The 130,130-nt window shown below is 41.1% G+C and overlaps 8 protein-coding genes and 3 long non-coding RNA genes across 13 annotated transcripts; 7 read left to right on the top strand and 4 right to left on the bottom strand.

The window, feature by feature from the left end:
• The first annotated feature begins 453 nt into the window (after positions 1 to 453).
• On the top strand, positions 454 to 10,660 carry LOC145440155 (uncharacterized). The gene is made up of 3 exons (XM_080317737.1): positions 454 to 3,918; positions 5,671 to 5,767; positions 6,936 to 10,660. Exons 1-3 carry the CDS (start codon positions 1,349 to 1,351, stop codon positions 9,780 to 9,782), a joined length of 5,514 nt encoding a protein of 1,837 aa, XP_080173863.1. The 5' UTR covers positions 454 to 1,348; the 3' UTR covers positions 9,783 to 10,660.
• On the bottom strand, positions 9,992 to 23,893 carry LOC145441321 (uncharacterized). Of its 2 annotated transcripts, XM_080319156.1 has the most exons (7): positions 21,760 to 23,893; positions 21,470 to 21,627; positions 21,324 to 21,411; positions 21,177 to 21,256; positions 19,439 to 19,470; positions 19,286 to 19,380; positions 9,992 to 10,627 (listed from the first exon to the last, which is right to left on the bottom strand). In XM_080319156.1, the coding sequence occupies exons 1-7, from the start codon at positions 22,469 to 22,471 to the stop codon at positions 10,548 to 10,550; spliced, it is 1,245 nt and encodes a 414-aa protein (XP_080175282.1). In that variant the 5' UTR covers positions 22,472 to 23,893; the 3' UTR covers positions 9,992 to 10,547. The 2 variants fall into 2 exon arrangements, with proteins under 2 accessions (XP_080175282.1, XP_080175281.1); XM_080319155.1 differs by having other exon boundaries at positions 21,470 to 23,893.
• On the top strand, positions 16,212 to 17,776 carry LOC145441320 (uncharacterized). Its single transcript, XM_080319154.1, has one exon. It carries the CDS (start codon positions 16,212 to 16,214, stop codon positions 17,661 to 17,663), a length of 1,452 nt encoding a protein of 483 aa, XP_080175280.1. The 3' UTR covers positions 17,664 to 17,776.
• Positions 23,894 to 24,814: 921 nt separating the features above from the next.
• Positions 24,815 to 27,987, top strand: LOC145441323 (uncharacterized). The gene is made up of 2 exons (XR_013915800.1): positions 24,815 to 26,627; positions 27,539 to 27,987. It is a non-coding gene; the product is annotated as an uncharacterized LOC145441323 (long non-coding RNA).
• LOC145441322 (uncharacterized) lies at positions 27,109 to 29,302 on the bottom strand. Its single transcript, XR_013915799.1, has 3 exons — positions 28,890 to 29,302; positions 28,651 to 28,815; positions 27,109 to 27,505 (listed from the first exon to the last, which is right to left on the bottom strand). It is a non-coding gene; the product is annotated as an uncharacterized LOC145441322 (long non-coding RNA).
• Positions 29,303 to 32,452: 3,150 nt separating this feature from the next.
• Positions 32,453 to 34,124, bottom strand: LOC145441324 (neuroguidin-like). Its single transcript, XM_080319157.1, has one exon. It carries the CDS (start codon positions 33,631 to 33,633, stop codon positions 32,743 to 32,745), a length of 891 nt encoding a protein of 296 aa, XP_080175283.1. The 5' UTR covers positions 33,634 to 34,124; the 3' UTR covers positions 32,453 to 32,742.
• A 7,575-nt stretch (positions 34,125 to 41,699) lies between these two features.
• Positions 41,700 to 62,745, top strand: LOC145441325 (putative sodium-coupled neutral amino acid transporter 6). 2 transcript variants are annotated; one of them, XM_080319159.1, is made up of 12 exons: positions 41,700 to 41,859; positions 51,210 to 51,333; positions 51,502 to 51,656; positions 51,720 to 51,846; positions 53,848 to 53,969; positions 56,909 to 57,050; positions 58,070 to 58,396; positions 58,461 to 58,540; positions 58,598 to 58,698; positions 61,744 to 61,868; positions 61,936 to 62,080; positions 62,145 to 62,745. In XM_080319159.1, the coding sequence occupies exons 1-12, from the start codon at positions 41,825 to 41,827 to the stop codon at positions 62,318 to 62,320; spliced, it is 1,659 nt and encodes a 552-aa protein (XP_080175285.1). In that variant the 5' UTR covers positions 41,700 to 41,824; the 3' UTR covers positions 62,321 to 62,745. The 2 variants fall into 2 exon arrangements, with proteins under 2 accessions (XP_080175285.1, XP_080175284.1); XM_080319158.1 differs by lacking the exon at positions 41,700 to 41,859 and adding an exon at positions 48,305 to 48,481.
• Positions 49,376 to 49,632, top strand: LOC145441326 (uncharacterized). Its single transcript, XR_013915801.1, has 2 exons — positions 49,376 to 49,496; positions 49,536 to 49,632. It is a non-coding gene; the product is annotated as an uncharacterized LOC145441326 (long non-coding RNA).
• A 15,124-nt stretch (positions 62,746 to 77,869) lies between the features above and the next one.
• On the top strand, positions 77,870 to 84,036 carry LOC145441328 (uncharacterized). Its single transcript, XM_080319161.1, has 4 exons — positions 77,870 to 78,030; positions 78,105 to 78,221; positions 82,881 to 83,009; positions 83,943 to 84,036. Exons 1-4 carry the CDS (start codon positions 77,952 to 77,954, stop codon positions 83,948 to 83,950), a joined length of 333 nt encoding a protein of 110 aa, XP_080175287.1. The 5' UTR covers positions 77,870 to 77,951; the 3' UTR covers positions 83,951 to 84,036.
• A 4,219-nt stretch (positions 84,037 to 88,255) lies between these two features.
• On the top strand, positions 88,256 to 89,600 carry LOC145441327 (uncharacterized). Its single transcript, XM_080319160.1, has 3 exons — positions 88,256 to 88,838; positions 88,896 to 89,012; positions 89,378 to 89,600. Exons 1-3 carry the CDS (start codon positions 88,469 to 88,471, stop codon positions 89,389 to 89,391), a joined length of 501 nt encoding a protein of 166 aa, XP_080175286.1. The 5' UTR covers positions 88,256 to 88,468; the 3' UTR covers positions 89,392 to 89,600.
• An 18,611-nt stretch (positions 89,601 to 108,211) lies between these two features.
• On the bottom strand, positions 108,212 to 112,439 carry LOC145441329 (dolichyl-diphosphooligosaccharide--protein glycosyltransferase 48 kDa subunit-like). Its single transcript, XM_080319162.1, has 9 exons — positions 112,181 to 112,439; positions 111,995 to 112,105; positions 111,177 to 111,313; positions 110,890 to 111,035; positions 110,523 to 110,664; positions 110,248 to 110,351; positions 110,036 to 110,183; positions 109,215 to 109,451; positions 108,212 to 108,837 (listed from the first exon to the last, which is right to left on the bottom strand). The coding sequence occupies exons 1-9, from the start codon at positions 112,317 to 112,319 to the stop codon at positions 108,679 to 108,681; spliced, it is 1,323 nt and encodes a 440-aa protein (XP_080175288.1). The 5' UTR covers positions 112,320 to 112,439; the 3' UTR covers positions 108,212 to 108,678.
• Between the last annotated feature and the right edge of the window lie 17,691 nt (positions 112,440 to 130,130).

Consider the following 130,130-nt stretch of genomic DNA (forward strand, 5'->3'; position numbering starts at 1 on the left):
AAGTCCATGTCCAATCCTAATCCGATTCCAACTGGAAATTCAGAAAAAATACCAATTCATGCAATGGAGGGATTCGAAAATTTTCTTTCACAACCAACGATTCACTTGATTCAAGATAACTTAGTAACCATAAGTACATTAATAACTGATCTGAACAAAGTTTGTCGCCATTCGCCACACGACATTTCAATCTCCCAGAAAATAGGTAAATCCAATCCTAATCCGTTCTGAAAATAATGTCTAATCCAAATCCGACAAAATTTCACAAATCCTATTTATTGAAAACCTAATCCTAATCCATGCTCATCTCTGATGTATGTATAGTATACGTCATGAAAACGGGTATCTCCCCAATTAGAGAGGTTTCTCTCGCGTCTGTGGCGAGAGTTCCGGAGGTAGATTATAGTTATATATAGTTCCGCAAACTTTTGCTCACATATAGTTAAGAATTAAGATATGACAAATGACAATTCGAGTTTCGCAAACTGCGTTCGTGTTAAACAGTATATATCGAATTTGACAAACACATATTTACATTATAAGGGACGCAATAACGAAACCTTGTATATAGGAGAAGGCAGCGCCATAGGCCGCATGTTACGTTCTATTTAACTATAAATGGTTTTCGGCTAAAGCGTTTTGTGTCCGTTTTTTCAAGGAGAAAGGGCAGCGAGAAATTAATCTAGTATCAACGCATTGTTGTGCGCCGATCAGTCATCAAATTATCGAGAAGAAGTGTATACAATTACTCATACACATCTATCCCTGACTGTTTCGAGCTATAGTATGTGGGACGTGGGTGTAGTGTGTAATATAGGTTATATTTATCGCCTTTCGTAATTCCATATTCACCATGCACTATAAACAGCGTTTTAGCAAGTTTGGCTATTAATTTATATTCCCATTCATTCTCGTATTTATACGTACTCACAGGTGTCAAAGTTATGATTGGATAAATTAGTTATAGCTGGTGACTATATGCAGATTGATTACCGTACAGATGAGATTTTGTCACCCTATGTTTCATTTTTACGTATTATTAAGGATATAAATGCTTTATGTTGGTGACAGGTTCCTTTCCATTGCTTGTCAATTCACCTATAAACCAAGCAGATGTGGTCAAAGCTGTTGTCATACTCGCTCCACTTCCTCAAGTTATGACTTTAGATGACTTCTACTTCTACTTGCCAGTTGGCAGTTTTTTAATTAGAACTAGAATACTTAGCCTTTACTTGTATTACTACTTCTACTTGAGTAGAAATTTACACCTTTACTATCATTTCTCCTTGAGTACTTGACAATCTATCAACCTTCTCCAATCAGAGCATTAGGTATAGTAATCTAGATAATGGAAATAAGTCAGAAAGACTTGCTGATCAAGTGGAAGGATATTTTAGCCCAATATTTGAATCCAATATCAATTGTCGATGAATTGCACGAATTTTTCCCGCTTCATTCTCGACAACGAAACCAAGTCTTGGCAAAAGAAGAACAACCACATGTTGCAGTTGATATCATGATCAAGTTCTTGATGGAGAGTGAAATAGCTGGTGCGTACCCGCGCCTTCTGGAAGTGGTCAAGACGCAACATCCATGGCTCATACCGTTTATAACGGGAGAAATTGACGAGGAATATTTACCTGGCGGGACCTCAAAAATCCAATATCAAGATTATGTCTATAAACTCCTGACGATTTTCGCACCCAGTCTGGCAGAAAACATTCAAGCTACGGAGGTGTCGGCTGACATGAAAGCTAAAGAGTTTCTCAACCAGGAAGAGGAAGAGAGAGTTAATGCAAAAGCAATCAACTCAGGTAACACAGCAGCGGTCAGGACCCTTTTATCAATATTAGTTCGAAAACCTATCGAGTGGCTACAGGCATTTAAGTCGACTATTCGTGATCAGAACTACAATAATATGGATATGGTTGATGACATCCCAGACAGTATTGAAGAATTCTCAGAATTGACAATTTCGATTGATGCAAACAAAAAGGATTACATTCCTTTGACTGGTTTGCATTCTGATAACAGCAAGTCCAGTACTCACGCTTTTATTGAGTCAAGCAATAATCTTGACAATGGTGTCAAAGTATTTGTTCATCCAACATCTGAGTATCATCACCAGAGCGAGAGTGATAGACCATATTCTCAGGAACATCCAGACTCAACGATACTTGGAGCTGCTGCAAATCCTCCCCAACAGCATAGTGAATTGCAATATGATGTTGATAAACTCTACGGTGATCTGCATGGTACAGCACAACAAGAGTCTGCTATATTTCCACCTGCTAATAATATAATTCCAAAAGAAGCTGGATATGTACCCAGGAAGCAGAAAAGTGTATCTTCGGTGAATAAAAAAGAATGTGCAAATGCCATCAAAAGACAGCCTTCATTGAGTGCGGCTGTTGGCAATAACGCAATAATACTCACCGACGAAAGACTAGAAGTAGCCTGGAATATCATCAAATCCCGTTTTCCTCATATTCTAGATTCTACCAATCGTAGAATCGGATTTTTGGTTCCGAAAATCACAAAAAGCTACGACTCTCTGCGGAGAATCTTTGATTCGCCTCAGTGGTCAGTTGCATTTTACGGCCCTGAACCATGCAAGGAATTGAGAGCACTCATGCATGAGTCACAGGTAATTGTGATGTCAGCCGAGTCATTTCACACTTGGCTGATGGAAGATAGCGATGTGGGAAAAATTGGAGAGTTTGATGTACTTATTTTCGACCAGTGTTTTCAGTCCCACGATAAAGGCCCATACAAGGAGGTGCTACTCAAGTACCTTAGCACAAGGAAAAACGAGCCGGGGCGTATTCAAACACAGGTGATAGGTTTAGCCAACTCTATCTCGTCAGTGAGGTTGTCAACTCTGAATCAGGCGGACAATGTTATTCTCGACCTTGTTTCCTTATTTGACGCAAGAGCCGGCATCGACGGGGACTTGGAAGGTGTAAACAAAAAGAAAAATCCAAGCACTTCATCAAAAAGATCAGGAAGCAAGAAGAATGAGATTTCCGACCCTTTCGTGCACTACCTTTGCATAAATATGGACAACATTGTCGATCTCATTTATAAACTACCTATAAGACAGTTGCAAGACGTGAAGCATCCGCGTAAAATCGGCAAAGGAACTTTGGAATACGGGAATTGGTGCGAGGACGTCTCAAAGAAAATTGCAGACCTTGCGGACAGTTCTGACAACCCCAAATATCTTATGACATGTTGCGTGAAGTTTTTAAGGACATTCAACGACGGTTTTATCATCAAGACAAACTGCCGAGCTGTTGACGCCGTGCATTTTCTCGGCCGTCAATTGGAAGTGATTAAACCGACTAGCAGTGCCCAAGAATCTCACACTGTGGAGAAAAGGCTCAGTAAAATTGTAAGCGAAGCTGAAGAAAAGCTACCCCTCTTTCATTCCATGGACGGCGTCGAGGACTCTTCCAGTCTAGATAAAATTGAACACTGTCTGTTTGCTCAGTGTAAACAGAAACAACTGTCGCACATTCTCATTGTAGTCGGTGCTCAAGTGACGATTGAATATCTCCAGACTTGGATGGATGACAAAGTACTTCCTAAACTCTCCATGACACAACGCAAGGCCAAAAGACAAACCGGTAACAGCCGCCCCACTGTGAAAATATGCTATTGTGATGAACTGCCAAGGAATATGCAACAATTTGATTTGACTTTATGTTACGATTGTCAAATTGGTGCAAACAAAAGTAAGCAACTGGTGCATGTTGAATCTGATCACATTCTAGCCAATGAGAAAGTAAAATTTTCTAAAATTTTACTGATCAAGAAGGCAATTGAAAGTATGCAGAAATTGTGTAAGAATGAACCCACTGCATACTTGAATTTATTGCTGAATCATCAGGAAAAGCTTCTAGATAGGCAACCAATGTAGTCACCACAATCACAGTCAGTAAATATTCTATTGTCAATTAATTTTTGTTCACCCAATACCTGTCCCGATTTTATGTGTAGACCTACTTAATTTTCTTCATACTACTACTGCTACCGCATACTGATCTAATGCCTATTTCAAATCCTACAACACCAACTGTGCTAGTGAACGTACTTACATAATACATATGCTTTTCCAATCTCCACTGTCTTATCTGTGCATGACCCGCTGACCGATATTGAATTTCCAACCTATACAGATGTTGTGCATTTGTCCAAAAAAGCTTAAATATGTTTCTAATACCACAATTCGGCTCACTCGATTTTAATTGCAGATACAAAAACCAGTATGTGTCGATTATTCGGTTCAATCGACATTAACATAATCATTGGTTGGGTTATGTTTTTCATCTGAACAAGTCACACACAATGTATAATGCGATAAGACACAATGCGATGTAATGAACAGATAGGAGGATGTCGAACGACACGCATGCAGTTGCGATCCTTTTAATCTAACATCAACCTCGGCCTAGAGTGTCATATCCACCTAAATTTCACTATTATACTTAGGATCACAAGTCACAATAAACACAGATTTCAGTATTTTCGTTATATTTCCTACTTTATATGAACATTCCTAAGCATTATTATTATTACCATCCTCCAAGGAAGCGGGTTTAAAACATTATATACCAGATGAACATCTTGTATTATCCTCTCAAGAGAATAGGCCTACCTCTATTCAGGCTTGAGAACAATCTGTAAGATATCATAGCAGCATTCAGTTTTCAAATATACGTTCATTGAAGACTTTTGGGTGGTCCTGTCATATTGAAACTAGATTTACGTTGCAGTTTGAAAATATATAGCACAATCGGATGTCAAAAGTGAAAACAAAAAAGTGTGCTATCTAATAGTTGATGTTGTAGCTCATTATATCTACACAATATCACTAGTAGGCTAACCCTATGTGATCATTGTTACTCAAATACTTACATCTTTAGAATCAGGCTCCACGCTCCACATTAGTACTTGTCAAACAGCTGTAGTTTTATGATAAAGTCTACCTATGTCTACTTACATTGATTTTTTTAGCTTTTTATATTAATGTGATCCTGTCATCGCTAATTGTCGGACATGGACCTTCCTGATGCGAATGCTTAACCTCTCTGATATAGTCCAGTTTTATCCAGCCTCACAGAATTTCTTAACCTTTTATTTTATTTGTCATAAAATATGCTGAAATTGCCACATGGAAATTCTAAAATGTATTATGGGGCAGTTATCTACAATGCTTTTTGCTTTTCTATGCATCAGCATGACATCAATGCAATTTATATACCGTAAATCATGTTGGTGGTAATTCAAATGATCATTCACTCGATGATTGTGATTGTGTTTTATATGCTTATTTGCTTGCTTTGGCTATGTACAATTGTACATATTGAGATGCCACAGAAAGCAGAAATATCTAGTGATGTTATTGGCATATCTTACATGAAGTGACATTAATTCCCATGTTTCTGTTCTGTCAGCATGTGTTGTTTGTACAATCATGTAAATCAGGGGTGTCAAACTCAACTTGAGTTGCGGGCCAGATGGAAACCTTTTGATCGTTTGCAGGCCACACCAGCCATATGATTATAAAAAAATCAATACCTTTGTTTTCACTGGAATACTTTATTACTTAAACATTAGATTTATGTATCATAGTAGGGGCTCTATCTATAACACCTTTATTTGCAGACAACGCAATTGGCAAAGACAAGATGGTCAACTGACTGAATGCTGTTATAAACAGCTAGAACAACAGCTAAAAAAATATGTACTATTGGACGTGAATGTTTGTGGACATTGCCTATACTATATTTCATGGTTGACGAATAAAAGAATTCTCTCTCTCTCAACAGTCATTCGACAAAACGATGATATAAGTTGGCACATTTCTATTCTCCCTTTGTTTTAGTCATGATGGAGGCAGAAATGCATTAGATTTAACTGTAAACGGGGGACGTTTGAATTTGGTTCATTATTGTTAAATCACCATTCGTAATTCACTTTCGCGAGTTAGAAGTCCTACAGCATAACCGTAACCGGCGTGCTACAGTTTTGCATTCATTCTCTGAATAACTATTTTGGTCCATATGAACATGAATGGCTATAATGTGGCATATCAGCAATGAACATCTCCAGATTCACTGTCCTGGCATATTATTTACTTGAAGGTATTTCATACCAAAAAATCTCAACTTTTGTTAAAAATGTGGTGAATAATACGAGCATTTTTCCAATTAAAACACAGAATTCCTGCGTAGCTAGATTGTCTGAAGGACCATATGTTTGACACCCCTGCTGTAAATTGTTGTTTTAAATATGTTCCAACTTATCATAACTTATAAAGTGTGCCACACAGTGTAGGCAGTTCTTCTACCATAAAGTGATATAGGTCATAGGTCAATATCGGCATTCCCGTTACTGACATTATGTTCAAGTTGAAGTAGCAGAAATTTCTTCAACCAGAAGTAGAAAAGCGGTCTTACAAGTAGTTTTCTTCAGTGCATATCAAACTATGTTGTACTTAATATATGTTGGTTGGACTGATATGTTTTTTAATCGATAAACCCCACAAAGTCACGTATTATATTGTCACAATTGTTTGATGAAACGACTTTGACCAGAATCAATAAATGTGTGACACATGTCGCCACCCCATGAATGAGGCGACAAATTCGAGGAAGTCAGAGTTATGTTTGCTCAATTGTTTGATACAGCTTGTATTAAAATTGGAGACAAGAAAATTTACACTTCCTGTGTGGCAATTGTAACCATCCCTATCTCATGTCGGTGCACATTTCAGTTAAAATTTTACTTGTTGAAAATAGTTACTGATTCCTATTTCATTTCCTACTTTGTGTCTGACAGTTGTTGGTAAGAGCAAGTTGATATTAGAAGCTTGCATGCATCAGTTTGTCTATATTTTTTCAATAGATTTCAATAACTTCTCAGTATAGGCAACAATGAAGAAAGAAGAAGCGGATCTGCTGAACCACTGGAAGTGTATACTTCAAAGTTATATTAATCCGTTTGATCTTATTGACAATTTACCTAATATTTTCGAATTTGGATCCTCTGACTATCTCAATGTGTTTACAAAACGTAATCAAAAGCATGAAGCAGTAAGATGTGCTCTTGAAATCATTGCTCGAAGCGATTGTCTACTTGACGATGTCATCAACGCGATTAAGGAGTCAGGAAGTGAATGGTTAGCTCACCTCATGAATCAGGAAGTTGCTGATGAGGATGTGGAAGCTGAAGTGGAGAAGATGGAGAATTTGAAACACATCAAGGAAGTTCTAACATTAGTCGCTCCTTACTTAAAATCAAAGATAGACACCAATGAAGTGTCTCAAAGACTTAAAGATGAGGAAGTCATCACTGAACAGGAGCATGAGAACGTACAAGCTAAAACAAGGGAAGAAGGGAATTCTGTTGGAGCAACAGTACTTTTTTCCCATTTGGTACGGAAAGCAACTGGCTGGTTATCTGTGTTTGTCGGGATTCTTAAACAGTTCAATTACGATGCAGATCTGATTAATAGTTTGGATGAATTGACCAGCGTTATATATCAACCTCCTATCATTCAAGTTGATACAGAACTGCACACCTATTCTGAAAGTGCTTTTTCTAATGATAAGGCTGCGCCTATAAAGGTAACTCCGAAAGTTAGGATTGCGGCCAACTTCTCCGGTAGAAATGAGACATCTGCGAGTCCTGGCAGCGCAGCGATAAAGGAAACAAGGTCCACTTCCCTACGTCACTACCAAGTTTCCCTAGCTGCACCAGGATGCGCTGGTAAGAATGTCATCATATGCGCTCCGACTGGAAGTGGAAAGACAAGAGTGGCAGCCAATATAATAGCAAATAGATTTAAAGATCGCTTGAGTACCAAGCCGAAAGCTGCATTTATAGTTCCGACTGTCGTACTAGCAGAGCAGCAGTGCACCAATATGAAACCAATTCTTAAATCATACAAAATAAGGATCGATTACCTCCACGGAAACACCAATCAAACTTTGACGGAGCTTCTGCGAGCAAATGAGGTTGCTGTTATGACATCACAGATCCTCTTGAATTATTTGGAAAGCAGCTCAGAGTCATCAGTACGTGAATTTTCTATCCTGGTAATGGATGAATGTCATCACACAATGAATGATCATCCATACAATAAGATCATGTTGAACTACTTGTTCTCAAAGAAAAATGGAGCGGCCCCACTGCCGCAAGTGATAGGACTTACAGCTACAACAGGGGTGGGTAAGGCAAGCGTAGATGGGATGGCTATTGGTCATGTCCTAACTCTATGCGCCAACTTGGATGCAGTTGGTGGTATTATAACAGTTCCGCCGTGTGAGAGAGAGGAATTATTTCAGCACACTCCTACTCCAAAGCAAGAAAGCTTGGAATTAGAAGAAATTTCTGACCCTTTTACACGCTGTTTGTGCCAAACGATAGACGACCAATTTTTGATATTGAGCAAACTAAATTTAAAAGATGTACACGATCCTATTCCCAACACCCTTCGAAAAGGTGATGACCAATTTATCCAATGGTGCCAAGAATATCAGAAGAAGGCTATAGAAGCACTGAAGAGCAGAGCCGATGTTTGCAGAGACGTGCAATCGTGCATTGAAAATCTGTCCAAATTCAATAATGCACTGGATTTATATCTTAAATGCCGTGCGGTTGACACTTTGGCATACTTGGAAAAAGAACAGCCTCTCAAATCTGATCGTTCCTCAGCAGTAGAAGACGAGCTTTCGAGACTTTGGGATAATGCTGCGAAGCAACTCAGAGTATGCGCAAATGATCCCAGATGCAGGAATCAAAATTTGGAAAAAATGGCTGCAGTTATAAAAGAAACATTCAAAGACAATTCTAATTCCAGGGTCATGATTAATGTGAAAAAACGAATCTACACCAGACCAATAACAAACTGGATTAATCAAGAAAAGTCACTGACTGCTGTCAAGGTCCATGCTGGCTTTTTAACAGGAGTTGGGAAAGGTATGGACGAGAACACCAGAGCGCTTACACACAAAGCCCATGAGAGAGTTTTAAGTTCTTTTCGGTCTGGGAAAGTGAACGTGCTAGTGTGCACGCCGGATGTTGCCAGTGAAGGCTTAGATGTTATCAACTGCAATTTAGTGATATGCTACGATTATGTAAAAAATGAAGTCAAGACAATACAGCTTGCTGGGCGGGTCAGGCAACAGGGTGGGAAAATGATTGATTTTGCCACAAGAAGGGTTCTCGCTCGTGGCAGGATTAATGTGAGCAGAGCGTTATTGATGGAGGACACGATCGGAAAGGTTCAGGACATGTTCGTATCAGAACCGAACAAATATTTGAAAGAACTAAAGGAGCGACAAGAGAAGGCAACGTCGGCCGTCTTGAAAAATCAACGATCTTCGGTAGATACAATGCCTCGATCGTCTGTCTTCAAGGCTCTGTGTAAGAAATGCGGCACCTTCATTTGCCAAGGAGAAGACATTGTGAAACTTGGTAACAACTATACGTGTGTCGATAAAACACTGAGTGAGAGATATTGTGCCCGAGATGCCGAAGATGGCGGCAGCGAACTCAAGCGAGAATATCTATGTTCCAAATGCGATTTGAAATGGGGAATATCAGCAAGGATCAAAAGAACTGCCATTATTCAGCTAAACGCCACTGCTTTGGCATTCAGACGGTTAGATTCAAGTACAGCCTCTGATATATCGGCGAAGCAATGGTCAAAAGTGAAGATAGAGTTTAAAGAAGTTGATGGTGATTTTGTGAGTGAGAGACTCTATGACTGAGTTGAAACACAATGTATTGTACGAAATCATATTTTCATATCAATAATATCCATTCATTGATCAGATCTCCCATCAGTGGTTGGTATTTTACATTTTCATGTTGCAGATCGTATCCAACTATGTTCTATACTTGCTTGATAGCTCCCTCGTACAGGCTACTGATTTTTACATTTTCACAAGATGATCCATGATCTAACAACAACCCATGAAAAAGTGAATATTTATTTCTTCTCAGGTCTAGTGTATTTGCCGAGATGCACTTGACCATTTCTCCCCATCTTGCATGCACTATAATCACCGCGATAACATTGCACTAGAATCCTAATGTAATTCGTAAAATGATAAAACGTTATAAAAAGAAATACATATGATCGTCTAGAACAGTGCTCTTCAACCGGTGTGCACCTTGGGGTTCACTAGTACGAAAAGGTATAGATAAGTGTACATCACAAACTTGTCACACTAAAACGGTGGTTTTCAACAAGGGGATTGCTTGCCTTCTGGGTGGCTTTGACGTGCTGACCATTTTTTAGTAATCAGATTACCATTGATACACAATACACAAACTTTCTGCGGTGAGTGAGCTGAACATTACTATTCTGGCAACAATACCGCACAAAAAAAACATGGTTGGATGATTATGGGAAATCATGGTGCATGAGTCCATCACAACAACTTTAAGGGTACAAGGTTGAAGAGCACTGATCCGAAAACATTTTGTGTAGGCTGAGCTCCGTAACATGACATTAGGGTTTTTCAATGAGTTCAATCATTCCTCTTACAGCTGCTCTCTTCTGTCTTCATTTCCTCATCATCTCTGTGTGTGATTGTGACAAATGGCACTCCTGAAAATATAGCTGCTTGTCAATTGAGAACAATGCTAATTGTGATGGTGAATGTATTTTAAAGGGGCAATGCGCTATAAATATGGGTTGCCCGACATTTGAGCATGCGACAAAATGAAAAACGACTGGTCAGCATACGACACAACAACATGGGGACACATGAGCGTGGGGACACATGAGCGTGGGGACACATTAGCATGACGACACATTAGCGTGGGGATATATCGGCATGGTGCCATAACAGCATGGGGACACCTGAGCATGGGGACACATTAGCGTGGGGATATATCGGCATGGTTACACATCGGCATTGGGACATATGAGCATGGAGACTCATGAACATGGGGACACATCCACATGGGGACACTTGACAATGTTTACATATGAGCATGGTTACACAAGAGCATAGGGCCACATAAGCATGGTGACAGTTTGGCATGCGGCACTTGAGCATCACGACACTTGAGCATCACGACACTTCCGCATGCGACGTTTGATCATGCGACTATTGCGCATTACGACACTTCAGCATGTGACACCTTAGCATGCCACAATTGAGCATTATGATCGGTGGGGAATTTAAGCGTTTCTTGTTGGGAATAGACTCACTTGTAAATTAAAGTATTTACATTATTAACCTCGCTTATTAAACGTCTGTATGAAATGCCGATCATATCTGAAATATTTAGGCCTCTTAGCTCATTTGCAATTCAGCTATTCGTATTATCAGTGCCAGTGCCTCCAACTAGCGAGAATCGACTGGACACTGGACAGCGACCTGATTCGGTATAATAAGAGTTCATAGGTATATGAATATGTATCCATGGGAGGTCGAGGATTCGCTTATTGACAGCATAGCCGAACTCGTTACAGATGAAATGGCATATTTATTTCTAGTTAAAGAGGCGTGGAAAGTGAAGCATGTGGCGGCTAATATCTACCATACTCATAACTTCGTCAACAGCAGGAAGTTTATCTGACCCAATCATTATTTGGCATTTACACGCGTAAATTGATGCTACCTCGCTACATTTTGACATCCTCGTAACGGAACATAAATTTGCTGGTAAAAAATCCCATTAATTCAGACAATTATCCGTTTACTTCGGACACAGGTTCGCAATTCTAATTGCTAGATTGTGATACGATAAACAGCATTATTAGTCTATATTCGTGATGCGTTGTCTGCCTTTATCGATGACCATGATGACGAAGGAATCGAAGAATTGATTTTCCGCTAGATCCGTACAAAGCCGTTTCTCTGGTCAATATTGAGCGGAGCCAAAGCTTGCGAATTGAGTGAAGTTGGCTGAAATTGGTTTAATCCGGAATCGGGAGTTTTTAGAGTGAGAATATAGTTGATTATCACTGCGGGTGTGTACAGCAGACATGGGGTGATTACTTTATGAATGTAATCGATTGCGATTACGATTACTTCGGAATCACGCGATTACGATTACGATTACGATTACAGCAAAATCAGGAAGTAGTCGATTACGATTACGATTACATTGAAAAAGTAATCACGATTACTCACGATTACATTTGTTTTGCTTAGGACTATAATCTTAAATGATATATGGGAAGACAATACAAGGATTGCGATGAAAAGGCTTAATGAGATATCAACTTTCTTCATCATGCGTCATTTGCTTATTACGTCATAATATATCAATTGCCCAACTTTATAGTGGATGATTTATCGCATCCAACGATTTGCATTATTGCCAGGTCTTTACCTGCCGCGCTCAAAATTCCTTAATAGAGTGGGGAGCGTGCTCGAAGGGGACTCAAAAGTATTTCGTAAACCAACATATATTATAGAGCATTTTCGAGAATTTAATTAATTCTTGTAAATATTTTTCGAGCTTTGCGATTCAAATATCTCTAGTACAGGGGTCACCAACGCGGACCAAATGAGTCGCCCGCGGTCGCTGTAGTAGTGGTGGCTTTTGGGGTGGGCGAGGTGGGCGGTCGCCAGGGGGCTGGCCGAAGAGCTCCCCTATTTGGATTATGCGCTTTTTTCAAGGATAATAACGAATATGGAAATCCGTGTAAGGCAAGAATAGGATTCCGTATAGATGTGTCAATCATCATCAAATCTCTGCATTTGTTAGAAAAGTACCATATCCCGATAATCATCACGTCTCTGCATGCAGTAGAATTACTTAGTTTTAATGTCGTGTATCTTTGCACACATGAAAAAATAGACATGGCCGAATCCAGCAACTGGCCAAACCTTGATAGATAGATAATAATAACAGATGCGAAAGAGGGGTCTGGGGGGCAAAGCCCCTCATAAATAACGGATAGATACTTATAGGGGGGGCCGGTAAGTCTCGCCCAGCCCCCCCCCCCCCCCCCCCCCCCCGTTCGTATGGCCACCACTGCGCTGTAGCAAATATCCAAATGCGAGATTTGATAGTTGAAGCTCGTTTCATATGAGCAGCAGTTGAACATGGTCGGCCGACGCCAAGGAACATACGAACGCAGTCGCTCGGGGCATTGCTAGTCTTCGCCCACGCGGCGGCTCAACGGGATTCTATATAGTTAATATTCCCGAGTCTAGACGCGGAGATCAGCGCTTCTGCGCGCACTGCAGCAACGCAACTGAGCTTAGAGGAGCTGGTGTGAGTCCCTGCGAGTGAGCGTTTTTTTCTTGGTAAGGGGCGGAAACCCGGCCCAGTGCTCTGATTGTCTTACTCTAAGTGAAGAATCCAACTGAACATGGATAAACGACGGGAGTACGAGGTAACCCGTCGGTCGTCGCAATAATCAGTACACACTACACAAGAAGTATCTTTTTGTTTCAAAACAGTTGGTGACCCCTGCTCCAGTAGATAGCTGGGTTTGAAATACATACCTCTTCCCCTCAAGAAAAAAACATACATAGGCTATATTTTATGGGAACAGGCATTTCGTAGCCGGTCATTACCGCGCCACGATCCCACAACACACCAGAACACATATGCAGTTTCGGCCAACACGCAGCTCCACGGGATGTGATACCAAAGAAATACCTTGGCCGAAACTTAGGGTATTAGTCCATTGTCAATGGCCGCGCTGAGTGGGCGGGACTAATAACTCCTGTCCTTCCAATCTGGGCCCACAATGCAAATGTCACCCGGCGCATCCACAAAGGAATAAAGCCATGACAATTTGTGTGTGCGTCTCACAAAAGATATTCTTTTAGTCTGCTACGTTTTGGCGAGTACAATATCTTGTGATTATACAACGGACTGGAGGTCGCGAATTAACAACATACAGTAATTATAACAACATACCAGATGCTATGAATATGAATTACGTGCCCCAGCTTTACAGGTAAATCTGACACTCGGGGCTCGGAGAGGTTATAAATGAATAGTAATATGATGCAATTACCAATATTATTGACGAAATTCACTTTTGAAAATTGACCAACGGTTGGACAGGGGAATTGCTGTTTTGGATGAATTGCTGATTCTAGCTACAACCCACGCTAACATGTCAGGCTATATAAGCGGATGGTTATGGCGGCAGGTCCAAATGCTAAGTAACGAACTGTGAAATAACGATTGACGCCCGTTTCAAGTAGTTATATGAGAATAAGGCATGGTTAACATAAAAATTCTGCCTTCAACTTAATGCATATACAGCGAGCTGCTGTTACGAAAAACGGCTAAGCTTGGCTCGGTTATGATATATATCAGCAGCTGTTGATTTGTAATGCTTCGTTGTGGAAACTGCAATGTCTTATTCGACGAGTACAAAATTCCGAATCTTCGTCAGGTGCACGTGCGTACGTAGGCCTCCTGCTCGCCAAGCAGCAATGGTAAACTGCGTTTAACTAAGCACAACGAACATTAATACATAAGTTACTATTTGAAACTATAGGCAGAGTGGTGATCAATATCCTGCTGCGAGGTAGCGGCTTCTGTAGTGTATTGATAACCTGATATACACCACGGGAGGTGTTCTTACAATCACACTACAATGTCCGTCGCATGTCTGTTTACTATGTGTGGATACTTGTTACGCAATGACGAGCGGAGCTAATACTTCTGACGTAATAATGAGTCAGTGGCGTTTGAAAACAGACGTTTGTGCTAACGCTAACGTGGTATATTATCTCATTCTTGTTCACGAATATTCAGTTTATGTCATAGTCCTTGTACAAACAAAAAGTAATCGTTCTTTCACAAACAAATCGATTAGATATGGGAAGTAGTCGATTACGATTACGATTACTTCGGATTTTTTTCAAATGTAATCGATTGCGATTACGATTACTTCAAAATGCTGTAATCGTCGTAATCGATTACGATTACTAATCGCGATTACCCCATGTCTGGTGTACAGTTGGCAAAAATCCATGTCACTGATTAGTTACAGCAATTATACGGCCGGGTTTGCGTTCTTCTACACGCAAGACTGGTTATCCAATTCGTCTGAATAACACCCTTCCTGCCTTTAGAATCTTCGCTCTTCGTTACCATAAAATCAATTGCTATACATCTTAACAGTGTGAGTTTAGGTAGCCGTACTCGAGTTGCATCTTAATTATAGCTTAGAGCTGTATGTGCTATCAATAAGAAGGGGCATTTGTGGAGCGTCCGTCGTCTATAGATCTGGATCAAGGGTGTAATTATACACGCAACAGTGGTTGATTCGATTCGTCATACTAACAACCTTATTGTATTTAAAATCCTCGCTCTTCGATAGCATCAAATCAATAGCTATACAGTATACATCTTTACAGTGTTAGTTTGCATGGGTATAGCCCTCCGAGAGGAGGTAAAACATAATTATAGCTTAGCTGTTAGCGGACCGGTGACATGGCGCAGGCTATTGCAGGGCTCTTCAACCGGGTGTATCGTGTACCAAAACTTTCAAAGGCTGCACCACTCGAAGGGGGTGTACGAGGTCCGCATTACAATGTAACAATGACTACTGACTGGCTATTACAATAAATAGGCAATATTGTGCTTCAGAACAGTTTGACCAGATTTGCAATATCGTACAATGTTCATATCAACTGTACGCAGCTTGTAAATTACACTACTTTTGCGATGTCATAAACAAATGTTTCTCCTCATCATTTAACCCTTGGTAATGAACTTATTGGCTTTGTAGTAGATCAGGGTGCAGTATGCTTGTGTTAAGCTTGCGATATCTGACTATAATGATTCTGAAAAAAATACGTTGAGATAGCTCAGACATCTTGAATTGGTAGCCCACTTCCTGCGCGATGCTTACAGATAGCACAATCTACGTAATTACAGGGAGTAGTCAGCGGGTCTTCGGGGTTTGTTTGATATTCATGGTGTTTCGACTACATTGGTCATTTTACACCACAGGCCGATATTCTTCATTTATATTTCGCGTTTACCGACTTATATCAAATCCCACTTCTAGGCTTTCATAACACACCGCTTGCGCTGCGCGGATCACGTTGCGAGGATGAGCCTAGATAACACCGAGCTATACTGAGCTATATAGTGACGATATAATTAATTTACGTAATCCAATCTTATATTCTTAGTTATAGGCAGTTTGCTTTATTCTGCGTTCGGTTGCCGTGTTATTCATTTGGATCTGCAACATGTTGGAATATCGAATTTTTATGTCTACAAAAGGAAAGCCTAAGCTCGCTTACCAAGGTTATTCCTACCGCCGGAGCAACCAGAATATCAATTCGACGAATTGGCGGTGCGATTTCAGAGACTGTAAAGGCAGCCTCTCGACTGCAAGAGACTACGTCACTTGCCAGGAAGTTAACTTGTTGCAACGGCATTCTCACGTTCCTGACCCAGCTAGAATAGAGTTACTATTGCTGAAGGATTGTATAAAAGCAGCTGCGAGAGTTGCTAATGATGCTCCAAGGCGCATACTTGGTCAGACGTTAAAAGGGGTCTCTGAGGAAGCCGCTTGTAGAACACCACAAAGGAAGAGTCTTTCCAGAATGATTCAAAGACAGAGGCGACGAATGGGTGGATTTGAACCAGAGCCGTCGTCAAATGATTTCGTTATTCCAGACAGATATAAAACGGTTTTACATGGTACAAATGAAGTGGTGTTTCTTCTACACGACGACTTGACTGGAGTGGAACAATGCAGTCCTCATCATAGAGCTATCATCTTTGCATCAATGTACATGCTCAACACATTGCAGCAATCTTCCACGTGGATGCTTGACGGCACATTCAAAGTATCACCCTCGCAGTTTTACCAGCTATACACCGTTCATGCCGTACTTGACGACTACGTTATTCCATGTGTTTACGCTCTTCTTCCTAATAAGCGGTCGGAGACATACAGAAGACTATTCGCAATATTGAAATCAAATCAAAATGGTCTTCAACCGAAACACGCCGTGATCGATTTCGAAGTAGCCTCCAAGAATGCGCTTGAAGTTGAGTTCCCCGGTATCAAAGTAACAGGCTGCTATTTCCACCTCTGTCAGTCCGTCTGGAGAAGTGTTCAGAGGTGTGGCATAACTGAACAGTATTCCCGAAATACCGACGTTCGCAAATACGTCAAAATGCTTTGTGCTCTGGCATTTCTTCCTCTTGATGAAGTGGTCGCTGGATATGAAGAGCTTCATTTAGAGGTTCAAGCAGCAGATCTACCTGAAGGGCTAAGTAATCTATATCAATACTTTGAAGATTATTACATTGGACGACGAAACGCGGAAAGTGCAGAGAAAAGTAAACCAAAATTTGACATTTCCATGTGGAATGTCAAGGAGAGAACAGAATGCGGCATTCCAAGAACCAACAATAAGTTGGAAGGATGGCACAGCGGCATCCAAAGGCATTTTGAAGGTGACCATCCGTCAATTTGGAGATTTTTTGAAGCTTTGAAGCGGGAGGAGATTGTGCAATACCTTGTGCTACAGCAAAGAATCGCCGGGGTACCCGCGCCTCCAACGGAAAAGCGATTTCGGGAATTGAACCTCCGGCTTGAACGCGTCATCCGCTCATACGCGAATCAAAGTATGACAAGGATCGATTTTCTCCACGGAATAGCTTCTAACATCAGCTTATGTGTTTAAAATGAAACTTGACTATTGACTATGATTGTATGATCATGATTATGGATCAGCCGATGTTTCGTTTTTGGTGGTGATACTGTCATTTTCTGAGCAATAATTGGTACGTTTCCTAATTGCGAGTACTAACTTTTGTGAGTCTGGGGAGAGAATCTTATTGAAATGAGGAGACAGGAAACGTGAAAGCTCACAAGTCACATCGTATACAGGGCCATACTTCATATGTAAAGGTTAGGGAATATTTGGGATCGATGTGACGACGAAGTATAGGCAGTGACATAAGCCTACGTTCAGGTCAGGCAGACAAGCGTCGCATGCTTATCTGCCGCATGCTCTCTTGTCACACCGTTTACCTGTCACCATGCTGATGTGTCGCATGCTCACGTGTTAACATGCTCACGTGTAGCCATGCTGAATTGTCGCCATGCCGATGAGTCCCAATGCTGAGGTACCTGTCACCATGCTGATGTGTCACCATGCTGATGTGTCGCTATGCTGATGTGTCGCATGCTCACGTGTTAACATGCTCACGTGTAGCCATGCTGAATTGTCGCCATGCCGATGAGTCCCAATGCTGAGGTGTCACCATGCTTATTTGACCCCATGCTCATAAGTCACCATGCTCATGAGTACCCATGCGCATGAGTCCCTATGCTCAGCCGTCGTCATGATTAAAAGTCGCCGTGTGTAAGTGTCGCATGCCCATGTGTGCCTACGCTCATGTGTCCCCTTGCTGATGTGTCCCCATGCTACTGTGTCTCTATGCTCACCCGTCGCCATTACAAAAAGTCGCCATGCGTAACAGTCGCATGCTCAAGTGTCGCTTGCTTTTATGTCGCATGCGCATTTGTCCACGGACCATAAATATGATGTAGTTCCGGATGTAAGACAGTGAGAAAAATTATTGGTAGCATCCATCTTCTTCAGAAAGCGATCATATTCGAACTGCAGCTAAAATATGATCACACAAGTGTGATCTCTGTGGTGCCAAGGTTACTCATCAACACTTATCCTCCCATTATGAAATTTCTGGGACATATTTTATCACTGTTTCAGTTTCTCGACACGGCTTCATCTTATAGTCTCATTTCTTAAGGTATTGCATGGTAAACATATGATCGAGTAAGCTCAACGCTGCAGAGACTGTGTGTTATGGGAAACATATTGTTGATGATCTTTTAGCTGCAGTTCGAGTACGTTGACATTAAATGAATAAGTCTGCAGCCAAAGTTTTTTCTCAATTACATCTTTTATTTGAGACCACATCAACTATTTCTTGATGAATTGTGTGTACAATTGATGTGGTATGTTTTCCTTTGTTAGTGATATTGTCACTACAGAGCAAATAAATCAATAGAGCATGGCTGGATTCATTTTTGGAATTCTCCACCAACTTTGACAGAATTCATGAAGTCTGATCAACATGTCAACAAAATACTCCTCAATGTCAACGTGTACGAGAATCCTCACCATTGTGGTCTTATAATTAGGTACGGTATCTGGTACAGACATGAAGTTTCTGTACATTATATTACATAGAATACTCGTGCATGTGTGCGTGTCTTTACAGATCATGGACTCCAATATCAGTGTCAGGCAGAGTTTCCACAAAAGCAATTTCTTACCATGTCGATGAGTGGGCAGATTCGAATTTTTGACTCCATCCAACCTCATGCGCTTATTCCGGTTAGCTAGTGACAGCTTGTTTAGCTGATTGAGGCTAAAATAATTTCAGTTGACAGAGAGCAAATTATTTGGTAATTAAATCTTATACATACTCTTGTTCTTTTAAATTCTTAGCTTTATTCTTCTGAAAATGAGAAAATGAATTATAGTTCAAAACTTTAAATCGACATAGATACAATCCTACGTAAGAACTATTTCAAGTACAAAATTAAAGGTTAAAGTTGAAAAAGCAATTTACAATATAAACGGTATTGGATGTCCAAGTGACTGGATTCGTGTAACCTGTCATATTCCTGAATTAGTTTTAAGCTCCCAAAATTAACTTTCATGTTAGTCATGATAATTGCAAATTATGCAACAACTTGAGTAAAAATTTCAAAAACTATTGTGCTGTCCCGCTTTGCTTGACAATGGCTTTGGCAATTTCACTAATCAAATTGACCCATATACATGCCATATCACAAAGTTTTAATTTTCTTTATAGGTAAGGTCACCAGATCAATGCTACTTTCTTTTGAAAACACAAGAATATATAATTTATTTCAGTTTCAGTCAGTAGACCTACAAATTAATACCCCACTAAAAATCAGATAATTACGTAGCAATCTCTTTCTGCATTAATCAGAGTTTTATAGCATCTATTGTGGGATTTCAAAATTTATGTTGGAAAAATAAAAGTAGAACTACTTGATAAACTGCACGTGGCTCAGTTACACGCATGGAACCACGGCCTATAGTTCTAATCAGAGTGGCAACTGATGGTGCGCAAATATGTAAATGGAAGACTTAAGAATTGTACTGTAGTAAACCCAAGGCAAGAAGGAGAATAGAACCAAGTTACTAAAACTGTCAAGTATGACGACCACTAGGGATGATGTGAACGTGACGTTCGCGTTCGGTGTATAAACCTCTGAAATTTGGAGGTTGCCGTTCGCAAACAAACCTTGGTAAGTTGCACACTTTTTACCTTTTTCATAAATTAAAATTTTTCACATCATTTTAACATCTTTGGATGAAATTCTTCCCACATTAACTTCATGACATACTACTTTCTGAATTGTGCTGGCAGTACTAAAAGAAATTCAGTGCTAAACGAGCATGTGCCCTACCATTTCATGAAATTATATTTGCTTTGTTAGAAAAGTTTACTCAAAATATTCAGCTTTCTGCTTGTGAACATCTAGCAACTGTCTGCTGTGAGCTTGGCCCGCTAGAACAATCATCATCAATGGTTGACATCAACGAAATCGATATTAAGGCATATGGGATCTGTCTTGATTTGATGTGCATATTTTATCATAAAAATCTAATCCGCTCGATTGAGGTGTTGGTTACTGAAAAAATTAATTTTGAGGTGATATCTGTTGCAAGTATACATGCAAGCTTACATTCAGTTGCATGTCTTCGTCGAAATTGTAAGCGACGGAAAATTTTGATATTCTAGAATTATTACAGCGTTTGATTGTTCCAGTTGATAATTTGCTAATGCTTAAAAATTCAGCTTTTACTTCATGATTGGGGGTGGCATAAGGTTGCCATCGCTAGGCGTCATATAATATATAAAACTTCACAGAATGAGCAATATGACGTTACATGTTCACTTTCGCGTTCACACGAACCAGAACCTTTCAGGGGTCCGCACCATTCCTAGCGACCACACAAGTGCACCAAGAAGCAAAAATCAGCTTATCATTACCGATCACAGCAGATTGCAGTCTGATTAATATCAGTGATCAATTGGGTCTCTTACGAATAGACCTAAACGATACCCTGCATTATATCTCAGTAAATATACTCCTATTTTACATCAGTATCTAGTAGTATGCTTACTTTCATTTTGGTTCTTCGCCTGTGTCGTCGATTATAACATATTGCACTTTTCGCGTATTTATTCTGCCTCACTGCAGAGCCTGGAATAAAACCATATCGTATTGAGAGCTATTTACACTCAAAACCGGTTCAACTCGTTCAACTCACGAGTCATATCATTTGGTGAGTGATTGCTACTTGACCAGACAGGGCTGTTGCAACTGTTCATGCTCTGGCCTGGTTTCGGTCGTTCAACCTGTAAACACAGCCTTATAACATATCATACAAAATTTGTTCACAACACCAAGTCTCACCCCACAAAACCACACTTTGTCGCCTTTGAAATTGGCACCACCACTGTGTAGTGCGAGCCAAGGCATGTATCTGCAACGTGGGATTCCCAACACGGAACCGCCGTCCGATTCAGCGCAGAAATCTGTCATCTCGTCGTCGCCATCGCCACCGATATCATCTGGAGTAAAATTAGCAGAATCTGTATCGGAATTGTAACTGCTCCCGCTCACGCTGCTGTCGTTTCTGAGCAAACCGTTGTGACACGCGCAACGGCAATTGCTATCGACGTCATCTCTCTGCATAGATATACCTGAACTGACATCGGAACTAGCGTTGTCGGCGTGATGGCTGTGAGCAAGATTACCGCAGGCTTTACTGGAGCAGTGGCCGCAACTTTTTGCCCTTCTGCAATGTTCTGAGTCTCTCGAAGGCGGTCGTACTATTTTTAAATTGGTTGCGCCTTCTACAGAGTTCAGCTGTTCATTTCTTTGATTTTTCCATTTTTGACGCCACTTCGATTTCACTTCACTGGATTCTGACTGGACAACAGTCTCGGCGGTGTCGATCGGGATTCGTTTGAATTTTTTCTTCCGTTGCTTTCTGGGATACACCGGTGCGTTCTCGGTATGTGAATCCGATTCACAATAACAAGGTCTTGCTTGCTTAAAAACACGTTTGTGTGTCCTGTCAACGGTGCGATGAATCCCGACTCTCGATATCTGCCCTTGCCTAGGCCTTTCGTCAGTTTCCTCAGAACAGTTGGCGGTGTAACTTTCGAGGTAGCGATAATTTCTGGAATCGTCAACGCTAGAACTGCTTTTTGGGCTGTTGTTAAGGAGATTTATAGAGTTAGACAAGTTTGGTTGAAACAAGGTATCAGTGGTGCGTCTCTTTCTTGTCTTTCGCTTACGATAAGCGTCAATTTTCATATCGGATCCAGAAAAGTCACCGTGTTCATCACTATCGTGCTTCAGGGAAGGATCTTCCAAAGCAAGGCCGAGGTCTTGAGGCAGTTCATCCATCGGGCCGTGATATCTTCAATAAAACTTGTATATCGATTACAACTTCGTTACCGGTACATTATTTAGATTTTTTTGATAAAACCAGACTTTTCCAAGGAAGAAAATATTAAATTACTATCACAGACTGACAGAACAGTAGTCGCGGTGTCAAAATCTATTGATGAACACTGCTGTCAAAAAACGATGACTTTCTTACACATGCGTATGTTATGACTTCAATTCATGAATGACAAACAAATTGCACTATGGTGTGATTTATGATGATGCTTGTATATGAGACACATTCAAGTTATATGAGTCAACATAACTCTACATCGTTGAGAACTATGTGAAGGGTGAGAAGTGACATAGCTCAGAAAAAAATTTCAATGAGCTAATATAGATTAGGTAACAGTATGTTTAATGGTACAGTACACAATGTAAATATGAGCCATAATCAAAATTTTTACTGCTCAATTTGCTCCAACCACATAAGGCAACAAGTTCGAGAGGATTAGTACTGCTACATCAGCATGTTCAAAGTCACAAGAAGGAAGCTTAGGACAACTGTATTGAATACATTTGAAACATTACATTGGTCAGATGGAAGGGTGGATGACTCGGTGCCTTGCATAGTTGACCATTAGTAGGATTTCGATTTTGCCGTATGCATATTCCATACCGGAAACTAACGCCGCGACAAATACTTCCGTTTTTGAACTTGTAGATCATTCATAACATGATCAGTGATGCTTAGGCTTATGACCATCGACATAAAAATTACGAGTTGCAGATGGTATTTTTACTTCTATACCATCAATATCTTTAGAAAGTATTATTTGACAAGACAGTCTTGAATTTTCTTGCAGAAAGGGAGCAAGATCAAGCATATCCTCTTCCTCCTCCGACGGTTCCTCCAATTTCTCATAAAATTCGTCTTTCACATATACGTGGCATGTACAACATGCTAACGATGCCTCGCACGCCCCTTCAACATCTAAATCGTGTCGTTGAGCTAAATACATAACATTGTCCCCAACCTTTCCATCGATGTAATGTCTTTCGCCATCTCGATCAACGTAACATATAGTTACAGTCTGTTCTTCGTCATTTAAACGGTCATGTAAACTCTCTGACGAATGACATCTCGTGATGCGGGACTCTCGGTTGACAAGTAACAGTTGATTCTTCGTAAATGCGGTAGTCAGATTTCGGGATGGCGTCTCCAAAATAGCCGGATTGCGGCCTCTGTCAATCGGCCCCCTGCGTCCAACGGCAAGAAACTTACTGTGTATGGTGCTACTTGAAATATGAGCTGTCCTCTGCCCTATGGAAAGTCTACTTATCATACGGTACATATTGCTAGTACTATAACGCTTTGAAATTTGTCAAATTAAATATCCGCTTTCAGTCACAGCGCAAACCTTTCACCCACATTACATTTACACGCTTCGATGGGTTCACAAAGAGCGACACCGCGTGAGTCTTTTTCAACTTGTAGTCATTCAAGAAAGTCATTTCATTTAGAATGGGTGCTAGCTAAATTACAGAATCTTTGTTGGATACTTTTGGCAATATACCAGGATCCGGAAGATTAATCTCTTAGCTCACAGTGCTTACTGTACTAACAATCTTTTTATATCAAATATGTCCAGTCCATGTTCACATTCAAGTCGAAATACTGAATGAATACTAATCAACCAATCGTCAGAATATATTTTTATTTTTCATTTGCCCAACACACACACACACACACAATGTGATGTACAAGACACACAATGCGATGTAATGAACAGATAGGCGAGGGGTGGTGCCGACCGACCAACCAACCAGTTAGGGTCTCTTGAACTGGCATCCACCTCGACCTAGTGGCTAGTGCCCGATGTCGATGTCACTATAGATTACTAACCTACGTAGGTTAGTAATCTATAATGTCACAGTCTTCTTCGATATTCGTAATCTAAGGTTATTCTTTCCTCGTCGGTCCTTTTTAAAAGCTATTTATTGCTCTTTTTGTCGCCGTAAGACACGGCCCACGAGTTTCCCGGACCACAACCTGAAATGTTGATTTTGCCTTCCGTTACATGCCACCTCCACTGTTCCACTTGCTACGTCTTCATTGTTCTTGCTTTGATGCATATTTTTGCTGTGCACACTGTGTATTGTATAACCAGTACTATGCTCGGATGTTTACTGCTGATTTTCCATGACTTTTACCTTATGTAATTTTTATGTTCATATAACTCCGCTGGGTGGCGACTGAATCTAAGACCTTCCGGTCCCCCATCGTCTCCCATCCCAATCCATACCAATAGACAATTACGTGACCTTTGACACGAACCAATCAGGTTGCAGCAGGATGTAAACCAGTGCTCTTCAACCTTTTTCGACGTGGTACACCCTTTTAAGGTTTGCTCAAAACTCGTACACCCCTGTTCATTAGGGGTCTTCAAACATGACTATTTTTCTCAAATCGTACTGGCTACTTGATAAAATTGTTAGGTTACCTAACTTAAGCCTACACACCAAATTTGGTTCAATTCCAACTAGTAGCCGCCTTGCTACGGGAGAGGAAAGTTTCTATTTACTATACAAAAATAAATAACGAAAAATTTGAAATTTTTCTGTTCACCCCATGAAAGTATTAGGTTGTCTATAAAAACTATGTTCTTCAAATTTGGTTCAATTCCGACCAGTAGAAGCGGAGGTATTGCCGTCAAAAAAAATGGATTTGAATAAAATAGGATTTGGTCACAGAGTCTATTCGCAGCCAGTTAGGCAGCCCGCCACGCAAATTTAGGCTTACAATATTTTGGAAATCTAAAAAGAGAACACTTCTTCAGAAATTTGAGACTTGCAAAACCGGAGAAGAATTCTAAAAAACCGGTGAATTTTTCCCACTTGGTGATCAATTGACTAAAACAAAAGGTCATCTTTCCGCTCAGAGCTCAAAATATCGTTTTTCTCTCCGCATTGCTAGGTGGATGACTAAAAAAAGGTCAACTTTTCACTCAGAGCTAAAATCACAGTTTTTCACTCCGAAATACCCGCCGGAGCGTCACTTCCGTGCTGATTTACGGCATATCAATTTGCTCTAAATCTGACCTAAATTTTCAAAAAAGAGGACAAAATCTCAAAAAAAGAAGACAAAAGGGCGTCCTCCGAGGACACTTTCAAAAAAGTCAAAAAAGAGGACAAATCCTCTTAAAAGAGGACGTATGGTAACCCTACGCAAATTGGAATTTATTTCGTGTCAGAGCAAAAACAGCATGATATAACGAACGATAATCAACCTAAATGTAACAGTATTGGGGGGAGAGTAGGTAAAGCTACTGCTGCAGAAGCGGTAATTCAGATCAGCGATGATAGCAGGCGCATCAGGCCTGCCACACACCACACACAGTCGATAGTAGCACATGGGCTGCAAGAGATGTCAGTAACCTCAGATCGTATGCCGCTATACACAGTCTATTGTCGCTAATTTACATCACTTATAACAAAATACTAGATTGCAAATATATGGCGAAAGATTGGACATATACAATCGGCATTTTAAAACAAACGGGTTTCGATTTCAATATGGAAGCTGTTTCGACCCTGGCTAGCTACGTCACTTCATTTATGTGCATTGCGGTATTTATTAGCGTCGGGTAGGAAGCACGGATTCAAAAAGTCTGAGCTATCGCGGCGGTTTCCTCACAAATCAATAAAATACAAATGACTAGCTGAACACATGTTTGTTAACTGCATACTTTACAACACCAAACGGAACCATTGGTCTATTGCCGACGGCTAAATGAATAGAAGAAATATTTGCTTATGACATCACAATCAAGCGGTGTTTACAGTATTACACTTGAGATAACATTGTACCATATTGCTCGATAACCTGTGCGTCAACCTGTCTGTACTGACCTATAAACCGGCATTTGTGATAGCTAGCCATCGGCTCATTGTTACTCGGATCTGGTACACCCCTGTACACCCCATCCGAGTGGTACACCCTTTTCGAATTCTGGTACACCCTAGGGTGTACGACCACCCCGGTTGAAGAGCACTGATGTAAACAAAGAACCAGGCCGGGCAAGCTTACTATGATCGCTTATGGAAAAAGGTTGAAAAATGAAGGTTTTTCGCAAAATTACATTGAATTGGGAATAGCTGGCCTTGGTGAACGGTAATAACGTAGAGCTAGTATGTATTTGCAGTGTTCTAACCTACAATAAACATGAATGGTGGCAAGCACTCATCAGCATGGTATGTCCAAATGAATGGATTTCTGACAACTTTTCCGATGAAGCAACTATTGCTGCATTATCCTTAGTCGTATACTATAGGATTGTCGTACCGAATAGCCATAGATTAATCTTGAGTCAGGATATGTGGGCTTGGTGTTATATGCGTTCTATTTATGGAATCGTATATAGTACAGTCTACATCATTATCTAGCAAATAACTGTTGCACTGAACACTTGTCTGCATATTCAATGATCATATTAATATGATATATGTTAGGCAACATGATCCGTTCCCAGCTGAAATCGTCATTTTTTGTTCTAGCTCATTTATTGAGTCAATCAGGACAAATGCCGGATAACCACTATGCTAATAGCCTGTGTAAGTTGGAGATCGCTACCCAGACCGTTCCTGGTGTGCGCTTGTACCTTTCCCAGAGCCAATAACATGCATTGAAGAATGTAAAATCTGGATAAAGGCATGTGGACTTCCTTGTAGTCATCTGAATTCTCATTTTATTATTAAAATGACACATCTATTATTGTACCAAAAATATTGAATCGTGACATAATTTTGATGAAACAATTCTGTGTTTCAAAATGAGTCCAATCTGAAATGCAGTCACACTTGATGCCGCAATCGACTTGGTGTGTCTCGTTTTATTCCACTCCAGTTTTGTTGCTTGATGGTGTGTAATGGATTGAAATTGTTGAGAGCAATATATTCAATAATGATATGAATAGTTGATATTGGTAGCGGTGATACGTTGCATGAGTCGAACGAGTATGCCTTGATAGGTGCCTGCACAGCAGTGTTGCTCTGTAAAATAAACATATTATATATTTTGTGCAGGTTTGATGGATATCTTTTATGAAGCTGCAGAAAGAGGAAGTCGATGGATAAAACGCAAGAAAATCAAATTTCTGGAAGAAGTAGAAGCACAAAACAGGAAACTCGTCCAGGAAAATTACAAATTGAAGGGCAATTATTGCTAGTGAAGTTCAGTTCTCAGAGGAGCATCATAATGTCAAAAGATGCTGAGAAGCTGAAATTTTATGCTAGACTACATTAAATTCTTTCTGAATTGCCCGACTTATCCCACTGACGTCAAAGTTATAGTACTGCTGTAAGCATAGTATTAAACCATTGGGTCAACCGTATGTAACTGCTTCATTAAATTTCGATTTGGCCAGGTAGATATGTGGTTCTTAAAAAGGCAGCATTTGCATTCATTCATGATTTCTCAAAACTAGAATGATTATTGACTGTCAATAAATCACATACAACTTTGAAAGGATTGATGGATTGTGGTGCACTTACTTTTGTGCAGGAACTGTTCACAGGGATCATTTCAGATCGAAATATTAGTGAAATATGTGGATTCGACAAGAAATGTGAGAAAATGATGGAGTTCAGCTATGGTGAACCAGGAAATGCTATCATGACAGAAAAGGGATTCACCATTAGTTCTGAAATCAAGAAATTGAATCTAGATTTAAATATTCCTGCACGTGATTTGGCACACTGTCAAATGCCACAACAAGAAAGATGGCGAGACAACGTATTCATATTGAACAGCTGATCGGAAGAATCAAGTATAAAATTTTGTCTGGTGTCATACTATGCAGCATTGTGTATCAACTAACCAAATATGGACTAATTGCTTACTCTAATTCAAGATTGAAAATTACAAATGACTGACGCAACATATTCGGCAATTGTGCAAATTCAGTTCCATTGTGAATATCGTAATGCCTAATAGCATGCTACGGATCGTAATTGCGCGGTGCCATGGTCAATGTGTACTGCATGTCTATTCATACTATATTCCAGTAGTGTGCATTGAAGCTCATTTAGATGCCCAATTTGTTGAATGAACAATTCTCCAGGTGAAAATGTTCTAGGATTATTTGTGTTTGGTGTAATGTTAAAAAACTGAAGATACCAGATACACCAAAATCTACCTTGAGGCAGGAGTTGATCGGTTGCGAGTACGGTCGAGAGATTGCTTGTCAATCACGATCGAGCTCACTGATGCTGATGCTGATGCAAATCACAAGGTAGTCCTTGTAGCTTCAGGTGCTGTATTGTCTTAATCAATGCATATGCATGAGAGCATATATCAGAACCTAATGTGAAAATAAATCATGGTTACAATATCTATTGCAGGAGTCTTTGAAAAAATGTCTTTTTCCTCACTTACCCTGTCTTACAAGTGCAAGACGAATCGATAATGGATTTTCTGAGAACGTGTATTTCCATTGAGTGTGATATCTCACTTTTCCGCAAGTTGCGATAACATTGGCTGTTCACTAGAATATTGCTTCCACAAAGAGTGGATTGTCTCCTCAATCTTTGTACCTAAGTCGTGTACGTAGCGCTCCATGAAATACTTCGTAGCTTTCTCCGCGGTGTTAGAAGACGATGCTGTTACACTCAAATCCAGAAATTCGATGGAATCTTCATAGCTTTCAAGTTTCATATTCAATACACCAAAATTGTGATGTGTGGCAGCAGCTGTATTTTATAGCATATATTTCTGAACATGAGATATGCTTGAAAATTTCGCTCGAGACCGGGAGCCTATAAAATCGTCAAAATATGCATTACCACAATCCTATAGTATAGTATACAACGATCGTCGCTTAATCCGAAAAGTTGTCAAAAATCTATGCGTTTGGACACAGCACGCTGATGCGTACTTAACACCATTCATGTTCATCCTACACTAAAAGCTGCAACTACATATACTAGCTCTACGCTGTTACTATTCATTAAGGCCAGTCATCCCCAATTCAACGTAAATTTGCTTAAAACCTTCATTTTTCAACCTTTTTCCATAAGAGCTCATAGTAAGCTTGCCCGGCCTTGTTCTTTGTTTACATCCTGCTGCAACCTGATTGGTTCGTGTCAAAGGTCACGTAAGTGTCTATTTACATGTTGTGTTTGTTGGTGAGATGAATAAAAGCTTATACTGACTGACTGACTGTCCTTCCATTTTGTATTATATTCTTTTACTTATCATCCAGTGTGCATACGTTCACTTTACATAGCCTAGGCCCAGGTGGGTGTCTGATTTCAAAGACTATACTCCAAGTTGTTTCGACACCTTCCTATGGTTTCATTGTATCGCAGTCTTGTGCTGTATTGATCTGATAAAATTGTTGATAAACTGAAATGAATTATTATGCGCCCGTTCCCCTACATCAGATACAGACTTATGACTGAACGGTAGTTTGTTTTAATTACATTTACCATGCTGATTTGTGTTACGATATTCAATATGATAATGGTATCGATTTAAAGTCGGTCCCCATCTGACAATTCACTTCGAGGGCTGGTATAAACTACTGTTTTGAAAGCCAAAGCTTCTAAATGAATTTTTTGTCAAGCTTCCGACATGAAAGAAATTGGCCTTCCTGCCAGGGCTTCGGAGCCCGGAGCCGGAGCCGTGCATTTTTACCGGAGCTGGAGCTCTACATAAAATTCAGCCGGAGCCGGAGCTGGAGCCAGTTATTTGAGGGGTAGCTCCGGCTCCGACGTATTTCATAAGATCCTATTATATATGCAATAATCATATCTGCTGAGTTCACATAATTCAACAGCGGGCCTTCGCGAAATTAAGAATCTTTTCATCTTTGGCGCTACCTTTTTCGACTAACCATGTTCGTGGGGATTTAACAGCAGAGCAGTCATATGTTCAATGTTCAATTTTCATACATGAGTGCCGAACCTCGGTATGCGAAATATGCCTGTGTGTGAATATTGTGGGTATTCGGCATACGCGCAATTTCGTTTTTTCGTGTTAGTTCTTTAATCGGGCCGCGAAATTGGACAGTGTTATTGAGTATACAATTATGCATTCTAATTTGAATTCATTACTGCGCATCATCGTCATTCACTCCAGAAAGGATTTTCGAGCGTAAGTAGGGGATGGCAGAAGAGTTGCCCAAAACCCCATGGTATTTTATGTTGGAGACAAATTACTGATTTGATACGCGATTTCCAATGTCGTGACGCACAAGACCTAACGGTGATAGGCACCACTCTTTTTTATCTCACAATAAATAAATAAACGCGATTTCCAATTTGTAATCATCTGTTTCGTAAATTCATTCTTGATGTCGGCTAGATACTTGAGTATTCCCGGATTATCGCGCCCTGTGACTTGTAAATGTGCAATGTGCAGTGCATACTGCATAGTTCAATTCGTTATGGGCATGGCGCAATGCGCAGTGTTTAATTCGATTCGTTTCAACGGGAAAATATTATATTCCGATAAAATTGATCGAAACCGGATGGACTGTTAAAGAGTGCACCAATATCGAACGTCAAACCATTGGCCATTTGGTATACAAATCGAATTTCTATTGATCACGTCGTTATATCAGCCCATATTGCTTTTACTACAGTTACAGTTGAATAATAATCGCACATTTAAAGATTGAATTGAACTGTATGGCTTAATGTTAACAAGTACCGTGCCAGTATTAAAACGCCGCATCACAATTTGAATGATGTACAACAGCAATGGCACGGAGTAGCGTTCTAGTGCAACTATGCTGTTATCGACAATTGACAAGTATTCATTATGTCGCCACAAGCCGTCACCTATGTTTTCATGCATCCGATGTTACTGACGGCTGACAGACTCTGGATTTCTATAGATAACTACGCTACGGGTAAATTAGTAGTCTATATAGACCAGGGGTGGCCAACCTTTTCGGCTAAAGGGCCAAATGAAATTGACGAACGAGTGCGCTGCCCACTAGCCGCGTCAGGGGCGTAAAATTTTCAAAGGTAATATTATTATTACTTCAAAGTTAATATTATTATTACTTGGGTATATTGCGGGTCGACTGTATACCGCCCGCTGGGCTCAGTTTGCAAGGACAAGACTATTCGACATCTGGAAATATCGATATCGAAGATATCCGCTAATATATGACAATCATTTTGTGGCTACATTTCATCGTCGACGATATTTCTGCGAGCGCAAACGCGAAAAGACTTTCTCTCGTAATTGCGAATATAGTTAGACTCAATCGGCTAAATCAGGCGTTTTTTCATTTTCAGGTGGGGGTAGGCTAAAGTGTCGCGGCCAGACTAATCATATTTTTGGTCCGCCTTGCAAGTTCACAATCTGAGCAATTCAATTTCGATAATATAACAGGGAATTTCGATAATATAATGGGAAATTAGCTCGCGGGCTACTCAAAACCTTCTCGCGGGCCACATATGGCCCGCAGGCCGCGGGTTGCCCGCCCCCGATTTAGACAGACACCTTCGATAGCTTTCAGAACCGGAGCTGGAGCCGGAGCAGTGGTAATAATGCGGCTCCGGAGCTGGAGCCGGAGCTAATGTGTGATAGAAGAAAGCTCCGGAGCCGGAGCAATGCGAATTTGCGGCTGCTCCAAAGCCCTGCTTCCTGCTACCTTCTAATAGAAAGCATGGATTAATTTTCAAGGTGGATTTGGATATGAAATTTCTAATACTTTTCAATGGTCGTTTAACAAACTTCAGTCATTATGGGATTCGTACTCTGTCATAATACCAAGTTAGTTCTTGATTTGGATTTCAATCTCACATCCGGAACGGATTACTCCGAATATGTAGAAGTTAGTGCACCTACTCCATTACCGAACACCAGCTTTTCACGACTCTACAATACCACTCAGGCACTCAGGACTACCTATCAGTAATTTCAAGTCAGTCACATATACGGGCTTGTTCAATGTTCACTCAACTGACACTCTCATAAAAAGGTAGGCTTACAATCGAATTTTCATTCTGATCAAGGGGCAATCAATATATTTAAAGGATAGTAAAAACATTGATTTTGATTCCTTGCCATCACATCGTCAGAGCGACTCTACATCGTCCAGCACACTACTCCAGAGTGACGATATACTGGTCAGGTCAACCACTCAATCGCAGTTATCCTCACCACCACGAATAAATTTTCAATTTTGGTGACCACCAACTGCATACTTGAGACACCTCCAGCCCAAAGTATGACGAAGAATACCACTGATTTCATGCAGTTTTGTGAGTTGTTATTTTTTGAATCGTTTCCACTTCTTGCCGGATTGGTATTTGGGTCCCGATTTTCTTTTTTGTGTCTTCCTCCGATTTATATTTCCTTCCAAAGCACCTAGATCACCAAAATTAGTTATGGTATCGAGTTCAGAACGATTCATTGACTCGCGCTCCATATTCTTCTGCCGTTTGGTGAGATTGATTCTAGTTAGATTCGCTTCTTCGTAGTTTGTTCTCTCTTCTCGGTCCCTAATGACTTTCTTTCTCCCTGAGGAAACTTGGGATATTTCCATTGGCTGATCCGATGCCTCTTGCGCGAGTTCTCTTATTATGGACGACTTTTTCAGAGTTCGTTCTTTAGCTTGCTTCATCCGTCGATCATTGTCATCTTCTTCAAACTCGTAATGCATGGCCGCGATACGAGGAGGGACGTATTTTTCCTGTTTTGATTCTTCGTGTTCACTATCTGTCTGCGCTTCTTCTTCCTTTGTGTCCAGGTTTTCCAAGTCTGGCTTCAAAGATAACGGATTGTCGGGATTGTCATTCGTTTCCTGGAGCATCTTATCGACTTGATATTTAATCTTATGTTCTAGAGGTACAGTCTTTTCAAGCACGACACGGTCTTCTATGAGACGCCACCGTGCTTTACAATCTTCCGTTGCTTGACCTGCTAACTTCCTCCTTACTAATATCATCATATTTATCACATAATCCAGCATATAATGGTACTTGATGTCAAGCAATGATATTCCGTCTTCCGTTTCCAATTTACCGTTATCAATTTCAGTCACAATTTGTTCGAAATGCTGAAGAAGATTGCGACCTTCGGTAGTCATTCTGGAAAGATAATGTTTCAACTGTGGTAGGTCTTCTGCCACAACACTATCAGTGCTATCGAACGCCGTCATCTTGTTAAAACGATGATAATACAAGAGAATAACAAGAGGATTAGGAATGGTAGGCTGTCAAGGTAATCATGACCTGAAATGATACAAGATAATTTTGGTTATGCTCAACATTATCTCCATGACATGAAACGTGATATTGGCCCCTCCGGCACATGCATGCCACAGACAGCATGGTTCTGCTTTACTTTTTTGTTGTATTTGTAAATTGGTGAATCAGACGAACATTCTGATTCAATCAATATATTACTGTATACAAGGTCATTATTCTGAGTTTGCGAAAATGCGGTCACGGCAGTCACACAGGATCAAGAATATTTCGCCGAAATTTCATCAATCAGGATGATTGCAGACCACTACAGCAGTGTTTCTTATACTTCTCGACTTTTCGGCACCCTCTGAAAGGGATAAATAGTTCATGGCACCCACTTTTGAGGGCGAGCTCTAAACAACGGACCGCGGAACATGTGTACAATGGTTGCCAGTAAATTTGGTCCTCGGAGAATTTTGTATAAAAATGTATTACGAATTATTAATATGAATTAATTATATTATTATCGAGTGATTTGGAGGTCAGGGTATGTATAGATCACGCAGTCACGGCACGGGAGATAACGCGGATATTTACGAGGCCGAATTTACTTGGTAAATTCGGCCCTAGGATAATTTTGTATAAAAATGTATTACCAACTATTAATATGAATTAATTACATCATTATATTATTATCAAGTGATTTGGAGGTCAGGGAATGTGTAGATCACGCAGTCACGGCGCTCACATATCGACCACGCATGGTCTGCTCGTTATTGTAACTGTAGGTTGGGGGAGGGATATTAGGGTTGGGGGAGGGGGGACCTTAACCCCAACCCTAATCTTGGGATACCTTAACCCAACCCTAATATCTCCCCTCCCCAAACCCTAATTTCCCCCCTCCCAACCCTAATCTTGGGATAACTTAACCCTAAACCTAACCAACCCTAATCTTGGGATACATTAACTCCAACCCTAATATCCGTCCTACCCACCCACGGCACGTAAATCTTCCCTATCTGAGAATAATAGTTCGTATTAAATGCATTCATAATGCAAAATATATAAGGTCGAATTTACCGGCAACGGCGGCAACCGTAACCTAAACGGGCAACTTGCAGTACTACGGCGGAACTGCGGGCCGAGCAAGAAAGAGCGGAATAGAGACTAACATCGAAAAAGGAACGGTAAAATCGGGTACTAGGGCGAGGTGGATGCCACTTCAAGAGACCGCAACTGCAACCGCAACAGGTCTTTCGGCATTCTATCATCTTTTCATTCATTACCGGTACATCGCATTGTACATTGTGATTGAGTGTGTCTTGTTCGGATGAAGATATAATCTGACGAAGATATTACACAGTACCAGCACACTACAGTGTAGGAACTCGTTTCCTACTGCATAGTTAACTAACCGCACTCTTATTTGAATATGAGATGTGAGAACACCAGAAGAACACATCAACACTCAAATCTAATAAATAACCACAACAAAAGAACCACGCTCTCTGGCTTGGCTGGCACCCTTTAAGTGTGCCCGTCAGAGCGGTACGAATGTATCGGAATGCTAATATTAGAACGGTGGTATGCCACGTAATACATCTGCGAGTCGCGAGTTTTGGCTTTACAGCCGGCATTAGGTTTCATAATTACCGTAGCACCTGGTAGCACCATTCCATTAGTTGCTTGACCATTCGAGGCGCAGGGAAATTGCCGATTACCTCGACTTTGTCAGGGAGAGGCTTGATGCCGCTGGCTGAAACTCGATGGCCGAGGAAATCCAGTGTGGGCCGGCCTAATTGACATTTGGTGGGGTTTATCACCAGCCCATATCTTTGAAAACGGGATAATAATGCCCGTAAATCTGCTAACTGTTGTTATTGAGTTATTGATGTTGGCTCGCAATAGGACGTCGTCGAGATAAACAAATACGTTATATAGCGCAGTGGTTATTACGCAGAAAGAGTCTTTATTTTCATTCAACCAAAACACATACAAACAGACGGCAATGATGGTGTTACAGAAAATATGCACGCACACTTGCACAGTATTCGGTATTAGATAGGAATGATCGATGCGACCTTGAGGGTCAACTAGTCTGATACTGCTAAACACCCGCATCGAACAGGTACACTTGACTCTAACCGCGGCTCCCAGCTAGCCTTTTCGCGGCTCCCACTCACGTTTGAAAATCCCACAAAAATAATAAAAAATCAATTTATAACAAGAAAATTAAATTCATATTCAAAAATGACCATGGCTTGGAGTCTGGAGTTTATAATTAAGGGCAGAAACCAATTTATCTGCTGTCGAGTAGCGACTCTCTGCTCAGCAACGATTTCGCTACTCAACTCAACGCTTAAAAGTATACTCACACTCAAATGCGTTCGGATAGTCACTCAAATTTAAGGCAACTCACCAGCAGACTTCAATGTTTATATAGCTCAGTGGTCGCAACATATTTTCCAACGGTATCTGACTATAGATAACTAAAATACGGAGGTTAGATGCGCATCACGTGATTTACGGTCCAGTGATGCTACAGTCGCAGATTTGTTGTCGCTTCATAGCATGACACGGCAACGTAATTGCTAATCCCATAGATGACGACCCGAGCGCTGAAATTTATTAACGTTGATATTAGTCGAAAGCTACAGTCGCGCTGATTCTGATAATATACATTAAATTTTCGATTATGAATAAAATAGTATTTACGGTGACCAATTCTTTAATTATTTATTATAGTATTATAGTAAATACTATTTTCTTCAAATCCAATTTTTTCGACGGCAATAACTCCGCTTCCAGTGGTTGAAATTGAACCAAATTTGGTGAACAACCTAGACAACCTAACACTTTCATGGGGTAAACAAAAAATTTTCAAATCTTTTGTTATTTATTTTTATGTAATAAATAGAAACTTGCTTCTCCTGTAGCAACGCGGCTACTGGTTGGAATTGAACCAAATTTGATGTGTAGGCTTAAATTAGGTAACCTAACAATTTTATCAAGTAGCCGAGAGAGAAAAAGTCATTTTTGAAGACCCCTAATGAACATAGACCTGCCCGTGAACGATTTACTGGGGTATGCAATCGATCTGATAAATTGATGGATGGATCATATTCATGGTTCTAACAAAACTGTCAAACTATGGAAGTATGGAAAATAATTTCCATACCATATCATAGGCTACTTACATATTTCCATATTCCATACCGAAATTTCCTTCAATACCATACCATATACCATGCCATGGTAATAAGGACTTGAAAGGTTCAAATATATGTATCTTTGTGTGGTATCAAGTCAGATGATGCCAGTTTCACATCATCCAAAATAATTCTATATTTCTGGACCATGACTATTTCGTAGCGCTTGTTGGCGATTCAGACCTGGGCAAAGTGCGGCTCGCGGAGCTATTCTGTGCGGCCCGCGAAAGGTTGCTTGGAATATAAAACATGAAACCTGCTTTTGAATGTTGATGCGTGAACTAAAACCATCATAGACTATATAATCTGAACAAAAAATTCGTTTACTTTGAAGCCCGTTCATTAATAAGCTACGATTACATTGCCTACGTACCTAGTATGCGTGATCCAGATTCAAAATAAAGTCAATGTAGCAAAGTATGAGTAGAAAATAAAGTCACAAGAATCACTCTTTCCATATAGTTTATTTAGTTCAAACCTTCTTTGTTGTCATTGTCACATTACGCCTTATACGGTCTGTGTTTCAAATTGTTACGTGATACTTTTCCAAATCCCAAATTCGTAAAACAAGAAATTCAAAGAAGGTTTAGAGCGTTAAATATTAGTATACCGAGGCCAACCCGTCGTTCCAGTTTGAGCCGAGCAGGTTGACGAGATTAATGATTTAAATTAAAGTCGGTCTTATGACAAAAGAATGATAACAGTCAATCGGTCAAGCGAGGGTTAATTTTAGAAAAACTGCAAGCTTCGCTCAACATCAAGGCTATTTCCCCAAGCTGTACAGTGCACAGTGTACACTGCTCGGAAGGCAGCGACGAAGACAATAAGCTTTGTACTATCCCATATATATTTCAGTGCACTGGTTTTCAAAAACAAGGGGGGGGGCGTGAAAGTGTCTGAAGTGGGGCGGAGGCTGCAGTGAAACGAATTTTTTTTTCGCGCTCTGTGCGATTTACCTCCAGCTCATAGTTATTGCTCCGTGCATTGTCCGATTATGATATTTCAGAAAATTCTCTCGTCAACTGTAATAACCGTCCATGCAACCAAACTATCACATGGGATTGCTTGAATTCTGGTTGCTCTTTTTAATATTTTGCGATATCATGACAAGGGGAGAGCAAAATTTTTCTTAATCATAAAGAGGTCGTACCTATCAATGGTTGAAAACGCACTGTTTTAGTGTCCTAATAGAACAGACCTGTGCACAGTGCAGCCCGCGGAGCTATTCTGTGCGGCTCGCGAGAAGATTATTGGAATTCAAAACATAAAACCTGCTTTTTGAATGTTGATGCGTGGACTAAAACCATAGGCTGTATCAACTGGACAGGAAATACGTTTACTTCGAAGTTTGTTAATTAATACGCCACGATTACGCTGCCTACAGGGTTGCATTTAAAACAAAAATCAATTTAAAACAAACATGTTCCAAACAAGGCCCTAATTTAAATCATGTTTTTTTTATATTTTTTAAGCCATGTCGTCACGAATATTCAATTTTGACGTCATAATGGATTGACATTGACAATTGAAAATATAGGGTAAATATATCTTCTTTGACGAAATATCTGTAATATTAATGTTGAACCGACTATTTTGAGGGTTCCAACCATATCGCTATACGTCGGCTAATATCGGGTTGTAATTGTCCGTAGGCTCATACAACATGTTTTTTTGAAAGTATTTACACAATTATGGCATAATTTTACAACTTGAAAACACACTATTTTTTTTAAAAGGTTATGTTTAAAACACTGTTTAAAATATGTTTTGAACAAAGTGTTTTTAAACCCCGTTTGTTTTAAATGCAACCCTAGCTGCCTACGTACCTCGCATGCGTAATCCAGATTCAAAATAAAGTCATTGTAGCAAAGTATGAGCAGCAATTAATGTCACAAGAAATCACTCTTTCCATATACTTTAGTTCAAACCTTCTTTGTTGCTATTGTCACATTACGCACTAAACGGTCTGTGTTTCATATTGTTACGTGAAACGTTTCCAAATCCCTAATTCACCGAACAAGTTCTCGCGATTACTATACGACTCATCATATCTATCATCCATAAAGGATCAACGGGCATGTCAAAAAATGAAGCCGAAAGCTGAAATTCAAAGAAGGTTTAGATCCTAAATATTTGTATACTGGTAAACCTTTTAGATTGTGCCGAGCATAGTGGCGAGATTTAGGATTTTATTTAAAGTAGTTCTTATCACAAAAACACGAAGACAGACACTCGGTCAAGGGATGGCGAATTTCAACAAAACTGCAAGCTTCGCTCACCATCATGGCTATTTAAGCTGCACACTACTCCAAAGGCAGTGACCAAGACAATAAGCTTGTAGGCCTACTATCCCGAATACATTTTACTGCAGTGGTTCTCGAACCGGGGGCGTGAAAGCATCTGAAGGGGGCGCCAAACCGAGGTTGAATGAAAAGTTTTTATGCGCTAGGCGCGATTTACCCCCAGCTCATAGTTGTAGCTCTGTGTATTTCCAACTTTTATATTTCAGAATTCTCTCATCAACAGCCATCACCTTCCACATCATCAAACTATCCGTTAAAATTGCTAGCGTTCTGGTTGCTCTTTTTAATATTTTGTGATATCATGATAAGGGGAGTGCGGAATTTTTTACTATCATAAAAGGGGGCGTGCCTAAAAAGTTTGAGGACCACTGTTTTAGTGTCTTCATAGTAGAACCTGGATACGGGTTTAAAGAGAGTTGGAAATGTATCATGTTTAACATGGTTTCGAATCATGACGGCAAATATATATATATATATTTAATTAACAGTTAGTTTCTCATTACCCAACATCAACACATCAAATGAGCAGCATTAATTAACTATATAATTTTATTATATAAAGTTTAAATACGCTGCAGAATATAGCTAAAAACTTTCACTCGGCCCGCAAACGTATTTTCTATACTTCTCATTTGGCCCGCGGAGTAAAATAGTTACCCCCCCCCATGTAATAGAAGAACGTTGCCAGAGGTTTACATAGAGTTATAAGGTATCATGTTTAATATTGTTTCGAATGATGTCGGCAAATAGATATATCTTTTTAATTAACCATCACTTTCTCATTACCTAACATCAATACGTTCACTGTGCAGCATTTAGAAATAAAATTAAAAATACGCTGGAGAATATAGCTAAAAAAATTCACTCGGCCCGCCAAGTTGTTCTCATTTGGAGAAAAATAATTGCCAACCCCTGATTATTAGGGTCGGTCACTGTACTCGACCGGGGAGATAGTGTAGTGGTTACGATGAGCGCCCAGCACGCAGACGAACCGCGTTCGATTCCCGTCGGAGTTTTATCTGGGCTCCTCTTCCCCCGCCGTTGCCGTTCTTACGGCGACAAAAAAGCCCAGAAAAAGACCCGACGGAAGAAAGCACTCACAATGAATGGAAAAGAATTATTGTGAAAGGGCCGCGGCTTCAAAGAGATCAACATCGAAAAAGAACTGTGACATCGGGCACTCTAGGCCGAAGTGGATGTTAGAGTAAAGGATCGCTACTGATGCGTGTCGTTCTACGTCCTCCTATCTGTTCATGACATCGCATTGTGTCTTATCGCATTGTACATTGTGTGTGACTTGTTCAGATCAAAAATATAACCCAACCATGTTATGTTATGTTATGATCCCAATATGTTTTTCGATGCTGCAGTACGGTGGTTCGGAGCTCCAACAGCGATAAGTATTGATACAGCGATACAGTATTGAAATTATATTGTTCGTATAGATGAAATATTGCTATTGGTGGAAAGGCCAATGCTTTAATTACTGAAAAAAATCGACTCTCACTGGTCTGTCCTTACGAAATAGTCTCGCTTGAAAAAACTTTTTTGACTCATAAACTGACAAATTTTTACATTAAAAAACTTCATTTTAACGAAATCTGGCCCTATGAAGAATTCCAGTGGTAACATCACGTATTATGGTAGAAATAGTTGAAATTTGTTGTAGTGCAACGAAAGATACTTTCCTACATTCTCTGGTAGAAAGTGCCTGGCCTTACAAAGCAGCATGCCAAGAATGGAGAAAGAAGGTTCAACAGCAGCAGTTGTTGGCGTACACTGCTGGTGACAGCTTGCTGGTGTTGCTTCATTCTGAAAATGTTGTCTACATCACAATTTTTCATCATGCGCTTCTTGATATAAGAACCATGCAATGCCCACGCAGTCTTGCTTCAGTTAGGATATTGCGGTACGTTGAGCATAACACAACGTCAACCTATTTGTTTCATTTGAATGTTTATGATTCACAATGAGCTGACAATGGGCCGTCTGCAACGGTCGGCCTGCTTATAAAATAGGCTACAAGCTGTAAAATGTCAATTGATAAGTTCACGAACAGTGCAAAATCTATACAAACGAAATGCAGGTTGCAAAAAAATGTTGACTTTGTAAACAATTTTGACATTTTTTTGACCTAACGCCACAATTTTGACATTTTTTGACTTGACGTTACAATTTTGACAAAATTTTGACTTTTTGGACAAGTCAAATAAAATTGCCCTAATAATGATACACTTGGCTTTCTTTGGCTGCACCTGCGTACAGTTCAGGTTTTATTAGCCTAGTGTCAATTTTGAAGATGGATCCACTTGAAGGAATCATATTGATCCAATATTGGGATAAAAGGTAAAGGGGTATACATTCGGCGGTCAAAGGGCAATATTCTGCAAATAAATATACAAGATATACAGTCCATGATTCTTGTTGTTTCGCAAGATGCTGACTTCTTCCCATTTTCATTTCTTTTGTCGCATAGAGTCAGTTCATTCATACCTGTTGCGCAACTTCTGTCTTGTTTGCCTTTCAGGCACTGATCACTTGGCCGATTTTCGCACTATCAGCGTTTGATCAAAGCTGCAGTCGCTCCCGTATTTGACTCCGTCAACAACTATACCATCTATAGAGCAGCGTTAGATAGGACGGCGGTAGATATGGAAGATCGCAACACGTATCCGATGACTGAAAAGTAAGTTTGCATGAGGCAGCTACGTGGCTATAGCAGCCACGGCGATGCAATCCTTTTTCTATTTTGCAACCAATTTCCTAACCCAAATCTGTCGGTCTGGTGCCTGTGTTTTCTACAACATCATCGTAGTAAAATCAGCGTCAATTCAACGCTCCAGGCTCTCAGTGATGTAACATAACTTCCTGGCTAACCTAATTCTCTACCATTTATGTTCCATTGCGCCTACAATTTAGTCACGAATTAATGTGCAGTTTATGTATTGTAAATGACACCAGTTCATATCAGTACGATAGCACGAGTAATGCAGTGAGCGCAGTCAGACAGATGAATACTTGACTGACGAAAATGCATTGGCGATGGAATGACTATAGTTTGTGATTGTGACACGGTGAACACGGTGAACTGTAAACTGTAGGCCACTGGGACTACTGTAGACGTATACTCCTGAATTCAGAAGCATTTATAATTCCAATTGCTGCATTATGGAGTACAGTATACTAACAAGATTGTCGATTGCATCGTGATAGGTTCGCTGCTTCAGCTGGTCAATTTGGTCATACGCTAACCGAAATTACCCATTTCAATATCCGTAAATACTTTTGACCAGCGTCCCAATTGACAATAATATTTGCAATCGAAAGCTTATATTGTTCCTGATTACAAAGTGATTCATCACATATGCACAACTGCCTGCAATTCTATGTGCCTGAAAAACTTGAATCAAATATCGTTCGAATGCGTCAATCATTGCGAGCAATTCAGAACATTTTGCTGACGAAGAACACGAATTTTCGCGAGACCCTACATCATGTACGATGACGGTGAACAAGTACACCACCCGTGAAATTAAATCATTGGAGTTGTAGTAGTCTTACACAGCCAACCTGGATATTTAACTATAGTAGCGTACTATATATATAAGGTAAAATATAATACATCCTTATGATTCGACCAGATTCCCATCATTCCATGTTGAAAATGACAATGGTTAATGAAGTGCATTGCGCTTCAAAATATTTCGGTGTCGACTTCGAAATTCCCGCAGCTGTGCAAGCGCTAGTTGCATAGTTCATGTTACCGTGGTCGTCAGTAAACTCATGACTAATGATTTGAGTGGGAAGGGCGTTGAGTGTACTTTGTTCAACAGGAGCTCTCTCCCGCTGGCATGTGTCAATTTATCGATATTTGTCCACAAACTGTTGATATGACATAAATACGATATCGCCTACACAGCATTTCTGTTTGCTGGATCCGTATAATCGCTATTACACATCGGATTCATTTATTTTATTTATGCCAGAAGCGGAATTTTGTCAACTGTGCGCTTCTACTCGGCGGGAAGTTTGCCAATGTGCTCACTGCTCGGAATAGTGCGAAAACAATGCTTTTGTTGCGCAATAAATGACGTTTCCACCAAACTTATGTGAAATTCGCGGGCGGATTTCATTTACCAGTTCAATTATAGACGCCCACAGAATACTTTGCGAAATTTACCAGTGGAAAGATTTCAGTCTTAACATAAAAATGGATAGTGTTATATGACTCAGTGTTATAGATGATATATATATATATATAATATATATAAAGAGGCTTCTATCAAACATTGAGCAATACAACCCTTTCTTTGGATTGATTGCTCTACAATTACATGCAAATATCGAGTGTAACTGTTTACTTTATTGGACTCTGGACTATAATAATATCAAGCGTTGATTTAGTCACTGTACTGCGAGAATAAACGACAATCATATTTCAATTATTATACGATACATACAACAATATTTCAGAAGTGCTGGTTTTCAATCAAATAATGTAATTCGCTTTTTCGAATAATGTTAGGCCTATGTGATGGAGTATATTCTAGGTATACTTAATTGTATATTTGAATGGCTAATTTCAAGTTTAGAATATGATTGTCAATTAGTAACGGTATTGGAAAGCTACTTATAGTTTCGCACGATTTCGAGTCCCAGTAGTATGCATGCACTGCACACCGCATAGCTCACAAGCACATGCATATGTACTTGCACTTGTACATTATACACTTGTACAGTTACTGTTACAGAGTAGGCTACGGTTGATAATTGCTATTATTGTTGTTAGTTGTGGTAGTATTGTAAAACTTTAGTAGCGATTGTCACCGATTGGTCGGGTGTGCTACGGATTGGTGCTATACGATCCCTTAGAGCAGTGCTCTTCAACCGGGGTTTTCGTACACCCTAGGGTGTACCAGAATTTTCAAAGGGTGTACCACTCGGATGGGGTGTAGAGGGGTGTACCAGATCCGAATTACAATGAGCCGATGGCTAGCTATCACAAAGGCAGGGTTATGCGTCAGTACAGGTTGACGCACTGGTTAATGAGCAATATGGCAGTGCGCTTCAACCAGGTGTTTCGTAGACCCCAGGGTGTACTATAATTTTTAAAGTGTGTGCCACTCGGATTGGGTGTACACTGTACGCCAAATACGCCAATTAGGGCTTCAAAACAGATTGACTAGATGTCTAATATCGTACAATCTGATATCATAAGCAAATGTTTCTCATCATTTAACCTTTGGTAATGGACTTATTACTTCCTTTTCGAGTAGAGCAGGGTGGAGTTAGCAGGTGTTCAGCTTGCGATATCTGTCTGATGATTCTCGTGGAAACCACCGCTACAGCTCGGACATTTTGAATTGATGCTTCCTGCGGCAAGCTTATGAATAGCGCAAAATGCATGCTTGCGCAGCCAGGGGGTCGAGTTTGCGAACCACTGCGTTAGATGGGGGTCCAGTAACCTCGAGTCCTGATTCGTATTTAGCATTTACTATACGTTGCAGCCTTGCTCAAATGTTCATCCTTATTTCGGCTAGGCCAGGGGTGCTCAACCTGCGGACGTACGGCCTCATTCAGCCACTAAACCATAATTTTGCGACATTCTACACATACTTAAATTAGCGTGTGTTGGCGGCCGTCATTATGCAACGAATTGTTGCTGGTTCAAGTCTCGGCTATGCCATGTTTCTATGCGTCGGAGTTTTATCTAGGCTCCTCGTCGCCGACCCCTGTTAACGTAGCGTCTTGAAAAGCCTAGAAGTAGAGTGAGCCGAGCTTCAAAGTCAGTAGCAGAGCCCTGAAAGTGGACGCACGTTAGTTAGAGAGAATGAAGAGTGTGAGTGCGCGTGCAAGCGAAAGTCGTCCTCATTACCCAAAGCAAAGACACTAAACTTTAGGAAATGCACTGTCGTGGCGCGCAAATTCTAAAGAGGCGATTATCGCCACTGTCATTGATGTGCAATAAAAAGATTAATAATAAAAATACAAACAATCCTGGCGGGAGGCCAGGAAATAATAACATGCAACTAAGTGATTAATAAGAACCGGAAGATGCATCATCATTATATTGTACCCAATATTTTGGAAGACACCCTCCATCAGCTCTACGGGTTTATCTGATCACGTGAGCTGATAATGAATAAATTTTTGACAATATTATGTGAAACTACCAACATTTTCGATGAAATCCATCCAAGGGGCAAAATTTTCACGCTCCGAGCGACTAAACACGTCATTCTATTGTCTTTTCTTGACATTTACACTCGCGATTTTGGTACATAAATTATATATTGTAAGCCTGCTGGGAGGTTTTGCTTCTACAATAAAAAATTTGCGCATTGCATATCTCAAGAAATAAGTGAAGGCACAAAACACCACAAGGGGTCTCGACGGTGTTAAGTTCCCAGTATCAAATTTCATATGAGTATTTGTCGTTCATGCGCCATGGCGACTCACCGTTGGAATCCGGAGGTATCGTATATGTAAACAAAATGTGACTTTCTGCGTTATCGGTGTATTATACGGTCAGGGGTGTACGAGTTTTGAGAAAATGTTAAAAGGGTGTACCACGACGAAAAAGGTTGAAGAGCACTGCCTTAGAGTCCAGCGGTTTAACGACTACGACGACCCGTTGGCAGACTGGGGTCCGAGAGTCAATTTTTCGGAAGATTCTGAAAATATAACTGGAAATGACCCGCACATCGCGACTGTTCCAGTTTCAACACTAAATTATGGCAGTCAGTGGATCATAAGTAGGGTTACCAATTACCATACGTCCTCCTTCAGAAAGGTTTGTCCATATTTTTCAGGTTTTTGAAAATGTCCTCCGAGGACGCCTAAATGTCCTCCTTTTTGGGAATTCGTCATCCTTTTCAGCTTTTAGAGCTAAGAAGTGAGCATAAATGACGCTAAATAGGAAATTCGTGGTTCGAACGAAAGTGACGACCTTTTTTTTCAGTCAACCAACTAACAAAGTCCGGAAAAATTCACCATTTTTTATGAATTTTACCCCCCAATTCTAAGTCTGAAAATTTTGAAAAAGTTTCCTCCTTTCCCGATTCCAAATTATGGTAACCCTAATTATAAGAAAAGTATGGGTTTGAAGCAGTGGTTCTCAAACTGAGGCACGCTCCTTGGGTTGCGTGAAAGCATCTGAATAGAGGGGGAGGGGCGAACCTGCGGTCAACTGAAAATTTTTTTACACTTACCGTGATTTACCTCCAACTCAGAGTTATTGCTCAGTGCATAGTACGAATTTCATATTTGAGAATTCTCTTATCAACAAACATAACCTTCCATGCCATCAAACTATCCGTCGGGATTGCTAGCATTCTGGTTGCATTTTGTAATATATCGATAAGGGGCGCGCGAAATTTTTCACTAACATAAAAGAGGGTGTGTCTAAAAAACTTTGAGAACGACTGGTTTAAAGCCTATAAATCCAGAGTCCGAAATTATTTTACGGGGTTTTCCTTACTGCTATGAGCTGCGATCCTATTCGATTCTGTAGGCTGGCCCACGCAGTTGCACTTTCGCGTACTATAAATGACAGAACCGAAATGAGACCAGTGTTAATGATGCGAGTTATAAATACGTACGCTAGCGGAGGTTGCTAGGGTCATATGTGTGAGCGAAATGGAGCATTTGAGCCTTCCCCCAACAAGTTTTTCACTCGGTCATTGTTGCCTCACATGTGTAGCTTATACCTACACCGCAATCAAATCGAACCGTTATGCAAAGTAATTGCTGTGTTTTATCCCACTCACTACAAACATTTTATTCTGACTACGCATACGTACATCTGTACAGATTCCACGTGTTAATGTCTCTCAAGTTCTCTGTGCGAACCAGGCGTTGCACTATTTTTTTTTGTATTTTCCCGCATCAGAAACAATAAATTATATTGCAATTTTTATTTCACACACACAAATAGGTCAATTGTTCTAGAAATCGATATCACGATGATTGTTTTGGTGCTCTACAGTATTTCAGGCCTTCGATTTCGGCACATATCATCGGACTAAACCAGAAATGGCTGGCGGGCGAGTGCACTTGTCCATGTGAAATATTTGGATATATATTCTGTTACCTCATACTTTATTACATGTAATGATTTAATGTCAATGGCAACATTTCTTTGCTGCATAAGTTTTATGATAGCAGGATCTGCACGATGGCTGAATGTATATTCAATTAACTTTGTTCATAGCTGTGAAAACGGTTACGATTGCATTCGGCACTTGGCGTTCACGAATTCCAATCCTAGTCTACCCAAATACCCTACCGCCTTAAACCAACCCAAACCTCACCACTGAACCCCTGCCGGTGTTAGCGCAATGAAGCCACTGCAAAAACCACAACATCAGATCCTCCGTGTCATAGCCAGGACCACAAAGGGACCCGGATATGTGTCCAACAAATCACTGCTCAAAAGATCCGGTGTAGCCTACTAAACATAAAATATATGCGGAAACTTGAAATTGCCAAGTTTATGTATCAGTTCTACTGCTGCGGCCACCGCCCCAATAGCTTCAATAACTTCTTTACCTCGCTTTCAAAAGTGAATAAGTAGGATACACGCGCGTCCGCTTCGTCCAACTACCATATGGTAGACAAAACAGATCATCGCTTTATCAAATATGCCCGACCTGTTTTGTGGAACAGTATATCTGCGGCTAACCGACAGTCATCGAGCATGTCCATTGTCCATATTCAAGTCGAAATACAAACAATTTTTAATGAATATCTACTAGTTAATCCAAGGCCAGGTGGGTGTCTGATTTCGACAACTACTCCAAGTAGTTTCAACACCTTCGTATATTTCATCGTATCGCGGTCTTGCGGTGTATTGAAATGATAAAAATGACAGCAATAAATTGAATTGAATTGAATTGAATATTGATGCATCGCTTTTATAATATTAATAATAATTACAATTCACAACGTACCGATTTCACTAGTAACCGTGCAAACTGAGGATTAGAAAGTAGCCGTTTGAAGCAGCGGTGAGTAGCTGACTATATCTGCACATGAGGTGCACGTGCATCCTCATATTCCTCATATTGCACTGGTAGACTCTGGTGATAGTTTGGTAGTGAGGAAGTATTTGATTATCATATTTCAGGCGCGATTGCGCAGAAATTTAGAAAAAATGCCACGGACGCGGATGGCTTAATACCGCCAGTGTAAACGCGTCTCGCGCACGATTCACTTACATTCGATGAACGTATTACTGCTGGTAACAGTTTTGAGATGGAGGCTACGAGCGAGTCATTCGCAGAGAATGTAGTATTAACAATGAAAAGGTAGGCCCGGAATATGCTTGTGTCTTCTCTGAGGGAATAACGATGCTGAGATTTACAGCTACCAGAGTGCTCTGTTGTAATTGTACCGGTATTTAACGTTCGCGAATGCTGCATTTGCTTCATGCTAATTTGGTGCTTCAAACGCATACCGGTATTTCAAAGCTGCCTCATCTGTTCTACGCCATAATTAAGTTACCACTATTTACCGTTAATGGCTGTGGTGAGCAATTTCTTTGGTTGCGGAGTTACCGCATAAATTGTGGTTATCAGCCGTTGTATAAATCACAGTATATTGACTACATTGTTGAGTCGACCATTAATGACCATTGACCCTATATATTGAGCTTATATCTGATATAATTGATATATGTAGAGCACAGAGTAAAATTGCTCTATATATTTCCAGTGTTGTGGTGAATGTGCGCTGTCCATTGCCACGTAAAGTTACATTTCGTATTGAAATCCATTGCAATTAAAACGTATAACCCCGTGTAATCTCGGAGAGTCATAACGTTTTTTACATCGACTATGTTACAGGGAGTTAATCATCAAGCCTACGATGCATGTACTAATTGTACTTGTCCTAGTATAGTGTAATCTGGATTAGGCTCATCCAATTTCGGTTTATATTCCGCTTTAAACCCTGAAATAAAGTACATTATTCAACCAATGCTCTGTAATAAGCTTCGGTTAATACTATGGACGTCTATATTAGAACTATATGCAGAGTGCAGACACTGTTCTCGGGTCCTCGTGGCGAATTTCAGGATTGTTATAACCAGTTGTATCAATATTTTGTAACAATGTTTTAAATTCGAAAAATCCTTGCTATCCACAAGTTCACATTCCTGATTCGCGAAGTCTGACAACATTTGAAAAGACTCCACTTTAGGCGCCGGTGGTTGTCGAACAATATATTTATAATGTGAGACCCCCAACTATGTATTGCGTATTTATAGAGCTGTCAGTTGTACTGAGTGAGACTTCGTAATAGCTGATTTACGTTAATATGCTAGTCATTGTCAAATTTTAATGATAACTGTTAGCACAGTAGCCTACGATATCATATGGACAATGGACATATTAGATATGAAATATTGTATGCAGGCTACATTACATAATATAATCCATACAAAACTGTGATTTAGATACGCCATGTTCGGTTGTGCATGTGCAATGTGCATGTGCATGTGCATAAGGTATTTCGGAAGCTGGTATTTATGCGCACAGCGGGCAACACACGTGGCTGTAGTGACTAGTGATGCTGGCACTATACCTGTATTGAGCAATTGAGCTTTCGTGAATGTTCCGTCCAATGTCCATGCGGGTTGGTTAGAAATGACGATGCCGTCTCGTGAATCTCGCCAGTATACACAAAACACAATTGATGCCGCATCGTCCGTACTCGAGCGTAAATTGTTGGATTACGTGTAGACCGCCATAGGATCATTAAGGTTCTTTGCCGCATATGCTTCATATGGCTCATTTCTAACATAGCTGTTTCATGTGACAGTGTGACTGTTTTTATCTTCTGTTCATCTGGTGTGGATCATGAAATCGGATCTGGGTGGATATATCCACTTTATATTTGAGCCGGATGATGGCATCTTCGCGGTTGTGGACGGTATATTTTGAGAAGCCAGATTTGTCCACGAGTACGAGATTCTCCTCTTCTTTCTGCAGTAATTTTACTACGTACCGATGACACACCAACTAGAGAATCAACTAAATATAGACAAGCTGCATATCATAATAACATGTGATATTAATCGTTAAACGCCCCATTTTAACTCACTTTTTGTACCCTGACGCCTGACGGTACCGGTATTAAAATATCGATATGCTGGTCACAAGTCGTGTGAGTTTGTATGGGTGTAGAGTGTAACATCAAGTGTAACGCGTGTAGCAAAGTGTTGGCCTGTTGGGTGACCAAAAGCTCACCGATTCTCGGGTGAAAGCTTAGGCGCCAGAGGACATTTACATTTTTCGCTCCATCGGTCCCACATCTGTCGTGCTTGACTGGTTATAGAATATACATGCATTGAGTACATGGAATATTATTCCCATTATTGATATTGTAATGCACCAGTTCCAACGCATAACTACGTTTCGGGTTCGGCAGTCGGCGTTTAAGCTAGGATTATTTCGATATTCGCGTAGTTAAAAAGTTGTTGAGGGACGATATTTCTGTCTTCTTTGTTTCGATATAAAGCTTGAAAGGTTACGATATAATATCCGGTTTTGATGTTTTTGTAATTGTGGAACGTCAATATCAGGGGAATCCTCTGTGATGAATAAATTGCCAGCCGACCGAGGCCAGCAGTCGCGAACTTTTGACTCGTGTTCTAATAAAACTATATGCCCTGAAAATTTTATCGATGCTATCAACCATGAGTGATATATGAATTGACGAAAATTGTCAGTCTTACCAATACAGCTATAGTCTTTCTCAACATTATTCGAGTCATGTTGCCAGACTCAACGTGTCAAGGGGAAAACAACTTTGTAGTTTTAATTTGTGGCGTCAACTACACTGTTCCATGAGTACATGCTTAGCAACTCCAATCATCCACCTTCAAGGGGCATTTGAGACAGGCCTCGTTTCATTTCTAATACTTATTCCAGGGATTCATTTAAGTCGACGAATTATGGTTTAATGTTATTGCATTGGAGATATGTATGAATTGATTGCAAGGCATAATTTGACTTTTTATAATGCATATTTTAGTAACAATGATTGGGCGAAGAACCACGATCCCTGGACGAGGGTACCTACCGATGCCGGTGCTCAAGAAACGCCCCTGGTCAACGGAAATGGGGATGGAAGCATCTATAAGAGACGACCAAGCAAAGTAGCCGAGTTCTGTTATTTTACATTTAGTCGAAAGACGTGAAGTGTGAAATCGATAAACACTTGTAATTCTCAACAATCTGTAAGCTGTGTATGAGTTTCGCAGCCGAAAAATATATTAATCAGATGCATATTTTATGAGCTATTACATTGGTATGAATGAATGCAGGTTAACGAACGAAAAATGTCGGTGTACCACCAAGATCTTACTCCCGGAGCAACTGGATTTGCATTGAGTGTTTTCAACCTCATGAACGCCATTCTGGGATCTGGAATTCTGGGATTGCCATATGCTATGGCACAGTTGGGGATCGTCCTATTCTTGTAAAGTCATTTTCTGAATATGCTGCTCACCACACTCTCCAAAATCGCCCTTGCATTGAACAGCTGCTCCGAAGTCGCCGTGGCAATTCTTGCTCTGTACGCGATTCATTTGCTGTTGAAATTGTGCGACCAGACGAACGTGAAAGCATACGAAAAATTGGGATTTATAGCCTTTGGACTACCAGGCAAGGTAATTCATTGACTATACAGACCGTCATACATGCCGGAATACAGAGATTTCGGCTACAGAAATAGTTTTTCGGTGTCGCATTTGCTCCGAATCGGTGACATCCACTGGGATACGGTGGCTGTCAGTGATATATCCAAGTATTGCTTGATATTATTATACAGTCAATATTTATGGCATCGATGGCTAATTCTCTTCGTATCATCGCAAATTTAATTATGGTATGAATTGGTTTAATGCACTGGTTTAGCGAGGATTAGTGGATATGCTAGAGTTTTTAATCTAATTGACATTGAGCTCAATTTACAAATCCATACTACTTCCGATACCCTATTATAATCCAAGTGTGTATCTATAGTAGTGACTAGATTAGATTCACAATTCTTGTGAAATGTAAAGCAATATTTTTGAAAGTTCGGAATCATGTTCACTCTAATTCCAATCCGATTCTGCATAATTCTAAATCCAATCGACCCCACTCCGATCGAAATCATCAACCATATCCAAGGTTCAATGACTCGATGCGGGCAATATTGCAAATCTCTCCGTCATGGGCAGTGGGCACATGAAGTATGAGCACTTGAGCAGATCAACTTCTCAACTCATAATTTTACTCTTTCAAGTATACGAAAACAAATTCACTCCCTCCCCATGTCACGTGTTAGCCTTGATATTCAGCATTCGTGTGCATGATTTATCATGAACCGATACAACCACGACTTTAGCTCAAGTCAAGATAGGAATCGCTTACACGTGGCAAAATCCAGGTAGAATGCAACTCTTCTCAGAAGCCTAGATCGGTTGACTGTAACCCGATAGCGTTGGCCGGCCATGAAATTGCGCAATGGTGAACTACTGTCAGTTGTCTGAAATACCGGAATATCAACTGTCTGAACGATTCGTCACGGGATAACATGTGTTTAGTGTTACCAAGCATATGTCACGCGTCTTCAGGAAGAGAGAGAGAGAGAGAGAGCATCTTTATTTGTCACCAAATCAAATATCATACATAACAAAAATGCAATTCGTTGAAATGCGACACAAATATATGCAATGTATAGATGGGAGGCTCGATATAACAAGTCATCAGGAGCAATTTATCACAGTAGCCGTTACCCTCAAAACTAGATTAAATAATAGAAGTAAATAAAAACTTATGAACAACAAAAACGACAACAACCCTCTATTATGGAACAATTAGAAATAAAATCTAAAAATTAAGGTCATTGCAAGTACAGTACAATTTAGCGGTAGTTTGAGATCCGCGAGTCGAAACATTGTCCCTCGCAATAATCTAAATTTCAGAGATTGTTTTGTATTGATGAGATAAGACAGTGGTGCTTATAGCCTTCTGAGGCTTTGCGCTCCACGACAATGGCACAATGGCAATTCTACAGGTCAACGCATTTTTCTTCTTTGGCGACTTCTCTTGCTACCACGATTCAGTCTCTCTCTCTTCCACACTCATTCATTCATCGGATCTTTGCTGCCGACTTTCCAGTTCGGCTTACTGTACTTTCTGGGCTTTTCAAGTCACTGCAATCGCAGTGGGGTCGGCGATGAGGAGCCCAGATAAACCTCCGACACATAGAAACTGGGTATAGCCGAGACTCGTACCAACAACCATTGGTGTCGTGACGGTGTCGCTTAGCACACTGCGCCACAGCTTTTACATACGCGAACTAATGTCGGATTTGCTAACTTGATGCTTGCCTGGCGCTCGCGGTGAATCCTATTCATACAAATATCAGCATTAGCCGGTCGATTGATCAGATAGAAAACATGATAACGCATTCCGCACCTTTTTGGATCTTAAGCTGTAAGCATGTGTATGTGATTGTAAACCATTGCAGCAGGCCCCAGATATACGTGGCCGTGAAATGCCAAAGAAAAAATTTGAAAAATGGGAGGGAAAGTAGCTTGATATCCACTATCAGCTCTACCAAAATTAAAAAATGTTTTACCAATGTTGTTGGCATTCCATCCGTTCCTTCTCATTCACAGATTACCGCAGCTGTGTGCATATTAATGCAGAACATTGGCGCCATGTCATCTTATCTGTTCATAGTCAAGTATGAATTGCCGCACGTCATTATGACTATCAATGGGGTGGAGCAAATGGATGAGTAAGTAACGATATTCATTATAATCCACCTCAGTTCTTAGCTATCAACTGTGTTGGCATTGGGGCACATATTGTACATATAAATAATCGTGGGGCTATACAGGGTTCGGAACCCGACGCTTCGGTCAACAGTTGACTTTACCCTTGGCGTGCGTCCTAATGCCCTTGTAGATGAATAGCATCGTTTGTATTCTTGGCAAAGTAAATATATAGCTCATAGTTTTGTCACGCCCTAGTACCTCCTACTCACCTACCCACTTCTAGACAACCAATAAGCGTATGTGAACAAACTGACATTCCTTCGTCAACCAATGGGGTCCTACTTTGTGACCACTCCTTTGACGAGAATCTTGTTTATGGTGATCAGTGATCAGCTGATCACCTTGAAAATGCTTACCACGGCATTCCTGGAAATGTGTATTCATGTATGTGTGTATTCCTATACCCACAGAAGTTCGCATCGAGTACATACAGCTAAACGTATTCTACGTGCATTCAGGTCGCAAATTCATGTTCAAGCCTTTCGTCGTACGAACCTGTCATGCAAAATTGGTCACCTTTCGACCTCCCACCGTATCAAGACAAGATATCTAAATAGCAAACAGACCTCTCATCAAATGTTCGGTGAAAATATAGCGAGCTTCACAAGTTTTATATTTGGAGGCTTAACAGGAGAGGCAATAATGCGATCTAATGTAACGATGTAGCATTACAATAATCATCCACATCGTACACCATGCAAGATGCCACAGCGCATAACTATAAGAATATCAGGGACGCGCGGTTATGGGAGGCAAGTGAGGCAATGCCTCACCTGTCGCTAGGATAAGTAAAATGTAATAGTGAAAATCTTAAATACATTATTGGTATTTGTCTACTGGTGTTCTTGAATGACTAATTTTGAATTTTTTCCCACCCTAAATCATGCAATTTTTGATCACAAATAGGGCGTAATGAGAGGTGAAGCAGAAGCGAGCCTGCGAGGGCGAGCCGCGCTCAGAATTTAGGACGTCTGGTATCAATCGAATGCTATTGTCTCACTGATTCCGAAAATCAAAATATTAAAAATATCAGGGCACCACACCCCTCAAAATCGACAAGAAATGTGATGATAGGAATTGTTCAGTACAATGACAGCGTGCTGAAACAAATAATGCATTAACACATCGGGTATCTTCAACTTCGCGGACCCCTTCAAACTTTATGGGCGGTTGCACGTACCCCCAAAATGCCAGAAGCCGATGACTGGAACTAGAAGGTTTTAATATCAAGTTCAACTCTATATGCGCTATTCCGTGCCTTATATATGAGAACTAATGACTAGACTATAGGGTTACCATATTTTTGTGGATCAAATTCTGGACATTCATTAGCGTCCGCTAGCGGAGTTTACAATGAGGAATGAGCACGTTGTCATTTAATATGACGTCACACTAGCAAAGTTTCGCTTATAGACTGTATAAGGAGTGGAGTGAAGCATAGGTCTTGAATTGGCCCATCTCAAACGTGACCTCTGGTGATTGCTTGGGTCTGCAACAGATTTCTTCACGGGTCGGATGAGATCGTCTGGGGGAAGTTATCCGGTCCGCCGGTTGTGCGTTTGACAGCCATGATATACTGTTAGGTCGGTGCGGTTTTCTGGTGCGTTGTAACCAGGTCCGAAGCAACATTTCCCAGCCCCCTTCCGCCCAAAAAAAGCACTAATCTTCGGCCCACCGTAGGGTAATCGATGCAACTTCTTGCGGGCTTACTATATGCATCTGCTTGTTAAAATTTGTAAATGAATTCTGTCAATGGTATTGGTTCATCCATATATTATTATAAAATACACCAGTAGATTGCACATCCGGCGGTTTCCAACCTTTCACGGCCGCGAGCTCATTTCCAATTCGGAAATTCTTCGCGGACCAGCTCAAAAAATGATAGGCTGATGAATAAAAAAAGTCAGCTTGCCCAGACTTACTCACGGCCTGTTCTCGAAACTGATGACGTCCAACATCTTCGCGATCCCAAGAATAAAGGTAACGACCCCCCGGTTTAGAACAACTGTCTTTGACTAAATTAAAGCATCCAAACGGCCTTAACCCATTCCAGGAATATAGAACGTTATCGTATAATCGCGATTACGATTACACTTATTTCAGTAAATGATGTTTATTTTCATTTATTTTTGATTGCATTTTTTGCAAGGGCGGTGCGTGGTCCTCATATTAATATCAACATACGCTATATTAAATCGCACGCAGCGCGAAGAAAAATTTGAAATACCATAAATCTGCTTAAAAATAATATTATTTATGTAGATTTACGAAAAAAATTTAAGCCCACTTCAAGGCCTCAAAATTGCGGACATATTTTAGAATTTCCTCCCGGACGCAGTTTATACTGTGAAATTCCGGACGTATGGCAACCCTAGACTAGACAATATAGTCACATTCTCGCTCACGACGTCATTCTCAAAGTAGTATATGCTTTTGTAGTTTCTTGATGTCGTATTGCCTTTTCGCGGACCCCTAAAACTGGTTCACAGACCCCCTAAGTGGTCCGTGGACTCCAGTTCGAGAACCCCCGCACTAACGGTTATCATCTACGCGAACCGACGGTGTTGCTGTATCATGGTTTGTCACGCCAAGCGTGCAGTGTAGATCAAATACCTTCTTTTATTGATGAAGGTGTCGAGTATTTTACATAGTTAGCATCAATTGTGGTTACGTAGTGCTTGTGTGTGTAGATTGCTGATGTGTCATAACAAATGTGATAGAAAACAAGACGTCAACTGAATCAGCTAATATACAATAATCTGATTCTAAAAGGGATGATACACGTTTAACCACGCCTAATTATTATTACGCCTAAACGTTCCCAGTCGCGATTTCATTGCTATATTGAGATAAAAATGTTTAATAGCTTTTATGCGAATTTATGCTTTCATTTTTACAGCTCGTGGTACTACAACGGGGATATTCTTGTCATCTTGGTTACGATTTCCATCATCATGCCGTTGGCCAGTTTGAAGAACATTGGTTTCTTGGGTTACACAAGTGGCTTTTCGATTACGTGCATGTTTTTCTTCACAGCCGTTGTAAGTATACACGAAGGTCGATTAGTGTATAATCAACGTTGCTGAAAGGATAGAGGTCGACGAATGCCGGAGGAATGTAAATCCTGTTGATATTATGTCGGTTTCATATAATGACACGCTTCGGGTGGAATGAGGTCAGTCGACGATAACTACGGCGATTCGATGTTGAGAGGAAAGTTTTTAAAATTCCTGCCGAAGTGCGACCTTGAGAAGTGCCTAAACCCAGCACGAGTACGAGTATAGCTTCGGGTTTCCTATACCGTACATCCCAGGAAGCGAGTGTCGCAGTGTGGTAAGCGACACCGTCACGACACCAATGGTTCTTGTTTCGAGTCTCGGCTTTGCCATGTTTCTATGTGTCGGAGATTATCTGCGGGCTCCTCATCGCCGATCCCGCTTTACTAACAGTGTGTTGAAAAAGCCCAGAAACAGAGTAAGCCACGCTCCCGGCGGCCGAGACCCGGACGCATGAAAGTGTGAATCCGCGTGAATGAAAGTCGTCCAATGAGAAGGCCAGAAGATGCATGAAGCCGAAGATACTGAATCTCCAGTCAACGAAACTGAACTGTACAAATATCTGTGTAGCGACGCACAAGGCCTAAACGGCGATAAGCGTCTCTGTGAATACCCGTGTGTAGTAATAATAATATTGATAATAATACCGTACATCCCATCGGACAGCATTTTGCATTGCATTGTAAATTACGACAATCGGAAGAAATCAAATCTATATTTCAAAGCTTGATAAAAAAAAGGAATGTGGGGAGATTGACGACATCGGCAATAAATGTCTGTATTAATTTCGGGAATATGTACACTACCTGTATTCCAACTATCGGCAGCATTTTCATGTGGCGACCCCAGGTTGAAAACTACTACTACACAGACTTGTCAAGGGCTATGACCTGTACGAGATTGACAAACACTACTAGATTTTAGTTTATTCGAGAAAACACAATCAATAATTTTGTTAATGTTATGTTGATTCCGACTCGGTTATGACACAAGTCAATTTCCAGGTCATCTCCAAGAAATTTCAAATCGGGTGCCCTCTGTTCAATGAGACCATATTCGAAGATGCGTTCGCGGCCGAAATGGATCACACATTAGAGGAAATTCCATCCGACACCAACGAGGAAGTGGTGGAGGAGTTGGTAACGACCGTAAAGAATGTGCTCGTTAACCTCACATCTTTCCCGACTGTGGAGATGACCAACGACACGCACCATTTACCCAATAACACAAACGAATACGGTTTATCTCCGTTGGAGGAGCGAGCGTTCGAGCTTTATTTACACTACGGGCCACAGCAGTGCGAGGCACAGGCGTTGGACCTTACTGACAAGGTAATTTTAAATACTGATACCGCGTTTGTCAAAGTCAACATCTAACATTGTTTTGTTTTTGTAGTGGGCATACAGCTTACCGACAATGACGTTCTCTTTTGTCTGCCACACGGCGGTTTTACCAATCTACGCGGAGTTAAAAAGGTAGATCGCATTTCGCTGGCGTTGTGACTCATACTGCACATGCATGGTGTATTTTAGCCCGAAAGCAAGCAGGATGCAAAATGTCTCCAACACTTCCATATCGATATGTTTTATATTGTACTCTCTTTCGGCGCTCTTCGGATATCTCACTTTCTACAGTAAGTCTACAAGCCTTCTACTCCGTGTAAAACATTAGAAATATGGCGCGGGCTCGTGACTATAAGCGATTGTGCATGTGCGCTGTGCAGTGATTGTCGGTTGCTTGGTTCTATATTATTATTATCAGACCAGGATATTGTGGTTGCGATGCTTGATAATTGCATTTTGTGACGTCATAGCCAGCGATGTAATCTATTCAATCACGCGCATCGCCAGCCTGACGCAGCCCACAAGCCAATCTTACACAACTGTACGTTAGGGCCGTTCAAAAATAATTTTTTGTTCTGGATTCCAGCCATTCAGTCATTAAATTGTCAGGTTACCCTAAAATACGCTGCACACCAAATTTGGTTCAATTCTAACAAGTATAGGGCTCCGCAGATCCAATTAAAATTTTTAATTTGAACAGGAAAATTAAAAAAAAAAAATTTCAAATTTTTCTGTCAACCCCATGGAACTGTTGAGCTGTCTTCAGAGACGATGCAAAACAAATTTGACTCAATTCAAACAAGTAGAAGTGGAGTTTTTCGTTGATATTTCTCGGATTATCCACCAATCAAGGATAATCCGAGAAATATCAACGAAAAACTCCAATAACTCCACTTCTACTAGTTGGAATCGAGTCACCCCCTGGGCGTTTCCGCCCCCCTTCAAAATCAAAATTGCCTCCCCCCCGGGGGGTGGGGGTGGGGGTGGGGTGGAGGTGAAGACACGGTTAAGAACCACTGGTGTACACAGTGTGGTAACTACGAAAAAGTTCACGGATTAATCCAAATAAATCAGATTTGTGAATTCACATATCCAGTATCCACAGTAATACTACCACTTTATGCAATCAATGTAATTAATCCTCCGAGGTAATTTACGATTACAAAATTACAGATTGTACAAGGATATTAAATATCTACCTTCAAGATCTCCACCCTCTATCCCCCTACATCCGAACACGTTTCGTGGAAGCTGACCACAGTTCACTCGGATTTATTGATCCATGACCTGCTACAGTATAGGCTATGCCGCTATATGATAGAACCGTTTTCAACTCATGGTGAAACTGTTGCTTCACGATGGTCTTGGATCATGTTATGCCGACAGGAACTTGGGTATGGTAAATTACTTGCGTGGCTAAAGAAATCTCTCAATATTCGCTGTGTAGGTGTCGAATTGAATAAGTAACAACGCTGGAAATTCAACATTGTCGCACAAATTCCTATGATTTAAATCAGTGGTTCCCAAGCTTTTTCGACTCATCGCTCCCTTTTGAAGCTCCACACCGATCATCGCCCCTCAAATATTGGGAACCGAAAAATGGGTATACAATCTGGGATCAGCAGCGAGTTAACTAATAATAAAAAGGTAAACTTTTCGGCTCGACCTCGAAATTACACGGTTACAGCTAAATTTTCGTGATCAAGACCGTAACAGCACTTCGTCAACCCCCCCCCGCCAAACCTCGGTCTTGGGCCCCCATAGGGTGATAAACCAAATAACAGACCCGCCTCAGCCAGTGGGCTTTTTGTCGCTACATATCAGCTATACCCATTTCATGTACTGCTCGGTGAGTCCCCGTATTTCACCTAAACGCGCGAAGCGCGACAAATTCATATAATTCATGTTTGCATCGGTCAATATGGTCGGGAATTGCATAAATATTGCTATCAATTTTTTATCCTCTCTCTGTTCAAGTAATCAGATGTACTGGTAGAGCTTGAGTGTGGCGTGTTGGAAAAGGTCGGACCCCTAAATAATAATTAAACATATTCTATTGCGGACCCGTTGTTATACTGACTTCCTTATCTGCTACGTCAAATATATATGGAAATCGGCCAAAACGTACCAAACTAAAAGACGCACATGATTTCAAATTGGTATTTCTCAACTGGCAAAAAATTCTTCTCTGCGGGATGGCATTTGTCCTGTAGGGTTCAGATCTCCAGGACAGGAACATTCGACGCCAGCCTTTGAGGCACCTATGGACAATTATACATATATGTATATATATTGAAGTTTTCGGTCAGCACAAGGGCATTCCTTTTCGGCGAAGGTCTTCTCGCTGCTGATCGTTCTGGCATACTTCTCGGAGTCGTATGTTACATGGCCTATAACTTCATATGTCTTGGTGCGTCGTGGCGCACCGACGCCGAAGTCTCCATTTCCATAAATCATGCGTATATTTGTTAGGGGAAGGGTGCCCCAAAATCAAGATATATGACAAAGTGAAATCGCGCCCAGCGCGAAAATTTTTTGAAAAAGTTGCATGAATTTCTAAAAAAATTACTCTATAATTTATGTTAATTCACGAAATAATTTTGGACCCCATTCGAGCTCGCTCCCCCATTGGGGATTTGGGGTGCGGCAGTTACGGTACTGACTCCATGTAGCCGTTTTAACGCCCCGTCGCCTCATTCGTTGTTTTCGCCCCCTTCGTCTGTTTTCACCCCCCTATCGCCCCCTTCGCTATTTTCGCCCCTAGACCGCCAAATCACCCACGTTGGGAACCACTGATTTAAATTAAAAAAAAAACTTTTTCTTTTTTGGCATGTCACACGACTGTTGTAGATAATAAACTGGCTTATTTTCGATGCAATCGAAAACGGTATATTTGTCCATTTTTGCAAGTTCATTACTGGGCTTCGAATATCCCAGAACAATCTAACAATACTGGGTGCGAATTAGGCCTTTTGTGGACTGAAAAACAATCTCCCACTAGCATAATATTACCTGCAAGTTGATATAAGACAGCACAATGATGGGACATTTCGCTCCAATCTCTGAGACCACGTTTATACTCTGACTAATACTCTTGCACCATACCGGGGCGCAGACAGGAAAGCAAAAATGATTTGCTTTTGAAATAAAATTGTGATATCACGTGAAATCAGGCGTTCGTATTCATGTTGGCGTCCAAAAAAAACCTTTCCTAAAAATTCGTGTTCGCAAGAACCATTTGCAATGCAATATCCTTTTTTAACGGGCATGTATATTGCTGCGCCTGCATTTAGAGAACCATCCGCTCAACTTCATAAATTGCGACATGTTTTAAGACTGGACCGAACCGGAACTCCTTCTGATGTACAGCTACGTAGACTCGTCTGATACCATGACGCTGATCGTTCGTCTGTGCGTGCTGCTCGCGGTAGTGCTAACCGTTCCTCTGACGCACTTTCCGGTAAGATATTTTCGGCACGTGTATCCTGGCAGCAGGCAATGGTGGTTACGCGAATTCCCCTTCGCAGGCAAGAAAGGCGATCACGTTTCTTCTATTCCCGGAGAAAAAGTTTCACTGGGCCCGTCATATCGGAATCATGATTTGCCTTCTCACGTTAATCAACATTCTGGTGGTGTTTGTTCCCACTATCAGAGAGGTTTTCGGCATAATCGGTGAGAGCATTTATGATTTCCATTAACTCAGATCGGACAATAACCTTGGTTTTCAATTTTGCAGGCGCGACTGCGTCAGCCATGCTTGTATTTGTTTTGCCTTCCATTTTTTACTTGAGAATCGACGAGACGCCGATCAAGAAATCGTGGGATAAAAAGGGAGCTCTCTTTTTGGGCTGCCTTGGGATAATTGTCATGATTACGAGTCTCGGTGTCATAATAAGCGGGTATATATCATGAGAACTGTTTAGGTGACCCCTGTCCTTTTACCGAAAGATTGATATTACCATTTTTTATTTGGCGTGACTCCTTGAAAGTACTGTGCAGCTTCAAGCTCGCCATAAAAGCTGTGCGAATGTGAATGCCTACAAGTGCAATAAACGTAATTTTTTGACATAATCAGCCGATTCTTATGTACATGTCATAGGTAATTTGATGCTCAAGAAATTTTCTATTGGTAATTTGATGCTCAAAATATTTGCTTTACGTTTGTCTTACCTAAGAACTAAAATTGATAGCTTATCTGGTGTTCATGTTCGCATTATTGACTACGTGAACGGAAAGATAAGACGCGCGCGTCTCATTATGTTCATTCCTCGGTGACTTGTGATTGATAATTGCAACGACTATATGATGACAAAAATGTGAATTTGTTGCTAGTCGAATAGCGTGGTTTTCTATTCTTCTGTCACGAAAGAAAACACGGATGAGTACACGTACCTCAAGACACGGACGATGGTTACTATAATATACATGTACGCCTTTCCAGTACTGTTAAGGTGTAATCCAAATAGAAATTCATTGTATAAAAAGGGATTCGTAGGAGCGACGATCAAGTAGATACTATATAGATGACTGGCCAATCTGGCCATGGAATAATAGCGATACCAGGGCTGTAATGACTTGTGTCACGATTTTTTAGTGACTCGACTTGGGTCGAGTCATTTTTTCAAATGCGTAAAATGACTCGACTCGATTCAATTTTTGTATTGACTCGACTGGTACTCAAGTCATTGTGCATGACTCGAACCAAGTCATATGAATCGAGACTAGGACGGCCAAGACAGACATTTCATTGTAACTTGGAAGAAATGTAAAACTACCGCATTATCGGTATTTCGTCTGTCGGGCCTTACTTGGAAAATAGGGCCAGAAAATGTTAGAACTCAGGAAAATTACGATATCATGAATGCAAGCCATTTTATATCACTCGAGCATACTGGAAAAAAGTGGATTGAACCGGATTTAACTGAAAACTGAACAGTGACCATAATGACTTTGACTCGGACTCGACCCTCTACTAGCTGACTTGGACTCGGACTTGACTCGGTGGTGAATTGAAAATGATTCCACTTATTGACTCGAGTCAAAACTATAAAAATGAGATTGACTTGTGGCTCGGAACCTTGTGGTTGGTTACAACCCCGAGCGATACTGAACGGAAATTTCTATTCGTCTAATTCAGTGGTTCTCAACCGTTTGACCTCGCGGCACCAGGGGAAAGTAGTTCGCGGCACCCTAGCACTTCGGTACCCTGAATACAAAGGTCATCGACCCGGACTTACATAGCCATAGGCCATACCACTGTTCAGATGCTGATGGTAGTGACTAAACAGCTCATCACTTTCGGCGCATCCTTAATATCACAACTATTGTTGCATTTAAAACAAGAGGTGTTATAAAACAGCATTTTAAAAAATGTATTAAACAAAGTTTTAAACAAATGCCATCGTTTTTTTACAAAAATTGTAAAATTATGTTATAATTGTGTAAATACTTTCAAACGAAAACATGTAATATGAACCTTGGGGCGACTTGCACTGGGTATAGTCGACGTAAACGATATGGAATGGTTGGAACCCTCGAAATCATCGTCAGTTCAACAGTTATCGCATGTATATAACTGTAGTTAAATTTAGCTGGCACGGAAGAATGCCCTCATGATGGGATGACCGCCGACCGTAAAAATGCTGCATGGCGATGTAGTCCTGGTCAAAGATATATATAGACCCGTTTATGACAGTCCTAAACCTTTTTCGTCAAAAGAGTCATGTTGACCCTATATTTGCAATCATAATCGTAAGGAACCATACAATTACGTCAATCAATTGTGACGGCACAATTAAAGATTCGTGACGTCATGGCAATTTTTTTTATTGACAAACAATAAAATCATGTTTTGAAAAAGGGTCACGTCTTAAACATGATTGCTGTAAATTGGTTTTTGTGTTATATGCAACCCTAATCACGACCTCATTGCCAGTAGTGACTATTTCTAGTCATCATCTTCCCCAACGTTTTTTTTTACCCTTTTTATGGTCGCATCGCAGCCCAAATTCCGATTTGAAAATGTTACGCGATCAGCATATAAATTTGGTAAGCTGATCACAAAAAAAAGGCTTTCACCCTGACCCACTCACGCCCTAGTTGGTTACCTGATTACTAATAAAAGGTCTGACCTGCTCACGGTCTCTTTGGGAGGTTAATTACAAATAAGCCGCATCCTCGCGCACCTCCCCCCCCCCCCCCCCAAAAAAAATCGGAAAACGACCCTACCAATCGCCAGGTTAAATTCAACTGAACGTTGCAGATGCTATACTCGGAATTTGGCTGTCTTTTTGCTATATGTCGTTGTCGGTGCATGGCATGACCTACTAAAAACCATGGTCGACGGCAATCCATTTTACCTCAGTTTTTCACCCCGGCACCCCAAGTGTGAAATGGCCTACGTTGCAGCTGAGCATAACCATCGCGACAAGGCGTAAGTTTTATGCATCAGTATGTAGTTCAAAGTATTGGATATTCAACCAACAAAGTGGCCATTCGTTCAGTTCGGTTTAGTAGCAATTTTTATCAGTTCAATACACCACAAAAATGCGATACAATGAAAAGATAGGAAGGTTTCGAAACGACTTGGAGTAGTGTTCGGAATCAGACACCCACCTTGGCCTAGGCGATGTAAAGCAGGGGTTACAAACTCAAGTTGCGTCGCGGGCCGGATTCAGACCTTCAAATCGCTCGTCGGCCGGACCAGTTAGGCCTACATATTCCAAAATGTTGCCTCAAGATCCATGCCCGTGTGGTGTGTTGCCCACTTGCCTACTCAATTATACAGCCTATGGGTCTATTCTATTAACACTTTTATTCGCAATCATTGGAATTGGCAAAATGATGATAATTGTTCGATTAAATACATTTATATAAATTACTAAAACAGTGACTCTGACGACGATATACGTTGGCATATTGCTATGATGACTTTCAGTCATAATCGAGCAATAGTACTGGGTATGGGTTATGAGGAATACACGATATTTAATTGTAAACGCAGACGTTGAAATTTGATTCATTATTATTATATCGCAATTCTTTTTTTTTCTGGAAGCCGTGGAGTGCTGTTAAGTCATTGGCGGAAAGGAAGTGCACCCGCAGCCATTTAAATATATTTTTGTGTAACAATTATGTTCTCCATGTTGCCTGCATATACTAACTTGGATTTTCACTTCAGTGCATATCTACGTTTAGTTCCATTTTTCTCCACAAAACTCTGAGCTCAGTGTGCACTTTTCCCGTCTCGGAATTAGGTGTCAATGGCAGCGATTTGCAGCTGATTGGTATTACAGTGAAACCACAACACCACTGTCCAATATAATAATGTGGCCTATGAACATACTATACATCTGTTGTCTTGCGGGATTATTTAGTGAAATTATAATCTCAACAGTTGTTAGCAATATGCTGCATAATACAGCCATTTTTCAGAATCGCTTCGCGAGCCCTATGTTTGACACCCCTGATGTAAAGGCATCCACACTAAAAGAAAAGTAAAAGAAGATAGTGTAATAAAAAGTAATCGACAAAAATTGGGTGGCATGTCACGGGAGGCGAGATCGACAGGTCAGGTCGTGATCAGGTAATCTTGAGGGCGGATTAGTATTTAGTAGAAATTGCTTGTATTTCGACTTGAATGTGGACATGCTCGTCGACTGTCGGATGGCCTGCGGGATACTGTTCCTCACGTCAGGTCCAGCATATTTGATAGAGCGATGATCTTTTCGGTGGATCATATGATATTTGGACGACGACGAATATAACTATAGCCAAATTTTGTCAATTGTCGCGGGCCGCTCCCAAAGTGATGGTAAAATTCTTGTGCTGGGGAAATTTATTAGTGCGACACCTTAACGGATCGTATTGCTCATATTCATGACTGAAATTACTTAAGCTATAGAGCATAGGGACGGGCAATAGGCAGCCCCGGGCCGGATCCGACCCGCGACGTGATTTTGAGTGGCCTGTAGGACAGTTTCCGAGCGGTTGTACATTATACTGTGGCCCGCGATCACAGTCTGCTGCCGTAACCCCCCACTACTTGCTTTAGGCACCAGTCATTTCGATGGCGTGGGTTCGAATCCCACTGCTGCCACCATATAGCATTATCACCGAACTTCTAGCAGTAAGACTGACTAAGCAGAGGTGGTCAAAGTAGTCAAGAAAGCTACTCAAGTAGAAGTAGAAGTAGCGACGGAAAAATCTACTCAAGTCAGTGTTGGGATGACTCGAGTCATGACTTGAATCGAGTCAGACTCGAGTCACCATTTTCGTATGACTTGACTTGACTCGAGTCACTTTGCTAAAATGACTTGACTTGACTTGACTCGGCGTATCAGAAATGTGGATTGACTCGTGACTCGGAGCAAAATTCACGAGTCAATTTCGAGTCATCAAGTAATCGGTGTCGATAAAAAATCACTGTATCTTGCAGATGTTCGGATCGGTCGCGAAACGCTGGTGTAACCCGTGAGAGCGACCAATCATTCAATGATCGTGCGTTTTACTGAGTCGCTATTGTTCTCTCACAAATAAATTGACCACAAGCGAAGTGATCGAAGCTTACAGCGTACGGTATCGTAAACTAGCATAGTAAATTAATTTAATAGCAAAATGTCTATTTCTGTTCTCTGTTCTTACCAAAACCAAACCTCTTGTTTTATTGAAATTGAATTCGAATATAGTTTATATTATCCTCAACCATTGGCGGAGGCTCGAATTGTATCATATCACTTTGCACATGGGTAATGTATTGCGTCTTATGAAGTCCTTTCTCCATTCTCTATTTTGACTGGTAACTATGAACTGAGGCTATGCAATTACTTACTTAGTTTAGCAGTTCTACGTATATGTGAGCGACACAGCGCGTTATGGCGTTTATATTTAACTTTATATTCGTTCATCTGTTCAAAATCAACGACTACTCAATCTGTATTTCAGACAGCTAGCAAAATGCAATGACGTGATCATGCTTCATACTTCGAGAAGGCAACTTGACTTGAATTGTGACTTGACTCGTGACTTGACTTGACTTGACTCGACTTGACTCGAGTCACCTCCAAAAATCGAGTGACTTGACTTGACTCGAGTCACCTTCGAAAATCAATTGACTTGACTTGACTCGAGTCAAAATGTGCAATGACTCGAAATGACTCGTGACTCGAAGGTAGTGACTTGATCCCAACACTGACTCAAGTACGAGTAGAAGTACTTTTTTCATTAGCAACCTAAAACTACTTGAAGTAGAAGTAGAATTTACTGACTTTAAATCTACTCAAGTAAGTAAGTAGTTGTGAAAATGATCGTAATTCGTTCGCATGGACTGTCAAAAACTGCAAATGGCGCTATGCCGAAGGTGTAGAGATTGCTTGATTCATATTGATGCATCCAAGGAGGTGTCAATTTTTGACAGAATAAGCAGTCGTCCACATCATGGGATGTAAATGATAGTATTGATATGGAAATGCGATACTAATCATTTGCTTACTCAAACACCCGAATTTAGAGAATATAATGGCATGGCACCCTCCCACATATTATAAGGCCCCTAGTTCAGTCGAAGAGCAATACGGAGAAGTTGTGTCGGATACGGCTTTAGCACTTTGCGCGATTAGTATACGTTAGCAGATCGTAAAAATGTCATATAGTGTATAGCTTTATTTTCGGAAAATATAAGGCATTACTACACTTGCTTTTATACTTCAACATGTATGTTCTCCAAACAAAAGAACTGAAACTATAATTAGAACTCAACGTATAGTAGGCCTACTCGTAATTGAAAGAAAAATACAAATACTACTTCTAAAAAGTGGAAAATATATTTCATGTCTTTTGTCCCGAAAGTTTCAACGGTGGTCTGCTAAAACAGGTCTAACGTTAAAAAAGTCAGAGACCACTTTTTCAGATTAGGATACGTCATGGGCTGCTAGGTATAATAGGTAATTGCTAGATTGCGAAACGACAGTTTCAAACGTTATAGGGGGGGGGGGGTATACTTACTGTGATGAAATATTTGATATAGGCGACAATGCGGTGTGAACGTAGGGTTGCCATACGTCCGGAATTTCCCGGACATGTCCGGAATTTCACTGAAAAATCTGCGTCCGGCAGGAATTTCTAAAATATGCCTAAATGTCCGGAATTTTGACGGCTTGAAGCAGGCTTAAAAGTTTTTCGTAAATCAACATAAACAATATTATTTTCAAGCAGATTTATGCTATTCAAAATTGTTCTTCGCGCGCGAGGTAATGCAACGTATATTGATATTAGTTAAATAGCTGGTTCGTGGTACAGAGCTTGAATATAGCTTTCAATACAACATCCATTGTAGCAGTATATTTATTAAACGCGAAGACTTTTCGGGTGCCTCTTTTCAAGAGTTATCGGCACACTGAAGGGATTTAAACCGATTTAAAAGCAAAACCAAAAAGGCACAGTATGACGCAACAATCAAAATCACAGACCATGAAATTCGCATTGTATCAATGGCAACAAAAACAAACTACGAAGTATACGGACATACGGTACTATAGTAGCAGCACAATTTGTAAATAAACAATTACACACACGGAACAACACGCACTAATGAGAAATTTGTAGGATATAGAGGAAATCTTTCTGTCTGCATAAAATAGGTTTGCTCAACTGAATAATAGTAGACTCCAACACTTTTAAATGAAACACAGACCTACCACGCGCAATGACAGTGAACATATTGTCATCATAGTGCTGTGCACAGGCAAGGTTTTCGCTCAGATGCTGACCGATTGACGAAGCATATGCTTGGTAATCATCATAGCAGTCTGTTTTTCCAGCCAATTTGCACTGACGTGCGAGCTCCGTGCGATCATTTGCGCATGTTTTTGACCGAATCAAGTTTGGGATATGCTGCTTAATACGCTCAAACAATCTTTGAGATGTACGTCCTACATACCTACTATCACAGTGGCACTTGTATTGGTAAACAACATTACTTGCATCAAAGGCAGACGTCTTAGTAGAGAGATCAGGACAAACGTTTTTAACGTCGGTGTACAGAAAACCTACTTTCACTGGTCATTATATTCGTTGGGATTCATTCTGCCCGAAGCGGCGTAAATTAAAACTCATTTCATCTCTAGTTAATCGCGCCTTGCGCCTCTGCTCACCGGAAAAACTGTCACGCGAATTGGATGATATCCACTTGATTCTCTCCAAAAATGGCTATCCGGACCACATATTAAAATGCTCCATCTCTAGGGTATTGAAAAAATCGGATACAGCTCCAAAATATAGCCCAGAAAAATGCCCGGCATTTTTACACCTACCTTGGCTAGGTAATGTGTCTAGCCGATTTGAAAAGCTTATTAAATCGGCTGTTCACCGTTGCTATTACAGCGTTAACACGCATGTAGTGTACACGACGAAACCCTTGTTACCCAACTCTCGAAAAGATGTACTTCCTGCCTTTGATGCAAGTAATGTTGTTTACCAATACAAGTGCCACTGTGTTAGTAGGTATCTAGGACGTACATCTCAAAGAATGTTTGAGCGTATTAAGCAGCATATCCCAAAATTGATTCGGTCAAAAACATGCGCAAATGATCGCACGGAGCTCGCACGTCAGTGCAAATTGGCTGAAAAAACAGACTGCTATGATGATTACCAAGCATATGCTTCGTCAATCGGTCAGCATCTGAGCGAAAACTTTGCCTGTGCACAGCACTATGATGACAATATATTCACTGTCATTGCGCGTGGTAGGTCTGTGTTTCATTTAAAAGTGTTGGAGTCTACTATTATTCAGTTGAGCAAACCTATTTTATGCAGACAGAAAGATTTCCTCTATAACCTACAAATTTATCATTAGTGCGTGTTGTTCCGTGTGTGTAATTGTTTATTTACAAATTGTGCTGCTACTATAGTACCGTATGTCCGTATACTTCGTAGTTTGTTATTGTTGCCATTGATACAATGCGAATTTCATGGTCTGTGATTTTGATTGTTGCGTCATACTGTGCCTTTTTGGTTTTGCTTTTAAATCTGTTTAAATCCCTTCAGTGCGCCGATAACTCTTGAAAAGAGGCACCCGAAAAGTCTTCGAGTTTAATAAATATACTGCTACAATGGATGTTGTATTGAAAGCTATATTGATATTAGTATGGGCATCAGACACCATCCTCGCCAAAATGCAATCAAAATTATAAGCTATAGCTATAACGGTATATTCCTAGAGTTGGTTAATGGTTAAGGCCGATCGGATGCTTCAGTCAGCGGTTCCAAATCTTGGGGTCGTTTGCCTTTATCTGGGGATCGCGATGATGTTGGACGTAATCAGCTTCCTAGGCCGTGAGTAAGTTTGGGCAAGCTGGATTTTTTTAGTAATCAGCTAATCAAGTTTTGAGCTTTGACACGGAACATTTTTAAGTGGGAAATGAGGTCACGACCATAAAAGGTTGGAAATCATCGGATGTGCAACCTATTGGTGCATTTTATAGTGGCCTAATATATGGAAGAATCTATATTATTGACAGAATTCATACATAAAATTTTTCAGTCAAATGCATATAGTAAGTGCCCAACAAGTTACATCGACTACCCTATGGTGGGCCCAAGATCAGTGCTTTTTTGAGCGGAAGGGAGGAGAAAAAATGAGGAATCTGTTGCAGACCCCAGCAAGTAGCAATCACCAGAGCTCACATTACAGATGGCCCAATTCATGACCTATGTTCCACTCCATACCTGTATATAGTGTATAGTGTATACAGTCGATGGGCAATGCTTTGCTAGTGTGACGTCATATTGACGGTCAATGTGTTACACCTCATTTTGAAATCCGCTAGTGGGCGCTAAAGAATGTCCGGAATTTGCTTCGCGAAAATATGGTAACCCTATGTGAACGGAACCACGCAATCCGGTATCTAAATTATATTTAGCGATACTCTCGTTAAATCAGATTTGCCACTCCATATCTACTGTGCGCGAAGCGCAACGAAATTTCTGGGTATTACATGACTTTTATGAAAATTAAATGTTGGTGCTACATGAAAACAGCTCGGAAATTCCTTCGGCTATCTTTCTTATTGGGGGATTAAACTACTTCTACTTTATTAACTGAAAATAGCGAAAAATAAGTAAGTAGTGTACAAAATATTACGAAGTAGAAGTAGCGAAAGAAATATCTACTTGAGTAAATATCAGAAGTAGAGGAAAACTACTTGAGTACTTCGAAAAAGTAGAAGTACTTCGTTACTGACCACCTCTGCTACTTAGACAGACACCTTTACAAGCCGAACCCGAATTGTATTCCTCCAGCAGACCACATGCCATGACTGCTATCAAAACAATACAGGAACCCATCGCCGGACTCAATCAAGCATATCATAACACCACACTTACTACGTCTTATATCAGTGACCGTAGGTTATTCCTTAAGCGTGCGTGTGTGTATGGATATTGGATTGCGTGCCAGAGTGGATCTTACGCGTATGTTCGCCAACACGGAAAGGTGTCACACTAATGAATTTGGCCAGCGCAAGAATTTCACCATCACTTTCATTATTTCGGAGGGCTTGCATTACCGGCATTTACGCTAAATTTGAAAAAAAAAATCCAAACCTTCGTTCGTATACATTGCATTTTACCAGAGGCGCGCAACATACGGTCCTCTAAGGTATTTTGAGCGGCCCAGAGACAGTTTTCGGTCTCACGGGATAATATGGTTACAGTCTGCCGCAATTCTTAACTACAGATGCCTCATTGACTTCAACAGCTATTGAAGTAGGCTACATTACGTTAATAAATTCATTAAATAATGTTTTGGTCTGGTCTGGTTTTGCTTCAAACTTAAAGTTATTTTAACAAGCCACTTGAGGTACAGAACTTCAGAATAACGCGAAACAATAACTTTATATAGTTAATTTATTCGCTGAAAGCTTTTCGACTGACTTTCATCAGTAGCGAACGTCAGTGATAGGGTGAATCCAATTCGAAATGTAAGAACTATTTTGTCTGTATGACGTAATAATAACAAAAACAAACAACTAGTAGACGGGCAAGATACGGTAGTAACGATATAAAACAAACGTTAACGAGTAGAAATTCGGTTATAAATAACCGAGAACAACAACACACAACATTTATGAAATATTTCAAGAGTGTAGAGGCGTTCCTTCTGGCGACAGAGAATCGGCTTTCGCATCTTTATGATCGTAGATTCCAGGACCTTCAAATGAAAAAGAGAACGGCCACGAGCAACTATAAAAAATTGACTGCCATTGTAATGATCAGCACATTCTGGATGGGATAAGAGATGCTGACAATAGCCGAATTACAAGCAGTAACGTGATCATAATCACGCAGAGACATTTAAGGTTTTAGGACATGTAACATGCGACTCCAAGAAGTGTGCCAGAACGATCGGCAGTGAGAAAACCTGGGCCAAAAAGGACTGCCCTCTTACGCTGACCGAAAACTTCGTTATATATGCAAAATACATATAGGTTTGATTGTCCATAGGCGCCTAAATGACTGGCGCCGAATGCTCATGTCTTGGCAATCTGAACCTCACAAGACAAATACGATTCCGCAGGGAAAAATTATATACCAGTGAAGAAATACCAATTTGAAATCGTGTGCGTCGTTAGTTTAGTACATTTGGGCGATTCTGTATTTTTTGATATAACAGACAGGAGATCACGAAATGACATCATGAAACGAAGTCATACCAACGGCCCCGCCCGCCCTAATTCAGCTCTACTTGTAAATCTGATAACGTGAACAGCGAGGACAAGAAATTGATAGCAATATATATAGGCTATGCAATTCCCAATATTATTGACCGATTTTATCATGAATTATCGAAATTTTTCGCGCTTCGCGCTGGCTCACTAAACTGTGACCCTTATTTCGTGACAAAATCGAACAACGTGATGGGGGGGTTGGGTTTATCACCCTATGGGAGCCCAAGACCCAAGCTTTATTGGGGGGGAGCTGGCCAAGTGCTGTTTCGTTCCTGCGAACGGGTATACGCCCGAAGATGTTTAATTGTTATTGAGGGGTCCTACCATTTCAAACACACCTCACTGAGCTCTACCGGTAAATCTGATTACGTGGACAGAGAGAGGATAAAAATTGATAACAATTTCCCGATCATATTGGCCGATTCAATCATGAATTTTGATTTTTTTCGCGCTTCGCGCGTCTAGCCGAGAAAAGCTAAGCTACTAAACGGACTCTAAACACAGATGATGAGTAGCGGTAAACAGCATACAGCCAAGGGGGGTCTGGGGGGCGAAGCCCCCCATAAGTTCGGTTTATCACCCTATGGGGGGCCCAAGACCAACGTTTTTTTTGGGGGGGGGGCTGGCGAAGTGCTGTTACGGTCCTGCGGATGACATTAGTAATGAGCCGGCACACCACGTCAAGGTTTGAGCCAGGCGCTGGATTAGGTCATATCTATTAATGTATGGTTGCAAGGATACAAGACTACATCAAAACTAAGTACCTCTACCGCATGCAGAGACATGATGATTTTCGCAATATGGGACTTTTCTAATAAATGCAGAAATTTGATGATTGACCAAAGTGGGGGGCCCTTCGACCAGGGGGGGGGGCGACCGCCCACCTCGCCCACCCCAAAAGCCACCACTGCTCTGTACTTAAACCGAATATAATTAATATCAGGCGTTCGGATTCTTCATTACGTCATTGCCATTCACAACTACGACAACACCTAAACATTATAGATGGACACTGGTCACGTGTTAACCAGGGGTGGGCATTGGGCAAACTACGGCCCGCAATACCGTTTTGTGCGGCCGGCGAAAGCCGCAAGAAACCCTGTAAAAATATTGATAAAATGCGTACTAAAAATCAAATTATTGTGGGTGCTCGATTTTGCATCGTGACGGAGCAATTCTGTCTGGCAAATTGAGAGTGAAGCTAACAAGAAAGGACTAGACAGCATTGTTGCATCACAATGCCAAATTCGATCACAATGTAGAATTTGAGGTTGATTTTAGGGGGTTTCAGGACGATGAGGAGAATTTAAATTTATATTTTCGTAATCAGTACAGCAGCAGCTTTCCATTGATACCCGTTATATCGCATTTAGCGCTCGGCAAGCCGGTCAAAAATTGCCGTAAAGTTGCCTTTGGTCAAGTGGAAAGTATGACGTAACCCAAATGCAGTGAGCCGTTCAATCTCGCTGTGTCCACGTCCACATGATATAGGACACTATGGTATCAGCAAAACTAAATATGTCACTCACTAACATCAAACTTGGTTGATCATTCACCATTCAGACTGTGGAAAATCAGGGTTAGATTCATGGTTTTAATTAGGGATGCCGATTCCTTGATTCACAATCGTAAAACCTGCAAGGTTAGCTGATTGAGTTGGCGTCCTGTTATCTCATTTTAGCTATCTATCTTCACGCGCATGCTATTTAAGCTACTCCTGTTCTATGTAAGCGGTGTCTTACAAAAACCTAGAAGTGAGCACTGAGCAGTTCTACGAGTTGGCAGATATGGAATTAAACATTGAATATCGACCTGGTGTAAATGACTATTGTAGTCGAAACACCAATAAGGCCACAAACAACCACAACGCAGGCTATGTAAGTAGCTATCACATATCACAATTATACGTTGGTATGAATGGAAAATACATAACGGCTACATCAGTAACGGAATGTATTTGCTCCGCATTACGTTTTGGCCATCGCTACTATAAAATTCATACCACACCGTCAGTTTCCGAAATCGATTGCGCGTTTCACTGTGCTGCGATTGTCCGATTGTTTGCGTATAGTTAGTGAGGCAGATTCGATTCTGCCTCACTTGGCTATTGTTTCTCTGCGCTGCCATAGTACTTAATAAAGCCGAACTTCACATTCATAGGCGATTTTGAGGGGGTTCCAGTGCTCTAAGATAGTTAATATTCTGAATTTTGGAATCGGTGCGACAATAGCATTTAATGGATACCAGTTTTCATGAATTCTGAGATGTTTATGATAAGTTGCGTTGTAGCAGGTTAGGCACGACCCGTCCGTGCCTCACTTGTGCCTTATCTCTACTTTTGCGCTATAAATTTGAACACTAAATATGAAAATTATCGATGTTGGATGAAAAAATATTCAAATTTTGTTATTCATGGACATCGACGATAAATATCAATAATTAATCATTGAAAGTTTTCACAATTTTCTTTACTCATCCAGGCAACAGGTGAGGCAGTGCCTCACTTGCCTCCCTGACCGCACGTCACTGAATATGACGTGATGTGATTGCATACCTTCACGTTCGCGTTCACACAGAACCTTTCAAAAAGGTTTGCGTTCACACGAACCAGAACCTTTGATCCCTGACCTCTTATTTACTACTTCATCAAACTGCCTATCGCCTCCAATACAGCCCCATGATCGTTGCGAGGGCCGACATCATTCAGACCAGTGACGTGCGGTCCAATGAGGCAGGTGAGGCAGTGCCTCATCTCTCGTCAAGGCGAATAAGTGAAAATTGTGAAAAACCTCCATGAGTAGATGATTATTGATATTTTACATCGATGTTCATAAATAACTAAATTTGAACATTTTTTCACGCAACATCATCAATTTTCATCATTATTATTCAAAAATACAGCGCGAAAGGAGAGTTGCGGCACAGGTGAGGCACGGGCGGGTCGCGCCTCACCTGCGACAATGCAATTCATCATAAATAGCTCGGAATTCATAACAACTGGTATCAATCAGATGCTATCGTCACACTGATTCCGAAAATAATCCAAATATTAACAGTGTCAGACCACCATAACCCCCTCAAAATCGCCAAGGAAGGTGACATTGGGCTTTATTACAAACAATGCCATCGCAGAGAAACAATAGCCAGGTGAGGCACAAACGAATTTGCCTCATGCACTATTCGCTAACAATTGGACAATCGCACCACAGTGAAACGCGCTATCGATTTCGGAATACAACAGTCTTGACTCTTGACTGTCTTGTAGGAATTATATAGTAGCGATGGCCAATACGTAATGCGGAGCAAATACATTCCCTTACTTATGTAGCTGTTATTTATTTTCCGTTAAATTGTGGTATGTGATAGCTAGTTGCATAGGCTGCATTGTCGTTGCTTTATGCTTCGAATAGTTTATACCGGAACTTGAAGAGATAGTAGCACAATAGCGACCAGTTCTACATGTATTGTATAATGTGGAATTGCAACGGCTATCAGTGTGCAAAGAAAATGCTCTCTATACCCGCTGCTGTTGTTATTCACATTTTGGATCTCTTTATCAGGTAGGCTACTTTACGTGCGTGTGTGCGTGTGTGTGTTGGGGGGAGGTCCGTGCCTCACCAGCCATGAACCTCACCGCACGTCACTGATTCAGACATTGGTACGCAATAGATCAGGGACGATGCGACCAGACAGTGAGTGGGCCGTGGGAAGTTACTGAGTGATTAGCGTAGCATTTTCGAAATAACCACGAATTCATCGCCTTTCGGCAGTTCATGACAAACTTACATTCCGAGAAATTGGCATTGATTGTTTGCTTTCTTTACTTTTTAGTCTTCTATAATATAGTGGACCAGTGATTTTCAACCTGTTCAAGTTAACTTTATTGCATCACTGCCCAATATGCACAACTGTACACTATTCCGCAATGTTGCGTGCGCATCCTTTCAGAGGCTTATGCATAATGCTTCTAACACGGAAATATATTCTGTGAACTCTTCGGTCATAATATGGCTTCTGTTTGCCGGCCCACTTCATCGATTCCCCGCCCACTCGCCAACGGCTACTTTCAAACGCATTTAGACAAATCTTACCGGCTTTCCTGCGAGCTTCTTTCAGGCCCATCATTGTTTTTTAATAATAATATACAGAATAAGCCATGGATACGCAGTATTCCAAACATTTTCCAAATTTTGAACAACCCTAGGTCATATAGAATATGTGAAATAGGAAATGAAAGTGAAGCAACAATATAGAAAGGTTGACATGTGACTCCTTTTTTGTGGATGTCGACAATATGTAAATTAGCCTAATCAGCGCTGTGGTTATCTTGCTAAATGCTATGCGATGGATTTCCATATTGGTAAAAAGTTAACCAAAGGTGAGCCGAGGTGGAAACATTTTGTAATTAATGATTTGGCCGCGGCCATAAAAAAACATACGGACCACTGTACCACAGCAACCTACATTACGAATTGCAAATAAGGTTACTGACGATATTGTGCGACTCGTACTGGATTTTGCTTGCAGTTCTAATGAAATGCAAATACGAACGACCTAAAAGTTAATTTACTTCCAAGTACCATTCCCATAATATGGTACCCTGTAAAACATTAGAGAGGTCTTAGCAGTAGGTCATACACAATTGTCAAGCGCGAGTCACTTCTAATAGGCCTTATGACCTAAATTGTTATTAGAACGAGCTTGTTAAGTGCAAACAATTAGTCATCTGTATAAAAAGAGGTGCATACTAGACACGAGTTCACTTGCATCACTAATGTTATTGAGTTGAAGGCTGCTGATATCGCTACATTATTGCGAACATGAATACAGTGAAGATTATGCTCGTCTTTGCCGTCGTTGCAACCGTGCACGCCAACAGCTGGCTGGATTTCATGGAACGTGAGAGAATATTTACCAGATATTTGTCACAATTCATTTCATCCTACCTGCTATTCCTTGGAATTCTGTTACAGAAGCCCGGCATATGATGAAAGAGTTAACTGAATGCGAAGACAAGAAGTGTGAAGCGGATCCGTCCTGCAAGACCCTGTACGGACTTTATAAATGTGTAACAGCGACACCTCCGACGGGTAAGCTACCTCTGTGCCAGAATTTCACTCGCTACTCGCTTGGTGGTGCCAATGATGTGCTTTTCGGGCTGCATCGCCATGACAATGAAGCCATGATATAATATGATGGGTAATTGCCTACACGCGCCGAACCAGGGTCTATGGCAGGCAGGGCCGTAACTGCCGCACCTCAAACCCCCCAATTGGGGAGGCCGAGCTCGAAGGGGGCCCAATATTATTTCGTGAATTAGCATAAATTATAGAGTATTTTTTGAAAATTTATGCAACTTTAAAAAATAAAATTCGCGACACGTGCGATTTCAAGTTGATTTTGGGGTACTCTTCCCCAAGACAAAATACGCAAGATTTATAGAAATGGGCATATCGACGTTGTCCATTACCGGGCCACGATGCACCAAGACATATAAAGTTTTAGGCCATGTAACATGCGACTCCAAGAAGTGTGCCAGAACGATCGACAGCGAGGAAACCTTGGCCGAAAAGGACTGCCCTTATGCTGACCAATGATATATATATCATTGTGCTGACCGAAAACTTCATTATACATACAAAATACATATAGGTTTAATTAGGCGCCTAAATGACTGGCGCCGAATGTTCTTGTCTTGGCAATCCAAACCTCACAAGACAAATACCATCCCGCATGAAAAAATTACATGCCAGTGAAGAAATACCAATTTGAAATCGTGTGCGTCTTTTAGTTTAGTAGCCTACGTTTGAGCGATTCTATATTTTTGATATAGCAGACAGGAGGTCACGAAATAACATTATGTTACGGAGTCATACCTACGAGCCCTACAGTTTCCATAACACCTCACTCAGCTCTACCGGTAAATCTGATGACGTGAGCAGAGAGGACAAGAAATTGATAACAATATATATGCAATTCCCGATCTTATTGACCGATTTTATCATTCATTATCGAAGATTTTCGCGCTTCGCTCTGGCTCACTAAACAGTACGACTAAACACCTGGCAAAAGCGATGAGCAACGTGATTGGGGGTAGGTTTATCACCCGATGGGAGCCCAAGACCCAATTTTTTTGGGTCCTGACGAAGTGCTGTTTCGTTCCGTTCCTGTTTAATTATTATTGAGGGGTCCTACCTTTTAAAACACACCTTACTCAGCTCTACCTGTAAATTACGTGAGCAGAGAGAGGATAAAAATTGATAGCTATATGTATGCAATTCCCGATCATATTGACCGATTCAATCATGAATTATAGACAATTTTCGCGCTTCGCGCGCGCAGGCCAGAGAAGCCGACTCAGCTAACGACCCCCAATGGAGATGATAAGTAGCGATAACCTGAGGGCTTCGCCCCCCCCAGAAGTTCGGTTTATCATCATATGGAGGGCCCAAGACCAACGTTTTTTTTGGGGGGGGGGCTGACGAAGTGCTGTTACGGCCCTGATGGCAGGGGTCGACAAACCCCGGCACGCGTGTCATTTGTGGCATGCTAGATGATTTTTCATGGCACGCCAAATGATTTGACGTAAATGACATATTATAACCATATTTTAGCAAAGTGAATCAGAAGTTTTTAAAATGTACAAAGCTCAACAGATTTTGTAAATCAACATCTAATTGAGTCTTTTGGAGCAGATTTTAATCATCTTGAATTTTTTTCCGCGCTTCGCGCGATTTATTGACACCTGATATCTTGATTATAATGTGGCAACCCGTCACAAATATGCCTAATGTACAGAAATGAGTCCAACCGTATTAGCAATTATGAAAGAACGGCAACTTAACATCGTCTAAAACTGCTTGGATGCTTTAGTTTATTAGTCTGCACTGTGCGACCTGCGGGAGCGCGACTATTATACTAACCGGCATTTCGGCGCTAGACATATTCACTCTATAGAAGACACGGCGTTACGTTTTGGGCAACGTGCGACTCTGTGCGGTGTGTGCGCTGCCAAAATGATTGGCAGTGATAAAACCTTGAAAAAAATAAACGCGGCATGTTTGCCAAAACGTTCGACATTGATATATCCACTGTCCGAGATGACCAGCGCCAAATAGTCCAGCCCTCACAGCTTGAGCCGCACGTATCAAATGAGACCCACCGAGGAAAATAATGAGACCGTGTCTAAATGCGAATTTGGAATCGTGCTCATCTCACGAAAGTAGATATAATTTTTGTTTAGTCCGGTACGTGTAAGCGATTCCAATATATCTGAAGCAATGACAACCTTTACCGCGACCTTTGAAGCTTAGCAGACATTTCTAGTGCCAGACTAACCTTAATGTGACATCAAACCAACTTGTATGATACACCGATACAGAGGCGGGCACAATATTCATCATTAGGACATATCATCGTAACAATATTGATTGGCCAGTCACTGATCGGAATCATTGCGCGACTAAAAATAAATGGTGCAAACATTACGTACAGCGACGATGGTGCAGTAGAAACTAATAACCGCAACCGAGGCCGTTGCCAGCTGCAGATAAGCGGTTGGTGGGATTCCTTGCTTGAAACGCTAAGTATGACAAAATTGAAAATGTTTGGCACGGCCGTTGGTAATAATTTCACTTTTTTTTTACATTTTGACACGCTGCATACCAAAGGTTGCCGGCACATGGTCCATGGATTACTCTGTGCAGAGCCTAGGATTCTGCCCTCGGGAAAATTACAAATACAGTATAGAAAGAAATGGTTCTCAACCGGTGTTCACGGGAAACCTATGAGTTCGCTAGAGGTCAAGACACACACTAACCTCATGCATAGGCCTATTCATCATTTGTGATGACACGCCCACCATTGGTCGAAGACTATTAGGCCCGATAAGCAGTAATCAAATTGTGAATGGTGTGGTGACACGTCGTGTGCAGTGGCTATGAATGCTACGTGCAGTGTTGCGCGAGGTAGGGGTTTGAAATTGAAACTCCGTCCTATGAAATGCCAATTACTCCGAGTCACAAGTCAATTCGAGTCGACGAACATTTGACTTGAGTCAAATCAAATCACTCGATTTTTGAAGGTGACTCGAGTAAATTGAAGTCACTTGATTTCTAGATGTGACTCGAGTCAAGTCACAGAGTCATGTCAAATTTTCAAAGTTCGAAGCATGATTCAAGCCTTGCATTTTGCAATCGGATTGAAGTACAGATTGATCTGTCATTAATTTGAATCGATTAACGAATATCGAGTTAATTACACCTTCAACAGTGCGTTGTATGGCTCACATATAGCCTACATAGAACAGTTATTGGCCATGCCGGTAACTCTCCACCAAATAGATGATAGAGTATGAAACCTCAGAAAGTTTAAACAAATTGATATGATGGAATATACGACCCACCTATACAGATCCATATGATAAAATTTAAGCCAGTGCCAATTGTTGACGAGAAATATAATTGTATAAACTATATCAGCCCGACTTAGATTGTGCAAGAGAATCGTTAAGATTAGCACTGAGCAGAAAACACTACATGCTATAGAATGGACCGAATATACTATACGAGTCTACGACGACGTAAGAGAGAGAGAGAGAGAGAGAGAGTCTTTATTTTCATGCAACCAAAATACATAACAGCAGACGGCAATGATAGTGGTGGTGGTGGTACAGAAAGTGTGCATGCACACTTGCACAGTATTCGGTAAGTTCTAATCACATCGATTGCAGTCAATTTACCTACCGACGGAGGCTGAGTAAAACCAGGCTGCACATTCGTTGACTGAATAGTTGCTCAATGCTTACACAGATCATATCAGCGTGTCGAGAACATGTTCGTACGGATACAGCGATTTACTCGATACCGATTACTAGGGCAAGTTTTTGCAACTTTATTTCCAACTTCCGGCACCTTCCTAAATACTCAGAAGTTATGTAATATGGTGTTTTAAGCTGTTTGGAGGAATCTTATAATGCTTGTTTTTGCAATTTTTCATGCAACTTTTTGCAACTTTTTTTCGATTTTTCACGCAACATTTTGCAACTTGTTTCGTTTTTTTTTATGAAAGTAACTTTTTACTGGAAATATTAGCCAGAATATGTAAATAGATCGCTTGATTATGTCACTGTCTTTGAAATTTACGGTCCTTTCAGATTTGACATACATTCAGGTTAGACCATGCACCGAAAATTATATTTTTGCTTGGTCAATTTTTCAGACTATTGATTTTGTTGAAGCCGCCAACATTGAGTTTTGCTACAGTGCCTCTGATACGGAACTATTCGAGTATACCCTAATAATTTCAAGGAACTTGTCCATAAATGCAACATTTTAGTGCAACTTTTGTGAAAAATATAAGTGCAACTTTTCACGGGTTTGACTGCAGCAAAAACTTGCCCTTCTGGCTACTAAATGCCTTGAAATTGACTCGAATATTTCGCTTCGAGTCAGGAGTCAATCCGCATTTTTGAACGCCAAGTCAAGTCAAGTCAAGTCATCGTACAGTATGTTAGCCCTTTTACAAATGACCATTGTTTCAATTAAAGAAATGAACGTTTCAACAGTACGATTTTCGCAGTCTTTTGTAATCCGCTGTACGTCACATTCGAACGACGTGTTATGCTCTGTACAGTTCGCCTGTTCGGCGCTTATGGTCAATTGGCCATACGCATGAAAAGCACAGCTTGCGGATTATAATGAATTGCAGCGCGGCAAGCAACAACCAACGCTTGTAATTTATATTTTCAGACGCATCTGCTCCAGATATCACGCATTGTTTCAGAAGAATTGGTGGTACTGGAGTAAGATTTACGGATGCTATTAGTGAACTGATGAGGAACTGCGATGGCTGCATCCACAGTATGAACTGCGGTACAGGTGAACAATCTGAGAATTTGTTCTATCTCTTCCATCCAAACTTGAGCGAACTCGTCATGACAAAAAGCATATCGGTAGGGATTTTAGACACGATAAGCGTATTAATGAAACCAACAAACGACGAAGGGAAGGATAAAAGAGTTCACAGCCCATTGCGCAGTTCGATATTAATGACCATGCGATATGCTGCGCATGCGCATATATGCGACTAACAGTTGTTCTCAATTTCTGCTCCGGCTCCGGCGTAATAGTAACCACTTGACGGACTTTCAAACGGCTAGCCCCTAGACATATGACCCCAGAAATATTCTATTTCTGTCGCTTTGGTGTCCTCTTACCTTATAATCAAATTTCTTCATGCTATTGTTAACCGTGTCCTGTCGCGAGGCTGTTTAGTGGTCAGTGTTCATTTACCAGTATAACGCACAGTGAAAGAACACGCTAAGTATTGCATGTCAGCCGAAAAGTACAATAGATTTGGCAATGTGAATTTATATTGACTAGATTCACTAGAATAGGGCAAACATCACTAAACTTTTCACCAACTTCTTCTTTTTTCTCATTCGTTCTTTGCCATGTAGGGGTTGCCAGAATGTAACAGCGATCAGCATAATAGTTTGGCTGAAGGTTTACGACGGATTCCCATCCTATCAAAGCCCAACACTTTATCCCGTGTCCTATATCAGATAAGAACCACTGGTGGCAAATGCGTTTAATTTCCGCGACCATTTGGATGTCATTAAATCAATGTGTTTGTAACAAGGCGCCGTAGCATGATTGTATGCTCGATTTTTCTCAGGTCACAGATTCTTGAAGGCGATTGGAAGGCCTAGCTGTTAGGCAATATAAGTGAAAGCGGATAATCTATAGTTCTTGTCATGCTAATGAAATAACCTACATACCGCATTTTCTCATAATTTGTCCTTTTTTCAGAGCATTGATAACCCAGCACATTGATGCTCACTGCTCAGCAGCTGCTGACCGCCGTTGATATTTCTCTTGCTGTCAATAAATATATCGCGACTGATACCGTCTGTGTAATATTCTCACGGATATCTAGATATCCCTGAATATTCTAATCATTCCAGAAAATGAAAGGCCAGTAGCCTCGAAAGGAAGTTCAACAACTAGGTTACGATTGACGATTGATGCGATTGATATCGCTCATTCGATATCTGTCAGGCATTTAGTAGAAAATTTTTGAGCAGCTTGATAACTTTCATGTGTGTTACAGTCGATTTCTATCGATTGCGGTAATTGCGGACTTGAAGTCGATTTACTAGTGAAATTTACTACAAGAAATTTTCAAAATGAGCGGTACAGTGGCAGTGCAAGTGAACTACATTGATAAAAAGCATTCGTCGAGCATGTGTGAAACAAAATAATAGAAGGCACCTTCAGCCTAAGGGGTACGCATGATTCAGTAGGTACAACAAGTTACCGGTTGACTGCAGTCGAAGCAAATGGAAAGCTATCACGACTCACAAGACAGGGGTGCCTTGTGTATGTGCAGTCGGGTAAATCCGAGGGCAAAGATAGAGAATATGTGACTCACCTTGACGCGAAGAACGGAGTTCACATGAAATCAACCATTAAATCACTCATCCGTCGACAGGTTCATAACTGACGTACCGCCCCAAACCACCAATTGAAGGGTCAAAATTATTTCGTAAATTAACGTAAAATATATTAGACTATTTTTTGGCATATTTTGTCAACTATACAGTGATTTCTCTTCGCACAATTTTCTATCACCTTTAATGTAGGGTTACCATATTTTGAGATCCAAAAAGATGACACTTTATAGGCTACAAGTTACAAAAGATATAATAGCGGACGAGAAAACAGGTAATTTCAAAATTTGTAGGGGAAATATTATTGGGTTGACTAAAAAAGATCATTTTTCCAACTCGACTCCTGAAACACCCGCTCCCACGTAGAATCGGTTGGCGTTGGCCGTTTTTTAGTCAACCTTGCCGTCACTGCAGTCGAAATCCAGACTTCGCGTCATTTATGGCATTTTTTGTTGTCCGCGCACAATCGCCTGGCTCTCAAAGTTACAAAAGAGGACGAATTGCCCAAAAGGACGACATTTGAGCGTCCTCGGTGGACATTTTCGATTTCTTGAAAAGGGAGAACATATCCTCCTTTATGGAGTTTGGATTCACATGCGTCACACAAAAGCAGATATTTTTCTGGTTTGGTCTTGAGACTCCTACTCGCCCATCCGAGTGAGCTGTGGAAAGCCAAGAACGAAAAAATACCGGTCTGGTATAAAATGACCAATGGAGTCAAAACATCGTTATCAATACGCAGACCTCAAAATGGAATGTGAGAAAATGTGGCGATGCAAAATAGACATTGTACCGATAGAAGATAGTCATTGGCGCTACAGGAGTCGTAAGCAAAAAAACTCATGAGACATATCCAACAGATCCCGGGTAACGTTCGATTCGACATGATCCAGAAGATCACGCTATTGGGCACTGTGCACATTCTTCGGAAGGCCTTGAATGCACCACTGGACTAAAATTACACTTGTGAATCACAGCATAATTTCTGTAATTTCGATTCTTCATTTTCAATCATCTCTACCTCTGCTCTGTAACCCTTGCCAATTCTTCATCTACTGCAATTCTGTAATCAATCTGACCTCTTCATGTAGGCCTCTATTGCATAGGAATAACAATTTGACTGTATTACTGAAATTTTAAAAAATATACTTCAATCTCGCCATTTTTCTTTGGGGCAGGTTGCTCCCCGGATTATGTGTGTATTTACCAGTTTTACTGTGAATAAAGAATATAATAATACTGTGAATAATACTGTGAATAAAGAATATAATAATAACATGATAATTTATAGAGCGCCGAATATAGCAATATATCATCCCTACACTTGGGCGATGTACACAAGGCTAATAGAATATAAAAAGTATAAAGATTTGTATAAAAGACGGAGTGCATAGTTATATGGAATGAATGAACACTACTGCAGATAAAAACAGTTTGATGTCACGCTTGAAAACATATAGTGAGTCAGGTAATGTGACAAAAGCTGGGAGATTGTTCCACAGAAAGGCAGCCGATGAAGAAAAGGTTCGGTCACCGTAGGTCGATGTTTTCACTCTTGGCACTGATAAAAGTTGCTGCGACTCACAACGTAATGTCCTTCTGGAAATCCCAAGACGATACGCTGGTGCACCTCTTTCGATGCATTCGAAGACGCGAGGAATAAGCTTGTATTCAGAGACATAGTTAATGGGAAAGCCAATGCAGCCGTTACGTGATCACGTTAACACTAAAACAACAATAGTTTGGTCTGAACCATTCCAATATCCTTCGAGTAGCGACAAGCGTTATCGGAGGCAATGAGATAGCAACATGTAACATAATGGACGCGCCCGAATCGACCCACGAGAGCCATGAGTAGTCCTAACCGTGTGACATCAAAAGGGCTAAAAATGTGTAATTACGTACCCTAAATTTGCGAAGATACAACTACAAGTAAAAGTTAAAACTGATCACGTGCAATATATCCAAGTGCCACAAATTCCTCTTATGCTATATGTGATCCGAAGGCCATTGTTTGATGGTACTGTTACGGCGCCATCGCTAAATCCAATGACAAGATATTACGAAACGTGTGTAGGGCCTACCACGTCGTTGCGACTATAGTGCTGCAGTGTGCACTGTCCGTGTTTCCAAAAAAATTGTTGGATTTGAGGAGTTGAGTTGCATGCATTCAAAACTATGTTTTGTTTTATTCCTAGGTTTATATAGTTAAATTTGGCAGTGCTGTAACTTTATTAAACAAATGCTTTCAACATCCTTACAACAGTTTTAACAAGTACTGATCCATTCGTCGACGACTCCACATAGAGTGAATTGATTATTCTGCATTCAACACGTTCTGGTGCTCCCATAACATCGGCAAGATGATGGCATCATTAGTATGTATTATACGTACAAGGAGTGACTCAGAGCACATTACATGGATGTGTAATGAAGCGACATTCTGGATGACGGGGGGACAAGACCGCCTGTAGCTTTTGTAAAATCAGATGGCATCAACCAAACGTGGTGTTACAATTATAGTAAGTTGTCTGAAAGGTCAGAATTCTTGCTCACTGAGCTCCCGCATAACAGAATCTGACTCGATTGCAACATCAATCTCAAAATATTGACCTTGCAATCCTCTCGTGACGAACGACATCATCGAACGACGAAATATCCTGCCTGAGATTTGGGCAAAATCAGATGGTATCAACAGAAAGTGTTGTTTCTAGTATAGAAAACTGGGTGAAAAGTCAAAATTTCCGATCGCTACGCTCTCGTATAACAGAATTTGACTCGATTGCAACACCGATCTCAAAATATTGACCTTGCATCCTCACATGACGTACGGTGCAAGTGCATTTTGCACGGTTCAGAGAATCTTGCGATTGTCTTACGCAATTTTGTTTTCGAGAACAATCTACGTCAGCGGAAAATGAGCTGCTTCAGCGATCTGATTGTAAAAATGCATTACCGCAATACCGAATTAGACGTAACCAACAACGTGCAGTTAAATACGAAAGCGAAATATAGATTTTATCACCAATTGCAACGATGTATGAACAATGAACCTAATAATAATAAATTATTATTTCCGTGGCTGGAATGTTGGTACATTTGGATCCAGAAAACACTTCAGCCACTATTCAATTGTGCAGTCACCATAACAATGCAGTCACTAAGTTACGCATTTCTGCGGCTATGATCGTGTCTGAACACAGTGAAATGCTGTCAGACACGGCAATTACCAAGCTGGCAAGTCGTTTATGTTTCTTCGCCAATACCATCAGAACATAGAAGTTTAATCCCGCATAGCGAATCAAACAGAGGGAACAGAGCGAAGACTTCTGCTTTTGCGAATAATGGCTGCAGCATGCAGAACAATGTTATGAACCAATAAATTCAACAGGAAACGAAATTTAACCACAATCCATTTAGTATTAGTACATAGTTCCCTGACCTCGCTCAAGGGTGGGGTAAAACTACTTACGAAATGTCTGAGATTCACGCATATCACCGTTTGTGCGGTTAGGTGAAGCAGAAAAACTGATGATGGCATGAGTTTAGGAGAGCATTTTTTATGCATCGCTGGAACACAGATGTAGTCATTGTCTACTGAATAGGGATCGACTCAGGAGAATGTGCTCAATAAACCACTATAAATAACCGCGAGAAGAACGTGTCGATTAGACGCGAAAGCTGGTAAGTTCTGTGAGGCTTCCTATCGCACTCACGAAGCATTATTATTGAATCCAGCGTAATACTTGCCTCGCATTCGTGGCGCATAGATTTAACGACCATATAGCTAGTTAGCTACTTATTTCATAGTCATTACCGCTTATACTCGATATATCAAATTCAGGCCCGTTAGTTTGTATCAGTCCGTTCGACAGAAGTAACAACATGAGGTCGGTATGTATTGCGATGATGCTTGGTGCAATTATTTGCATGACTCAGGCTACTCCCCATCGCCACCGGCATGGTGGTGAACATCACGGAGAAGGTGATGGAGGACATCACGGAGAACGTCGCGGGGGACATCACAGGGAGCACGGAGAGGGACATCACGGGGAGCACGGAGAGGGACATCGCGGGGAACACGGAGAGGGACATCGCGGAGAGCATGCAGGGTCTGGCCGAGGACTGCAGGGTCTGGCCGCGGAAATCAGAAGGGAAATGGAAAGATGTAAATCGAGCAACGTATGCGTGACTGAGTGCAAAACACCGAGAGCAGTTGCCCAATGCATACAAAGTGCATCATCATCTGGCAAACGTATGAAATAATCTCATTTTATACATCTGTCGCTTCATGAAGCTCGTTTTCTTACAGCTACCTTCAGCCAAATACTGAGCTGCCGGGCCAAATCCAACATATCCGGGAGATCTGACGCTAGGACTCTTCTAACAAATTGTCATGACTGTCTTCATGTGGCGGCTTGCGCAGCAGGTAAGGCATCATATATGTCAAAGGTTTGAGAGTATATCCGGCTAAACCAAGCGAGAATTGCAAGATGCTCGTAGGAAATAGCGGAAACTTCGATGCGGGCAATGTTTCGCGCTTCACCAATGAACATGAACAGTGAACACGAATGCTGCGCTTTAGTTTAAAATTGATGCAATGATACGGAGATGTTTGGAGTCTGGATTATGCTCTCTGTATACTTAGACATGCAATGCATACATAACATAGTAGGCTATTTATACCTTACTTTGAAAAATTGTATACAGGAAACTACCGTAATGTTCAGATTACTACGAGCGTGATATATATTATTTAGGCCAATTCACTAAAGTATCATTGAATTCATTCAGGGTCCAATGAGTAACATGGGTGAGCATCGTCGAAGGAATCGCATGATCAGTTTTAACAAGGATCATCATCATTTATTGCAATTTTCATCAGTTCAGAACAACACGAGATTGCGTTACACTGAAATCATAAAAGTCACTCCTCCCCGGAAGTGACTCTACATTTAATTGAAGATGCATGGACTCATAATCAACTTGGATCTTCTGAATACATTTTACTGCCGAATCAGTGTTATTGTTGACTTGCCAGTTTCACACTTCTATCGATTTATGATCCTGACAGGATTAAGAATGTTAGCAAAGTATTGCCAGAATTGTAGCGCAAATACGCTAGCCGTGGATCGTTGTGAATTAATTGGAGAGAGAGAGAGAGAGAGAGAGAGAGAGAGAGAGAGAGAGAGAGAGAGAGAGAGAGAGAGAGAGAGTGAGAGAGAGAGAGAGAGAGAGAGAGAGAGAGAGAGATATTAAATACTTTATTTATCATAATAAGAAAGAAAAAATATTAAAAACTTCAGATACGTAATTAAACTACGCAATATACGGAAAATATTGACCGGTCACAGTAGGAAAATGGAGATCAATACAAAAGAGTCGTGATATAAACTGTACCAAGGTGGCTATATACGCAATCACATTATGTATATGCAGTATATGCACTTTAATAGCGAGATGAAACTGCAGCGAAGTGATCTGCTGACCATTGAGTCTACTGCAACTATAAGGAGTAATTCCTAATTCGATTTACATTCCGTACGTCGCACCACAGCAGTGAATTTAGTGAACCTGACATAGTGTAGGTGTAAGAGCACATGACATATGTCAATTTAAGTAAAGGAAATAAATAATATGTTGGATGGTACTAGTTTATACTAGTTCTCTTATCTTTTGTAGGATTCAATAAAATAGTTATGATACAGCATAGGCGTAGCCAGAAGTCGAAATTTTCTGTAGATTACCATAAGATGGAGTAGCCTATTGTTGGATATATCTATCAAACTTGAAATTTGTTTGCGCTTCGCGCGATATATACGGTGTCAGTACGCGCCCCCAGATCAATAAACATGAAAAATAAGCCTAAATAAAAACACGCATGATGTAGACCAGTGGTTCTTAACCTTGCCTCCAGCGCGCCCCCAAGGGGCGCTGGCGATTTTGAAGGGAGCTGAAATGCTCCGGGGGCGATATGGCGGGCGCTGGGCTCAGGGGAGCGATATGGGGGGGGGCGCTGAAGATAAATGGCTTCGCATCAGATGATGTAGTAGTAGGACATATCCTTAATGAGTGTTCAGAGCAAATTTAACATTCCACAAAACATGTCAAATCTCGAAGCTTTTGGTCGCGCTACGCGACGATGTTTGCTACAAATGTTTTCATAAATGTAGTTGGATATCATAATTCGAGTAAAATGAATTGCACGTACTTTTAGATCGCCAATTTTGCGTTAAGACACTGCCGTCACGCTTGCTAGGGTTATTTTTAACAAAATGTTTCGAACTAGGTAGCCTATTATATTCTGCAGCGCGCAGCGTGTGGGAATTGAGGAAGGAGGTACTGTATATCACTTCTGTACATAAATATGTTTTGAAGCTTTGTGCACGAAATTAATAACTTACTCTACTTTTATTTGAGAGCTACAAAATTAAATCGTCAGAATATTTTTTCATCGTATCATAGAGGATGATACTATCTAGTGTTGTGGTCCACAACCTCGCATGAGTGTTATATAATATGAGTGGCTTTGTTTGGAATTTATTCATGTTAAAATTACTAACTGGGTGCAGTAATAAATTCAATGTGAGCAGATACATGAATCCCATTCTCAGTTGTTATAAACATAAATTATACAACATGTTTTGACGACTCACCCACGAAAAAATACGCAGAATTATAGAAAATAGAACGAGGCATTTCGACGTCGGCCATTACCACGCCACGATGCACGAAGACATATGAAGTTCCGGCCAATATAGGACTCCGAGAAGTGTGCCAAAAAAAAACGTCAGCGAGAAGACCTTATCCGAAGAGGATTGCCCTTATATTTACTGTAAACTTCGATGTATATAAGTCTATTTGTCCATAGGTGCTTAAATCGCTCGTGCCGAATTATCGTGTTGTCGCAAGCTGCACCCCACAGCACAAATAGCATCCATCAGAGAAAAATAATTTGCCAGTGAATAAATACCAATTTTGAATCGTGTGCTTACTTTAGTTTGGTCCGTTTATGCGTTTCAATACCTTTTGACTACATAGAGGACAAGAGCTAACAAAATAACAACATGTAACGAAGTAATTGTACCAACGGGCACGCTCGAATATGTGTAATTATTAATTACGTGGCCTTCAATTTCCGAGACAACAGCTCACTCAGCGCTACTGGTAAATCTGATTACGTGGGCTGAGAGGATAAATAACATAGCGACATATATATCATATGCAATTACCACCTATTCATTCATGCATTATAGAAAATTTTGGTGCCTAGGGCGACCAGGTCACACAAACTTTGTTGACCATCGAAATCACGCGACGGGGTTCTTCGGGACGAAGCCCCCAGAAATTTCGTTTATCATGCTATGAGTGCACAAGACAATCGTTTTTAGGGGGGGCTGACGAAGTGCTGTTACGGTTCTCCCTCTTACCCATTGTCTTTATTACAGTCCTTACAATATGGGGTGGGGGGGGCGCTAGAGCACGATAATTTTTGAAAGGGGGCGCTGGAGGAAAAAAGGTTAAGAACCACTGATGTAGACTGTCGACTGTCGACTGTAGAGAATTGAATATAACTGTATAACTGCATTGTTGGGTGCTGCCTGTGCTGCGCGATAATTAGGCACCAGTTGTTCAGCGCCAAAAAGACACACGAAGGCAGATATATATAGTTTCAGCCATCACGAAGTCTGATCCTAGAACGATTGCCGGCGGCAGAACCTTGAGCAAAGATCACGTCGGATGTTCCTGTCCTTGAAATATGAGTCCAGCGACCAGCAAAGGGAAATATAAGTCCCCATGAATAAATGCAATTGGGAATCGTGCGATTCTCACAGAAGAAGGTTTTCTTTTATTTGTATTGGAACATGTGAGCGATCTTTTGAACGGATACAACTTTCTCTTTAAGGTCACAAAATAACAGCATGTTTTAACAAAGTAATTAATGAAAATTCGCCACCCTATTGACGCTCACCCTCGACAAACTCTATGAATAGTCTTACCACACGTCAGGAGCATATAGTTCAAGATGTATGATTACGTGCCCTCTAAATCTTTGATGATATCTGATATCGCTTCAATCAGCTCTAGCGGTAAATCTGATAATGATAACGCTTATGGTATATGTAAGTAACAACATTATTGACCAATTTCATTCATTTACTTTGAAAAATCGCGCTTGGCCCGGAAGTTATTGCACGACGATTTTCCATACCATTAGTATTATAACAAAACATTATGCGTCTAGTGGGTTAAATATCTGTATAATGAGCTCAGATACAGGCGCTGAACTCTAATTTTCGGTAGGTATGCGAGATCGATGACGTCACAAAATCGACAAATTAGCCGACTCGCAAGTCGCAAGTGTTCAATATCATTACCTGTCGTTTGGACATGGGGGTAAAAATGCGATATTATCATGCAGGCGCGTAGCAATCCGGCCGCCGGCTGAATTGATTGAGTTTGGTTACAAATTTACGAAGTTAGCATGTATTTATTAGGTTTCAGTAGGCCTAATGAAGCGAAATCTGTCGTCTCGATAATTTTTAGCTCAAACTGTATTGTCCAACAGATGCTTGGCCAATGGCAGAATTTATGGCCTTTGATTGCAACGCATCAGCCTTGATGGGATGAGTCAAGGGTGAGCTTTTCACCGAGGGTGGTGCGCGTGTTTTAATAAATCTGGGGACATGCTGATTTAGGCGTTCCTGCAATTCTGCTATTGACAAGCATCTGTTGGATAATCCCGTTTGTGCGAAAAATTAACGAGATGACAGATTTCGTGTCGTCGGGAGGGGCCGTTCACACTATCATTTGTGTGCCTTGGAGTCGACTTTTCTCAAAATACACCAGCCAAGGCTCTGTCAACAAACAGAGTTCGTGTACCATCTAAAAATAGGACATTGAACGCTTTCTTATTCGAAATTTCACACTGGTGACGCCATATTTTATGATACGATTGTTGATATACAATGTTCTTTCCAATTCTTTATAGCTGCTGACGATTACCTCTGACGAGTGTCAGCCGAAAATATTCGGGTTCATTTCAATATGAATATACTATTCAATTGTAGCCTATATGAATGCTAAAATCGGGGATATTTGTTATGCCTAAAGCCGTCCAATGCCTCTTCGGAAAACGGGGAAAGAGAATTCTTGCAGACCCGCGTCAAACGCATGGATGAATACCCGACAGACAATGATATATCGTGAGTTCTGCTGGTCATATACTGCGTTTCCGTGCACGACCGATGAGCCCATTTTCGAGAGACTCGGCCGACGAACGAGAGAATTTTGTTGCGCAAGCACACCCACGTCGGTGGACTCGTCGGCCATCGCATAGTGTCCTATATGGTGTCGACACAAGCAAATCTCACGGCTCAGTGAAATTGTGTCACGTCACACTTTCCATTTGGCTCAAGGCAATTTGACGGTAATTTTTGACCGACTTGCCGAGCATCAAATTTGATAAAACAGGTATCAATCGAAAGCTGACGCTGTACTGCTTGCGAAAATATAAATTTTACTCCGCTTGTGGCCCTGGAACCCCCACAATCAGCCCCAAATTATTCATTGTTGAGGATATTGGCAGTGTGACGAAACAATGCTGTCTGGCGAAATGAGAGATTAGCTCAAGAGCAAGGATGCGGCTGCGCGGCGAGAGTGAGATCAGCTGACGTCGCGGCAATAGCAATGTGCAATCGCGTCCCAGAGAAACGCTGCGCTGATGATACTTTTTCTATGCGCTTCGGTAGAAGCGAGCACACCTTACCAGCCTTTCCTTGACTTGTAAGGGTTGAACTGGGTCCACGGAATGTATTTGGGCCCTACGAATTTTCGCGCATTATCCTTCAACTTATAGAGATACTTAGGCTACGTCTAAGTAGTCTACATTGAATATGTCAGATTATTATGATATCGATTGCCTCAGCCCGCTTGTTGCGTAGGGCTCTAGAGACGCGTGGCGCTGTTGATATTTTCTATAGGCGCTTCGCTAAAAGCGAGCAGCCGAGCACACATTACCAGCCTTTCCTTGACTTGTAAGGTTAGAACTTGGTCCACAGAATGTATTTGGGCCCTACGAATTTTCGCGCAATATCCTTCAACTTATAGAGAATCTTCCGTCTAGGTCAGAGATTCCCAACTGCGGCCCCGAGGGCCGCATGCGGCCCCCAGCTAGCCTTCTTGCGGCCCCCACAAAAATATTGAGAAATCGATTTATGAAAAAAAAAGATTATATTTATAAAGCACTCTTTCTAGGCTTGGAGTCTAGAGTTTTCAGTTTGGATTGCAGGAAAGTTGTGAGTAGACTACCAAGATTACGTCACTGCTGTTTCAATGCAATGTGCCCTAACTTTCCAGTTGAACGAGCAGTACCTATAGATATAGGTATAGATATAGGTATTGACAGGACCGTAACTGCCGCACCCCAAGCCCCCCAATCGGGGGTAGCGAGCTCGAATGGGGCCCAAAATTATTTAGTGAATTAGCATAAATTATAATACAACTTTTTCAAAAAAATTTCATATTTTTCAAGTACCTTAATTATTGGGTACTCTTCCACCAAGATCAAATACGCAAGATTTATAGAAGTGGGCATATCGGCGTTGACCATTACCGCGCCACGACGCACGAAGACGTGTAAAGTTTTAGGCCATGTACCATGCGACTCCAAGAAGTGTGCCAGAACGATCGGCAGCGACAAAACCTTGGCCGAAAAGTACTGCTCTCACGCTGACCGAAAACTTCGTTATGTAGCCTATATACAAAATACATATAGGTATAATTGACCACAGGCGCCTAAATGACTGGCGCCGAATGTTCCTGTCTTGGCAATCTGACCTCACGAGACAAATAGGCTACCATCCCGCAGGGAAGAAGTATATGTGCCAGTGGAGAACTATCAATTTGAAGTCGTGTGCATCTTTTAGTTTAGTACGTTTGGGCGACCAACGGGTCCGCCCGTCCGAATATGTTTAATTATTATTTACGGGCCCTGCAGTTTCCAAGACACCTCACTCAGCTCTACCGGTAAATCTGATTACGTGAGCAGAGAGGACAAGTGATTGATCGCAATATATACGCAATTCCCGATCTTATTGACCTATTTTATTTTGAATTATCGAAAATTTTCGCGCTCCACGCGGGCTCACTAACCGGGGATCCTGATTTTGTGGCAGAAGCGAACAACGGGAAGGGGGGTTTATCACCCAATGGAAGCTCAAGACCCAAGTGTTTTTGGTGGCCTGACGAAGTGCTGTTTCGTTCCTGCCAACGGGTATACGCCCGAAGATGTTTAATTATTATTGAGTGGTCCTACCTTTTCAAACACAACTCACTCGGCTCAACCGGACAATCTACTTACGTGAGCAGAGAGGAGATAAAAATTAATACCAATATATATGCAATTCCCGATTATATTGACCGATTTAATCATGAATTATAGAAATTTTTCGCGCTTCGCGCGATTAGTCGGTAGAAGCTGCCTAAAACGGACACCCGATTTAGATGATAAATAGGGGTAAACAGCCATCCAACCTGAGGGGGGTCTGGGGGGCTTCGAAGTTCGGTTTATCACCCTATGGGGGGCCCAAAAGCAACGTTTTTTGGGGGCCTGACGAAGTGCAGTTACGGTCCTGGGTATTGATAACTAATTTACGGATAGATGTGCAACAAGTGACTCACGATTGAATACGCCGAGATGCGTACTGCTTAGCCGGTAAAAAGCAGCATAATTGGCAGTCCTATAGCTCGCGACCCAAGTGTCCGAATAATTTGATATGTCGCTGTTTATCGAAAGCAAGTGTTGCCCTGATTCCAAAAATACGAATTGAAATCTCGCCAGGGCAATGAAACTACTCCGAAATAGCCAGCATAGTTGATTGCTCTGAACAACGGGAGCGCGGCAACACAATGGCCAATGGCGTCAAGCGAATTATCGCAACAATGCCAATTTTCATATTTTGGTGACTATTTTGGGTTTCTTTCATTGCCCCGGTATTCGTGCGGCCCCGACCGTACTCTGAAATTCTAAATTTGGCCCTGCCACCGAAAAAGGTTGGGAACCACTGGTCTAGGTATAGCTATTGGTCCCCAGAGGCAGGTTGCGCTGTTGATGGCGGGTGTCGATACTTTTTATAGTCGCACACATTACGAGCCTTTCGTTGACTTGTATAAAGGATAGTGGTACACAGAATGCATTAGGGCCTTATGAACCTTCGCGCATTCTTCTGCAACTTATAGAACTTTCCATCTATGCAGCTATTAACATTAAATATGTCAGTGTCAGATCATGAGGTCGACTGGCTTAGTCCGGAAATAATACCGGAATTACTGGCGATTAATGACGAGGATGAGGCCATTGCCGCGACGCCAGCTGATCTCACTCTCGCCGCGCAGCCACATCTTTGCTCTTGAGCTACTCTCTCATTTCGCCTAACAGCATTGTTGCGTCACACTGCCAATATCCTCAACAATGAATAATTTGGGGCTGATTGTGGGGGTTCCAGGGTCACGAGCGGAATAAAATTTATATTTTCGCAAGCAGTACAGCGTCAGCTTTCGATTGATACCTGTTGTATCAAATTTGATGGTCGCCAAGTTGGTCAAAAATTACCGTCAAATTGCCTTGAGCCAAAAGGAAAGTGTGACGTGAGATTTCACTGAGCAGTGAGATTTGCTTGTGTCGACACCATATAGGACACTATGGCCATCGAGTGAATACTTCGGCTTAGCCCAGTATTCCCAACCGGGGGGGAATTCCCCCCTTGGGGGGAATTTTGAAATTTTTACGGGGGAATCTGGCTTTGGCATTGTATTGGAAGATACACTGGGTTTAAAGGTTTTTAGATTTTTATGGTATAGAACTGTTAAGTAGAAATTAGTTATTTACAATTGTATGTTTCTTTGGCGGATTTCAAGCTAGGTGTATGTTTAAATGCCTTCCGTAGATATTACATCCCCTGATAAAGTGAGGCTCACGAGACGATTTCGTTGGGTCCGCGACACCCTCTCGACCAAATTGCTACTAAGCAGGAAAATGTCAAGCCGAATTCAGCACAAGGCCGCTAGTGAAATTGTTTAACTATTTAAGCCAACATATGAGCTAACGTGAAAAACATACCAAATTCATCGATAGAGCTCAAATCCATAGCAAGCGGACTTGGTGATTTATTTTTCGTCAGCGGCTACCCGACCGCTCAAAAACAGGTCAAATTTAAATGTACTTTAGTTTAGTGCGGTCCGCATTCGCCATAGTTCGGACATATCTGAATATGTTTTGCCATGAACTGCTCAGTTAACAAATGGTTGCGCGTTAAAAATCACATTTGTTTAGTCACAGGCAACTTTTTCCTAGGGGGGGAATTTTAGCTCAAATTTCGGCCAAGGGGGGCACGAGACTAAAAAGGTTGGGAACCACTGGCTTAGCCGTTCGGCCATGCTTGCGCTGTGTCTTCGATTAGCAAATTGCAATTTGCTACTTACAATACACTTTTCGTATCAAATTAACCATGGCTGCACTCCGGACGGATCTTGGACGCATTGAGAAACCAGGAATTTAATTATGATTGCAACGGACATTAGTAGTACCGGTACTGCTACGAATTACCCGTAGGCTACCGAAATCTTCTTCGCGATCTGCTCACATACGTTGCTGCCACAATTCGAGGGTTTGTGTTCTGGTGCATAGATACAATACTAACTACCGTTTGACCACAAACTAGGTGAACTTATTCACATACCCCTGATCAACAGGACACTCGAAGTTCATGTCTGAATCACAACGAAACAGTAGTACCGGTAGACTAATGGACAAGTTACTATTCTGCGTTCGAAATTATCGGACCACGATATCCCATATCTATATCTCCCACATACTAGGATATGCCACCTAATTTTCATCTTTTTTCCATCTTGTTTTATCGTCTGTTAGTTTTAAGTAATTGGTTTATCATGACCATATTTTACATGTTGGATGGATTTAGGCCTACGTGTTCAAGGTCAAAGCGGGTTGTTTGATTGAATGACCGCTACAAGTCATCTTGGCTCATTCCTACCGAGTCATTTATCGCAATCTTGTGATTATTATGAAATCATTACTGAGTAAGTCAAAACGTCATCGCGATCGCTTCGCCCACCTAGTTCGGCCAAGTCACGGTCGGATTACGCCTTGTCATGGAAACACGGCCAACATGTACAACGCATGCGACATGGCCTTTCGGCCGTCCGTCGGCCGATCATGGAAACGAAGTAATAGACCTTTATAGATCGTCTCTGTGAAGAGTAAATTTCGACACAATTTTACTGACATCAAAGTAACGGCTCATAGTCAAGTATAAATTGCAATATTATCAGCGTATAATTTTCTTGAATTCTCCGTTGGTTGACTAAAAAATAAAAAAAATCCGCCGGAGCGTTACTTCAGTCATGAGTCATTGTATCTCAGTCGAATTTTCCCCTATGTGTGTTATGTTCGTGCATTTTACGTTGGTATCGTTTATCTCTTATTTGTCTAGGATTTATAGTAATTACCGCCAATCATTATTTCCTCGTGTGTCGTGCTTCGTATTTATACCCTGTGTTCTGTTGTCTACTCGTCTTTCGTTTAACTAAACTCTGGATCGTGTCGCCTGTCTTAAAGTTATTCTGCTGTATAATATACTGATTTCATATTGCAACCTCGTCGTATGAGTTTTTGTTCAAGCAAGATCAAGAACGTAACAATATGTAACCAAAATTCTCAAAAGAGAACAAATTCTCAAAATAGAGGACATTTGTGCGTCCTCCGAGGACACTTTCAAAAAAGTCAAAAAAGAGGACAAATCCCCTCAAAGATGAGGACAAATGGTAACCCTATATACTATGAATTGTTAGAATTTCAATATCAAGGGCTAAAACTTACTTCTATGTCAATATGACTGTCAGTTTCCAATTTCACAGATATCACGTATGGAAATTTGAATGAAATATAGGATCCGTTTTTTTCTGGTTTCTTTTAGCGTCCATATCTGGGTTTTCCCGAAATATTTGAATGGCATCCCTGCACGTGACAAAGCATGCCACTTGTTTTCTGAACTGAATGCCAGACGGGGCATGGAATCATAGCGTTGTGGTAGTATGGTCGAATAAAACTTATCTGGAAATGATTGTTGGATCTTTTATCTTCGAAAATATTAGGTCTTCTAAACTTGATAGGCATATGGTTTTGTGATGAGCCTAAGGTAGACATCAGTTCATAACAGAACCTAGCCTTACGACACCAATGGCAGTGGTTCGAATCTCGGTTCAGACCAGGGTTGTAACCAAGTCACAAGGTTCCGAGTCACAAGTCAATCTCACTTGCAGTTTTGACTCGAGTCAAGTCGAGTCATTTTCAATTCATCACCGAGTCAAGCCCGAGTCCAAATCACGGAGTCGAGTCCGAGTCATAGTGCTTGACTCGAGTCCGAGTCCAAGTCCTTGTGTTTACTGTTCAGTTCCGATTTAATGTCATATGAAACCTACTTTTTACAACTCTGCTCGGTGATATCGAATGCTTCGTATTCATAATATACTAATTTACCTCACTCTTAACAGTTTCTGGTAACATTTCCAAGTATCAGTACTGATAGACGAAATAATAACTATTCTTCGAAATTACAATGAAACTCCTGTCTTGGTAGACCCAGTCTCGAGCCATGTGACTTGGTCCGAGTCATGCGAAATGACTCGAGTACAAGTCGAGTCAATGCACAAATTGACTCGAGTCGAGTCGAGTCATTTTTCATTTTCAAGAAAATGACTCGAGTCAAGTCGAGTCACCAAAAATCGCGACTCGAGTTTGACTCATTACAACCCTGGTTCAGATCAACTTCTATGTGTAGAAGATTTATCTGGGCTCCTCATCGCTACCTCGCTGTGATGATTGCGGTGTATGAAAATGCCCAGAGTGAAGCTGGGCCGAGCGGAAAATTCGACACGGACGCACGAAAAACGAGAGAGACCGATGGTGGGAGAGCACGTGGATGAAAGAGCTTCTTGGAGGTACAGAATTTCAATATACAATTGAATAGTATATTCATATTGAAATGAACCCAAATGAACCCGAATGAACCTCAAAAGACACTAATGCTAAAGAAATTACTGTGCGGGCACAAATGACCTTATAGGACAGTGGTCGGGAACCTTTTTGTTCCGAAGAGCCATATTGGCCCTATTTTTTCCATTTTAACTCCCAAAGAGCCACACATGTCAATCAACTGTTACGTCACAATTGGAAGTTCGTGACGTCATTGTAGCACTAAATCGAACTCACTATACATGGGATTCGTCGTGGGCGCCACATTTTCTCTGTAAAAACTCGTACTAATCATGCTGGTTGCCTTATTTGAGCATGCGAAACTTGAGTTACGATAATGTAGGTTCGACCTGATGATCCTTTTAAATGCGAGAACTCATGATCACATGCGTAGGTGGGGCCAAACATGGTCACTGCAAAAGTATATAGGCCTACCCACTGCGTAAGCTGTGATACATCAGGGACGTGGGGTTAGGGGAGACAAATCAGACAGTGCCTCACCTGTTGTCAGGGTGAGTGAACGAATGACTTTGAATGACTAGATTTTGAATATTTTTCTACCAAATTTACATAATTTGCATATTTATCGCTTATTTATCGTTCGAAAATAAAGCGCAAAACGACAGGTAAGGCACAGACGGGTCAAGCCTCACCATCGATAACGCGATTAATGGTAACTAGTTTTAAAGTTTATTAGAACTGATATTAATCGAATGTAGCTGTCTCACAGATTCCGAAAATCTAAATAGTGATCGATTTCTCAATTCACAAAGTATTCGGCGGTAACATATAACGTTGCGCTGCACGCTTACATTTTATTGCCGGTACCACAGAGCTACTTATCAATCAAGCTATGGCGTTCTTGTAATTGTAATTGTGAATGTCACGTCCACGGCAATTCAATTTGCACCGTAGATCAGGAGGTCTTTGAAAACTGTGTTGTCATGTGGACGCCGTCGCCATGTGCGCTATTTTCTTTGATCAAGCAACGTATCGCACAATCCAAGATTTCGAGTAGGGTACATCGAATTCGCGAGTGGTAGCCTATTATTCGCCGGCGCGACAGGAACTTAAATTTGAGGATTTTGAAAACAGGGATTCCGAGCACCTAAACCTGAAGACGGCATTGTCTTTACCTCTCAAAGACATGTTTATACTGCCACGAGAATAACTATTCAGGCAATGATGGAAATTTAGTAACAAATTGCTGCGATATTGATCCATCCAGTACAAAAAAAAATATTTGGCAAAGAGCCATATCTTACACCCAAAAGAGCCATAGGTTCCCGACCACTGTTATAGGAGGTAAGCGCCAATGTTGTGAATAAAACAAACAATATAACAGAACCTCTTATCAATTTAGAATGTGTTCACGGAATGATGACGCGGTCAGTGTGGCGTATTCGGCGAAACCCTACGACTGCTACGAGAGACGCGTCGATCCGAAGAGAACAATTTTTTGAAAAATTTTACGTCATTTACTTCTTATGTCACGATCAGCCTCGATTGTTGCATTATAACTAGGGCTACCAGTGGCGGCTCGTGACAATATCGGGTGGTGGGGCAAGGGCCGCAAGCGACTTGTTATCAATATGACGTCCCAGTAGCGTTTTTCAACGTTCATGATGGTCACATGAATTTCCCGTAAACAATGATTTTGGGATTTTTGGTGCGCTTTCACACGCTCTGACAAATGCTTCAGATCGCGATAACCAATTTTGTTCCAACAAGAGCCACTGCTTCCGGTACCGGCACTGTCGAATAAAAGACAGTAAAAGCAAAACAAGGCGTTTTTATCCTCGCTATGAGTAAGCCATTCATTTTTATCGAAATGCGCTGAAGAAAAGGCACGAGTGCGTTTTCCTCCGGCGTACGATTGGACCAATGGGCAATTTCTAGGCTGATACGGACCTAGTCGCTTTACCTCTAATTTTTGCTCTAAAGGCAGCTGGCTAAACGGCGTACGGAGCAAAGATTCAACACGATTCATGTTCGCACTTGACCTGACTACTTATCTGCAGAAATGGAAATGACTATAAATCGAGAGATTGCGTATGCCTTACTGGAAAGGTCAACGAGTTCGGACACATACGCAATTGTTATCTCATAGATTGGACAAGGAAATGTCATATTGAATCCAAAACATCATTCTGAAGAACTACGGATAGCAGCCTCGGAAATTCGGTCCCGGTACAGCTTGGGAGATTTTGACCTTGAGGCTGGAGATTGTCACACGACACATACGGCTTACGGTCTATAGTAGTGGTTCTCAACCTTTTTTGACACGCCCCCCCCTGGAGATGGTCAAAAAACTCGCGCGCCCCCTGACCCCCCTTGCATTTATCGTCATGTCAAAAAGAGCACATCATCTAATACAGAGGTGGGCAACGTTTATGATAATCATGACCGCATTTCGATTGCTTATGTAGCGTAAGGCCGCATTCCAGGGCATAGCCGCAATGAACGATCTGGACGCAAAATTCCTACGGTAAACTGTCCATATCCATTCCCGGTGAACTCCGGACTATTCTACTTTTCACAATGGCCTATTGTACGCACCGAAATCGCGAGTGGCAATGTTATGAATAGTTGCCAGGAGGTGCATATTGTCGCGCGGAGCGCGAAAATTTTTCAGGGCCGCGAACGAATTGCTATTTCTTGCCAATTCCCATTCCGGCTCAGATTAAGAAGGGCGCTACTGCATTAAAATAGAAAAATGAAGTCTTGTTGAATTGCGCGGAGGGCGAAGAAAATTTCAAGATTAATTAAAATCTCTCGAAAATGCGGGAGTGAATTCGTAATTGCAATTTGCATGTCTACGGCCGCCAACACATACTAATTGAATTAGGCGTCGACGGCCGCTCAAATTCCCTTCTACGGCTGCAGGCTGCCCACCCCTGATCTAATACTATACATAAGGTATATCTTACGCAAATTTTGAATCTGCATTCCAGTTGTTGAGTCTTTTACATTGCTGACAAATTTCTTCAAATTTGTGTGAAAATAACAAAAAACATTTAACAAGACATCCAATTAATTTCAATGTAGGTCACCCTGAGACTAATCCTGATGCTGCTAGTGAGTACAGAGAGCAAGGCGTCGTTCTGTCCTGCCAGGCTAAATTTGATCAGTTTTCGAAATGAATTAATTGTGTTGATTTATAGCCTAATTGAGGGCGAAACCGGGTAACCTATGTTGCATCTAAGTCTGTCTTAGGCAGTGCAGTTCGTAAGCTACTAACAAGAGCTGACCAGCGCGACAAGCTTTAGGCTACTGTCAAAGCTATGAAGCCATGAATGACTTACACGTGGGAATTGCTCTCTATATCTCCAAAGAATTTCAAAAATTTGCTTAAATGAAGTTGAAATCAGACTATACTCAGTTGAGCGCTGTTGCTAGAGTTTGTATTTCGCAAGCTTTCTTGAATATGGAATAAATTTCATCTTCATTAATCGTCTTCTCACAATGGATGTGAAACACATGTTCAGACACGTACAATTTATACTGACTTTGTCAATTTCTCGCGCCCCCCCTATACTGACTTCGCAAATTTTTCGCGCCCCCCCTGAGAGCCCCCCGCACCCCCCAAGGGGGGCGCGCCCCCCAGGTTGAGAACCCCTGGTCTATAGTGTCTACTGTCTATATGTCTGCTGCAAAATCGCCTTCGGAAAATATATTACCGAATAAATACGTGGATGAAAGCCGAAAACTTGGTAGCCTACACTCTTACATGAAATCATCGAGAAGTAGCCTCATGACCGTTTTCGGTATGGTACACTGTCAAAATTAATACGAATTGATCAACGCCGAATTTTGCGTAAAATTTACTGAGGAATAGGCTGATCAAGCGATAAGCTGTTAGCCGCCATCGAAAACGAAACAGCTATCGCGCTTGACAGGGGTTGTAATTGTGAGCAAATGGCCCGAAGGCCACCGTTCCACGGTGAAATTGACATTGGAGAATATAAAATAAAACTAAATATTTGAATGCAAACCGAGGATGTTAGTAAACTGTTTCATGATATCATCATCTCATCACCTATCTCAGTATGGAACACAGATACACCGGCTTTTGCGTGAAATCCGCAATGCGTTAGGTAGGCTAAGTGTCAGATCAGCGCACATCTCTACCATACTCGAACTTGATAACGAAATTGCTGCCCTAATCATTGAGTGCCAACCTTGAGACTTTTGGCACAGCGTTCGATACTAAAATCAAGACATACCATGTAAAAGCTCATGACGGATCTACCTAAGGAGCATCGTTAAAATTAATGGAGACCAATACCGGCTTTGCGTGAAATATGTTTGCGATACATGACGGATCAGCACACACTCGACTTTGGAAACGGAATTACTACCCTAAACTTTGAGTAGAAACCCTGAAACTTAGGACAGTGTTAAATACCACCATCACGACATGACATACCAAGTTTCAAGAATTATCATGGTGTGAAACACCATCAAAATCGACCTCTACCAGCAAAGGTCGACTCAACGCATATCACGGTATCCGAGTTCAGATATAGATACGATTGTTACATCACACCTTAGGGGCGACAGGCATATATGCCCCGGTTGCTCGGCCATTTTACGAATAGGAGAGAGTATATCACCGTTTCTTAATTGTGCGCGGCTTTGAGAGAATAGATAGTGAAAGCTTGTTATGAGCGCTACCGGGGCAAGCCCCGGCTAGGCATTCACAAAGCGAAAACACAGAAGAGAATTCGATTTTCGCAGAGACTTCTCTATGTATGGGCATTTGCAAGCGAAAGCACAATAAGAACGCGGGTTTCGCTGTGATCTCGGTATATATTGAGCGCTGTGCGTCTATAAATGGTTAAATTGTTATTGAACAGAATTTTAGGTGGGGCAATGCCCCAGTTGCCCTATAGGACGAGCCGCCACTGAGGGCTACCATACGTCCTCCTTTTTCAGGTTTTTGAAAATGTCCTCCGAGGACGCCTAAATGTCCTACTTTTTGAGAATTTTGGTTAAATATAGGGCAAAATTCGACTGAGATACAATAAATCAACACTGAAGTAACGCCCCGTTGGCTATTTCGGGAGCTGAGCCGGAAAGTTGACCTTTTTTTTAGTCAACCAACCACAAAGTCGGGAAAAATTCCAAGTCTGAAAATTTTGAAAATGTGTGTTCTTCTTTCCCGATTCCAAAATATGGTAACCCTAATTATAACGATGTTTGGTATTGTGAAGCAACTGCCGTCTGGGAGCAGGTGAGAAGCAACGCAAACAGCATGCGTATTAGTAATTGTTGCGCAACCGATGGAGCATTCACACTCTCACTCTCGTGCGCACTATTGCTCCTGAGCTGCTCAGACGGCATGGCTGCGTCACAGGTCACACTACCAAACACCGAGGCTGATTCGCAACATTCAACATGCAACATTCGAGACTGATTTTAGGGGTTCCAGGACCACGATCAGAATAAAATATATATTATCGTAATCAGTACCGCGGTAGCTTTCGATTGATACCGGTTTTATCATATTTCGCTTTTTATCAAAATTACCGTCAAATTGCCTTTAGCCAAATGGAAAGTGTGACGTAGACCAATTTCACTGAGCCGTGAGATTTGCTTGTGTCGACACCATATATGACACTATGGTATGCTGTTTTAAGCTGTTCGAAAGAATTTATATTGCAACTTTTTCTATTTTTAATGCTACTTTTTACTGCAACTTTTATCGTGTTTGACTTGTTTTATGGATTAACGCTTTGTTGTTTGGCTTTTTGCGGAAAATTATTTCTGCATTGCGTTATTTTCTTGCTGTGTACCAGGAAAAAATGTCATTTTTGGCGGTCTCGCCAGATCGTCCGTGAAAAGGGAAAATAATAAAATTTGACAGCTCTGCAGAGGCTGACAGCGAAATGCTGGCGTACGTTTCAAACCCAAAGACCATAAAAATATATATGCATGATCTATTGAATAGCGAAGAAAGAAACGGAACAAGCAGACACCCTGCAAATCTTAAACTGTTGGATTATACAACGGCACCTTTCGATAGTATCTCATATCCTAATTCCCCCACTAATTAACCCCAGATTTCGCGTTGTCGGAAGGGGCCGTTCACACTTTCATTTGTGTGCCTTGGAGTCGACTTACATCAAAATACTCCAGCCAAAGCTGTGTTAACAAAAGGAGTTCGTGAATCATCTAAAAATAGTACATTGAACGCTCTTTTATTCGTAATGTCATATTTTGTGATACGATTGTTGATATACAATGTTCTATCCAATTCTTAGTTGCTGACGATTACCTCTGACGAGTGTCAGCTAGAGATGTACGGATCATGGTTTTTCGAGATCCGGATCCAATCCTGATCCTGTTTTCGTCTCAAAGATCAAAATCCGGATCCAAAAATATCCTGCATAAGGTTGAGCATCTATTTGCCCCTGTCGTCCAATCTTTCTAGTTACACTTCGGCAATACATTGAAGTTTGCTATTCAGGATATTTCGAAATAGTGGTGTAATGCTAGGGTTACCATATTTTGGAATCGGGAAAGGAGGACACTTTTTCAAAATGTTCCGACTTACAATACTGGAGTAAAATCCGGAATGATTAAAATATCCGACGAAATTTTGGTCGGTTGACAAAAAGAGTCAGCTTTCCGGCTCGACTCCCGACGGTTTTTCTTTCACATTTTAAGTTGATTGACTACAAAAAAGGTCGTCACTTTCGTTTGAACAACGAATTTCCTGTTTAGCGTCATTTATGCCCATTTGCACTAGAATCTGTCCGTCATCTTAGCTCTAAAAGCTGTAAAGAAGGACGAATTGCCAAAAACAGAGGAGATTTTCAAAAACCTGAAAAAGGAGGACAAATCCTCCTAAAGGCGAACCAATGATATATATACAATGATCGGTGGATAATTCGAATATTATCAACGAAAAACTCACATACCTCCGCTTCTACTGGTCGGAATTGAGTCAAATTTGATCTGCATCGTCTTTGAAGACAGCTCAACAATTTCACGAGGTTGGCAGTAAAATTTGAGAATTTTTTTTGGTAATTTTCCCTAATAAATTGAAAAATTTCATTGGATCTGTGGAGTCCTATACTTGTTAGAATTGAAACAAATTTGGTGTGCAGCGTTTTTTAGGGTAACCTGACAATTTAATAAGTGAATGGCTGGAATCCGGAAAAAAGGTTATATTTGAACAGCCCTAGTGTACAGCTAACCCTGATATCGATTCTTTAGTCGCTGAAAAGTGTTGTCGGGTGCGCTGCTCATAGTCCAAAACATGCTGAAAGTGGTGATATGATACATTTGTTGTATTTGTATTTTTTTGAAATTATATTTATTTCTACTGTGACAGCTAGCCCAGTCGTCCATGTTAGCAAGCACAACATTGTACTGACGTTAAGTTATTAAAATGTGGTTGTTGAACTGTGTGGCCTATTTTATCGTGATAATGAATTCACGTGGCCCACGGCCTCTACGAAATTCAAAGTGGCACGCAACCCGTTCTGAGCGTCCCCTGGTCTAGAAGACGCCCTATCACCAGCCCAGCATAAAAGTTCTCAGAACTGCGAATTACAACTCGAACATAGAGAAAAAATAGGAATTTATTGCATGGCCGCCGCAGAACCAGAGTACACAAAATCCCAGGCAGTTGACCGAAGTCGAAACGGTGCTGCTTCATATTCACGTCACAGTTCTCAAGAAAAATCACCATCATGATTACGACGGGCTCTGCCTATCAACAATTCAACCTTGCGCGATGACGACACCCCCATGGATAGAAGACGATTAGGGAGGGGTTGTGTTGAAGGAATCTACCGAGTTTCTAAACTTATGTGGAACTTGTATACTAATAATAAATTCTGGCCAACAACTCAAGTCCACAGGTGTCAAACCAAAATGCATCCAATGCGAGCACCTGGTGCTTCGCGAGAAAAAAGCCGCCAATTTAAAAAATGATTTTCCATATACTAACATCGCCATTTTGATAAAAACAATAGAAACCGCGCAAGAGTTCAGGACAGCAATGAAATGTTAACCGACCCACGCTAATCTATTCGGCCTTCTTCTTCGTGCCATCGCCTTGATGATATAAAAAGACAAATGAAAACAGGACTACTCCGACCATCATGCTGAAAGCGCTTGCATAGTACGGATAGGCGGACCAAATGAAGCGTTCATATTGAGTATGCTCCAATGGCCGTACAGAAACCTGAAGGAAAATGGTATAGCGTAAATCGATTGAAACACGACAATATTCAACATCAGTTGAGCTATTTGAAAACAATCCTAGTTAGGGCATTGCACACTAAACCCATTGCAACCGAACAACAGAATACCATAAATTTCAATTGAATGCGCAGATCGATACGTGGATACTAAAATATGCCCTGTAGAGATATCACTTCACACCACTATAGATAGATCTCAATCGTTCTCAGGCATAGAAACAGTAAACCATGCAACTCGTTAAGATTTTGATACTGAATGGGTCTATAAACAATCTATCGATCAAGTTTCTTGGAACAATTTCAGAAATGAACTACAACACACTGCTGCCTGTGCCGACTGCAATCGCCGATTCCTTACCTGTATTGAACTGCTGAGGAAGGTCCATCCCAATCTCTCGTAATTTATCTTGAACTGAAACACGCCGTACACGTCGGGCAGCTTGAAGTCCAAAGAGAATCTGCCGGTCCTGGAGTCTTTTTTCAATGGAAGCCTGACAAACGGATCGATTCTGACGAATTCCATCTGAACATCGGTTCCGCCGTACGGTTTCCACGAGCCGTCCTTTTGAAGTTCCTCGATAACGACGCTGTAATGCTGCAAATAGCTCATGTTTAGAACAGCATTATAATATAGGCACTGCACACAATATATACAAGAAACCTTATAGTACGGCTGTTGAAATCTAACCTGACAATTTAATGGCATTCACTCTTTGCCAGAGGTGGTCTGTAACTAAATAATCTAGTAGGATTAGCCTACTTGAACCATTTACTCATGTCATGTGTATATGCTTTTAGACTAATTCCACTTCTACTCGTTAGCTTCAAACAAAATTACTGATTTTTGTACACTTTGTATTTTGCAACCCAGAAGGAAGTCTTTGGGTACAAGTGAGATGGTCACAACAGCAGACCAAACTATTATCTCTTGTATCATGAGAACCGGATATTTTCTGCACATATTAGTCGAAATAGTGCACATTTCAGTTCGAAAATAGCAACTTTCATATGAGTTATCTCACTTTCTACTTCTTTCTACCTAGTTTTGTAAAGTTGAGTGTTGACGGTAGGATTGACAAAATTAAATATCAATACAAATCTTCACTTTTTGATATCATCGAAAAAGTAAAAAATTCAATTCGTGAAATCTCCCTTTCATTACAAAAAAATAATACTCACAACATCATCTGTGATAGTGTAGTAAGTGGGCGCATCCTTCTCTCCCTTTTTGTGGTGGACCACATCCCGAACCCTCAGCACTCCGGTCTCTTGGAAAACCCAGCTCGCGAGCGCGTCCACCAGTTTCTGGTTCCCGGATTTGATATGTCTGGATCAAACAGGACTCGAGATCAAACCACGGCCAGGATCACAGGGATTTTCATGAGACTTACAATTTCGATGATTTGTCACCAGCCTTCTTCACGGGTGACGTCAGGTAACTGTCGCTGAACATTTCCAAGGATCCAGAAAAGATCACTCTGGCGTTGTTTCGAGCCTGAATTAATGATCATGCAGTATTATAGGCAGCAACACAAGATGAAAGTTTATCAAACACAAAACCATATGCAACTATGCATACAAGTTATTCTTTACAAATTAAAAACCTGGCAACAAGAAAGCTGGTTTATTTTGCATGTACAGATAGTGCACAGAACACATCTCTCACCTGAAGTCCAGCAATCAACACGGTGTTCGATCCGACGACAAGAGGATAATCCTTGATATCTTCATCGGTGAAGTGCGAGTATGCAGTTTTCGAGGCGTGCAAAATATTGAGCACCAACGGATTTTCCGCGTCCAGGGCCATTCTGTGTGGTCAACATTGATTAGATGAAAGAATGATTTCGGTAGTAGATAAATGACAAAAGTATATGCACAATTTGCATAGGTAGATGTACTGTACAATGTACATAGTAGGCTACATGCTAGTTACTGACTTTGTCATATTTATAAGAAACAGACTGCCTGAAAATGAGTTTTATGGTCACAGGTAATACAACAAGCTTGTGATCAAACTAAACACGGGTACTCACCCAATTCCTCTGTATAATATCGGGGCTTCTGGCTTGCCAACAATATTTTCAGACTTGATGAGAGAATCGGTGCAAGCAACCAGTTTGGTGTGGGAGCCTTTGTCGCTGACATCATGATGGTGATGATCAATTACCATTGTGTTTTCCTGCAAGGCATACAAAGAGTCCAAGCAACACAACAACATAGCGATCCCGGCACAAAGACACATACGTTAAGCTATTACTATTGAATGACAAACCTCTATCAACTGACAAAATTCATAATCGAATAAAAAAATAAAGCGTACCTCGTCAAATTCAACTCCACATTCTGAGGCAAGTTCTCGGATTGGTTCGCCGATGTTGGTGTTAGCAGCTACAAGAACATTTCCACCACCATCAATGAATTCCGTGATAGTAGAAACTTTGATATCACCACCAAACTCTGTAAATCAAGTGTAACAAGGCTCTTAATATTTGTTGTGAACACATTCATTATATATCCTACAAAAATCGAGATTGAAAGCTGATGCTGGGGCATGGGCATTTGCATTGTTCGGTGTATCAAATATACTAGCCTTTCAAAGCAGTGCAAAATATAAATAAGAGTGAAAACAGTGAAAAGTTGCAGGCAATTGCACTGTCATCAATATTTAATACACATGCCGCATTGTTGACTTAGCATCATTTCATTGCCTGTAGAGTTTCTTCATATCGGTTGTAAATGACATCTGAAGTGGATTTACCGAGGGTTGCAACCTTGATGCACAACAAATTAACGGTTTTGAATACGGGAAATAGACCATATACTCAGTTCGATTCACCAAGATGAAATCGAGTATGCAATGAGCTCAGACTCGCAGCAGCAGGGTAGTCGGTTTCACAAATGATAACAAAACAGTATGTCAAAAACTTGGCAATTTTTAATGAGTCAATACAGTTCGCATAAAATGGTAAGCAATATGCACCTCAGTGACTCTACGGTAAACAAATTACAATTGCCAGTGAAACACTGGTTAATACTGTATGAAATGCAAATACACATTACACACATGACACAGACATATGCAGTACTAGAGATAGGCATATACGTTGAAACTTTTTTCCATTCTACTCCATCCCTTACCTTCGACAGAAGGCGACATGATTAACAAATGATCATATAATGCGACACCATATTTTATCAGCTCCAATGTAGCATCATCAGCTGATTTGAATGTTAGTTCAATGCCACGATCTAAAAAATGAAAATTATCAAATTCAAATACGTTCAAATCAGCATCAATAACGAACAACAAATAGCGGTACCTACCTTTTAGTGACTGGAAAAACATAGAATGTGTGCTTTTGGTCTCGCTGCTATCAAGTAATACAAGTGCTTTCTTCGTATCCTTCGATTGCACTAGTGTTGCCAGTACCACAAGACTGAATAGCTTCACGTAACCCACCATTCTAACGGCCCTACTACCTAATTCTTCGATGCCGAAATATATGCGACGCAAGTCACGCCAAACAAACGAGCTACGTTTCGTTTACTCACGATACAAGTCGTTCAGCTTCAGGTGCTAAACGTCACCAATTTTGCCGGCGTTCGCTCTAGCTATTTACCGACGTGTCATGTTTATTGAGCCATGTTGAACGCGAAAGAGAACATGAAAGGAGGTGATGTATCCCGATAAATATGATGCGGCTTACTTTCCGCCGTAAATTGTTGTTTTTGCTTTCTTCTCTCATATTCTGTGGCTGTATATTGTATTCGATATGTCTCCACAGACTCCTAATAATTGAATTTGCAACCATGGAAATTGGAAAGTGACAGAGACCGTTATTTCAGTGTTATTTATAATTCGAATTATGGATATTATTTACAGTACGTTCAAGAGTATATTATAATATCTGTGATTTCATTCTATATCATCTTAAGTCGCATCACTACATTTTGAGTACTTTTACAGCCAACTCCACAGGCCCCCTGAACTTTGTGCGCAATAACGGGGCGTAAATATTGAAGTCAAATTGAGAGACAAATATTCATTATTTCGTTTATTTATAATTTTATCAATTCAAAACACCAAAGATTGCGATAGAATGGAAAGATAGGAAGGTGTTGAAATGGCTTGGAGTCAGTTTTGGCAATGATATATAGCAGGGCCGTAACAGCACTTCGCCAGCCCCCCCCAAACGTTGGTCCTGGGCCCCCCATAGGGTGATAAACCGAACTTCTGGGGGGCTTGGCCCCCCAGACCCCCCTCAGGCTGTACGCTGTTTACCGCTGCTTATCATCTACATTGAGTGTCCGTTCAGTGAGTCAGCTTTTATCCCCTAAACGCGCGAAGCGCGAAATATTTTTATAAATCATCACTGAATCGGGCAATATGATCGGGAATTGCATATATATTGTTATCCCTTTTTATCCTTTCTCTGCTCACGTAATCAATAATAAATAAACATCTCCAGGTGTATTGTATACCCGTTGGCAGGAACGAAACAGCACTTCGTCAGGCCCCAAAAAACTGGGGTCTTGGGCTCCTATAGGGTGACAAACCAACCCGCCATCACGTTGTTTACTTTTGCCACGAAATTATAGATGTACCGCTTATAGTATACCAGCGCGAAGCGCGAAAATTTTCGATAATTGATGATAAAATTGGTCAATAAGATCGGGACTTGCATATATATTGCTATCAATTTCTTGTCCTCTATGCTCAGTTGCTCACGTAATCAGATTAACCCAGGGGCGGGCAACTTCTCCAGTCGGCGGGCCGGATGTAGGAATATTAAGTACTTGGCGGGCCAGATTGCTGAATCGCTACATTATTCGCCCGTTTATCCACATATAGGCTACAAGGAATAAATCGTATGTAATGAATGTATTTTAACGACAGCAATGTCACTTCAAAGCCATTTCTCGCCGACAATAACGAAGACAATGTGGATTTGAAAATAGCATTGTCATACAGGCGCCGCCGTGTCTGCTTCTATCTGATCGATCAACACACGGTGCAATCCTTAATTGGGATTTCAATGCGTTCTATAAGCCCGGTACCCCAAATTTACCAAGATTGATTACCAAGATTCATTAAGCTTGAGTAGGTGACGAGATAGCGTCGTTGTTCAACTGTATGGCCTAATAATCTAGATATTGAATCTTGAATGCATGCCCGCGTCCTCTACGAAATTTGAAAAGTGGCCCGCGACCTGTTTTGAGTTGGCGACTCCTGGCATAAGCGGTGTCATATAAAAGCCTATAGAAGTGTGCCGTGCTAAAAGTCGGCGGTCACGGAATCAAAGACAAGAAATATCAGCCTGGTGTAAATGGCCATTGTAGTCGACAAACACCATGATTACCACAAATGGCATTAAGGTTGAGTACATCGTAAATATCAATAATGCAAGTTGTTGTTTGTGATATTTGTCGACTACTATGGTCATTTACACCGGGACGATATTCATTTTTTTTGATTCTTTATCTAACGACTTGTAGCACGGCCCACTTCTAGGCTTTTTTTAAGACACCGCTTACGCGGATGAGATGGCGAGGAGGGGCCTAGTTAAAACCTCCAACACTTAAGTCGGAATTCTGGAGTCGACCTCGGTCGGACTCGAACCCACAACCCATTGGTGTTGTAGCAGTGGATTATACCACTACGCTATTTCGCCACAGATAATGCAAGTCTTCTCGCTTCGACGAACCTACGCGTAAGCTCCGCTCGCGCACGCTGCGCATTCACGTATATAATAACATACAGTCACTAAAATTTGACGTACTAAGCAAGTAGTGGGGAATCCAGGCAGACTGGGGGCCGCGTGTCACATTATCATGTAAGACAGAAAACTGTCCGCGGGCCGGACAAAATCCCTTCGCGGGCCGGATCCGGCCCGCGGGCCGTATGTTGCCCGCCCCTGGATTAACCGGTAGAGGAGCTGAGTCAGGTGTTGTCTTGGAAAATGTAGAGCCCGTAAATGATAATTGAACAGCTTCGGGCGGGTGGACCCGTTGGTATGACTTCGTTACATGATGTTATTTCGTGATCTCCTGTCTGCTATATCAAAAATATACAATCGCCCAAACGTAGGCTACTAAACTGAAAGATCACACGATTTCAAATTGGTATTTCTTCACTGGTATATAATTTTTTCCTGTGGGGTGGTATTTGTCTTGTGAGGTTCAGATTGCCAAGACAGGAACATTTAGACGCCAGTCATTTAGGCGCCTATGGACTAATAAACCTACATGTATTTTGTATATATAACGAACTTTTCGGTCAGCATAACGGCAGTCCTTTTCGGCCAAGGTTTTCTCGCTGCCGATCGTTCTGGCACACTTCTTGGAGTCGCATGTTACATGGCCTAAAACGTTATATGTCTTGGTGCGTCGTGGCGAGGTAATGGCCAACGCTGATATGGCCATTTCTATAAATCTTGCGTATTTTTTCTTGTGGGAAGAGTACCCAATAATCAAGATACTTGTCAACTTGAAATCGCGCGCAGCGCGAAAATTTTTTGATAAAGTTGCCTAAATTTTCAAAAAATACTCTATAATTTATGCTAATTCACGAAATAATTTTGGGCCCCCTTCGAGCTCGGCCCCCCCCCAATTGGGGGGTTTGGGGTGCGGCAGTTACGGCCCTGATATATAGGCCTATACAATAATATATAATACAATGATTGGAAATCTTAAAAGAGGACACTTTTTTTTAAATTTTCAGACTTGCAATATAGGAGGAAAATCCTGAAAATTGGTAAAGTTTTCGCATATGGTGGTCGGTTGACTAAAAAAGAAGTTCAACTTTCTGGATCGAACCCTGAATTACGGTTTCTCTTTCACATTATCGGTTGGTTGACTATAGAAAAAAAAGTCAACTTTCTGGCTCAGCTCCTGAAATAGCAGCCGGAGCGTCACTTCAGTGCTAATTTACTGTATCTCAGTCGAATTTTGCCCTATATCTCACAAAAATTCTCAAAAAGAGGACAAGATGACATTTTGGCGTCATTCGAAGACACTTTAAAAAAAGACAAAAAAGAGGACGTCTGGTAACCCTAGTAGGCTATATCTTAAGATAAGAATTCGCGTAAACATGTAAATCCCTTCTTGCTACATATTAACTTGCATTCTAAAATATACCATCAACCTTAAAAGGACTGCTATGTAAGGGAAATCATGATTTTTCAATCATCACAATCCAATATAGTACCCCGACCCACTCAGTGGTGGCTTTGGGGTGGGCGAGGTGGGCGGTCGCCCGGGGCCCCCTGTTCGAAAGCCCCCCTGGTCAATTATCAAATCTCTGCATTTGTTAGAAAAGTCTCATATCCCGATAACCATCAAGCCTTCGCATGCGTTAGAGGTAGGCCTATACTTATAGTTTTGATGTTGGTAGTCTATCATTGCAACGATGGAATAATAGATATGACCTAATCCAGCGGCTGGCTCAAACCTTGACGTGGTGTGCTAGCACATTACTAATGTCAGCCGATAGCTTTCCAGATTATAGTGTGGGTCTATTTAGCCTGCAGCAGTTGTATCGCTATTCTATTATATCACGCTACATGGCATACATCTTCAACGTGAAGGTATGAGCTATAGTTAACTGGTAGGCCTACACTTGACAATAAGGCGCAAGAGCTAGAGCAATTAAACATTCTGGCCTGCTTGAAAGCCTTGTTGTAGTGTCATATACACATCACGTAATCCAGTCCCATATGGCGCACTAATATCAAGTTTGTAACAATAGATGTGAAAGGGGGGTCTGGGGGGCGAAGTCCCCCAGAAGCTGATATTACATACTTATAGATTTCATAGGCTGGTCGACCTCAATAACCAATTTGTCAAAACTATAGGGATGCCAGTCGGTTTTCCCGATTCTAGAACAGGATTGAAATTTAAATCTGTGAGCAGCGATCTGCTTTCCGTTGACTGAGATTTTGGTTCTTGTTATTCTGAATTTTGGCGACAACAAATTCTGGCATTGTAGCATAAGATGTTTTCTATTCTGTAGGCTAAGTGATGTGTAATGAAGTTTTAAGTGTTATAGTAAATGAAATATTTCTATATACCCTGCATAAAATTCTCGATGATATTATGGTCTTATAGTTTCCTGCTCGAAATTTTTTCGCGACTAGTATCAGCACATTTATGAGTCCATGAAGAGGTGGGGTATTCAAGCTGTTCAAAATCCTGCTTCTGTAATACCCATGTGATGACACATTGTTATGGCGCTCGGATTTACTTCTTCCATGATCACCTCGACTGTTGAAGGAATATAGATGGTGATGTGTGAGTCTGGAATTTTTTGAGTGAAGGAGAATGTTGACCTGCCTCTATTGCGTCAATTCTTCACAGACACCATCTTGCAAATCAGCTATGACGGTAAGAGTTGACAAACTAGCCGAAATTAAAGTTTAATGACTATGCATAAGGTACGCTTTGAATTATTAGTTATATATCATTGGCTGTGCACAAGTTGATGGGATTGTGAGCGGCCCGTGGACAGCTTCCGGTCTTCCATGATAATGTTGCCCCGTATCTACATACATTTGCGAGCAAACGTTTTCCAACATCAAAATTATCAAGGCAAAGCGGCGTTCCAATATAACTTATGTTCACGTGCAGTCTTTAATAAGGGTTTGCAACATGCAGCCAGAGTTCAATGAACTTGTCGGCAACTTTGATCGACCACAGTACATTACGTTAATAAATTAATTGACCACTGTTTATGGTCCCTATGCTTTACGCTTAAAATTTGCATTAAACAGGGTTTATTTCTTATATAGGTGGATAAATACGCGATTAATGTATCGATTCAGGAATCCAGCACGCCAAGTACTTTATTTCCCCCATATCCGGCCCGCCTACTGGAGAAGTTGCCCGCCCCTGACGTATAAGATATACCATCACATCATGGTAAATTGTACTCAAGTAGTTTGAAAAAGTAGGTTAAGACCAGACTTTGCAGACGTTTGTTAGTCATTTCTATACTGTATCTAAGCTGCTGACGATTACCCCTGACGAGTATCAACCGAAAATATTCGGATTTATTCATTAGACTATGAATACATTATTCAATTAGTGGCGAGATGTAGTGGTATAATCAACACAACACCAATGGGAACTTACCGCATCTTTCATGATGTGACGTCATAATAAGATAGACTTGACTTGACGCCTATACAGTGGTTCTAAACCTTTTTGTCTTCGCGGGCCCCCTTTGGGCCATCACGGACCCCCGCGGACCCCACACCAGGTTTTAGTTAAAATTTAGCTCTATTAGCGTGCGACTGTTATACAGATTGTGCATATATTTACATATGATAGTGATAAACAGCAACAAAATGACCTTTCTTGAAAATAGCATCTACTATTTACGTAGGAATTTAGAAGACTTTTACTATTTCAAAGTGAATTCTGTATAGCTGCATTTCTTGAACTACGCGGACGTGTCCTGAAAATCCGCGCCGTCGATTTGACATGAACGAGCGACGAAAATCTATACTTTCACAAAAATAGGTGGTAGCGAATGTTATAATAACGCATAACGCTTCCAACGACACCTCTGGGTATGATCGCAACATATATGCCACCAATATAACGTCCAGTCTAGTATTCTCTATCTAGCAGCTCATCTCAGAGTTATTCTAAAATAGTGGTTATGTGTAGGCCTATCACAGGAGAAAATGGATTTTGCAAACTTTTTTTTTCAAAACCACAACAAAACATTTCTAATCTGCATTATATTTGACAATTTGGCAATTAAAATAATTTTTCACAGTAGAATGATTCATCTCAGACGGCCATTCTGTTCACGTGAGTACTGAAATTTTAGTAGTTACGAAAAGAAAGTGCTTCATGTTTCTCAAATTAAAAAAATACAACCATTTCCAAGCCATTTTGCAAATTTGGAGGTTTCGCGGACCCCCGGTTAAGAACCCCAGGCCTAATACCTGATTCAATATCGAATCACTAATGAACGGTTGGCTATACTCGATTTTGACGAGCACTACTGCTGACTCCCGTAATTATAGTGGTTGTAAATTATGAATATGTCACAATAAAATGCGTTGCAAACTGTGCATTGTGTGCAAACACGCCGCGCACGCACGTTTGTTTCTCTTGAAAAATTATACAGACGAATACTATGGATTTTGATTCGTGATAATCGTTAGGGCTCCGGGCAAAATCGAGTACCTGAGTGCAGTGGCGTAGCAGCCACTTGTCGGTTCTGGCTCTGCGCCAGGGGCGGCAGGCTCCAAGGGGGCGGCAAAATGAGGCTGCACAGTGAGAGAGAGATGGTATTCTTTTTCGACTGCACAACCGATATGCTTAGACGACGGAGATGCGATACGGACTTTATAAGGTCATCTAGTCTGCACCCCCGTTTTTTCTCCTCCGTGATTGCTGAGCGCCTAGCGGGATAACCGCGGATACCAGTTTTCGAGTCTCTGGTCTGACGACCCACGACCTACCGATCAAAAAGCCGGACGCATCACGATTACACTTATATCTCGCTCGGCACAGCCGGCTAAAAAAAGCGTAATTGGTAGTCCTATTGCTGGCGTCCCGTGAGCTAAAATTTAATCAAACCGGTCTCAATCGAAAGCTAGTGTCGCGCTGATTTCGTAAACACGAGTTAATATGTTAACATGGCAATGGAACCACTCCTAAATAGCCGTCAAGGACGATTGTTCGGAGAGTTCGCGGAAAAGGGAGAACGCCTGGTGAACGATCAGAAGATGCTGGCATCAGTGTTGTTGAAGAAGTTAGACGATGCATGTTTCAAGCTTTTGGCAGATTTAAACTTGAAGCTGAAACTAGGTTTACCGGCATACACCAGTTAAATCAGGGGCGGGCAACTTCTTCAGTCGGCGGACCGGATATAGGAAAATTGAGTATAGCCTACTTATGGCTGGCCAGATTGCTGAATCGATACATTATTCACCCATTTATCCACATAAACAAGGAATAAATCGTATTTAATGAATGTATTTTAACGACAGCAATGTCGCTTTAAAGCCATTTCTCGCCGATAATGACGACGACAATTTGGATTTGAGAATAGCGTTGTCATACAGGCGCCGCCATGTCTGGTTCTCTCTGATCAATCAAACACACTGTGCAATCCTTGATTAGGATTTCAAGGCGTTCGATAAGTGCAGTACCCCAAATTTACAAAGATATCCATTCATTAGGGTTGAGTACGTGACGAGATAGCGTCGTTGTTCAACTGTGTGGCCTAATTAATCGCGATATTGAATTCATGCGGCCTGCGTCCTCTACGAAATTTGAAAAGTGGCCCGAGAGGCCGAGACTCGTTTTGAGTTGGCAACCACTGGCATAAGCGGTGTCTTACAAGCCTAGAAGTGTGCCGTGCTACATGTCGGCAGTTACGGAATCAAAAATAAGAAATATGAGCCTGGTGTAAATGACCATTGTAGTCGACAAACACTATGATTACCACAAACGACGTTAGGGTTGAGTACATGGTAAATGCGGATAATGCAAGTCTTCTCGCTTGTACGAACTTACGCGTAAGCTCCACTCTCGCACGCTGCGCATGCGCATACACTACACGTATATATTAACATACAGTCACTAAAATTGGACCTAGTCAGCAAGTAGTGGGGAATCTCGGCAGACTGGGGCCGCGGGCCACATCATCATGTAAGACGGAAAACAGTCCGCGGGTCGGACAAAGTCCCTTCTCGAGCCGTATGTTGCCCGCCCCTGACTTAAGAGATATGTTTGGACTTTTGAATTCCCACGCTTTGCTGCAAAGCGAAAGTCACAATTTATTCACCAACGCTTTTAGAAGCACTTATGACGACCAGGTGGACTTTTTGGAGTTAGCTGCGAATATTGTCATGCCTTATGGCTTATACCTTCAAATTAGGGATGGTATAAATCAGAAGATTGCTAGCTTTTCGTACAAACCAATATGAGGCCTCTAGGACGTACACAAATTAGGATATGATCATATGAAGTTGTTCAACTTGAGATTTTATAAGGGTCAAGAGGCTGGTGCGGATCAGTGAAACATCGTTTGATCGTAGTGCAACAGCGTTTTGATGTTTTACAGTGGTTAGTTAATGCAAAGCTACTTGATTCGACACGATATTTACGCTCGTGCTCGTGTCTGAAACTTTATCTGACCATTGGTGTTTCAATTGAGAGCTGTGTGAGGAGTTTCTCAAAGCTCAAACTGATTAAGTCTTATTTACGTTCTACCATGAATGATGATCGGCTATCAGCTCCATCCATTCTGTCTATAGAAAGAGACTACGTTCAAAAACTTGAATTTGAGGGTATTATTGCTGATTTTGCTTTGAGGCGGCTATTGATTTTCCTATTTGCACAATACCTTCGTTCGCTATTTCTTGTCTTTATTCTTTTTGGCCGTATCAACGTTGAGAGGGTGAGGCCGAGACGCGGCATATTATTTGTAATTATTTTTATTGACAAGATTGCTTGAACATGAATATATGTCGAAATTTGCTGCTGTCTACTTAGGGGAGCGGCACTTTAAGCGAGAGCCAGGGGCGGCAGCACATGCTGCTACGCAAGTGCCTGAGTGATTCAATTCTGAATCACGTAATATGCTTCGAGTCGAGTCGAGTATCACTCGTTATGACGTCATAATAGAATATATATATATATATATCGACTTTCAATTAAATAATTAAATAAAAGGGCAAAAGAAAACAGGAAACAAAAGAACATCAAGATAATCCGTTTTGGGCCCCTGTAATATGTCAATGCTCAAATATGTACCTTTTATGCGATCTCAAAGAATATATTGCCTGTTATCCATCACATTAAAGATACTTTGGTATTTTTTCGACCATACCGATTTCATTGCACTTGGTGACAATGTTGTGGGATGATCATGACTTCGGAAATGTGCTCATTCCCAGTAACTTTTGTAGCTTTGTACTACATGTTTCGTATGGTACGATACGGGCAATCAAGGTTTCAAGGCTCCAACAGTGAAAATTAGTATCGAAACTATAATTCTCGTTAATAGATTTTCAGTGACGAGAAACGTATAATTTCAGTACTCGAGAAAATCGACTTTTACTACTCGACTCGAATCATTAAATTTAATACTCGATTCAGATTCGAGTACTCGAATCATTTTGCCCAGCCCTAGTAATCGTGTTAATTGATAACATATATTCCTGTGAGAGCCACATGTCGCCACCAAAAGACTCGCGATCTATAGGTTCCCGACACCTAGAACATGTAAATTAGAGTCATGTACCGAGTGCCGTGCACATCGATCAAAAAGTAACAGAATCAAACAAAAAAGGACAACCGATGCGATGGAAATTCAGTGGTAGGCGAAGTCGATATGTGAGATCGTGGTCCTGCAATCTTGGCCGTCGTCGTGGTCTGTTATCGGTAGAAACTCCTTGTATTTCGACTTGAAAGTGGACGTGCTCAACGATTGTTGGATGGCCGTAGAGATGCTGCAAACTTTGGCTAACTAACATTTTTTACAGTTAGACTGTATCGGTTCAAGTGTACCTGTTGATGCTGGTGTGATCAGACTAGTTGACCTTCACGGTCGTATCAATCATTCCTATCTGATACCGAATACTTTGAATGCATATTTTCTGTACCACCATCATTGCCGTCGGTTTTTTTACATGTATTTTGTTTGGATGAGGATAAAGACACACACACTCTCTATATATATACCAGTGGTTCGTAACGTGGGCGATATCGCCCCCCCCCCAGTGGGTAATTTTGAGAAACAAGAGGGACTGGGGGTCGAAAATGTTGGAACGTCTAGTGAGATATATTTAATTAAATTGGCCAAAAATGCACGTTAAGACGGCTTACTCTGCATATGACGCGAATAAAAGGTCAGCTCAACGGAAAGTATATACAAGCAAACCGTTTTTCCGAGCACGTACTAAAATAAAATACCGTGTTTTAGTCAATTCATCAGCGATAGAGTTAGGTGAATAAAATTTATGTCGAGCTTGATAAGAGGGCGATGAGTCGAAATAGATTGGGAACCACTCGTTGCCTATGGAACATGTCATGTGACTTATATTTCATTTCGGTGAATCCTGACAAACTGCTCTACTCATACACTTATACTCATACACTTATATATATATACATCTTGTTTTGTGTGTTGTTCCCCGACATACAGTAGTGCGAATTCGAGGGCCTTTGGAAAACATGTTGTCACTATCGCAAAACAAACTGGCCATATAGTGGCCAAGCAGATGCTACATTGTCACATGCCAAAGCTGGAAAATTTGATTCTGAGTCATTTCATATTTTAATGTTGCGTCGAGTTATCCCGACAATGGTTCGAGCAAACAGTAGAATCGTAAGGTTCGCACTGTGGAAAGACTCGCTCACTCAGCCACGTGAGAGCTCGCTCCTGCCCGATATAACCAGCCAGGGCTATGAAGGTCCCTTTCATCATAAGTTAAAGGTTGCTGATCTGGCACGTAAAGAACTGTCATTCAAGATCAGTTTTGGAAATATCAGGGGGTGCAGTTCTATGTGATTTTTAAAATCGAACACTTTAAGTCCAAATTTGGAGGCGCAAATGTTTCCATTTTAAAAATTTGTCAAATAAAACAGGATTTCCATCCACCCTATCAGATAGTTGGAATCGACAGCATGAAACATATTTTAGTGCGCTGGAACTTGGTCTGAACTACTAAATTAGGTTTCGATGAGCATTGAGTAGAAAAGTATTCACGAGATACAGCAGGGGCGGCGCGAGCCGCATATCAAATATCTTAGTTTTAAAAGAGCCACAACACAAAAATTCAGAAATACGAATTTATGACGTTACAATTCAATATAGGCTATTATTGTGTGATGAATGATGATACGAACACGATGCATGTTCACCTGGGCTGCAAGATGATTGAAATTAGGCTGATATGATGTCTAAGCCAGTGCTCTTCAACCTTTTTCGACGTGGTACACCCTTTTAAGGTTTGCTCAAAACTCGTACACCCCTGTTCATTAGGGGTCTTCAAACATGACTATTTTTCTCAAATCGTATTACTGGCTACTTGATAAAATTGTTAGGTTACCTAACTTAAGCCTACACACCAAATTTGGTTCAATTCCAACTAGTAGCCGCCTTGCTACGGGAGAGGAAAGTTTCTATTTACTATACAAAAATAAATAACGAAAAATTTGAAATTTTTCTGTTCACCCCATGAAAGTATTAGGTTGTCTATAAAAGCTATGTTCTTCAAATTTGGTTCAATTCCGACCAGTAGAAGCGGAGGTATTGCCGTCAAAAAATGGATTTGAATAAAATAGTATTTGGTCACAGAGTCTATTCGCAGCCAGTTAGGCAGCCCGCCACGCAAATTCAGGCTTACAATATTTTGGAAATCTAAAAAGAGAACACTTTTTCAGAAATTTGAGACTTGCAAAACCGGAGAAGAATTCTAAAAAACCGGTGAATATTTCCCACTTGGTGATCAATTGACTAAAAAAAGGTCATCTTTCCGCTCAGAGCTCAAAATATCGTTTTTCTCTCCGCATTGCTAGGTGGATGACTAAAAAAAGGTCAACTTTTCACTCAGAGCTAAAATCACAGTTTTTCACTCCGAAATACCCGCCGGAGCGTCACTTCTGTGCTGATTTACGGCATATCAATTTGCTCTAAATCTGACCTAAATTTTCAAAAAAGAGGACAAAATCTCAAAAAAAGAAGACAAAAGGGCGTCCTCCGAGGACACTTTCAAAAAAGTCAAAAAAGAGGACAAATCCTCTTAAAAGAGGACGTATGGTAACCCTACGCAAATTGGAATTTATTTCGTGTCAGAGCAAAAACAGCATGATATAACGAACGATAATCAACCTAAATGTAATAGTATTGGGGGGAGAGTAGGTAAAGCTACTGCTGCAGAAGCGGTAATTCAGATCAGCGATGATAGCAGGCGCACCAGCACATCAGGCCTGCCACACACCACACACAGTCGATAGTAGCACATGGGCTGCAAGAGATGTCAGTAACCTCAGATCGTATGCCGCTATACACAGTCTATTGTCGCTAATTTACATCACTTATAACAAAATACTAGATTGCAAATGTATGGCGAAAGATTGGACATATACAATCGGCATTTTAAAACAAAAGGGTTTCGATTTCAATATGGAAGCTGTTTCGACCCTGGCTAGCTACGTCACTTCATTTATGTGCATTGCGGTATTTATTAGCGTCGGGTAGGAAGCACGGATTCAAAAAGTCTGAGCTATCGCGGCGGTTTCCTCACAAATCAATAAAATACAAATGACTAGCTGAACACATGTTTGTTAACTGCATACTTTACAACACCAAACGGAACCATTGGTCTATTGCCGACGGCTAAATGAATAGAAGAAATATTTGCTTATGACATCACAATCAAGCGGTGTACAGTATTACACTTGAGATAACATTGTACCATATTGCTCGTTAACCTGTGCGTCAACCTGTCTGTACTGACCTATAAACCGGCATTTGTGATAGCTAGCCATCGGCTCATTGTAATTCGGATCTGGTACACCCCTGTACACCCCATCCGAGTGGTACACCCTTTGCGAATTCTGGTACACCCTAGGGTGTACGACCACCCCGGTTGAAGAGCACTGGTCTAAGCAGTGAGGAGCAGTTCCTTCAAGTGCGGATGAAATTTTGAGGATGATTTGAGCTCGGTAATCTCGACGACATTTTCTTGGCCAAACTCTGCAGTTATTGCTAGCCTTTACAATAACAATACAAATGGAAGAGCCGTGTTCACCATTTCGAGCCCGGGAATGATTGTGACCTGCGCTGGCGTAATCAATCATTAAGTTTATTTTTGAACACAATGATTTATAATTTCTGTTTTGGTGAGGTTTAGTTCACGGTGGTGAGGTGCCGTGTACGTCTACTCTGCAGCTTCCGCGAGCAAAATGAGATTGTCAGCAGATTGTTATCTAGGACAGTCCATAAAAGGGACGGGTAACATACGGCCCACGGGCCAGATGCGGCCCGCGACGAGATTTTGTCCGGCTCACGGACAGTTTCCCGTCTTGCATGATAATGTGGACCGCGGCTCCAGTCTGCCGAGATTCCCCAGTACTTGCCTAAACGTCAAATTTTAGTTACTGTATGTTATTATATAGGTGTGCGCAGTGCGAAGCGTGCGAGAGTGGAGCTTACGCGTAAGTTCGACGAAGCGAGAAGACTTGCATTATCGGCATTTACGATGTACTCAATCCTAATGAATTGAAATCTTGGTAAATTTTGGGTACCGGGCTTATCAAACGCTTCAAAATCTTAATTAAGGATTGCACCGTGATTTAGTTGATCAGAGAGAAGCAGACATGGCGGCGCCTGCATGACAATGCTGTTCTCAAATCCACATTGTATTGTCATTATCGGCGAGAAATGGCTCTGAAGTGACATATTGCTGTCGATAAAATACATTCATTAATACGATTTATTCCTTGTATATATGCGCGAACAATGTATCCATTCAGCAATCCGCCCCGCCAAGTACTTAATTTTCCTATATCCGGTCCGCTGACTGGAGAAGTTGCCCGCCCCTGCCCCATAAGAATATCATCGCATTTCCAGTACATTGGCATGATGCGCATGCAAATTTGAAGTAAATACTCGCAAAATAATTTATAATATAGGCGCACCCACAAAATGTCCCAGCTACAGGCGATCAATACTGCAGCGATCTGCGTGATTATTAGTACAGTATTTGGTTGAGGTTAGCGTGGCGAGAATTTCAAACTATATCTACCCTACTCCCTGATCTATAATCCTAATGTGAGATCGTTTGAAATATGACCAATGAGATATCTCGCTATGTAAATAGTATAAATTTGCGGACAATATTTCAGAAGAAATGTAATGTAATCAGGGCCGTAACAGCACTTCGTCAGCCCCCCCCCAAAACGTTGGCCTTGGGCCCCCCATGGGGTGCTAATCCTAACTTCTGGGGGGCATCGCCCCCCACACCCCCCTTTGGCTATCCGCTTTTTTACGCTATTTCACATCTCTATTGGGTGTCCGTTTGCTGAGACAGCTTTTCCCGCCTAGACGCGCGAAGCGCGAAAAATTTCAGTATTTCATGATTGAATCGGGCAATATGATCGGGAATTACGTATATCTTGCTATCAATTTTGATCCTCTCTCTGCTCAGTGCTCACGTAATCAGATTTACCGCTAGAGCTGAGCGAGGTCTGTTTCAAAACGTAGGACCGCCCAATAATAATTAGACATCTTCGGGCGTATACCCGTTGGCAGGAACGAAACAGCACATCGTCAGCCCCGCCCCCACACAAAAACTTGGGTTTGGGGTTCTCATAGGGTGATAAACCGACCCCTCATTACAGTGTTCGCTTTTGCCACGAAATTAGCTGCACTGTTTAGTGAGCCAGCTCGAAGCGCGAAAATTTTCGATTATACATGATACAATTGGCCAATAAGATCGGGAATTGCATAGATAGATATTGCTATCAATATCTTGTCCTCTCTGCTCACGGTATCAGATTTACCGGAAACTGTAGGGACTGGTGACCTCCTGTCTGCAATATCAAAAATATAGAATCGCTCAAACGTACTAAACTAAAAGACGCACGCGATTTCAAAATGGTATTTATTCACTGGCATATATTTTTTTCCTGCTGGATGGTATTTGTCTTCTGAGGTTCAGATTGCCAAGACAGTAACATATGGCGCCAGTCATTTAGGCGCCTATGGACAATTAAACCTATTATTTTGTATATATAACGAAGTTTTCGGTCTGCGTAAGGGCAGTCCGTTTCGGCCAAGCTTTTCGCGCTGCCGATCATTCTGACACACTTCTTGGAGTCGCATGTAATAAGTCCTAAATCGTTATATATCTTGGTGCGTAGTGGCGTGTTAATGGCCAACGCCGATATGTCCATTTCTATAAATCTTGCGTGTTTTTTCTTGGTGGAAGAGTACCAAATAATCAAAATATTTGGCAATTTTAAATCGCGCCCAGCGCGAAAAATTTTGGAAAAAATTGCATAAATTTTCAAAAAATACTCTATAATTTATGCTAATTCACGAAATAATTTGGGGCCCCCTTCGAGCTCGTCCCCCCCCCCAATTGGGGTGCTGGGGGTGCGGCAGTTACGGTGCTGAAAGTAATAGTCAATCACATTGAGCAATTAGTACGTTGCATCATGATTGCTTGTAAGCTGTTATCACTCAAGGAATGAGGTAGTTGGAGTAGCCCACATTTCCAATTATGGCGTCACACGATAGACTTTGCTCGGAGACGTCGTGTCTAGAATATCAATAGAATATCTGATCAACATTACTGTTGTCATCATTTGGCAGGGGAGATAGTGTAGTGGTTACGATAAGCGCCCGGCACGCAGGCGAACCGCGTTCGATTCCCGTTGGAGGTTTATCTGGGCTCCTCTTCCCCTGCCGTTGCCGTTCTTACGGCGACAAAAGAGCCCAGAAAAAGACCCGACGAAAGAAAGCACTCACAATGGATGGAAAAGAACTAGTAGAAAGGCCGCGGCTTCAAACAGATCAACATCGAAAAAAAAAGAACTGTGCCATCGGGCACTCTAGGTCGAGGTGGATGTTAGAGTAAAGGATCGCTACTGATGCGGGTCGTTTTACATCCTCCTATCTGTTCATGACATCGCATTGTGTCTTATCGCATTGTACATTGGGTGTGACTTGTTCAGATAAAAATATAACCCAACCATGCTATGTTATTATTACATCACAAAATCATGTCATTCCAAGTGCTCCTAAGACAAACTTGTATTTGTTCCTACACAGCATTCAATAGTTCACGTTCCCACATAGCAAAAGCGATCGTATTCCGTACGCTTCATGAAGCTTGCACAGATCACGATAAAATGTATAAAACATCTAAGTATGGAAGTATGGTAATGTCGTTCCATACCATAGATTAAAATCTTCCATTCCATACCATACTTACATTGTTCCATATTCCATACCGAAATATCGATCCATACCATACCATACTTCCATACCATACTTCCATACCATACCATACCATGCCCTGATCATAACCATGTTAGCTTCAAACACGCTTCTACTATGTGAAGATAAAATATAAACACCCTAATTCTACGCATACATAGAACGATTTTACCTAAGACACGCACGAATTGCTTCTAATAAGCATATCACTGAAATAATTAAACTGAAATCACACTCGTGATCCGAAATATTTCAATCTCGTTTACGATTTCTGTGATGTTTAGCAGTTGAAACCTTTCAAACTGAATCGGGCTGTCGCGCCAGAAATAACACATAGAAAATTATAGGAAGTATTTTGCTTAGAACAGTTGTTGTCAAACTTTTAGAGCAGTGGTTTTCAACCGGGGGTCCGCGGACCCCTGGGGGTCCGTGAAGCATTTTCAGGGGGTCCGCGAAACCTCTAAATTTGCAAAATGACTGATAGCGAATTTGCAACTTTTTAAATTAGGAAAATCACGAAGCGGTTTCGCTTCAAAACTGCTAATGCTTCAGTGAGCACATCATCAGAATGGTCGTATATGAGATTGAATACCCTACTTTGTAAACTCATTTTAATTGACAAATTGCCAATAGCCTACTGATGCAAACATATTGTTTTTTTTTCAGTCTGTCTCGAAAAGGGGATTAAAACCTTATCAAGGGATCCATTTTCTCTTGTGATATACATAACTACTATTCCAGAATATCTTGAAGATGAGCTCCTATGTAGAAATGACTGGAAGTTAAAAATCTGTTTCTCAATTTTGGTGTCATATGTATTGCGATCTTGCTCAAAGGTATCGTCGGTCGTCGTCACGCGCTAATATTACATTCACTGCAACCTACCCTTGTGGAAATGGATTATAGGCACTCGCTCATATCGAATCGAAGGCGTGAATTTTCAATACAAGACCACATATTTCAAGAAATAATAAATTCAGCTGCAGAAGTCCCTTCGAAATAAAAAAGTCTACCCATATTTATGCATATAGTATGATGTTATTTTCATGAACGATCGTTTTGCTGTTCTTTATCAGCCTTGAGTTGATATTTGCATAACACATATGACGGTTGCACGATGATTGAGCTAAATTTGAACTAAAACTTGAGGGGGTCCGCGGGGTCCGTCACGGTCCAAAAGGGGTCCGCGAAGACAAAAAGGTTGAGAACCACTGTTTTAGAGAAACGTCCCCCCCCCCCCCCCCCCCATACGATGGTGAAAGATTTCGCGCTCTCCTTATCGACATATTACAAAATACA

The sequence above is a fragment of the Botryllus schlosseri genome, chromosome 6 (assembly GCF_051294905.1).
Source record: "Botryllus schlosseri isolate E-star chromosome 6, Bs_hap1, whole genome shotgun sequence".
NCBI lineage: Eukaryota > Metazoa > Chordata > Ascidiacea > Stolidobranchia > Styelidae > Botryllus > Botryllus schlosseri.

What these genes read in the sequence shown, in the direction of transcription:
- LOC145441324 (XM_080319157.1), bottom strand. Translation starts at nt 33,633, where the DNA reads ATGACGGCGTTCGATAGCACTGATAGTGTTGTGGCAGAAGACCTACCA.
- LOC145441321 (XM_080319155.1), bottom strand. Translation starts at nt 22,471, where the DNA reads ATGGATGAACTGCCTCAAGACCTCGGCCTTGCTTTGGAAGATCCTTCC. An exon ending in ACAAAGTGTGGTTTTGTGGG is followed by an intron (nt 21,412 to 21,469) that starts GTGAGACTTGGT and finishes CTGTGTTTACAG; the next exon opens with GTTGAACGACCGAAACCAGG. An exon ending in TCTGCCCACTCATCGACATG is followed by an intron (nt 10,628 to 19,285) that starts GTAAGAAATTGC and finishes CTATATTTTCAG; the next exon opens with GAGTGCCATTTGTCACAATC.
- LOC145441325 (XM_080319158.1), top strand. Translation starts at nt 48,429, where the DNA reads ATGGAGGCTACGAGCGAGTCATTCGCAGAGAATGTAGTATTAACAATG. An exon ending in ATAAGAGACGACCAAGCAAA is followed by an intron (nt 51,334 to 51,501) that starts GTAGCCGAGTTC and finishes GAATGAATGCAG; the next exon opens with GTTAACGAACGAAAAATGTC. An exon ending in TGTTTTTCTTCACAGCCGTT is followed by an intron (nt 57,051 to 58,069) that starts GTAAGTATACAC and finishes GTCAATTTCCAG; the next exon opens with GTCATCTCCAAGAAATTTCA.
- LOC145441327 (XM_080319160.1), top strand. Translation starts at nt 88,469, where the DNA reads ATGAGGTCGGTATGTATTGCGATGATGCTTGGTGCAATTATTTGCATG. An exon ending in TGCATCATCATCTGGCAAAC is followed by an intron (nt 88,839 to 88,895) that starts GTATGAAATAAT and finishes GTTTTCTTACAG; the next exon opens with CTACCTTCAGCCAAATACTG.
- LOC145441328 (XM_080319161.1), top strand. Translation starts at nt 77,952, where the DNA reads ATGAATACAGTGAAGATTATGCTCGTCTTTGCCGTCGTTGCAACCGTG. An exon ending in CTGGCTGGATTTCATGGAAC is followed by an intron (nt 78,031 to 78,104) that starts GTGAGAGAATAT and finishes ATTCTGTTACAG; the next exon opens with AAGCCCGGCATATGATGAAA. An exon ending in AACAGCGACACCTCCGACGG is followed by an intron (nt 78,222 to 82,880) that starts GTAAGCTACCTC and finishes TTATATTTTCAG; the next exon opens with ACGCATCTGCTCCAGATATC.
- LOC145441329 (XM_080319162.1), bottom strand. Translation starts at nt 112,319, where the DNA reads ATGGTGGGTTACGTGAAGCTATTCAGTCTTGTGGTACTGGCAACACTA. An exon ending in TGTTGATTGCTGGACTTCAG is followed by an intron (nt 110,352 to 110,522) that starts GTGAGAGATGTG and finishes TCATTAATTCAG; the next exon opens with GCTCGAAACAACGCCAGAGT. An exon ending in ACACTATCACAGATGATGTT is followed by an intron (nt 109,452 to 110,035) that starts GTGAGTATTATT and finishes AGCTATTTGCAG; the next exon opens with CATTACAGCGTCGTTATCGA.
- LOC145440155 (XM_080317737.1), top strand. Translation starts at nt 1,349, where the DNA reads ATGGAAATAAGTCAGAAAGACTTGCTGATCAAGTGGAAGGATATTTTA. An exon ending in CTTCTAGATAGGCAACCAAT is followed by an intron (nt 3,919 to 5,670) that starts GTAGTCACCACA and finishes CTTTATTTGCAG; the next exon opens with ACAACGCAATTGGCAAAGAC. An exon ending in ATGTACTATTGGACGTGAAT is followed by an intron (nt 5,768 to 6,935) that starts GTTTGTGGACAT and finishes TTCTCAGTATAG; the next exon opens with GCAACAATGAAGAAAGAAGA.
- LOC145441320 (XM_080319154.1), top strand. Translation starts at nt 16,212, where the DNA reads ATGTTGGAATATCGAATTTTTATGTCTACAAAAGGAAAGCCTAAGCTC.